Raw genomic sequence first — 142303 nt, 5'->3', positions numbered from 1 at the left:
ACTTGGATTAAGAAGAGCTCAGCATAACAGGTCACTGGTATTACTATTGTTATCACTTTCGCCAGTATTTACTATAAGTTTACTAAAACTTCATTGATGAAGACAAATGTTAACATAAAAGGATCAAAACTGCTAGTAAGATAAAGCTCTGAGCGACCGAGTCTGCATACCCCTTTGGACTGAAGCAACGAGCCCGCTACCCGCCAGCCTGTTCGCGGCGAAGCGTACGTGAGGCAACAGGAACGTTAGTCCGAGCGTGGACGCTGCCAAATGGAGCGCTTAACGCAGCCCTGAGACAGGAGGAACCCCCGCCAGCGCCTGCGTGTCCACACGAGTGCCCGAGACCGCAGCCAGCCGGGCTCTGCTGGGTATTAGGTGATAGTGTAACAGGGAACAAAAGGAAGATGAAATTCTTAGGGAAAGGACAGAAAACCAGAAAATATAAATACATAAATAAATCAACTAAGGTAGTCCCCGCTGGTGCCCTGCAGGGACCCGGCCATGTAGCAGGGGCGGAACGCGTCAGTACTGTTTTTTATTAACTTTCTCTGGAACAGAGCGAACTGCCCCTCTACTCTGACTCAGACAACACTCATTCCGTGTCTCACACCATCTAGAGGTCAGATGTCAGGACAGGGGGCGCCTGCATTCCATGACAACCTGTCTCCAAAGCATCTCTGCATCCCAGCTCAACGCCCAAGACCTTGCCACCTGAGCATCTACATGTGACGCAGACACAGCTCCTAGAATGGATCCATTCCAGCTGTGAACAAGGGCGGGCCGTGGAGCTCAGCATGCCGACTTATCAGCAGGAGGCACAGGGGGAAGAGCCAAGCGTGTCCCAGCTCTGAAAGAGCGACTTGAAGGGGGCGGGGGAGTCCCAGCACACGGCCGCTCTACAATCCAGCCGTGGCAATGGCAGCTCTTGGCTAAGCTCAGGACCTGCAGGCAGCACTCCTTGACCCTTGTGATCATGCTGAGAGGCAGCCCGGGGTTGTACACTTGCTTAATCAACGAAAGCTTTCAGCAGCTTTCCTCGCTTTCAGGAGCCACATGGATATGATTCTCTGTGGCTTCACGGTCCTTCTCTCCACTTCCTCTCCTCTCGTGTCTTCTCACAGGCAGTAAACACGCGGCGGGAACAGCTTCCACACACTCTTACAAACCTCCTTAGATACATCTCCCAGGCCACGCTCCATGTCCTGACTCACACGCAACTTCAGGTCATTCTGCTTTCCATTCTGCATTAGAAGAATGACTCCTCCTCCTGTGTGTAAAATATATCTGATTTCCTGCGCCCAGGACACACACCTGACTTCCTGTGCCCAATGACGCATGCACCTGACTTCCTGTGCCCAATGACACACGCACTTGACTTCCTGTGCCCAGGACACACGCACCTGACTTCCTGTGCCCAGGACACACGCACCTGACTTCCTGCACCCAGGACACACACCTGACTTTCTGTGCCCAATGACACACGCACCTGACTTCCTGTGCCCAGGACACACGCACCTGACTTCCTGTGCCCAATGACACACGCACCTGACTTCCTGTGCCCAGGACACACGCACCTGACTTCCTCTTGCATCCGGTAGTTTTGATCTGACTCCTGAACCTGACTGCTCTACTACCGTGAGAGCACACAGCAAATGGCACATGCAGGACACTGGCAGGAGGGCCAGCAGGGCTGCAGTAGCAGGTCATTGAAAGGGTGCCCAGGCCTGGGCCCGGCGGCGTGGCCTAGTGACTAAAGTCCTCACCTTGAACGCAATGGGATCCCATATGGGCGCCAGTTCTAATCCCAGCAGCTCCACTACCCATACAGCTCCCTGCTTGTGGCCTGGGAAAGCAGTCGAGGATGGCCCAAAGCCTTGGGACCCTGCACCTGCGTGGGAGACCTGGAAGAGGTTTCTGGTTCCTGGCTTCGGATGGGCGTAGAACCGGCCGTTGTGCTCACTTGGGAGTGAATCATCAGATGGAAGATCTTCCTCTCTGTCTCTCCTCCTCTCTGTATATCTGCCAGGTGAATGCAAGCAGCCTGGAGGTCAGGGTGGCACAGAATCAGCAGCACTCTGTGAGCTCACTTGCATGTGGATCTAGAAAGAAGTTGGACTTACAGAAACAGAGAGCTGTGGTGCCCAGGCTGGGAAGTGGAAGAAACAGAGTGAACCACACACAATCATTAAGGACATGGCTTTGGGCCTCCTAGGCCAGGGAAAGCAGGTGGGCTTTGGGGACGCGGTCATGAACTGCTGGGACTAAGTATCCCTAAGTGGAAGAACTCTCCTTAGATTCTGGGGAGGGAAACAAGAAGACAACAGAAGGGAGAGCTGGCGAACACTGTGTCCTGCACGCCAAGCAAAAACTAGGAGATAGCAAGCGAGTGTCTCCATCGTCAGCATGCAGGAAACGGGAGCGACCAAGCGTTTGGATAGGTCACATGATTTGCAATGAACTTGGGAAAATTGTGCTAATTGGCAGGAAGAACTGGGATCATTTTTCATTTTTTTTCTAATGCTGCTCATAGCTTCCAAATATTTGGACTTGGCTTGGGTAACTTTTCCTGTTTTGACTTTATGGCCCCATTTAATTTTCAGAACATTTTCTAAATCTCAAAATATGCTAACCATTAAAGGATGTCAACACTGAGAAATGAGAAATGAGAAAATAAAGCTAGGATTATACATATTCTCATCTTCATGAAGGTTTTATTACCTTGCAATGGTGGCATCTCAATTCTAATTACATAGCATAAAACCTGGGATGAAAAGAATTTTGTATGATAAGCCATCTGGGGTTTAATTGAAGTTTTAGTTGAAGTTCAATTTCTTCTTATATGCTGAGATCCCCTGCAATTAACTGTGAGAGAGAGAGAGAGAAAAACCCTTTTTGTCCTGTCTCACATGACCAATGAGTTTGGACAGTTGTTGTATTTGCCAGGCTATCAGGACACACTGAGTCAGTTCTCTTGGGTATTATCTGGTACTGAGGACTGAATTTGTGCCTCCTCAAATGCATACTAAATTCCCACCACCCCAAGTGACTTCTTGGTGACACTTACTGGGAGGCAGCAGTGAAGGTCAAGTGAGATCTGACACAAGATTCCAGGATTTCCACCTGCAGGTCTGGAAGACAACCCTGGCCAGACTCAGAAGGGACTGGATCTCGGGCCCTTCAGCAGCAATGCAGCATGGATTCTGCTGCTTAGACCTAGGCTGTGGCATTCTATCATGGCCACAGTGAGCTGAGACACCTGGGAGTAAGACAGCCACTGGCCATTCCCACCCAGTCCTCCCTCAAGACCTGTGAAGTATTTATACTGATCAAATGCTTTTGCTTTGTAGCTATGATTCTCTTCTACCCAAGCAGATCTGGCCAATGCCTCAGCACATGGAGTGTGCATTTATTGTGCGCCAGGGGCTTTTCCAGGTGCTGGAAGTGCTGACGCGAGCTACAGCCATTGGAGCTGCATGGGAAGGGCAGGGGGATGCTGGTTGATTAAAGCCCCACAGCACCACAGGACTAAAACCAGCACCTGAGACCCACATTTACTCACATCTTCTTGCTTTTCTCATATCCTCAGCACACATAAACATGAAAAACCCCTTTGCGGTTAAGTGTTGGGAGCAGTGACTTAAGCCACACTCGGGATGCTTGCATCCTGCGTCAGGTCCCTGATCGGAGGCCTGCCTCCACTTCTTCTGATTCATCTTCCTGCAATTGCATCCTGGGAGGAAACAGGTGAGGACTCGGGCCACTCCCGGCGTGGGGGAGGGTGGGGCTCAGCTGGTGTCTCCTGGTTTTGCCCAGCTTCACCTGTTACGGCGTTTGGGGAATAAAGCAGCAAATGGAAGATATCAGATATCTCTCTTTCTCTCTTTCTCTCTCCCCAAGCAGGTGAAAATCATCAAATGAACACATAATCATTTTAGAAGATTTGTTTTAAAGATTAAAAAATCTTTATCATCCTTGAGGAATTGGCATAACTCCTTTTTCAGATCATCACACATGTCAGTGGTTACGCCCTGTTTTGTTCTTGATGACCATGATACTAGAAGCCAAGTTTTATATCCACTTACAGAAAATATTTTCTACTGAAACATTTAGATTTTTATAATTCTTTTTTTATTTCCTTTTGTGCCTTAATTTCCCCTGATTGAGCAACTGCCAACACATGGAAACAAGTGTTGAGCAAAGCTTTATTTGGAATCTTTTGCCATTTGCCATTTTTTCCTCTCTATAATCAAATACTTACAACGTTAACCATAATTTTCAACAAGTAAGAAGTAGGAAGCTCGCAGTTTCCTGAGAGCACAAACACGGGCTGAATGCAGCAGTCCGGGCCCAGAGTGACCTATCATTCCTACACAGTATTTCTATTCTATACTAACTGCTACAGATCGGAGCAGACATCTGCCACCTGTGTTTTTGAGTTTGACCTGTTTCACTAAGCACTGGGGCTTCCAGTTGCAAGGGCAGCTTAGTCTTTCCACTATGCATATAAACCCCATTTTTGGAATCTTGAACCAGTACTGTGACCCCAGCTCGAAGCCATGCGGGAGAAGTGAACCTTCGCCCTGAATCAAGCGGCATGATGGCCGTCAGGATCACACAACAGCAGAATCACCCCGAAGTGTCTACACTGCTCATCTCTCCCTGCAGGGCATGGGGGGAGGCGGCGGCCAGTGCTCTGTGGTCCACATGATGGATAAAAACAGCATCCTTCGTGCCTGCAGAGCAGGAAGAGGGAAGTGGGCAGCAGCAAGGGGGAGGTGGCAGGATACAACCTCGAAGCGTGCGCATCCAGCCTGCCCGGGCGGTGGGAGGCAAGGGGATTTTTCCTGAATCTTGTAGCAATGCTGCTCGCGAGTCCGGCCCTCTGTGACGATCCGGGTGAAAGGGTTTTCCTTCCTGTCTAGGACTCTTTGTTGGAGAGGAAATGCAAGCTGCCATACCCCAGTTCCTCTGAGTCTAGCCAAACAGCGCAGCCACAGCAAGACCACCACGGCATCAGGGAGCCACGGCGACCTTTGAGAGTTGTCCTGGAACCAGCGATGCCACAGCTACCACAGAGGGGGTGACATGTGCCCATTACTGCCTTGGCTGGCCGTGGAGGGCTGTGGAGGTGGGGAGTGAGCCTGCTCCAGGCTGGTAAGGTCTCTTCATTTGTAGACCTGAGCACAGATCACAGTGGAAGTCTGTGACCAAGACTCTAACACAGCCCAGGCCCATGAAGAGAAATCAGCGCTTCCATGATTCCAACTAGGAAGGCAAGAACCTCTTGGTTAACTCCTGCGATGTCTCATAACCCACGGGGCCGAGGGAACATGGGTGTGTCAGTTGCTTGTAGGAGACGCCTCCATTTCACAACCTGTGTCCCCAGGGGAGTGGAAATTAGCAAAACTAGGAAGCGCCTTTATGTGGCTTTAGACTTGACATTCTGTTCTTGGCTCTTCTCCTCCAGTTTAGGTATTGTGACCCATTACAAACACTGGGGACAGTGGCCAATACAATTAGAGTTGTGAAACAGTTTCCACTATAAGCTTTAATTTGCGGACATTTGAATCATATGAATAACTCCCCTTTGGTTGAAATTTTCCATCTTTAGTTTCTACCCTAAAATTATTTCATTGTTTGCTCATTCGTTTTGTTTGCTTCTTTTGGAGGAAAACGAAGATATTTAACTGTTTAAGGGTGAATCTGTGATGATATTTATTTTTCTGATTGATGTTAAATACTTTTAGATATATTCCACGTGACCTAAATGATGTAACTTTAAAATGTAAAGCTTAAAGTTGAAGCCAACATTACTGAGAAAGTTTGGAAGCTAGAGTAGGCAGCTATAGTAGATGATTTGATGGCAAAAAGTGTGAAGGGAAAATTCATTCCAAATCATCTTCCTTCTTTGGCATTAAAAAAACCAGAAGAACATGCCTTCTTGGCTTTTAGCAAACCTTTGCAAGTAAAAGACAAATCAACCCCATCTTCAAGTTAATTTCTCTACTTGTTCAAGTTCAAGAGGGAATAAGTCTGCCCTTCTAAAACACCACCTGGTCTCCCTGCCGTGGAGCGTGTCCTCTCCAGCGGAGCAAGCAGCACCTGTTCGGCATCAAAGGGCTCTGAAAACAACTCCACAGGACAAACTGCCCCAGCAAGCCCGAGACCGAGGGCACTGCAGAGAGGCAGGGCTGAGACACTGGCCAGGAGGGAGCGTGTGCTGCCGGGACATTGCAGCTCTGGACACCCAGGTCAGGGAGCTGTAACCAAGAGGCCCTCTGGGCCCTGTTGGTGTTAGCTTGGAGCCCCATAAGGGACCACCACATCAAAGATTCAGGGAGGACAAGAAGGATGGCCCTTTGGCCCTGGCGGGAGAACAGGATGGGAGGGAACTCCCTGTGACACAGTGCCAGCACAGCATCTCTGACCCCACCTGCTTGGCCAGGTGCACACTTGGGCAAAGGGAAGCTTGTCCCAGCATAAGGAGAAGCTCTCTTCGGCTCCAGTCTCCTCTGACCTGCTTGCACTTCCGAAGAGGACGAAAGACCAGGAAGGTCCCAGCGCAGGAGGGTGGACACCTTGAAGGCCGGGAGTGAGTCTGAACTAATGGACTGTAAAGCACCCTGTTCCCTCCTCACTGCACACCAGCAGGCTTCCCTCCTAGAGGGTGGGGCGGGGCCACTCAGGGGCTGTGGGCCACGGAGCTACTCAGCCTGGTACTCCAACGGTTGGACACCGGGCACCTGTGATCAGGACCCTGGGACTGCACAGTTGAAAGTCTGCATTCTAGTACAAACTGAGGACAGCAACATATAGTGACATTCAATATGGATGTATCAAACATTATAAATGCTCTTCATTAATTCAAGATGGTAATGACAGAGAAAAGCTGAGATCGAGAGATGAAACTTCATGCAAACACTTTGTGCCTTTCACTCAGTTCTGCTGTGAACATGGACTGTTCTATAAGACGGAGTTCATGCACTTCTTAAGCTTCGTTACAAACTGTAACCAAGCAGTTAATTTTTAGTCATCCTCCTGTGTAGGCCGCGAAACACCATCCTCCCACTCACCTGCCTGCGGACTTGGCCAATGACAGACTGTGGCCAGCGGGGCACTGGCAGCACCGGCTATAGGCCTCCAGGAAGGCTGTGTGAGGGGGTCTTTCATCTTGGGCTTCCACCACTGCCAGCAGAGTGTGGGCAATGCAGAGAACTGGCCCAGGCAGGGCAAGCAGCTGAGCCCAGCCTCTGACCTGGCCTTCAGACACAAGCACGAGCACGGCCAAGGTTAGCAGAGCCTTAGTGCGGGGCTGGTCCACCTGCAGGGAGTCAGCTCACTGTGCTGGGACACTTGTGCATAGTGACAGTCACTCAAGAGAAACAGGTGTTGGTGGTGTTCCAGGAACAAAGCTGTAGGGGGGACTTTGGTGTGAGAACATAGAAAACTGCTGTAGGGACAACGGACGCTTATGGACACAAAATGCTTGCAAAACTACAGACAAATGTTACATTTTCATAGATTTCAGAAGTAGTATATTAATTTCTGTACATTCCCACACAACAAAAATTGTCCAGCTTTCTGCTGGTATTGCATTGCCTCTGAGATGGTTTTAAGAGAATTAACATGTTTATGATACAGAATGTACTCAAGTTATGCTGGTTCAAACAGCACTTGTTTCTAACTTTACAGCATGTGTGCGCTGCTCACATAACCGCTGAGTGTTCCATTTCAGCACAGCATCCCCTGAGACAACGCGCATGGTGTGAGATGACTGCCCAAGGGCAGGCCCGTGTACGCATTCTCACGGCTTTAAGGCAGTGCAGGCTAAACCGGAAGCAGCTCTGATGGCTTTCACTTTAGGACCTGGTGCTGCCCGGAGTCAGGGAGCACCTGCACCATGTTCCACTCTGAACACAGTCTAGCCACTCAGCTTCACTTTGACTTCTCATACATGTGTGTTTCAGGACCCGGCACTGTGTTCCAGCAGGTGAAACAGCTTCCGGTTAGTGCAGGGGGGTCCTGCCTGCTCTGCCTCTGATAATTGCTTCCGGTTATGCACCTTGGAAAGCAGCCCAGTACACGGCCCTACCAACCACACGGGAGACCTGGATGGAGGCCAGGACTCTGGCTCTGACCAGCCCTAGCCATTGGAGCCATTTGGGAAACAAACCAGTGATGGAAGAGCTCTCTCTGTCTCTCCCTCTTTCTTTGTAATTCTGCCTTTCAAAGAAATAAATGTATGCTTTAAAAACATTTGATTCAACAACTTTTTAGACTTTTTAATGTGCATATTAAACACCATCTTCTTAGGTATTTGATTTTTTATGCCAAATTAAATTTTTTTTGTTTATTTCTGACACACACAGCAAATATAATTGATTTTATATGACAAGAGGCACCAAATGGTCTGGCTAACTCATTGATTCAGTAGTTTGTAGTTTTGGGAAGGTTTATTATGGTGATTATTGCTGGCCATGAATACTAACGGTGCCCCTTTTTCTTTTGAAATCTTTTTGTTTTTCTTTCCTTGTCTTGTCGTCTTGTGCCAGGACACACGGACTCTCAGGGTGGGAGCTGTGGGAAGAGCTTGAGAAGGCAAAGCAGTATTTACAATATCACAACTCTAAGCTGGAGTCCAAGTCCACCAGGCTCCTGGTCAATGGTTTGCTCCATTTTTCTACAAATTAAAAGCCCAGTTTTACTTCACAGCACACTTTCCATAAATTGTCACACCACGATTGTCTCCAATTATTCTAGGAGTCAGCAAAATGAACAGCTGTATGATCTTCAAATATACATGACTGGAAACTGCCAATCCCAGCACTAGCAAACCCCGCAGAGTAACCAGGCACTCTGTCTCCAGCCAGCTTCTGAGCACTTGGTGCCATGCTAGGTTCTTTGGGCCAGGTCCATGGATAAACCACGAAATACTGACATAACTTAAAAAATCTTTCCTGAAAAAAATGATAATCTACATAAAGCACTCATAAAGTTTCCACTTCATTCTGCTATCATCCAAACTGCATGACGTGCAAAGGAAAAATCCTGCACTCAGGCTATGGAAAATCCGTACGTGCGGAAGAAAAAACATCTGGGGCTGAACACATTTATCATCTCTTGCCAACTTGACATGCTGTTAGCTTCCTTGCTGCGGCACTCCTGCAAGTTACAGCCTGGAAGGAGTGTCCTCACTGTCCACCAAGTGTGACCAGCATGCCGAAGCATTTTCAATTCCAGGTGATTCTATTCTATATGATAAATTCAATGTATTGAATATAGAACTAGCATAAATCTTTGCAGTGTTTTTTTTTTCATATGAATCAATGTATATGTTGGGAAAAAAATCTCGACACCAAATTGCTGGTTATTTTGTGGAGAAGTCAAGAACATCTTTCCCAAAAGAATGTTTCAGTTATTAAGTTGCACGAGTCCAGAATCGGCATGTAGAACTCCAGGAGTGGGTCTGTAGTCCGTCCTCCCCTCTCAGCATGATGCTGACCTTGGAAATCAGACAAGCAGCAGCCAAAGGAAAACTTGGAGACAGAGTAAGAAGCAAAGGGGTTTGGGTCTCCAGGACTGAGAACATGACATGATGGCCACAGCCCCTCCCGACAACAGGAAGGACCCCGAGGCATACTCCCTCTGTTGGCTGCAAAGGGGCCCCTCTGACAGCCTCACAGCCAGGGGAACAAACAGGAGCCCAGACTCTCTGCTGGTCCCCTGGACCTGAAGCTCCTCTTCACCTGCAGGTGGCAGAACAAGCACTAGGCCCAATAGCAGCCACAGCTGTGTCTGGAAGGTTCCCAGCTGTGGTTCCCAACCAGCCTTTGCCCCAAGGAAACACCGAGGCAGATCAGCAGACACAGCAAATGACGAGGCCACAAAGCAGGATCCACACTAGGAGACTTCCTTGTTCCTGAAAGGCCAAGCGCATCCCACCAGAGACCCAACCAGCTGAGTGGGCAAAGGGATCCAGGGGCAGCACTCTGCAGGCTGAGGCTGTTTGTCCTGGCAGGGAGCCTGGAGAAAGGTGCCGAGTTCCAGAAAATGACTGGGTCAGGGAAGCCATTGACCCATATGACCTGAGACTCCTTCACCCACCCGAAATCTCTGCAGGGGTGGAAGTGGGGGACCTCATCCCTCCCTCGCTCTGCGCATTAAAGATGCCCAGCGCACCTGGGAAATGTGCCTTCACCCAACCACAACTAGCCATCCAGTCACCTCTCCTCAACCACCCCTCACCTCGCCCAGCCAGCACTCCTCCAACCGCCCCCACAGCCAACCACAACACCCGTACACCCTAGACCCAACAGCACCAAATGAGCGAAGCAGATGAAAGCAGCATGCTGAACGGCTCTGAGAACTGTGACGGAAGCAGCCCACAGAGCACGCTATGACCTGAGTGCTGCCCCAACCCAGGCAGGTCCACAGACTCCCATCCCAATAGACCTGTCTCCCAGGACTTCAGTGAAACTCAGCCACCACATCAGGAACCAAGGACATCACAATCCGAGTGAGCAAAAGACAATCAAGGGACACCAAAAGTGAAATGAATCAACTTTGATGTGTCTGACAACAAATTGGAAAGAATATCACAAAATCAGGGCAGGCACGGTGGCACAGTGGTTAAGGTCCTCGCCTTGCACGCCCGGGATCCCATATGGGCGCCGGTTCTATCCCGGCAGCCCCACTTCCCTTCCAGCTCCCTGCCTGTGGCCCAGGAAAGCAGTCAAGGATGGCCCAAAGCTTTGGGACCCTGCACCCGAATGGGAGACCCGGAAGAGGCTCCTGGCTTCGGATCGGCATAGCATCGGCCGTTGCGCTCACTTGGGGAGTGAATCATTGGACAGAAGATCTTCCTCTCTGTCTCTCCTCTCTGTATATCCGCCTTTCCAATTAAAAAAAAAAAAAGAATATCACAAAATGGCTGCAAAACTCAATAACTAATCCTTTAAAACAAATGAAAATATAAAAGCTTTCATCTAAAATGTGTATTTTTAAGGAGAGTCAAGTAGAAATTTTGAAAATAAAAAAGTAATAAACATTTAAAGGGAAATCCATACCATAAACTCTGTAGTGGAAAGAACAATAATATAAATGGTGAACATAAAGACAGAACACTGTGTCACAGTGGGTTAGACCACTGCCTGTACTGCCAGCATCCTACATCTGAGCATCAGCAATGCCTACGGCCATACCACCCTGAACGCGCCCGATCTCGTCTGATCTCGGAAGCTAAGCAGGGTCGGGCCTGGTTAGTACTTGGATGGGAGACATCTGAGCATCAGCTCAAGTCCTCACTGCTCTACTTCCAGTCCAGTACACACCGCAGGGGCACAACGCATGCTTTTCCTCAAGGAACCTCGAACATATGACAATGCGCTAGGCCAGAAGGCAACATGAACAATCTTCAATATTTGAAATCATTCAGAAGATATCACCTGGCCATGACAGAAACAAACTTGAAAGTAAACATGGCAAAAAATCTAACTCAAGAAAATATTGTAGATCTATAGGTAGGCAAGGCAGCATAATAAAGCTCGGAGATTACCTGGAAAACCAGCATCCGTGTGGGCAGAGGCTGGTGTCCTGGCTCTTCCACTTCCCATCCAGATCCCGGATGGTGGCCCGGGAAGGCACTGGAGGACCACCCAAAGCCCCTTCAGTTACCGTGATCACAGAACCCTCTCCAATATCCAGCTCTGAGCACCTGTTAGCATGGGGCACCATGGGCCTCAGGGGTGGCGTGCTGCAATTCTAGGCTGAGTTCACGCACCTTGAAATAATCAGTGTGGAAGCCAGCTGAGGAGCCAGGGGAGCCAGAGGAGTTGGGTTTAACAATGATCTTCGCCAAATCAAGAATCATTCACTTGGTTATCAATTAGTGAAGGGAAACACAAAATCAGCCAAGTCCTACACAGCAGCTGGGAAAGGGGCCACGCAAGGAAAGCACACTCTTTTGTAAGTCATCTGAAGGTTGGAGCCTTGGCCTTGGTGGGCGGGAGTTAGCAAACCTCTACCGTGGGGAAATGTGGGGGCCTGCGACATAGGGTGACAACTGGCCCATCAGAGAGAGAACCGGCTTACTCCTGAGCCTCGCCCGTGGGCCACCCAACCCTGAAGGTCCCAGGGCTTAGAACATGCCCTTCTTCCTTAGGGCTCCAAGGGCTGCACATAGAGAGTTACCCTCCATCTGACTGGTCAGTGTTCTTCAGGGACTTCCAGGCAGACTATGGGAACGGAACTTGAACTTCAGGTGGCAGGTGCCATTACCCCGGACACACCACAGGGTCCCTGGGTTGCCGCCCCTGCCTGGTACAGCCCGCAGACTGCCATGATTGCCATGTTCACCACCAGTTCCACCTCTGACACTTGGGAAAACGCAGAGTGTACGGCAAGTTCCTTCTCCATCTAAGTAAATGAAGTGGTGAGCTTGGCAGGGCAGGGTGGAGTCCACCTCTTCGCCCATGCTTCCTGGAGCCTCTGGAGCCTGGGGCCACAGGCTGGGAACTGCCCAAGGGCTGTCGGTTTCAGGGGAAGCTGTCAGCCAGCCCAGCCACTCTTGGCCCGGCTGATGGAAAATGCATTTCTGCCTGGTAAATGCCAATATAATTGGGCTTTTTAAAATTCCAGAAGACTTTAATTGCAGAAAATCACTTAAGCTCAAATCCTTTATTGTCTTTTTTTTTTTTTTTTGCTCTTGAGGCCATGCGATGAAACGAGAGCAGATGAGTTTCCTAACAGCTGATCCCTTCCAGAGTTCAGAGCTCGCCTTCAAACAGCCTTAAATCTTCGCTACTCACTGCACAGGGCCACAGCCTGTTTCTAATTTATGCATTTTACTCATTTTAGGAGATGGCAGGAAAAATAACCCAAAAATGGAGCCTACAGAGCTGTGGGTGCTCTGAGAGGCCTGCACAGCACCAGGCTCACCTCCGACAGAAGGGACATGGGGCATGCAGGGCCTCAGAGAGGAGACCTGCCCCACTGGCCCGCAAGCCCCAGGGCAGAACGTGACGCACTGGCCCTGTGACTCCCCGTGGTAGCAAGGTCACATTCATACTACATAAAGTTACCCTGTTCAGGAAGAAAGCAGCCAGGCCAAGCTCGTTGTCCAACAACTCATGCCTTGAGACAGTAGTCTTGGCTGGTAAGGTGAAGCCGGCCTTGTAGGTGCACAGCTGCTGTGACCCGTATGGCCTCACAGTGCCCTGACATTAATCGTCAGGTTGCAATGAGGGCATCAGGGTGTGCACTAATTACAACACAACGGGCAAGCTGCAGATAGGTGAAGGGAAAGATGGAGGCAGCTGGTTACAGATGGAGAGTGAGGACCCAGAAGGGACCCCCCTGCTAGCACCTGAGCCATGGACCACAGTTCCCACGAGTTCCAGTCTCAGGGTGCCCATTGCCGTGCCCCAGCATCCTAACCTGATTCAGAGACGTGGGACCCTCAGTGACATCACTCCTCAGGATGAAGCTGGGCAGCAGGCTGTGTGCACGCCATGACAGAACGACCTGACTGGCAAAAGAAACATCTCTCGTTCCACAGCAAGTAGACAAGCTGGCTCCCAGGTGTCTCACTAAAGCATTCCAAGCGCTGACCGAGAGTGAGTGTGTATACATTCACAAACATAAACGCCAGGGTTGCTGGGCGGTTGCCCAGACCTGAATACCAGAGGCTACATCAACATCCCCCAGCCAGCACCCCGTCCTCTGTGGCAACCTCTGATGTGCCCATTGGCGAGGAAGAGGTGTGCTAAGAGGAAGGGCCTGCAGCCTGGGATAACAGGCCTGGGTTCTATCCCAGTTACGCGGTACTTTCAAAATGAGCCACCCCTGTGGAAAGACGAAGTTCATGAAATGAAGACAGCCAAGCACAGACCTGTGTGTGCTAACATCCATGGTGCTGCGCTTGGTGGGGAGGGAGAGTGTGGCTTTTACAAGGCGTGCTAGGGCACAGTTCCACCAGGAAGGAGTCAGCCAAGCAGGCAGCTGCAAGGCTTGCACAGTCCAGGGCTGTGGATATTTCTGGAAGAACACCCACAAGGACCGTGTCCAAAGGATTGGGGAGGAGTCACTTACAAAAAAAGCAATAAAATATCAGGCACAAGACACAGGAAGGTATAATTCAGGGGGCTGATAACCGACTCGTGCCACACACTGGAAGTGAGGGTGGCAGGTGTACCCATGCCCTACGCCCTAAAGGAAGGACGGTGCCAGGGACGTGAAGAGCCAGCCATACGGCTGAGGCTCAGTGTGTTTGAAATGGAGGAGCTAAATTGTTAAGGCAACCAAAACACTCCACTAGACTTGTTAAAGTGAGAGGAAATTAGCAAGAAAATCTTAAAATAGGACTAATAACCTTTGACCTAATCTAATGGCCAACACATATTGGAGTCCATACAGACCCAAATTTATTTATTGCAAGAAAAAGATGTGATCAAAAGTTCTAAAAGAACAAGCAGACTCCTTTTTGAAGAAGTAGATCCCCCAAATCTGACATTAATTACTGAAATGTTCTAGCTGTCTCAAAGACAGATTGGCATACTCAACGGCAATGGAAAAACCTCGGGAGAGAATTCTGATAATAAATGTAGTTCATAACACTTCTGAAATATCAGGATGTTTATAGATTTTTTCCATAGATGGCCAATTAGCAAGTGATCTCATCCCCTTTTTTGAAAGGTGGCATTTAGAACACTTCCAAACGTGCTTCTCTCTGAATCTTTATTCAGTAACTGATCTGTATGTTGATATTAAGAGAATTTTGGTATCTAAGAGACTTGAAAAATAATGTGGGCAGAGGTTGGTTTTCTGCTTTAAATGCAAGGCACGGTGGCCCAGGAGGAGGGCTTCCGGCCACAGAGCAGCCAGGGCCTGATGAGGTCAGAGCCCCCAAGGCCGACTGTATGGTTTGCGCTCCTCCAAGTCTCCATGGCCTAGCAAGAAAATGTGGTTTCTGACACTTGACTGCATTTGGCTCTTTGAGAGAACAGTCAAGAAGACACCAGATGGAAGTTCAAGTTAGAAAAGGTATAGAGACAGAACACCGGAGAGGACCAGCCTCCTTTGTGCAAGGCGAGAGAGATTCTGGGTGGAAATGAAGGCAGGTAACTGAGGGAAAACCCCGAGATGGGAGAAGTGACTTCTCCCAAGCACCCAGCACCTCTGCGTCACTTCTGGATCGGCTGTGTACAACCCAAAGACCTCAGGCACCTGGAAAGGCCGCTCTCTGCCTAGTGGACAGGCGTCTCAGATTAGGAAACCAAAGACAATGGGCCTGAGGCCCCAGGGTCCAGCCAGGGGGTCCTCGGTGTCTCGGTGTCCCAGGGACTCAGCATTCGCTGTGACAAGGGCACCTCTCTTACTGCTGTATCCAGGACGTTGCGCCCTGCGAACAGGGTGGAAGGAACTCCACTCCCACCAGGAAGTCTTGCTTCTCCCATGTGCCTGGCTGCAGGGCACCCCCAGCCTGGGCATATACCGCCATAGCACCACAACACATGGTGAGTATCTTCCAAGTGTCTCCAATTGCTTTGATTTCCACAAGACCACAGGTGGGAATTTGGAGCCATGTTGGGACACCACCTGAGACACTAGCATTCTGTATCAGAACTGACTGGAGTGAGTGCCAGGTCCCCCTTGAATTGCAGCTCCCTGATGATATGCACGCTGGGATGGTAGCGGGTGACAGTCCAAGTGCTCGGGTTCCCACCTCATAAGGAAGACCTAGTTGGAGTTCCTGCATCCTGACTTTGGCCTGGCTCATCTCTGGCTCTTGGAGGCATCTAGGGTATAGCAGCCAATGGGAGCTCTGTGTTTCTGTCCCTCTCTTTAAATGAACTGAAAGTAAATCAATATTTTTATTGATACTACATCAGTTCACACCCCACATGAACACTGTCCCAAGCAGCAGTGCTCTATGTGGGCACCCAAAGAAAAGAACAGACACAATCACATACCAAGTCAGCACTCATACCCACCCGAATCTGCTACAGGCAGCCCATTCCCTGCTGCAGACAGCTCGTGTCCCTCTGCAGACAGCCTGTGTCCCTGCAGACAGCCCATGTCTTTGCAGACAGCTCGTGTCCCTGCACACAGCCCGTGTACCTGCAGACAGTCCGTGTCCCTCTGCAGACAGCCCGTGTACCTGCTGCAGACAGCCCGTATCCCTGCAGACAGCCCGTGTCCCTGCAGACAGCTCGTGTCCCTGCACACAGCCCGTGTCCCTGCAGACAGCTCGTGTCCCTGCACACAGCCCGTGTCCTTGCAGACAGCTCGTGTCCCTGCACACAGCCCGTGTCCTTGCAGACAGCTCGTGTCCCTGCAGACAGCCTGTGTCCCTCTGCAGACAGTCCTGCTGCAGACAGCTCGTGTCCCTGCACACAGCCCATGTCCCTGTTGCAGACAGCCCGTATCCCTGCAGACAGCTCGTATCCCTGCAGACAGCCCGTGTCCCTCTGCACAGTCCTGCTGCAGACAGCCCGTGTCCCTCTGCAGACAGCTCGTGTCTCTCTGCAGACAGCCCGTGTCCCTGCACACAGCCCGTGTCCTTGCAGACAGCTCGTGTCCCTGCACACAGCCCGTGTCCCTGCACACAGCCCGTATCCCTCTGCAGACAGAACTGCTGCAGACAGCTCGTGTCCCTCTGCAGACAGCCCGTGTCCCTGCAGACAGCCCATGTCCCTGCTGCAGACAGCTCGTGTCCCTGCAGACAGCTCGTGTCCCTGCACACAGCCCGTGTCCTTGCAGACAGCTCGTGTCCCTGCAGACAGCCTGTGTCCCTCTGCAGACAGTCCTGCTGCAGACAGCCCGTGTCCCTCTGCAGACAGCTCGTGTCTCTCTGCAGACAGCCCGTGTCCCTGCACACAGCCCGTGTCCCTCTGCAGACAGCCTGTGTCCCTGCACACAGCCCGTATCCCTCTGCAGACAGAACTGCTGCACACAGCCCGTATCCCTCTGCAGACAGCCCGTGTCCCTGCAGACAGCTCGTGTCCCTCTGCAGACAGCTCGTGTCCCTCTGCAGACAGCCCGTGTCCCTGCAGACAGCCCGTGTCCCTCTGCAGACAGCTCGTGTCCCTCTGCAGACAGCCCGTGTCCCTGCACACAGCCCGTGTCCCTGCAGACAGCCTGTGTCCCAAAGCCGCTGGTTATGATGTGATACTTGTACATGGTAGGAAAGTGGACAGTGTTCCAGCAGATACAGCATGAGCCACTCACACCAGGCCACCAGCTTGTTAGTTGCTGTATCTTGACTGCGTTTGGAACCTGTTGGTTCCCTGTGCACTGCACAAAATCTTCCCGGGAACAGCAGTCACCCCCAGCAGTGGAGACACTGGAGCGAGCTGCTGCTTCCTGCCTATGCCTTGCTGCCTGCTGTCCAGGCATCCTCTCTCCCCGCTTCCTTCCCAGCCTTGAGAGAGGACAGTTGTAACCTCTTAGAGTGTCCACACATGGTGGAAACATGGGGGTCTGGCACATCTGCACCAAGATGAGCAGAACTGGAAGTTCTTATGTCGAAAGACCTAACCATGGTGCTGGCGCCGTGTGCAACAGACTAAGCCTCTACCATTGGCACTAGAATCCCATATGAGCACTACTTCATGCCCCAGCTGCTCCACTTCCGTTTCAGCTTCTTGCTTTTGGCCTGGGAAACCAGCAGAGGATGGCTCAAGTGCTTGGGCCCCTGTACCCACATGGGCAACCCAGAAAAAGCTCCTGGCTCCTGGCTTTGCATCAGTTCAGCTGCAGCCATTGATGCTATTTGCAGAGAAAATCAGAAACTGGAAGATCTCTGGGTTTCTCCTCTCTCTGTAGCTTTACTTTGCAAATAAAATAAGAGAGACCTTGCCCAGAGCTGAGCCCGTTTTCACCCATGCTCATTTGTGTGAATTCCCTCAGTTGTACCAGTTTCATGCAGTAGCCCCTTCATTTCTCCTGTCGCATGGGTGAGCAGAGAGCACCTCAGAGAAACCAAGGGACATGTTCAGGTCTCAAAGCCACGTGGCGGGAGGACTGACTGGACTGCACACAGGAAGACTCCTGACTGGGTCTTCCTCATCTCAGAGTTGGCTGTGCCATGCACAGGGCCTCTGGGGAGGGATGCTTCTGCTATGTTGCCGTGGAAAACTGCATGTGCTATTTCCATCCCAAGGCCTTTCCTGCTAGGATCTGGGAGTTCCCAGGGCAGAGGGAGGATTCCCAGCACCGTGAGTCGGTGCTAATAGTGCCAGGTGCCCGTGGACGGGGAGTGGGACCACGCAAGCGCAAAGGCTGCTGTCCATTCTGGGTTTAGGCAACAGAACGGTGTGGTTCCAGTTCCTCAACGTCCAGAGGAAAGACAAAGAACTTCTCAGTCTTCCTTTGCCTGCAAAAAACTGTGCATCGCCACGGACGCCATTAACTCGTGAGATTGAAATGTAGGCTTTAAAAAGAATGTGTTTTCCATCCCTTCGAGCGGCCAGGTCATTAGCGCACGTCCGTTCCCTGGATAAGATAAGCTGAGATTTCCTGTGGGGGCTTGCCAGGCCCTGACCTTGCCCCCAGATCTCAGAGCTGGCAGAAGACAGACACTGGCTGGGCCAGGGCACTGACCCACTTTTCCTCTGGCTTCTCACACTCCCATTATGTTTACATCTTGCACACCCGTGACCGTGACAGCTGTAGGCAGCATCTCCATGACTGCTCACTTCCGGGGCAATACTCACACATGCTCTTGGGAGTGTTTTGCTTGGAAACAAACTGGGTCAAGCTGTTTCCCGGACTGGGGACCCCTGCGTGTACAAGGAAGCTGCTGCTTGCAGCCGGATCGGCAGTCCTAACTTCTCTCGGCTCTGCCCCCGCCCCTCCAGAGCCTGTGTCAAGCACAGCTTTGGCTTTGGCTTTCCCAACTCCAAGCCTTCACAGGTACCATGGCTCTGCCTGGAAGGCCCTTTCCTTATGCTATAACCAAAATAGCCCAACGCATGCAAGGCTGATGGGGAGAGTGAGAGCAGTGGGTGGGCGCGGGCAGCACCACGGATGCTGTCTGTGCTGCCTCCCTCTGTGGACCACACACATCCCTCCACCTTCCCTTGCTTTGCCGCGATGAGCCGGGACACTCTGCTCTTAGAGGAGACCACGCTTCCCCTGGCCTTGCTTGGAAGGAACAACCTCATGTGAGACACATGAACCCTAAAGCACAGCCTTGATGCTGACGGTGGCCACTGCTCTCACCTGCTGAAAGCCCGGGGAAGTTGCCTAACCCCAGCCTCTACTGTCTCAGCTGCAGGCGAGGTGTAAAGCAACACACCTCAGGGGACTGTGGTGAACACTGGTAAGCACTTGACATTAAGGAGCTGCTGCATAAGGAGTGGTCAGGAGTCAGGGCACAGTGGCACCCACAGGGACGAGGGGGTGTTCTTGGCAAGGTAGACCCCTGGGCCTCAATGTCCTCACCAATCACGTAGAAAAGGTACAATTCCACTTCCCTTGGGACTGGACTGGGGGATGTGCTGCTGTTAGAAGGTCCCCTGAGTAGATACAACAGCAGCCGTGGCGTGCACGCTGCTTGTCAGAGCAGGTGCAGTCAATGGCTCGCCTCACCTGTCTGCAGTCTCCATTCAGGGACGCTGCTAGGGATGCCAGCACTGCTGTCCTCACCATTCCTGTCATAGTTGCCTCCTTGTCACCATCTCTGTTGCTGTCCCCAGCACGCCCCACCCTCACCATCAGCCAAACGCAGACCTTGAATGCTGCTCAGCTCTGGAAGAGTTGGACGGCCATGCTTTGCTCATGTTCTCCTCTTGTGGCCAAACCACCTTCACTGGGTTAGTGTCTGAAACTCAGGACAAACTCGGCCAGTGACTTCGAATGATCTCAGCAGAGTGTGTTTCCTGCTCGGAGCTGCCTTGGAATGTTCCAGGCGGCATGTCAAACACATTCGCGTTGTGCCTTGGCCAGAGCGGGGAAGTGCCCATTGTTTTGGCTATGGTTATTTTTATTAACCCAGCATTCTGACTCAGAACACCACAGGGGCCGTGTGTGCTCCATGGTGGACAGTGCACTTCAGAAAAGCATTGTTTCCTCTGAGAAGAGCAATTTGTGTTCAGCAGAGCACATTTTGGAGGCCAAAGTCCCAAGAGCTCAAGCTGACCACACACAGGCCTTTTCCAAAACCTAATTCTTTCAGTCCAGCCATGTGGGATTCACAGGCAATCAGATCAGATATGGGTAAGCGGGCCTGCATCTGCACACCGATAACTTCCATTGTCCGCCTGGCCATGCGCTGCCTGGACGTGTGCTTGTCCGTCGGTGTGTGTGCTCACAGGGACACACAGCACGAATGCTCCGGACACACGGACAGGAGTGTCCTGCTGTGAGGCTGGCTTCTCCGGTGAGCAGAAGTGTGGCCTCACATCTTGCATGTTTCTCATTGTACTTTGATAAGTGCCATATCAGAGGAAATAAAGAAAATCCCCAGCCAAGGAATCAGCGGTGTCCTCACGCTGCAGCTTGAGCTCGTTCCAGTCAAGGTCTGTGTGAGGGAGCACTGCAGGGGCCGCACCGTTAGCAGAAAACGTCAGCCAATCACATCCACTCTGGGGCCTGTTTCTGGACCACATGTTGGATCAAAGAGCATGGCCACTTTGAGAGGTTCAAGTACCTTGTACTCCACATATTTTGTTGTCCGTGCTGCGTCTAGTGTGGCTTGGTTATTGGTTTCCCGCTGGGAAATCTGACCTTTTTCTGCAGCCTCTCAACCAGTATACGCCACGGTTGACACAAGCATGCTTTTGTATTTGCAGCATGCACATGCATTCTATAGGATGAGCATGGCTCAGGGCCAAGTGAACGGCAGGCCATTTCCTTCAAGTCCAGCCCCCCGGGTCCCAATGTGAGCACAGGCATGTAATGTGTGCACAAACATGGAATCACATGAATGCCAGGCTTGCATGCCTGCCATCTGCACACATGTGCATACACGTATGACTTATTCCACAGTTTGCCTTCATTTCAGCTCAGCTGATCCTGATGTCTAAAGAAACCAAGCACACTTTAAACTTACGGAATATATGGAGGTGTGCCTAGGAAAGGGACCCGGGATTGGGGCGCCATGTGACCAGCAGGGAAAAGTCAGGGGTTCCAGCAAGGAGGACTGGGGAGCTGCCGACCACAGCTGGGCCTGCCAGCACCCTGAGAAGAGAGCCAGGGACTCTCCAGGGCTTGAACTCCCCCACCCCCACTTAGAGCAGGTCCAAGGCCCAAGGAGACACCCTGGGTGCAGGGGCACTGCTCAGAGCACCCGTGCAACTCCCACCACCTGCTTGGCACAGCTCCACCTACAGAGGGGCTGGGGCAGGGTCTTCTTTCTCTTGCCTGTCATGGAGATCAAAAACAGTTGCTGCCATTGTCCTGCAAGGTGGGAGAATCCTGAACAGCCCCCACGCACACTGAAGGACTCCCGTGTGTTGGACACGGAAGGATCCAGCCCTGTGTTCGTTATTTTTATGAACATAGAATGAAATATCCCTTCCCGAAAGAAATCTCTAGAACAAATATGAGACAGAACGAAGGCTGCTTTATCTACAGACTCTCATTTTCTTGGGAAAATCGGCAGCACGAAGCTCTGGGCCAGGGCAGGGTGCTATCTGTCTAATTAACGACTGGGCCCGAGGTCTAACAGCTTGGCCTTTGACACGGGGGCCAGGCCTGTCCCGGGCAGCGTCCCCTGCCTGGTGTTCCCAGAAGCCACCCTGGGAAGCAGAGTCAATCCCAAGGTCACGGAAGAACATCTGAGAAAACAAACACAGCCGGATTCGCTGCCAAGCCCTGGCTGCCCCGTGTCACCTCCCTCATCCTCAGAGTCGTGTTGGACGATGGGAAAGCTGGGAGAGCCGAAGAGCGCAACTCACACCATGCCTGCCTGCCTGCTGTTCCGGGGAGGACGGGATCCACAGTGCACACTTCGGGCAGGACGTCCTGGGTGTCAGCAGGTGCCGCTGCTCCTGGGAGGATGGAACCCACAGTGCACATTTGGGGCAGGACGTCCTGGGTGTCAGCAAGTGCCGCTGCTCCTGGGAGGACGGGACCCACAGTGCACACTTCGGGCAGGACGTCCTGGGTGTCAGCAGGTGCCTGCTGTTCCGGGGAGGACGGGACCCACAGTGCACACTTCGGGCAGGACGTCCTGGGTGTCAGCAGGTGCCGCTGCTCCTGGGAGGATGGAACCCACAGTGCACATTTGGGGCAGGACGTCCTGGGTGTCAGCAGGTGCCACTGCTCCTGGGAGGACGGGACCCACAGTGCACACTTTGGGCAGGATGTCCTGGGCATCAGCAGGTGCCACTGCTCCCACCAGCCCTGGCTGCAGGAGCTTCAGAAGTGCCTCACGGTTGGGGCATAGGATCAGAAACCCAATCCAGGCAGGCCCAGCTCCCGGCACACAGCCCTGGCTCCTCTCCCGGGCCTGTCTTCCTGGGGCTGCCTCTTCCTTGCCATCCGCAGCTATCTGACATCCTCAAGAGCCTGCCTGCTGCAGGCGGCTAAGTGAGGCAGAGCTGGGAAGGCACCTTGTCCAGCAGCAGCCAGTGCATGCGCCATCCTGCTTAGCGCCTCGTTCTGCCTGCACCGGAAAGAGGCAGCTCCAGCAGACAGCAGGTGCGTCCCCTTAGCCCAGAAGAGTGAGACTGAGTGACTGAGTGCAGATCCAGCCTGAGGAAGACCCAGCCACTCAGCCCATCCTGCATCACTGTGACGGAGTGCTCGAGGCTGGGTCCCATGTGAAGGAAAGACGCTCGTTTGGCTCAGTCCTGGAGGCCCCACACAGGCAGCCAGCCTGCCTCGGCTCTGGCAGAGGCCTCGGGTCCAGTAGCAATCATGTGACTTGTTCAAGGCCTGGCTCACCCCTTTTAAAATAAGATGCGCTGATTTGTTTGAGAGGCAAAGTGACAGAGAGAAGGGAAGAAACAGAATGAGAGAGATCAATATACGGACAGACACCAGCCATGGGGAAAAGCGTCGTCACCCTCAGTCACAGAACGCTGGACCAAAGGAGACCTGCTCCAGTGCACTGCCAGGACCCCCGAGGAAGCCACGATGTGCCCTGGGTCGGGACCCCCGAGGAAGCCGCGATGTGCCCTGGGTCGGGACCCCGAGGAAGCCGCGATGTGTTCTGGGCTGGACCCCCGAGGAAGCCGCGATGTGTTCTGGGCTGGAACCCCCGAGGAAGCCGCGATGTGTTCTGGGCTGGAACCTCCGAGGAAGCCGCGATGTGTTCTGGGCTGGACCCCCGAGGAAGCCGCGATGTGCCCTGGGTCGGGACCCTCAAGGAAGCCGCGATGTGCCCTGGGTCGGGACCCCCGAGGAAGCCGCGATGTGTTCTGGGTCGGGACCCCCGAGGAAGCCGCGATGTGTCCTGGAACGGGATTCCCAGCACAGACTGCGAGGGGTGAGGGATGGGGTGGGGCGAGCCGTGCTTACAAGGAGTGAGGTGTGGGGACAACAAGAGAACTTCAATGGGAGGCAAGCCCAGGCTCCCTAACAGCTGGAGATTGTGACACGGTCCAGGCAGAGCCCAAGCACCACCTCCACGTCTTCATCCACTCCAGTCAGAGATCCAAAAGGTCAAAGAATCCATGGATTAGATCAAGCTCGTTCATTCACTCATGGTTCCCAGAACAGCTGAGGCTGAGCAGCAGGACATGGGACATGTGTGACCATCTCCAAACATGGAAACCCCTACTGTCAGGTGCCATTCCAAGTATTTCAAATAATTCTGGAGAGGCAGAGAAACAGAGTCAGAGTTGCCCTTCACTGGTGCACCCTTCAAATGGTTGCAGAGGCCAGGGCAGCATCAGGGGCAGAACCAGAGCCAGGCCTTCCACATGGGTGGCAGGGAGCCAGGACACGAGCTACCACCACTGCCTTGCAGGGCCTCAGTGTGCAGGAAGCTGGAGCCAGGAAAACCAAGCCAGAATATCGTGTGTGGCATCCAGGCATCTGAGCCACTCAGTACTGTGTAAGTCTAGAATCAGCTAACCCCCTTTTCCAGAGGGCAAATCTTGGGTTGTTTTATAAGAAAATGCTAGACACTTTTCTGGGTCGGCTGGTGTTGCCATACCTCGCCATCAGGGACAGATGTGGCACAGGCTGGAATCACCTTCTCTGATATTTGGTGCTGTCACTGTTTCAAAGGAATCAAGGTGACAGACGCACAGCGGCACCCCACTGTGGTTAAGCTCATGTGTCCTCGGTAACCAATGACGTCAAACACCTTCACTTGCAACCGCACGCCCCTGCTGGAGGGCTGTTCCCTCCAGACTCCCATCCGGAGTCCAACAGCATTGCTCACTTTCAGGAGTTCCTACATATACCAGATATTACTCTGGCTTTTAAAAAATTCTAAATTTATTTCAGAAGCAAACAGATGGAAAGCTAGAAATGGAGAGACAGACAGTGGGCTCCTGTCCACTGGTTCACTCCCCAAGGGCTTACGTTAGCCAAGGCAAGGTCAGGACCAGCACTGAGCCAGGAGCTGGGAATGCAGTCCAGACCCTCCGAGGGTGTCAGGGCCCCGCTTACTTGAGCCAGAGCCACAGGCAGAGCCAGGAGCCAACGCCAGGCACTCCAAAGCGGTGGGTGGGCTCAGAACACCTCTTCCCTCCACTCGTCTTCAACACGCACCTTGCAAACAACTTCTCCTTTTGTAACCTGGCTACGACATCCCTGTGGTGCATCTAAATTTAGATGGGCCATTCTCTCTCTCCTTCTCTCTCTCTAATTCTGCCTTTCAAATAAATAAATTTTTTAAAAAATTTAAAAAAAATGTATTATGAAAAAACATGTCTGAATTTCAATTTGTTTGCACCATAATAAACCTATCTCTTCAGCTGATTTTCACTCAAATTTTTTACTTACAGTCATATGTGGAAATGGAACCCTTTGTCTTTTATTTTCCACATTTTCTGTGAGACCAGAGAACAGTCGCACACAACTGTCCGTCCCAGGCACAGCCGCGACTGGCTAAACCCCAGAAGTGGGTCAGCTGGGATGGAAGAAGCCTGGCCCACGGCACGCGGGAGTCCGGACGAACCGCCTTCGGCACCCAGGCTTTGTTTACTCAGCCGAGTTCACGCTCCACGCACAAACGGTATCCAGGACACAGCTAGCAAAATAACAAGAAATCGGCGGCAAAGTTCCTGAAATGTTTAAAATTACAGGAACTTCCAAAGAAAGAAACAAAAATATTGATCCTGGCCAGTCGTCCGCAGAGGTTACACTTGCAGTTTTTCTGCCCAGGGCATGCACGCGGTCATCCGATTGATTGATTGGCTGCTTCTCAGAAACCAGCTGAGATCCACAGTGTAGCTAAGTTGTGGGGCATCACGCCTCCACCTGCCCAATGTGCAAGAGGACCGGGCAACTGGGGCGCGAGGGGCTCACTGTGCTGTGGGTTATGGAAGGAGGGGTTCTCAGGGACATTTCAGAAGGCACGGTGCCCGCCTGCCCCATGCCCGCATACGTGAGAAGCATAGTCAAGCGGCAGAGGCACCACGGCCTTCACCCCACCCTGCCGCCTTCTTTCCAAGGGCCAGGCTCGTCCCTCCAGGAGGCGTAGCTGCCTCTCCCAGGGACTGCCCCAAGCCTTCCACAGGCGGACTACATTGCCTCTGTCCGCCAGTGGCTAGGCTAGGCCAGGCCAACAGGATGCCAGGCAGGGCACACTAGAGCATGACCTGCTGCTCCTGGCTTGCAGCTGCTGCAGCAGAAGAGCACTCATGTGTCTGCTGAGGCCTAACGGAGTGGCCACTCCAGGCACTGGGGGCAGTATGCAAAGTGGGGTCTACAGCTCCCCAGGGCCTCCTCCAGGGGCTCTCCCACTGTCTCCTGAGGAGGTGCACTGTGGGCAGCATGGACCTGGATGCCCAGCCCAGCCCTGTGGACACCATGTCCATGGACTTGCAGCCCAGCCCTGTGGGCACCTCGGACCCAGACGTGACAGATGCTGGTGCTCGTGGCAATCCTGGGCTTGATTCTAGTACCAACCAGCTGGCCCAGGCCCTAGGCTCTTCAGGTTGTGGCCCACGAACATCAAACACTGTCCACATTGAGCTGGGGACTGTCACTACTGGGTTGCCAGATGGCCTCAGCTAACTCATTGCATCCAGGAAAGGGTGACTAAGACACAGTGGAAGACTCTAGCCTCTCTTGGAACGTACTAGACAGTCAAGATGAGGGCAGTGGTACAGGGGGCAGCACCTGCAGAGGTCCCCTTGGGCTGGGCCCCGTGCTGGCCACCAAGATTAAGCATCACACCGATCTCAGTTTACACACAGCAACCCCTACCTCCTTCCCTGCAGCGCTGGCCTGCGAGTGCTCCCTACAGCCTGACCTGCAGGACGCAGCTCTGGACTGTGAGTGCTCCCTACAGCCTGGCCCGCAGGACGCAGCGCTGGACTGGGAGTGCTCCCTGCAGCCTGACCTGCAGGACGCAGTGCTGGCCTGTGAGTGCTCCCTGCAGCCTGGCCTGCAGGACGCAGCTCTGGACTGTGAGTGCTCCCTGCAGCCTGACCTGCAGAACGCAATGCTGGCCTGTGAGTGCTCCCTGCAGCCTGGCCCGCAGGACGCAGCTCTGGACTGTGAGTGCTCCCTACAGCCTGGCCCGCAGGACGCAGCGCTGGACTGGGAGTGCTCCCTGCAGCCTGACCTGCAGGACGCAGTGCTGGCCTGTGAGTGCTCCCTGCAGCCTGGCCTGCAGGACGCAGCTCTGGACTGTGAGTGCTCCCTACAGCCTGACCTGCAGGACGCAGCTCTGGACTGTGAGTGCTCCCTACAGCCTGGCCCGCAGGACGCAGCTCTGGACTGTGAGTGCTCCCTACAGCCTGGCCCGTAGGACGCAGCTCTGGACTGTGAGTGCTCCCTACAGCCTGGCCCGTAGGACGCAGTGCTGGCCTGCGAGTGTTCCCTACAGCCTGACCTGCAGGACGCAGCTCCGGACTGTGAGTGCTCCCTGCAGCCTGGCCCGCAGGACGCAGCACTGGCCTGTAAGTGCTCCCTACAGCCTGACCTGCAGAACGCAGTGCTGGCCTGTAAGTGCTCCCTGCAGCCTGGCCCGCAGGACGCAGTGCTGGCCTATGAGGAGGCAGACCCTGTGCATAGCTGTGCCGTAGGCATGGCTGGCTGGGAGAAGCTGATTGGCCACGGCAGTTTTCCGTGGCAGACAGCAATGAGCAAGAGGATGTCTGGACTCACAGAAAGGTACAGACAGAACCTCCGTGGGGCCAGGCTGGGGGTGAGGGAAATGCTGTGCTTTGCCAACCGTGTGTCTGGGAAATGGGCCGCTTGGTTTGGAAACCTCAGACGCACACATTTCTTGGGAGGATGCGGAGCAGTGGGGAGAGCAGCCCCAGACCGTTCACACGGGAAGGAGCCGACGCGGAGGCCACAGCGGGAGCTACACTTCTTTGTGGCCACGTCGGGGAAGCACTCTGCATGGCTGAGAGGCAGCTTGGAAGGAAACCTCTCGACAATCAAGAATGTCCTGTTCTGTGAGCTATTTCCTCGAACAGCTTGGAAGGAATAATAATGAATAGAAACAGTAGTCAGCACTTGGCCAAGTGCAGGGGACGCTGGGACACAGGCGGGCAGCCAGAAGATCCTGCTTCAAGCAGCAGGCTGCCTCCCCAGCTCCGTGTGAACGGAACCGGGCCGGGGCCGCTTGGAGCCTGGCCCCTGGTCACACTGTCAGCACACACCTGCCAGCCAGGCCCCATGCCCGACAGGGGTGGGAACACTGCCAGCTTCTCCTCGCATTCTTATAACTTGCATCTCATGACCCTCAAATATCAAGATGAAGCAACCAATTCCTGGAAGACTTCCGCTGACACCAAGAGAGCATAGGCACACAGCATCCCAGGCACCAAACCTAGGCCTACTTCAGAAACTGTGAGATGACGATGCAAAAATGACGCAAGCGATGCCACCGTGCCCCACGGAGCCAAGCTACAGAACACAGCTCGCAGATTGAGCTGCTCCAAGGGCAGTGAAACTCACAGAAGACAAAAGATCCAGAGTACAGGGCAATCACCCAGCGCATAGCCTCAGGGGGCCCAGATGGTCCTCACCAACTCCAGGACACTGAAAGCCAGGATGTCAACTCAGTACTGTCACTGCAGTCACCGTCACATGGACACAGGGCCAGAAAACCATCACTGACCCATGTACTTGGCTATGAGGATAAAAATCCAAAGAGAACTGAAAACACTTGGGGAACAGAGGCAGTGCAAGGTGGTTTGGGAACATCTGAGTTCTCCTTAAACATGTGCAAAGGGCCCAGAGCATGAACCACGATCCTGCAGGCGAGCCCTGCACAGGAGGAGGCCCAAGAGCAGGTGGGACAGAGGCCAGGGAACTCTGTGGAGGGGGCAGTCAACTGGAGCCTATAGGACAAATGGGGCCAAGACAAGACAGCACAATGTGGGCTCAGGGTGGGAACATGGTGCCAGTACGTGTTGAGTAGCAACACATGAGACAGGGATGCAAGGACAGTGATGCCGGCAGAGGTGGCCCTTGTTGCAAAGGGACCAGCAAAGGAGAGAGGGTGGGCAGAGAAGAAGAGATGGCAGGAGAGAGGATGGACAAGGGAGAGCACGAGGAGCCACAGGTGTTCCCAAGCGGTGGCAGCGGGAAGGCAAGTGGTATCATCAGAGAGATGGCAGGAGTCACGCGTGCTGCAAAGACCATGAGGAGGAGACGGACCCAGAGCCAGGGAGTACTCAGGTGCCATGATCTCCGTTGCACTGGAGCTGACCCGAAACCACCCAACAGAGTCCTCATCTCAGAGTGTGTCCCTCACTGCTGCAATGGCACATGGAGACCAAGGGAGCTGGAATCCTCCCAGCCACAGTGCCGCAGACCTGTAGCGGGGCCATGTGGTCAGCTGCCTAGCTCTTGCTCCACCGATGGCCTAGGGAGGAGTGTGGCAGGATGCCAAGTGCCTGTCCCTCCTTGAGGTGCTCCTGGCATAGTCTGAGCTGCACATGTTGTGCATACAAACACGTGAGGCACACGGGCAAGGCGAGTTGAGTTCCACCCTTTGTTTAGTTTTCTGGCAGTGTCTGTAAAGTCCCAAATTGAAACCCTGCCGGACGAGGCTAGAGATGGGCACCTGGGCCTGCAAGTGGCTGTGCAACACTGCCAAGTCAGGACCAAGCCCCATCTTCAGGGTGGCAGTGACACGGGCCAGCCCGTGAGTTCCTTCTCTGGGAAGAGAGGGTCTGGCCTGCTGACTTTCATTGTTTTAAAAGATCGGCTAATCTAGTTTTCTCAAATAATGTGATAGATTGAACTAGTTCCTATGAGCAAGACAACTCTTAGAGTATAATTGCACTTGTGTGATCCCAGACACACGGCACACGCAACTCTCACAGCTTTTGCTCTTCTGGCTTGGCTGCACCTGAAAGTAAGAATGATTCTCGAATCCTGACTCACATACTTACCCCGTAACTTTCCATCTTTAACCTCACACATTTCAGCCAACTGTCACAGTTCCCTCATGGGAAAGGGCCTCTAGGGACCACAGGTGAGGTGCACTTGCTGAGAGCTCCCATGTTGCGGCCGTGTGTCTGAAGAGAAATGGCAGTGTTTGTAACCTTAGTTGAAGACGTCACAACGACCCATAAACAGCATTTCTCTCCTTCACTCGGCAAATTCCGAGTTCTGGTCCTATAGAGTAAGCTGGCCCCGTGGCCAGGGAGCACCTGCAGGGCACGAGGCACAGCAGAGTGCCGAGCCCCAGGGGCTGCATGTTGGGGAAAACCGAGGCAGGGAGCCAGGACCCTACACCCTGAGCTCCTGAGAGCCATGTGGGGAAGACTTGAACTTGGCTCAGCTTCAGGTTTGCCCAGAAGAGGTTGCCATCGCAGTATCTCCCACCAGGGAGTGACGGGGGTTGTTGGAGATTTGCAACTCATTCTGGTCATTTCTGGACCCTCTGACACAGCCCTATCAGGCTCACCCTCGGTCCCGGAGCCCTGGCTGCAGCTGCATGTCAGACGGCCCTTCCTGCTGGAGTCGTCCCACTCCTATTCCATTCCTGCCTCCCCACTGCGCCTTGGGGGCAGCATCCACACAGCTGTCCCCCGGCCAGGATCCGACTCAGAGATGCGGCAGCTAACCAAGAGGAAAGCTTCCTTTCCTCTTTCAGGACACTCTACTCCTGAGGACTTGGGGTTTGGGCCTCCAGACTCCAGCAGGAAAGCTAAGCACCGCAGACCCATGATGAGGGGCCCAGGATGGCTGCTGAGGGGTCAGCTCCAGACCCGGCCACAGCGGAGCCATCCTGTCCCATCTGGAGGGTCCTGGCTCCCGTGTCTCCCAGTCTTCTGGAGCCAGGAGCCGTTCAGCCCTGCCCCAGACCAAACAGACTAGAAGGAACATAAGCAAGAGGAGAGGGCCCGGCCCGAGGCTGGGGCAGGTCAAGGCCCACTAGACAAGCGCCCGACACACCAGTGTTTGTTTGGTTTCACAGCATTGGCGACAGCCGCCAAGGGCCTGAGAGAGGCAGCAGCTGGTCTGAGGCCACCCGCTGTCCGCTCCAGTGCAGGGGACGGAGAACAGACTGACGCCGGAGGAAAGTGGGGTCCGATCCTCTGGCGGACGGAGGAGCTGCGTTGCCTGTGGACTTCCCACAGAGACGGGCCACGCAACCCACAAGACTGCAGCACCATCCCGGCCTCCATGGCTTAGTGCTGAAAAGGCCCTTTCACGTGACTGGTTCATTCAGCAAGCACAGGTGTCCGCGCTGCCCTGCGGCCTCAAGCTGCAGAATCAGCCTCTGTGGGGACGGACGGATGGCACACATGGCAAACAGGGTCGTGCGTAGTGATGGCTGTGTTTACAACACAGAGCAGAGGGCGAGCAGCTGTCCAGGCCCCATGAGGCTCCAGGCTGGACCCACAACAGACCCAGCGGGGAAGAAGAGATGGGATCCTCTCAGCAAGGAGGAGGATGGGACAGTGGGGAAGGACCAGGGGACGACAGGAGCTGAGCACGTGCAAGCAAGTCTGGCACTTGGTCTGGGGGACACAGGGCACAGCTGGGGGTCACCTGGAGCCCAGGACATCTCCCCATGGAGCTCGGGGTGTGTCCCAGGGCTGTGGAGACTGCAGAGGTGCAATGGACCTCATACGTGCACACTGAAGAACATTCGAGAGAGGATACAACTCCTGCCATCGCTGAACACTGTATTTCTACCCACTGTTCCCTCAACTGTGCTGCATTGGCACAGGAGGGCGTTGTGTGCGTGTGTGTATGTGTGTGTGTGTGTGTGTGTGTGTGTGTGTGTGTGTGTGTGTGTGTGTGTGCGTGTGCGTGCTACAACAGCCAGGTGTCCCCTGCCAAGCCTTACTCAATCCTGGCTACTCACTCCTACCCAGCTTCCTGCGGCTGCACACGGGGAGGCCCAAGGGAGGCTCCAGGCCCCAGCCCCTGCCCCGCCCAGGCTCTCGGCATTAAGGTCCAGATTAAGGTCTAGGTTCCTGGCTGGCTCACCAGCTCTGGCTGTTTTGGGCATCTGGGGAGTGAACCAGCAGATGGAGGGTGTGTCTCCTCTCTCTCTCTCTCTCTCTCTCTCTTTCTCTCTCTCTCTGCCTTTCTACATAAAACAGAAATAATAGAAGATTTAAAAATGTGCTCTGCAGAGATGAGCAGTGGAGTAACTGGTGCATGGATGGAATGAAGGAAGCGAGAGTGGGCTCCACGTGTGGGCAGGTAGGAGACTCAAGGTCCCCAAAGAACATCCGGTGAGCAAGTGACAACTTGTTCAGAATGCAGGCGCCCGTCCGACTCCCGGGACACACAGCTCCATGGCGCCTGTGGTCTGTTTCCTGGCTGTGTGGAGGGCAGTTCTCCGTGGCCACTCCAGCTGCTGGCCATAGCAGCTAGTGAACACATCCCACGCCACAGCTGGATGATGGTGACTCAGTTTCCTCATCTGCAGTGTGGGACACCATGTGCCCTAACCCTACCGTGTCCAGTACAAGCCTCAGAGGGGTTGGGGGAACCTCAGAGCCTATGAAACGATGTCATAAAATGAAATGCAATTTTTAAAAAATGTATTGGGTCCAGCAATCCAGTATTACAAATCCTCGCCTTGCAAGTCCTGGAACCCACACGGTGCTCGTTCATGTCTGGCTGCTCCACTTCCCATCTAGCTCCCTGTTGGTGGCCTGGAAAAATAGTGGAGGACAGCCCAAAGCCCTGGGACCCTGCACCTGGCGGGAGACCCCGAAGAAGCTGCTGGCTCCTGGCCTCGGATCAGCCTAGCTCCAGCCCTTGCAGCCACTTGGTGAGTGAGCAGCAGATGCAAGATTCAGTCTCTCCTTCTCTCTGTAGATCTTTCTAATGAAAATAAATAAATCTTCAGAAGAGAAATGAAACACATATCAGCTTGGGAACATATTTCTCATGTAAAACACAGAAGCTGGAAAACATTTCCCATTGCTATCTTCTATACTGGATCCCTGTGGGAGAAGCATTGGACAGCACAAAATCACCAAGTTACAAAAGATGGGAACTTGTCACAGACCTTAGGCTAAAGGCTGATTTCTCCCTCAGGAAAGCTGACAGCAGAATTTTGATTTCACAGTTTTCTGAACTCCTTTGTGTAGGATCTTTCCACCCATCGGCTGTAGCTGCCTGTGATACTACTGCATCCCTCGAACTCCCAGGATTCCCCGGACACCAGGTGCTGCACCCTCCTCAGTGGACGCAGTCCACTCCTCAGCCAGCCTGTGTGGCAGCCTCCAGCTGGTACACAACCCAGCCTCCTGTGTCCACTCCTCAGCCAGCCTGTGCGGCGGCTTCCAGCTGGTACACGACCCAGCCCTGTAGCCACACGGGCTTTGTTCAGCTTCAGCAACACCAAGCCCCTTTATTCTAGTTTACTTCTGCTGCAGTGGGTTTCACAGACACACACAGTCCCCTTGCAAAGTGACCAATGTACAGATCACCCTGGGAGACACAGAGGGGGTCTGCATTCAGGCCACGCTCCCCTCCCCCCCGACTGCCCAGCCTCCTGGTGCACCTAGCACGCCAAGGGCAGAATGCAGTGAGAGCCGCATCCCAGCAGAGCCTGGCGAGAAGGCACTCTGGTTACACTCACACGCTGTCGTGCAGCTCTCGCCATCTGCTGGCAGCCCTGACGCCAACACATCCAGGATGAAGCTAGTCCCAGGCTGGAGAGCAGGCACCTGACCCAGCCGGCCACTCAGCACAAAAGTACCTGGAATCCCCTGCATGGCAAAATGGGGAGATGCCTGCTCCTGGTGCACCCCGAGACCAGGAACCCCAGGATCTGGGTGGGTCTGAGACCTTCTCAAGCCAGAGAGCGGGGAAACATGCACGGTGATGCCGCCACTTGCAACATGCAGCAATCCCATCCAGCTCCCTGCTAACGCGCCTGGGACAGCAGCAGCAGAGGGCCCACTCACTGGGACCCTTGCACCCACACGGATGATGCTCCTGGCTCCTGGCCTCAGCCTGGCCCAGCTCTGGCCATTGCATCCATTTAGAGAAAGAACCAGCAGATAGAAGAACTCCGTGTCTCCCTTTCTCTGTTACTCTGCCTTTCAAATAAACAGTAAAAGATCAAAAATAACTTCAAAAAAAAAATAGAAAAGAATGGCAACTGGTGCTGTGGCACAGTGGGTAAATCATGAGCTGTGGTTCTGACATTCCATAAGGGTGCTGGTTTGAGTTCCAGCTGTTCCACTTCTGATCCATCTCCCCGCTAAAGACCTGGGAAAGCAACGGAGGATGCTCAGGTGCTTACACCCCCTGCAGCCACATGGGAGACCTTGAAGATGCTTCTGGTTCCTGGCTTCAGATCGGCTCAGTTCTGCGCATTAGCAGCCATTTGGACAGTGACTCAGGGGATGCAGGATCTCTCTTTCTCTCTCTCCCCCTACCAGCCCTCCCCATCACCCCACTCTGTAACTTTGCTTTCAAATAAATAAATCTTAAAAAAGAACACAAAACAGCCTGAGAGCTCCAGCCTCAGCCAGGGTCCTTGGGTCCTACACTTGAGCCCCCACTTTGACGAATATGCCCTCCACCCACTGACACCTGCTCTTTGCTTGGCGGACAATCAGGCCTTTGTTGTCAGTGAGAAAATGATGATTCCTTTTGCAGTGGGGGCAGATCTGCCCCTCCAACCCAAGAGACTCAGAAGGATGACCCCACAATGCCAAGCAAGCATCCTCTTCCCAGAGGGACATAGAGGGCAGCAGGGTGAATGGGTGCACAAGGCGCAGAGCGTCAGGCTTCCCTGCCCCGCTGGGCCACCAGCCTTGTCATCTGACCAGGCAAAGGGAAACAGCCCTACCCAGCGAAGGGACACAGTGGCTCCCACACTTGGTCCTGCGTTGGACAAATTGCCTGGTGGAATGTTGGGACTGTAGGTGACAGTTCAACCCTGCCCCCTCACACCCAACACGAGGTAGAGTGGAATGTGGATGAGCCTGGATCAGAAGATGCAGGGGTGAGGCCATGGGGCAGCCCCAGAGGCAGGAAGCCAGCAGTGAGGGGCTGTGGGGGCTTGGACCGGGGGGTACCAGGGAGCACTTCCCCAGGTTGGCACATTCCCACCCGTGTCCCTGCAGAGGGGGCTGCCTCCTGCCAGGATACCTATCTGTCCCAGGGGCCTGAAGCGGCCGTGGCGGCGGTCATTCTGCAGCTCTCAGCACGTGGCCGTAAAACACTGCTTGGCCAACGTGCGTGTGACCCTCCCTGTGGACTGCCCCACTCTGCACTGCTCTCACCTGTAGGGACACGGAGCCACAATCTCACAGTGAGTCCAACTGACTCCTGTGACCGGAAGCATTCCAGCGGAGACACGGGACTTGATTATTTTCTTTTAGGGATTTTTGCTAAAAAGCAACAATGCTTCCTCTTTCTTCTCCTGGGTACTCACATACAAATACAGGTGCAAATGCTGGCAAAACACAGTGCTCGGGGTGCCTCGGCCATCTCTGGCCCAGCAAGGCCCTGGGCCTGCGTCTCCCACAGTTCCCCTTCTAACCCCCTCCCAGCCCCTCAGTGGGCACACTTAACCCTCAGCTTTGCCTGCGGGGCCTTCAGGAGCCCCATGGGAGCCCCTGTCCCATGGCCACCACTGGTCAGCTCTCAGAGGGACAGGGCAGAGTCTGTGCTGCCGTAACAGGGGCTCAGGCCTTGGGCCCTAAAGGATCTGGGGTCCGTGACACAGGGGAGGCTAGGACAGAGGACAGGGCAGGGTGCAGGGGCTGACACCCACAAACAGTTGGGGGTGACAAGACAGCCTCCCAGTCACCGGCTGCTCCTTAATGCTGACGTCTCAGTCCCTCTTCATGTCCTGCTGGGTCGTGGGGCCCTGTGCTTGCCACGACTGCCCCAGTCCCATGCCTGCCATTCAAACACGCAGCCCACAGCCGCTAGCCCGAGACGAAGGTGCCCAGGCCACCCCACAGCAGCTGCGTGAGCAGGGTTGGTGCTTTGTGTGTGCTGTGTGGGACACATGCAGCCAGGGGAGGCAGGGCAGTCCAGAACTGCAGCAACCTTTGAAACCAAAGCAAGTTTCTGAAACAGTTCCAAGCTTTGCAAGGGACTTGCCTCGCTCACCTTCCACGTGCCACGTTCCTACTTGGATTTTGTCCTGAAGTCATTTTTCCTTCTGAAACATTAGTACGTCAGCAAGTGTCAGTTGTATTTTGCGTAAAGCCTGGTGACAATTACAATAGAATCTGCTGTAATAATTAAAGGGCATGAAATAAAACTAACATCTCAAGATTGTTTATAGAAAATGGAAGAATCTAACAGGTTTCTTTGATGGGTGGCCAATAACTGAACTGAAACTTTGACTTTCATGAAGGCCTTCTGTACAACCAAGGCCTACACTTAGTTCTGTAAAGGAAGTGGTCTGAGTCAAGGAGGCGAGGTGCAGAGGCACGGCGGGCAGGGCTGGGGGTGGCGCGGGGCATTGTGGTCACCAAGAGAGCAGTGGCTGGAGGCAGTTCTGCCCAAGGACACGTCGGACGTGGCCAACGTGACAGAGCCCCGTGCAGACTCAAGGTGAAGGAATGCAGCCTACTCGGTGTGTGAGCAGGATCCAGAAATCCACACGTCTGCTCCCATGACGCCGGTGTGTGTGGGCTTCCGGGGCCCTAGGACAGGCCCAATGGCGTGCAGTTGCAACCTCACCGGGAGAAGCAGCCGTCACGCGACAGCTGATGGTGGAAGCAGTTCAGGAACGCGGCCCCAAGTCACTCCGAGGCACGATTATGGAGACCAGGTGGCTGCAGAGAACACACCACCCACTGAAGGCTGAATCTGACCCCGTGTGCAGTCAAGACAAGACACCATGAAGCCCTTTTTGCTTCTCAGGAAAATGCTGCCTGACGGCCCGCTGTCCCATTTATCCTCTAGATAAATAAGAAAAAGCTGTGGTGCTGTGCACTGTCCCATGCCATGGTGGGCACTGGCTCAGCCCTGGCAGTCCTCCACACCCATGCCATGTCCCATGTCATGGTGGGCACTGGCTCTGCCCTGGCAGTCCTCCATACCCGTACCATGTCCCATGTCATGGTGGGCACTGGCTCTGCCCTGGCAGTCCTCCACACCCATGCCATGTCCTGTATCATGGTAGGTACCAGCTCTGTCCTGGCAGTCCTCCACACCCGTGCCGTGTTCCAGGTCATGTCAACATATGCTCAGGGGAGCCTGGCTCAGGGCTACAGGCAGCAGCCTCTGGGGACAGGGGGACTCCATTGGGTTCTCCTCACGTACACCCAGTGACAAGGCCAGGCCAGCAGATGGGGTGCTCACAACACGGTGCCTGCCGCAGGTGCAATGGGTACATTAGAGGGACACCAACTAAACACGTGAGAAAGCATACACACCCAGAGCTTCTGTGTGGCTTCCCATCAGATCCATCACTCACACGCAGACACACGAAGAAACCCCTCGTGCACAGCTGGACACACAGAACCCTGCTGGACAGCTGGACACACAGAACCCCGCTGGACAGCTGGACAGCCACCTGGAGGGTAAACCAAGCTTTTCATGGGCTTTCTAGCTTTTGATTAGCAGGCAGTACCCGTGTCCCTGCGCAGGGCATAGGCTGCCATTGGAACTTGTCGTGTGGGTGTGTGGAGGGGAAAGCACGCCAACACCGTGACCTCTGACTTAGTTACCGAGTCACTCATTCTTAGCTATTTACTTTCTGGGAAGAAAAAAAGAAAAGCAGAGAATAATTCGCTTCTCACTTCTATTTCCCTCAACCAGAATGAAGCCAGGCTTTTAAAAAACAAGCACATGGTTAAGTCCTGGCTGGTTCCACTCCAACATCTGGTCCTCCCACCACACTCCACTGCCCGTAGCTTCAGGGCCTGCCCACGCCTTGAGCCTGGCCTCAACAACCAGTATCCTCCACTGGGCTGTTCATGCGTCAGTGCCATGCTGTTTGGCTATGATAGCTTTGCACTGTATTCTGAGGTCCTCTCCTGGCAGCCACACACTCTCTCCCCTGCCCTTTTACAGGCCTCCCAGATGGAAGGACGGGGGCAGCAGGAGAAGGCTCTGCTGCAGCTGCTGGAGCTGAGATGTGCTGTGTACAGCACAGGGGCTCTGGCCTTTCCTGGCTCTGCCCTTGTCAGAAGACTGAGGCTGAGAGATGCAGCAGGTCCAGGCACACTGGCCAGGAGCTCCACCAGCACAGCACCCTGCAATGGGCATGCCACCCACACTGCCCAAAGGAAACCACTAGCCTCAGGGTTCAAATCCTGTTGAACCACATCTAGTTCAAGCCAAGGCCATCATGCTGATGTGACCTCTGGAACCACCAAATCGGGACAAATTAACCCCTCCCCTCACCAGAAACAAAGTTATTGATAAGTATCATCAGAAATTCATTCTAGTGGCCGGTGTGTGGTGAAATGGCTGAAGCTTCTGTCTGCTATGCCAGTATTCCATAACGCCATGGCCCAGGTGTTCTACTTCTGATCCAGCTCCCAGCTTGTTGTCTGGGAAAGCAGCAGAGGCTAGCCCAAATCCTTGAGACCCAGCACCTATATGGGAGACCCAGAAGAAGCTCCTGGCTCCTGGCTTCCACCTAGACAAGAGTTAGCTGTTGTAGCCACCCAGGGAGTAAGCTAGTGGACGGAAGATCTCTCTCTCTCACTGACTTTCAAATAAATACATCTTTTAAAAAATGTATTCTAACATATCTTGAAACTTGGAATAAACCAAAGCTAACGTTGAAGACAATTCGGTGCACCCCTCTCCCTACACACTCGCACGCAGTGGTCTCAGTTACCAGTGGTCAACTAGGATTCAAAAATATGCAACGGAAAATTCCAGAGCTAGACAATCCCACAGGTGTGGCCTGGTGAGGTCCGACATCAGCCCACGGCAGACGAGCGGGTGCTACGTCAGGGCCCTCGGGAGCCACCATCAGCGGCACTGACGGGCACCTCCGGCACCTCCGTCACCTCCGTCACCTCCGTCCCAGTGTCCCCGACTCCACTCCATCCTGATTCGACGCACAGCCCAGCGCTAGGAAGCCGCCCACGTTACCTTGGCCTAAAGCCTTGGTAGTTTCCATTCACAATCGAACTATTTCCCACGAGCATTCCAAGGGCACTTTGAAAATTCATGGAAGATAGAATTGAAGTGTAAGTTTATTTTGGAGCAGAAAAAATTTCCATGAATTTCCCAAAGAAACTTTCGTAGCCAAGTCACTATTTGGATACACACAACAGTGCAGCCATTCTTCTCTCGAAAGTTGTCTGCTCTGGTTTGAGACACGTGCGACCATTTGACAGAAGCCGCTTGTCTCACGGCGCCCGAGCGGTCAGGAGACCGGCCTCAGGATTGGCGCTTAGGCCGCAGTGGCTTGGAAAATCCCTAAAAGCCCCTAAAAGAGGAAAAATGCATTTTAGCCCACAGTCCAAAGGAACAAAACAACTGCCGTGTTTATGCAAACGGTGACCCCACCAGCCAATTGAGTTACTGATCGCCAGAACATTTGTTTGTTTTTTTCTTTTTTGTCACTTGAGCAGAATGTAAGTTGTGTAACACATTTGCCTTTCCACGGACAAGAGCAGCAACGTCCTTTGATGCTCCTGAGCCCCACCTAGCCTCTCCCAGGCACCCATCCCGGTCAGCCGGGACCCCGAGCCGCAGACCAGAAGCTAATGAGTGCGCATGTGCGGGGACAACACAGCCCAGGGTGCAAAAACTGCAATGTGCGGTGGGGAGGGTCCCAGCGCGGCCCAGGGGCGAAAGGCCCAGCTGGGAGCGGGTCTGTGGAAGCCTGGGCCCGAGCTAGCTCACAATGCCAGAGTCCCCTTTCACTGCCACCGGGGGCCGCTTCCCCTCCCAGGGCTGCCCCCTCACTGGGCGCAGGCCTGCTGAGCCACCACCCTCGCTCCGCTGCTCTGTCCGGCTCCGGCCTGGTCCCAGCCGGGAGACTTGGGCTGTGCCTGCCACCTGCCAGCCGCCAGCAGCCCTCCGGGTCGTGTTCCTCAGACCTTGGCCTCAGGTGGTGAAGAGAGAGGGGCTGGTCCGTGCTGGAACGGCAGCCTCGGTACTTCCTCCCCTGCAAGGCTCCCCCTCCTCGCCCATGCACTTAGGAGTGAGGCTTTCAACACAGGGTGTGGTCTTGCACCCAGCAGACCCCAAGCCAGACATGAGTGCCCTGGCAGTGCGGCACCTTGGCAGAGGCCGTCCCCTCCCCTAGAACTCCACATCTCAGGGCTTTCCTCCTTTACGTCTGGCTTGGCACCCCCACAGGCACCAGCCTCCAGCCCCACTCCTGAAATGCTGTTTCTTCCCAAGCTTTCCTCTCTGTGTTCTGAATGAAGCCATGACTGTGACTATTATGTAGAAGACAATTGCTTTAACTGGCATTGATACTAGAAGAACATTTTTACATGCAACCAGGCATGTGTTACTGAGTGCAAAAGCTGCATTTCAAAGCAAAGTACCTAAGGAGTTTTTGCGCTTGGATTAAACACTACATCCGGGGCACAAACTGCCTCCCCAGGTCTGTTAGGAGGTGTCTGAGTGGGCATCAGACCCCCTTCTCCCACGGTGATGGGCCTCAGGCCTTTCCAGTCCCCTGCCCTCCCCCAGCCCTGCACTCCATGGAACCCAGCCCAGGCACATCCAAGAGTGCTTTAGACTAAGCCGGGCTTGACACACGTGGCCTTGGTATGTCTGCACACACAGGTCTGACCGACTTGCAGCCAATTCCTAAAACAGCCGTCTGACAACAGGCTGAAATCAGCACCTGGTCAGGCTGGGATCGGATGGCCCGGTCAGACTCCCTGCCGCTACCCTTCCACTGACTCACACATGCAAGCTCCAAATGCTGAGGATGACAACCTGCCTCGGTTACTAACACTCACTGGATAATGCTCCCCTGGCAATTAGATTTTCGCTCTTGGCCTGTTAGCAAACAAGAGACATCCCAATACCAGAGCTCCCTTGTGCAAAAAGATTTTTCCAAGCAAAGAACACTCAGCTGTCTCCTTCAGATGCACCAGGCTCCTGGGACCACAGCAGCATCTGAGAGCGGCAGTGCCCATGTCCACAGAGACAGCTCAGGGGAACTGCCAAGTGCCCGTCTAACGTATTGACCTCTTGCTGGCTTTCGTGCCTACAGGGAGAAGCCATGTCACCAGTTCTTTGTTTTGTGTTGAGTGTTTCAAATGGGACCACTGCCGGCACGTTGTGTGGTACCTATGCTGGCGACTCCAAGCCCACTGCTCGGGGGAGTGTGCACAGCGAGGACTCTCACCTTGGTAACAACTTCCTGGGTTTACTCAAAAGGCTCCACTTACATCAGTGCAGTTAAAGTCTTAAATCAACGAAGTTCTGGCTGTGTTAGATGCGTGTAGACAGCATGTACTGCTAACAGCAAAGCGATCATCACTTTCATCTCCTCATACATTCCTTCCTTGTGCTGGGAGCCTGTAACCACCCCACTTCCAGTTGTTTATATAGTAAATGGCTGTGGGTTGTGGCCCCCCGGGTGCTGAGTGATGCTGCAGAGCCCTTGTCCAGTGGCCAGAGCCACCTGGGTACCATGCAATGCTGCAGACAACACTGTCCAGTGTCTGTGGCCCCCGGGTGCTGTGTGATGCTGCAGAACCTGTCGCCCAGCCTCCATCTACTCTTGCCTGCCCTCCTGCCCAAGCCCCTCTCTACCCTGAGCTTCTGTGAGAGCCACTGCTGCAGCCTCCATGACTGAGTGAGTCCATATGCAAACTGTTGATCTGAGCCATGCTCCCTGCCCATCACACACTGGTCTGCTCCGTCTGAGCCATGCTCCCTGCCCATCACACACTGGTCTGCCCCGTGTGAGCCATGCTCCCTGCCCATCACACACTGGTCTGCCCCGTGTGAGCCATGCTCCCTGCCCATCATACACTGGTCTGCTCCGTCTGAGCCATGCTCCCTGCCCCATCTGAGCCATGCTCCCTGCCCATCACACACTGGTCTGTTGATCTGAGCCATGCTCCCTGCCCATCACACACTGGTCTGTTGATCTGAGCCATGCTCCCTGCCCATCACACACTGGTCTGTTGATCTGAGCCATGCTCCCTGCCCATCACACACTGGTCTGCCCCGTGTGAGCCATGCTCCCTGCCCATCACACACTGGTCTGCTCTGTCTGAAGCGCTACACGATGGGACGTCTTTCCACTTGGGGACTGGCTTGTACTCCAACATCACACAGGTCAATACCACATTCTCCCACGTGGTGACCACTGTCACCTGTTTTGCTCACTTGCTGTGTACTGGTGTCAGAGGCTTTTCTTCCCCACTGGATCCATGACGAGGTCACAGAGGTTGACGTACCCTGCCCTCATTTTCCACAGTGAATGAAATTACCTTTTAAAAGTCTGAATCCCTAGTTAAGAGCTAAGGCTAAATCTGAGTCATTACAGCAAACTCTTTTAAAGTCACCAGGAGCCCCAGCCCTGCTGTCCCTGGGATTACATAGGGGCTGGTGTGCCCAGAAGCCCCCGAGCTGCAAGAGGCGTTGGCTCTCCACCCGTCCTCCTGCCCTCGGCTTGTTGTCTGCACCAGGTCCTGTGTTCGAGTCCCCCGGAAGCCCCCACTTGTGCTGTCTGCTCTGGACATGGCCGCATCTGATTCGATACTCTGCCTTCCCCCAGCGATAGCTGGAATTTTTAAATCTATGCTCAATACTAATCCTTTTCTACTTGTATTCATCAAGAAATCTTCTCCCGGGTTTTAACTTGCCTTTTCTCTTTTTAAGATGGATTTTAAAAATCAGGGTTTGCAGGGAAGACGCAGAAAGACAGATCTTCCATCTGCTGACTCATTTCCCCAAGAGAGCATAAACCAGGGCTGTACCAGGCTGAAACCAGGAGCCAGGAGCCTCAGCCAGGTCTCCCACATGGATGGCAGGGAGTCTTGGGTGTCTTTCCACAGCCTTCCTAAGCGCTAATGTGGGAAGCTGGATTGCAAGTGGAACAGCGGGGACTAAACCAGCAGCCACATGGGATGGATGCCCACATACAGGCAGCATTTGACCTGCGCACTGCCAGCCCCTTCTCTTGTCTTCAAGTCCCAGAAGCAGGGGTCTCTGTGTTCAGGGCAGTTACTCCCCGGCTTTGAGCTCCAGAGCTCCAACTTTGCATCCTGCCGGAGCTTCTAGCCACACAGCTGTCTCTAGCAATCGCATCTTCCAGTCCTAAAATGTCCTTCTGGCTCATCCCTGAATCCCCAGTTCCCAGCTGGTAATGTTTTGTATTTTGTTATTTTGTTTCGAGAGTGGAAAGCCAAGCCCACAAAGCTGTGCTCAGCATCCTGACCCTCCCTGTCTCCTCGCTCAGATGTTCCTGCTCTTGACAGGACTCAGCGAACACTGAAACTCCGCTGCCGGTCTGGCCAACAGGCCGTTTTACAAACACGTGCATGCTGGGTTTTTTGAATAGTGGGGAGAAAAGCAAGTAAAGCTGGGAATGACATTAACAGAAAAATTCCTCAGGGCTTTTCGAAAATGGATTCTGAATGTCCTCATAAAAATTTCAATCAAAATACCCCATGGTAAAACTAGCATTCAAAAACACCTGACAATTCCATGTGGAGTAGGATGTTTCCTTTAGGAGACAGCAAAGCCAAATGAAATAACAACTGGAAGTTATTACAATCGCTGGCCTTTAAAAAAAAGAGCTCCCCTTTTTTTCCAAATCAAACCGTGTTTGTTTCCTCAGACACGAGTCAAACACAATTCTGCAATGAGTGGGGATCGTTTCATTTTCGTCCCTGGTCTGCACTGAGTCACCACGAGTGGGGAAGAGCGAGCAGAAAAGACCAAAAAGCCAGAGTCGGACAAAATTCCAGTTGCTTCTGATTAGCAAAATCGCCCCCATGATTTCGTTTCTTCTGCCTTAGTCGCATCCCATTATCTGCCTCAGATAACAGCAAGCAGCGATTCGGTGCCTCCTGTAGGGGAAGCCAGAAGCTTTCCTGGCTGCTCTTCCGGTCCTGCTAATTTCCCAGCCACTGGAGTTAACATTCCTGGGTGCTCAGGGCTGGGGGTGCTAGTCCCACTTCAAGATGGGGAACCAAAGGTCCCTGGCCTCAACCTGTAGGAGCGCAGCTCCCAGAAGGCTAGGGTCTCCACAATGCAGTGCCCATGGGAAGCTCAACAGACCTTGGCTCGTGAACCTCCAATTCCACTCAGTCAGGGTACCGCAGCTCTCAGAGATGCCATGGTTAGAAACGTGCTGAAGGAAGCTGGAGTTAGCTGACAGCATCCTGGACCACCACTTGTTTCCTAGCTAGCAGCCTTGGGGGGGGACCGGGAGCAACGCAGGGACAGAGTAGGGACGATCGGCAGAGGAGCCCAGCGTGTGGGCATCACTCCTGGTCCCGCCCTCCTGCACGTCCCCCCTCAGCCTCTGGTGCTGTTGACTGCACCTGCCAATGTGCCGGCTTTTGCATTTCCCCATGCTGTTGTTCGATAAGGATGACAAGCTCCTCCTGTCTTCCCATCAACCTGTTCTGTAAGTTATGTCTAAACCTGGATGGCAGGAATGGAATTCCTTGGGAAACAAGGCTTAGGAGAACTGGCTCTAATGATTTCTATTTAGAATTCTATCAAGAGCACGAGCCGTGCGTCCACCTGCACTGGATGACAACAGGGTCACATGTTCCTGTTTAGGAGCCTCGTACTGTCATTCTCCATCCTCTCTCCACAATGTCCAACAGTGTTCCTGCTCTCCCCACAGGAGCAGCTGAAAAAGTCAAGAAAGAGTAGTACTCAATGGAAGACTTCTGCAGTTCCAGAAATCGCCCCGGGTCCTGATCGGCACAGCAGAGGGACTCGGCCAGCAGTGCCCGGGCAGCAGCTGTTGCTGGGGCCCTAGGGGTCTGTGTTAGGTCAACCAGGTGAGTCGGGAGTGCTCCCCTGGGAGCAGTTTGTCCCTGTCCTGTTGCTTGTCCCTTTGCTGCTCCCAAGAATATCCTGCAAACATCACCCTGTTCTCATTGGCTGCTCACATGTCGAGGGCCTGACTTGGGCTTGCCCGGGACCAGCTCTCCCGCCACACCAGGTTGGGCTGAGAGGCCCACACGGTCAAGGACGAACCCTGGGACAAGCTCTCTGCCTCGCTGGTGAGGGGCTGAGAGCCGCTCGCAGGCGTTTCATACAGGCTAGAGCTGAGATGTCAGTGAAGATTTACAGAGCGAACCAAGCAGGCACGTTTCACAGCTTGTCCTCGAGACGACAGCCCTGGCATTCCCACCGCCAGAAGACTTCTCTGCCAAAGTTACAGGCCAGGCCAGCAACAGGGGTGAGGTAGCTTCCTCGGGGCCAGCCCGGGGTTAGTCCTCCCTGCCTCGGCTGCAAAGGATGGGGGCTGAGGGATGCCGAGCGCCTGTGTGACTTTCCTGGAGTAAGTCATCACAAGTATTTTCCCTATGTGTAGTTGTATTTATAATCTTCTTACATTTTTAGATTGTGAAAGTACGGCCTATGTTATCTGGTCAGCACTGAGTCCATCCCGGAGGCTGATTTCTCTCAAAACACACCTGCTTTCAGCCCTTCATCCGAGACAGAGGCACGCTTCACGGCTCTCCCCTGGGTGCGGGGAGAGAAGCAAGATGGTACCGGACAGAACCACACCTCAAGGTCCCCGAATTTATCCTAGACCCACTATGCAGCACCCACATGTCCCCCGAGAGGCTCCAAAACCGACACCCCACACAGAGCACAGGCTGCTTAGCCAACTGGGCTGACAATGCTCCCTCCTGGGGCAGGGCTGGCTCCAGAGGCGCTTTCCGGGTCAGGTGCATGGCGTGCGGGTAGACAGGCAAAGGCGGCATGGCTGGGCACTGCCAGACCTGGAACCAGGGCCCTGGGGTTAGGTCACTGCCGACTCTACCTTCTCTCTCAGCCCTTGTGTGTATTACATATTGCATATGCACATATCCTAAGTATAATTTGCTTCACATATGATAATAGATTTTGATTGGAGAGAAAAGCCTCGTGATGCTACAAGAAGACAACCAGGGGAACACCTCCCCTTCAGTAGTGAAATGAAGGAACTTGCACTGAAGTGGCAGAGGCTGGCGCCGACCGTGCTGACCAGCAGCTGGGACACCCTCTCCCACCCCAGGAAGCCATCCCCGGAGCTTGTAAAAGCTCTGGTCGAATGCACACCTCTCAAGGTCAATGAGGAAAGCTAGCATGCCAATCCGCCGTCGCCCTGAGCACGCATGCTGGGCGGTGTTTACCCGGGCTGGACAGTCTAAACACAGCCCTGGGCCCTCTGCCTCCTGCATGCCCCAAACCCAGACCCCAGCACGCACACACCCCACCCGGGCACCTCTAACTCTGAGCCCAGACAAGCCTGGCTGAAGCAGTACAGGTTATCTCCTCGTCTCTGCCCTCAGAGGCCAGGAGGGCTGGGCCCCGCGGTGCCCAAGAGGTGCAGTCCACTTCTCATTCGAACCACCCAGAGGGCGCGCTCCTCGGTCTCCCTGTCCGCGCGTGTAGACGTCTCTCAACCACATTCCCCGTACACTCACCGCCAATGGCCAGAAGAATGAGGAACACCCCTTCTGTGACGAGGCTGCCTCCGGCCAAGCCTGCCAGGGCCGCCAGCCTTCTTGGTCCTCCCAGCGGGGCGTCGCTTCCTGGTCATGCAGAGCTCAAGGCCGCCCTGATGGACGCACAGGAGCAGGGTTCTGTCGTGGTCCAAGCGCGTGCTTGCGTCCTGAGGATGTCCCAGGGCCCGTCTGTTGTCACGGCAGAAGGTGACACGTCTTCTTTCTTCCCAGAAGGGAAGTGTGTCTGGTCTGTGAGGAGTTACTCGAATATCCCACCCTGGACGCAGCGCCATTTCCTCTTCCTCGCAGCTCACAAGATTCGCGCCAGTCCAGCCGACCGCCAATCAGCTATTTCACCTGAGACTCCCACCCCGGCTCCCACCCCTTCCCCAACTCCGCCCGCTTACCCATCATTCTTAGGCAATCACCTGTGACAGTCTCAGGCACCAATCCCCTGCGGCCTGCCCTCGATCCTTCCAAGTCCCCGCCCCCACACCTTGCAGGCTCACCGGAGCGACAAAACGCACGAGGCTCCCGGGCTCCATCTCTCTCTTCTCCTTCCGGCTTCCCCCCTTCCCCCTCTCCTCCACACCACCTCTACCCTCTTCCTGCCCCGTTGGAATAAGCCTCCTAAGATACCTCCTTCCCTCTGGTGTTTTTGGCTCACGGTAAAGAACCAGGCTGCGGGAATTAGCTGCGCGTAATATCATAATAAGGCAAAACTAGAACTTTAGCTTTTTAAAGTAACTAACAGGGTCAGTGCTGTGGCACAGCTGGTTAAACTGCCACCTGTGACACCACCATCCATGTGAGTTCCAGATCAGGCCCAGCTGCTCCACTTCTGATCTAGCTCTCTACTAGCGCACCTGGGAAAGCAGAGGACAACCCAAGTGCTTGGGCGCTGCACCCATGTGAGAGACCCAGAGGGAGCTCCTGGCTTGCCTCTGGTGTCCGTCAAGCTGGGCCCTTGGGGTCTCAGCTGTCCCAGGTCCTCGCTCCGGTGGGGTCATCCCAGATGGGTCAGTGGTGTGCAAGGGCAGCCCTCCACTTCTTTGAGAGCAGCTAGCACACAAACACGTTGCCAGACAGCGCCTGGGTTTTTTTGGGGGGGCACCCCTACGTGCAATGGCGGCAACTATGTGTATGTTGGGGATCCTACACGCACCCCAATGCTCATTTCCTGAAGAGACATGACTTTGAGGATGCTTGGGAATTGTGTGCCCCTGTAAACCCCATGTGGACCTCTTACAGGAGTGGCAGGTGGCCCTGCACTTCCAGACACATCAGCAGGGAGCTGGGATGGAAGCAGAGCAGCCAGGACTATCAGACAGTCCCCTCTGGAGCATGCATGAAGCATCTTAACCCACTGTGCCACAATACTGGCTTCTTTAAATTTTTATTTGTGTTTCTTTGTGTATTAGAGAAAGAAGTCAAGAGGAGTCCGATTAGCGCCTACTGGCTCCCCGTTAGCTGCCTGGGACAGCAGAGCAGATTCCGTCCAAGTCTGCCGCATGAGTGGCAGGGACCAATCACAACCAAGCCCTGTACCCAAGTGCGTCCTGTGCCTCCCAGGGTGTGCATGCCCAGGAACTAGAACTAGAAGCAGAGGCAGAAGTCAAGCCCAGGCTGTCCGTGGGGTTTGCAGGTGTCCAGAGCGGCTTCGCAGCTGCTGTACCAAACACCCACCCGGGTGATTTGCTTGTGATCATCGGGAAGTGAGCCCACAGTTCAGGGTGGGTAATGGTGTTATCACAAATTAGGAATGCTTTGATGTTCTCACAGGGGATCAAACACAGCCAGGAGTCAGTCAGCAGTTTGGGAATCCTCCTAAAAAAATGGCAAACAGAAAAAAAAAAAAAAAAACCACCCTAAAGAACACAGAACATTCAAGAAATTTGGGACAACTTCAGGAAACAGCACACGCACAACTGGACTCCAGGGGGAGCTCAGAGGCGATGTTGGGGTGACACAGTTGGGAATTTCTTAACCTTCTGTCCGTGGAGGGCAGAGAGAGCAAACAGCAGCTACATGGAGCTCAGCCTGCAAGAGCAGACACCCGAGCCCTGCCCGAGTGCGTGCCGCGCGCTGCTGGAAACCAAAGGCAGTGGGGAGGATGTCTAAGCCAGTCGGGGCTGGGGAGAGCCCCTGGCTTACAGGGAAACCAGCAAGCAAGGAGAGAATGAACAACTTTAAATGTTAATAACTAAAACACTGAGCTACAGTTGGGTGAGGTTCTCTTTTAAAGGGGACAAGGAATAAAGACACCCTTGGACCAGGGAAGTGGCACACTCAATGGGCAGAGCTGCCCTTGCCAGTGGGTCTCCACACAGGCAGAAGCTGCCAGGTGCCTGGGTCTGCCCCAGAGGCAATGCTGAGCATTCACATCCCTTATTCCTAGGGGTCTAAAGCTAACCACCTGCTTAGGTTAGTGAGGCAGCAATGCAACAGGTTCCTGGGACATTGGGATGCCAGGCGCCCAGCAGCTCACAGGAAGTGGCACCTGCTCCCTCCCCCAGGGGCTCCGCTTCATTCACGCACACAGTGCCTGGAGAACACTTCTCAATTCCCCTGTTCATCTCTTCATTGTTGAGTACGTTGTTTAAGTTCGGTGTTTGTGTAATTCTCCCCAAGCCCCTGCTGTTGTCTCAGTCTGCCAGGTGGGATGCCGCAGTGCTCCAGTATGCTGATCCTGCGGGGCTGTGCCACAGCCTGTGAAGCCATAAGGCATTTTCTGAACGTCTATGGACCCACTCATGCACATGTGCACTTTACATCCGGCGTGTGTGTGTGTGTGTGTGTGTGTGTGTGTGTGTGTGATCTTCACGACATGGAAGAGCGGAAGCTGCTACCATGATGACACCACTGACGGGCACCACTTCCACCTGTCACAGTACTAGAACGAGCAGACAAGAGAGAGAAATAAAAGCTGTGTGACCGGAGAGGAGGAAGCCAGACCGCCCCGCTTGCTGGTGGCCTGACCTTTTGTACTGGAAACCCAGCAGGCTTCACCAAGAAAGTGTCAGAACCAATGAGCCAATTCAGGAAGGCTGCAGGGTACAAAATCAACATTAAAAATCAGCAGATGAAAAAGAAATCAAGAAAATAAACACCAACTAGAGCCATAAAAATGAATTCTTGGAAGTAAATTAACCCAGAAGTGAAAGATTTCTGCAGTTAAAGCTACAGAACATTGGCACAGGAAATTGCAGTAGATACGGGTCACTGGAGGCATATCCCGTGGTCATGGATTGCAAAGATTGATATTGTCAAAATGCCTACCAAATAGGTCTATAAATTCAAGACATTAGTGTGGACACACCAGCAGCATTCCACACACAAATACGAAAACTATCCTGAATTTTGTGCGGAATCCCACACAACCCACCGAGCGGCAAGCATAAGGCAAAGCACGCAGCTGGAGGCCTCAGCCCACCTGCCTCGAAGATGCTCTCCAAAGGACTCCCAGCTAAAACAGCCTTGCTTGCATGGAGGCAAACTCAGAGCCTGTGGAACCAACTGAGCTGAGCTACCCCTGGGCAGAGTGACTGTGGGACTGAGGCAGGTGGCAGGCTGGCCACGTGACCTGCAGCTGGAGGCCAGAGCCTGCCCTCAGCAGGGCTGCCCAGAACAGGTCCTGCCCACCTGCACAGGGGCCCACGTCGTGTCGCTGCCTGCTGGGCAGCCGCGGAGCATGCCTGCTCTGTGCACATCCATGCTTCCCGGGCTGCACAGGGACCCGTCCTCTCGCACGGCATCTGCGCCCTCAGGAGGACATCAGTGTGCAGGAACCACGCCTGTCCTGGGGACCTTGGCGACTCTGGATCTGTGGCAGAGACCACCCCAGTAGGGTCTAGGTGCAGGTGCTGGGATCAGTGCCTCAGCATTTTCTATGTAACTGGCCCACACACACAGCGAGTGCCTGCAAGATAAGACCTCAGAGAAGTCAGGTGGAGCGAACAACTGCCTGGCACAACAGCATCCTGAGCACCTAAAGTCTGAGAAGTCCCACCTGAAGTGCCCTGGCCTTTGTTCCACACGCTCAGGGCCTTGGGCCACTGACGCACTCTGCAGGTCCCAAACCCAGAGGCCAGGGCTTTGGCCAGCGCAGGTCAGCCACAGGGGCCTGAAAGCCAGTGTGTTGGGTTCCCAAAACTCCCTTAGATCCTGACTTCTTGAATGCTAGCCTCTGGACGCCCTCCTCTCTGTCACCTGTCCATGTCTGGCTGCGTGTGGCGGACCCCCAGGAGCTGTGGGGGAGCTGCATGCCCTGGTCCTGGTGTCTCTGTTCTCACCCGCACACAGCCTTGCAATGCACAGGCAGTTCTGTCTGTTTCACCTGCGTGAATCCCAGCTCCCGGGATAACACCCAGATGCACAGGGAGAGCCCCGTGAGAATGCAAGAGAGTGCACGGCTCCACAGGCCCTGAGGGAGGGGCAAGGCCTCCTGGGACTCGGTGGGACACCGCCTGGGCCAGGACTGACCAGGACCCCCTGGTGTCCGTCAGGTTCCCCAGAGAAGCAGAGGCAATGAGGTTTGGGACCCAAGGCCCTGAGCGAGCCTCCCCTCCAGCTCCATGAGTCTGAGCCAGCGGAGTCCCCAGCCCCCTGCCCTCCCGCACCTGTCTATCAGCTGAAGGCAGGCGCGCACGCCCCAAGGATTTCCTGTACTTTCTGTGGAAGCTGAGCCAACCCATCCCCCACTGGCCGACCTCACCACAGTCGCCACCTTAACAAGACAGGGTCCGCTCTGTGACTGTGCTTGTGCAGACTGGCGAGATGAGGATGAGGTTGAAGGGCAGAGGGCATTGCTGAGGGACCTCTCGTGGGGTGCTCCCCAGACGTGGACTTGCATCAGAGCAGGGACCGGGCGAGGCTGCGGAGCAATCCTGGGGCTACGGCTTGGATGCTACAGCTACAGACAGGGTGCCTCTTCCTTGGGGTCTTTTTGGCCAGCGGCCTGCTGCCTAGGCTCACCCTGGGATTCCTGGTCCAAGCCTGCCACCTGCTGGGCAGAGACGCCAGCACTGTCTGCTTTAGCTTCTGCTCTGGGTCCAAAGCTCAGCTCAGGGTGTGTGCAGGAGCCCTGTGACAGGGCAGCTGCCACCAAGAGGAAATAAGATGGGCCATGACTCAGATGTGACATCAGAGAGGCTCCTCCGTGGGCCTGGGTTCAGAGACTAAGGAGCAGGCAGTGTTCACCTGCAGCCCAGGGTGTTGGGAAAGGACCGTGAGGCGGGAAACCATGTGGTCCCTTGAGCCGACCATGCGGCTCCATCCCAGGACAAAATGAAGTGTCCAGGCTACAACCTCCCGTAGCAGATGTGACCAATGTGGGGCATGCCACCTACCGTAAGATGCTGGAGAAGCACCCAGGGAGGGTCCCCTGAGGCAGGCAGAAAGGAACTCCATGGGAGCCCCTGCCTTCTGCCAAATCCCTCCTAGCGCCCACACCCTCCGCAGAAGGGGTCTGTCACACGCAGCCAGCGCTGAGAGGGCAGCACCTGGCGCCTGCTGAGCCTAAAGCTCGTCCTCCTCCACCCTGAGCCTGTGCTAGGGCTGTGCTAGGTACCTGCTGAGTCTGGAACGCTGAGGCTCACGGTCGCTGGCCTGCTCGGAGCTCACCCAGCCCGAGCTTCAGCTCCAGGTCTCAGAGCTCCAGGTCTTGGGATAATGCCTGAAAAGAACCATGACAACCAGTACTGTCACTTCTCTCCAGCTTGCCAAGAACTCAAGGAAAGAAGCTTTAACCCCAGGCCACCTCCAGGTCATGGCCGGTCACAGAGCTGCACTGACCTGCTCCGGGCTGGGGCATGACTGGCCGCAGACCTGGAAGAGAACTTTCCTGCCCCTGGAGCCCTGGGGCCTCCTGTCTCTGCAGGTAAGTCCTGGCTCTCACACAGCCCAGGCGCACGGGCTTGCCCAATCCTGAGCCGTGAAGCTGTGAAACACTGAGCTAAATTCACACTGTCTGCTAGTGAAGTGCCCAGCCCAGGGTCAGGAGGGGGGCCCAGCACTCGGGAGCACCAAGCTGGGACAGCAGGAGTCTCCCTGTGCCCGTTTAAGCTAGCGATGGACGGGACTGTGTTTGCAGTGAGCACAGCCCCGGCTGGACACAGCCTGTCCTCCCAGAGCCTCACACGCGGGATAGCCTGCACAGAAGACTGACCAGGGAGGGGAAGACAGGGACAAGACTCATAAAGCAGCAGGTGAAGGAGCAGGGGTCAGGAGCCTGCTGGAGCCCCGAGGAGCCAGCAATGGGGGAGGGGATGGATGAGGCCCACGGGCACTGAGCCCTCTGGGGTGACGAGCACCTATGGCCTGCATCACCACGCTTGGCTCAGGTGGACCAGCCTGTGCTGCATGGCGCAGGTCCCAGGCCTCTGGGGGCCGACACAGTGGAGCTCCAGCCAGCACTTGTCCCTGTACCAGGGGGATCCCGTGCACCAGCTTAGAGGCCCAGGTGTCTCCCCAAGTCCCAGTCTGTCATCCCCACCAGGTAGGGACAGCTCTTCCCTGACACAAGCTGCGTGATGCCAGTGACCCCACCCACACCTGGTGGGCACTGCCTGCCTTCCCCGGGGCAGGGAGGGCTGCAGACAGGGTGTCCCCAGTGTCGGTCCGTACCAAGAAGGAGCTGAATCCTTCTGGGGCTCAGGCCCTGGTCAAGCAGTTCTCCAACACTTCCCTTGTAAGCCTAATTCGTGGCCCTGGTTTCAGAACAAATCACACTTTTCATGGCTTTTGTAACTGAAGGAATTAGGTTGCAGAGCATCTTTGTTGAATATTCCCCAGGAAGAAGAGGGATATTGTAAAATACTAATTGCATTGATTTAGTAGCCAATGCTGTGGATGTTCTAGAAACAATCTTGCTTTGACTGTGGCTATCTGCACTCCTGCAGGCACCACACAGACAGCACCTTTGATCCTGCAGCCAGAGCGACCTGCAAAGGTGGTACTTAGGCCCTCCCCGTGTGGGACTCCCTGGGCTGGGGTAGAGCCACCTGCTGCCAAGAAGCCCAGCCCAGCGTCCACTTCAGGCTGCCCTGACCTCATGAGTGTTGAATCTCCAAGTTGGAAGCCAGTTGTCCAAAAGGAGCATCAATCTGGATGCAGTTCACATCCCAGCAGAGAGGAGGAAAGCCCTGTGCTTCTGCATCTGCCCGTGCAAGCCTCACGGGCCACCCACTTCCCTGCTGGTCACCTGCATAGAACTACTCATCACAGTCCCTCTGAGGCCCAGACGGTGGGCAGGCATCGGGCAGCTAGCACCAACCCTCGGTCCCCAGACAGGTGGCTCCTCCTTCCCTGAGGCAGGGTCACCAGACACTCGGGCACAACCCCCCGGCCCAGGACACCGGCCCCGGACACCCCGGCATTGCTGGCGCTCAACTCGGGGGCTTTTCCTCCAAATTCTCTGCTGTGTTTGCTAACCTCCGGGCTGCCTCTGTGGAGTTTTAAGGACGCTCTGACCAGCCCTGGCTGTGCTTCCCCTTGGGTGCCCCGCGCTGTTCGCTCGGCTCCCTGCCTCGAGCCAGGTCTGCAGTAGTTACTCCCTAAGCGTCCTTTACTTTTGCCTCCTGGGAACCATTTGGCAGTGATTCCATTTCCTCCACCCAGTTTTAGGGCACTTTTTGCTCTGTGGCTTTTCTCACCTTCACGATTTCATCAGCAATTTCTGCTACTTATTTTCACTGGTCCATTTTCCCTTCCTGCTGGTGCAAGCCAGGGCCTGAATGCAAGTACAGCCAGGAGGGGATGCCAGCACGGGCACTGAGCTCAGTGGCCAAGGAGAGGGTGCCAGCACGGGCACTGAGCTCAGTGGCCAAGGAAGGGATGCCAGCACAGGTACTAAATTCAGTGGCCAAGGAGGGGATGCTGGCACAGGTACTGAGCTCAGTGGCCAAGGAGGGGATGCCTGCATGGTCATTGAGCTTAGCAGCATTCTAGTTCTGGATTTTATTGGCTTGAATTTCATGTCTTGTACTTTCCTTAAATCCTGGGGCAGGAGAATAAAGGCCCTGCTGGTGGAAGGAACCAGGTCAAGAGTGGCCTGGCCAGGGCTCCTTTGGAAGGCTGCAGGATGACCTTATTCTTGCAGCCCCATGGAATCCTCTGAGATGTTCTTGGGTACTGCGTGGCTGTGGAAAGCCTGAGCTCTCTGGCTGGCAGCTCCTAGCTCACAGGCCCTGCCCACCCCGCCCGCACAGGCAGGCACAGAGGATGCCAAGGATGCCTCACTGTGGAAAAGCAGCGAGGACTAGATGGCACAGCCAAGCCCAGGTGCCAATCCCTGTATCCCACAGCAAAACCCCAGGTCAAAGACAGGCACTGACAGCGGGCCAGGAACAGCTGCCAGGGTTGGGGCAGCCCAGGCCTGCAAAGGTGGACTCCCCACCCCCTGTCCAAGGGCCCTGGCTGCAGTCGGCCAGGCTCAGCTGCCTCAGTCACAGAGAGAACGTTACCCGTACCTCCCGGGGGTGCCCATGCTTGCTGGGGATGCCCACACCCCCCGGGTTCTAGCAGAGGGGGGAGGAAGGACGCACACCTCGGGCCCTGACCAGCTGTGTCCCCAAGTAGGGGCTGGCCCTCACAGGCTCGGCATCCTCCCTCCTTCCCCTGTTCCATTTGGCCCCTTGCTCCTCTGGGTGCCCATGTCTCACAGCAGGGAGCCACAGACCAGTTTCAGGCAGGGCACAGAGCCTGCCCTCACCCCACGGGCTCCAGACGGGGCACCAGCCCTTTAGCCTTGAGCCTGCCAGCCCTGCCGGTCCCTCTGCCTGACACCCTCGTGGCAGCTTCACCACAGCCACCTGCAGCGAGAAGTGGAGTGGCCCCACACCGTCGCAGGCAATGTGCCCTGGCAGGGCCCAGCTCTGTAAGCGTCCCCCACCCCTTGAACGCCCTGCAAGTTCAAGCTGGGCGTGAGATTCTGCATCCCCTGCAGTGCAGGCCTGCAGCAAGGAAGGAGCGCGGCTCAGCTGAGACGCCGCCCCCATGCCCACCTTAGGGCAGATGCCCGGAGTCCATCTGGCCTGCAGGAGGGAAATCCCCCAGCTCTCAGAGCACATCCCATTTTTGGAGGTTTCTCATAAAGAAAGTTTAAATACTTACAAATATGCATCAGTAAAAATTCTAAAAATAACAAGCTGCGTAGCCTGTTTGTGCTAGCAGGCTGGAGCTGAGCTCGGGCCAGAGCAGATCCCAGTGGACGGGGAAGATTCTCCTGCATGTTTTCTGCATCCCATGTGATAAAGGGCCACCCCAAAAACATGCAGCTTAGAAAATGATTGGTAATTTGTAACCCCCAAAACAGTAAGTCCTATCATTTTCCAAGCTAAATTTCCTTTAGGTCCAAGGATTCAATCAGCAACTGTGACAGAAGTGACAGTTTTCTGGTGGCAAAGGGGCCGCTGAGCAGGAAGAATGGCATACGTCCCGGGGGACCAAAGGACAGCTCGTTCTGTCATTAGGACTGGAACACATCGCCACTGCAAGGCCAACCAATTTTGGGAAATATTTGCTAGCCATATATCAAGAAGGCATTACACACATAGAGAAATCTCAAAATGTGGCACATCCTGATGCTCAAGAGTAACACAGCCACGTTTGCACACACACACACAGAGGAGAATCAGAAGTAAGCAGTCACACTGGAGGTGTGCCGGGTCACACACGTGTGCAGTGGGTTCTGCAGCAGCTGTCCCTCCACACGTGCACACACACACACACACACACACACACACACACACACACACACACACCTTTCCTGGCTGTGGTGTCTCTGCGGAGGCCTCAGCTCTTGGCCATGATGACACACTGAGTGGGTCCGCATTGCCCAGTGGGTGAACGGGTGCCTGTGTGGTTGGCTCCCTCTAAAGACCTGACACATGCCTCATCCAGGGACCCCAGGGTTCCCACTGCCCAGTGCACCCCGGAACACAGCAGGTAGGCGTGTCTGCTGCGTTAATGCACAGCGAGGTCCCCGCCCTTTGCTCGGCACATTCACGAGCATCAGACCATGGGAGCAGGTTGACATGGCAGTTCTGGCCCCTCTTCCTGCAGTGTGGACTCCAGGGAGAGGACCCAGCTGCCACAGTGGACGCCAGGCCATCCAAGGAGGAATGTACACGAGGCAGTGGGCACCCCACGGAGAGGAGCCAGGCCAGCCCTCAGCTGTCCTGCCCTCTCCTGCACAGGTACCATGCCTGACAGGCCCCCCGCCCAGGTGAGGCTTCGGAGGGTACAGCAACAGCTGCCACCTGGACTGCTGTGTGGCAGCCGTCAAGCGAGGGCCCACCTGGACCAGCAGCCCTGCACCAAGCTCTCATGTCGTGGCTCTTCTCTGAAGCCTACTTTTCAGGAGACTTATGAGTGACAGCCAGCGAGAACAACGCAGCCACCAAGCAGTGTGTGGCTTCTTGAACACAAGCTACTCTTACATGCATAGAAAACGCCATTGCTGGGCCAGGAGAGGGCACTGCGGCATGCCAGGTGAAGCCTCCGCCTAAGGAGCCAGCCTCCCACGTGGGTGCCAGTCCAAGCTCCAGCAGCTCACTGGCTGCTCCACTTCCAGTCCAGCTCCCTGCCAGTGACTGAGCACAGGTTGGCTCGAGGCTTTCCAGTTCATTTACATCAGATGACACGTCAGTGTCCCACCCCCCCGCCTGGCTGGATAGCAATCTGTTTCGAGCATGTGCCACTCTTTTTACAATCCATTTGACAGCTGATGGATATTCCAGATATTCCAGTTGCTCCCCCTTTGGGTGTTATGGGCAATGTCCCATCTATTTCCCTCCCAGGTCCCCATGACCAGGGCTGACCAGTGCTGACCAGGGCTGGGGCAGGGCACACTGCCCCAGGGCAGCCCCCTGCTCCTCAGGAAGGCCAGCCTGCTGGCCTCCTCACTCTTGCGAGACGCAGCGATCAGCATGTGCAAGAATCCCCGTGTGCACACCCAGCACTTGCCCCCACCAAGCCCGGGCCACACCAGGACAGCCCATCCTCCAGCCATGCAGCCCCTGGTGGCCACTGGCCAGAGCCTGGCGCCTGGCAGCACACAGCAGTAAATAAACCGGCCACAACCGTCCCGGCCAGACACTCGCATTCCAGGGAGGGACACGAGGCGCCGCAAGAGGCGTCTCCCAGGAGACCGTGGAGGAGGGTGTTTCCAGGGTCCTCAGGGCCACTGACTCATCCCTGCTGGCCTCACCCAGGGGACGTAAAACGGGGCACCAAGGCCAGCTGTCAGCAGCTGGAGTCAGGCGGCAGAGGGCGGGTTCCTGGACACAGCACCCATGGCCACAGCTCCCCATGTCGCCCCTGTCCCACCTTCTGTTCTGTGTCCCCTCACTGCAGGGACACGGGCAGGGGCATGCTCCCTGATGTGGGTGTCTTCACATCAGGTTTCCACCATGGCACTCCATGCTCATCCAACCCACCTCTTTCTTCCACAGCCCAGGCCCCAGGCACGTGTCTGGGCCAACTCCCACCCTCTTGGTGCCACCGAACTTCAGGCTTGGAGCATCAACATGGATGGGGAAGCCAGATCCTGTGCAAGCTGCAGCAGACGGTCAACATTTAGAACCTGAACTCAGAGCTTCAGACTGGATTGACAAGGTGTCTGCTTTTTCTGTTTTTTTTTTTTTTTTGAGATTTACATCATATACCTAAAGGCAGAGTTACAGGGAGCGAGAACAACCAGGGCTGAGTTAGGCCAAGCCAGGCGCCTGCAGCCTCAGCCAGCTCAAGCATGAGGGCCTCCTGCACTGCTTCCCGGGCACGTGGGCAGGGAGCTGGACTGGAAGTGGAGCAGTCGTGTGGGATGCTGGCGCTGCAGACCTAACCCATTCCATGAGGATGTGGAGCCCAGCCCACTTTCATTAGAGATGTGTATCTCTATGAAGCAAAAACCAAACCACAATTCCTGGAGATGAGAGCCGCTGGGGAAATGCTGCTGAGGGCACTTCTGCAGACGTTGTGAGGATTCCCAGGAGCTGGAAGGTAAGAAGCTGCACTCGTGGTGGACACACCTGCCAGGATCAACAGGGAGAGGGGCATTTATTCTTCAAGGGTCAGACGTTTACAAGCCAAGGAGAGAAGGGCTTGGGAGGGGCTGCTTGCCCGAGAGATGCTTGGCCTGGGAGCTCCACCCTGCAGGTCATGGGAAGAACAAGGCCACGCCAGCGACGGTGCCACTGCATGCTTCCCCCAGGCACGCTGTCTGCTGGCCTTCCTGCCACAGGCTTGGGCTCAGTCCACCACTCCTGCCATGTCTGCGACACATGGCTGCTCCTGCCGCAGGGCCCACGTGGGCCAGGATGTGCCAGCCTCTCCCAGATGTCGGGAGGCAGAGAAAGCTTCTGCCTGCCGGTGAATGTCTCTTCTGTTGGTGGCAGCAGCTGGCAGGTGCAGATGGCAACTGCTCAGATAATCAAAAGCCTACAAAATGGGCGTGTGGTGTGGCCAGTTAAGCTGCCAACTATAGCACCCTCATTCCTAAGGGCACTGGTTCAATCCCAGCTGATCCACTTCCGATCTAGTACCCTGCTAATACACCTCGGAAAGCAGAAGATGGTCCAAGTGTGCAGGCTCCTGGATCTGTGAGGGAGACCTGAAGAACCCCTGGGTCCTGGCTCCAGCTTGGCCCAGCCCTGACCATTGAGGTCATTTGGGAAGTGAACCAGTGGTTGGAGGACTCTCTCTGTAATTATGTATGGCTTTCAAATCAATATAGTTCATCTTTAAAAAAAAAGTCTCCAAAAGTTTAAACCAAATGGACGACCTGCAAACAGGCCTGCTATTGATTCATGCATGAATAAGCTTTGTATGTTCATGGAAAACATGCCATTCTTATTCCAGCATATTTATAAATGTATTCTGGTTCCTTGGCAACATTCTCAGCCACAAGGCAAAACAGCACATTTACCCTGGGCTGGTGACGCTCCACAGAGCAGGGCCCTCAGCAGGCGGCCCCTCGTGCCCAGAGGAGTGACACTGCAGCCCGGGGAGGGGGCCGGTCCTCTCTGTTGACCTGGTTCAGCAGGCCCAGCACTCTGTCACTGGCACCAGAGGGAAAGGACTGGCATGCCCACCTGACTTTTGCTCCCAGCTGGATGGATAAACTTCTCCGAGAGGCCAAAGAACAAAGCGAGGACTGTCCAGGGAATCGGCAAGATTTATTTTTGTACAAGGCCCGTGATGACCGTCGTCGGAGGTGTTGACGCTTGGAGCAGGCAGCGCCAAGCTCTTGAGAAAGAGTGACTCCTGGACGCACGCCAGCCTCTGCTGAGCCATCCAGGGCGTGTCCTGCTGCAAATGAACTAGAGCCCTTCTCCCCGTGGCCAGCAGCCACTCGTCCAATCTCGTCCTAAATTTTTGTCCAAAAATTACCCTGTGAGATTTCCCATCAAAGAGAGACCTTTATCTCCAGGATAAAGAACCTGAAAATGAGAACTGAACGCGCAGACTGCAACTGTGTGTCTGCTCCCGAGAAACAAACAGGCCAGGCAGGGGCTCAGAGGATTCACCAAGCGCGTCTTTGTGCAAAGATGCCAAGCGTTCCTTACACGGCGGTTAACGGGCTGGCGACGCCCGGCGAGGTGAGGACATGCCTTCTGTCCGACACGGCAGGAAGCAGGGGTGCAGAGGATAGGCCAGAGCATTCTCCCCCTACCACATCACTTTGGCCTCAAAGTCCTAGGCAGGTGCGGATGGGCCCAACCCCACTGCAACCTTCCGCGGTGGCTGCACAGCACTGCAGTCCCCACAGACGTGTGTGCAAGGTGCCTGTGTGTGATGTGAAAAGCCAGGTGCAGGCAGACAGAGGTTCGTGCACTGGACAGCTCCAGACCCAATTTCATCCTCACCGGCGGTGCTGGGCTCTGCTGGGGAATCGAGGCGCAGCAGGGGCTCCTGGCCAAAGCACAGACAAGGTCTGACCAAGGCCTGATGAGCTGCCATGACACCACAGCTGGATTTGGATCACTGCTGTAGAAACGCCACAGCTGGAAGTGACTCCACAGCCCTGGGGACACAGGCTACGCAGAGCTGGGAAGAAACTCGGGTACCGCGGCCGCCCAGCCTCGTGACCTTCACCCAGTCACTCTAACGAGGGCTTCCAGCACCACCACCCTCTTGCCAACACTGGCTGTTCTTTTAGATCAGGCATTTTCACAGGGATACCTCAATGTGGCTTTGCCTGTTGCTAGCAATACAGTATTTTGCACCTTCAAACAGGTCAAGAGGTGGAGAGCTGGTGCGATGGCTAAGCTGCCACTTGGCAGGTCTAAATCACACAGTGGAGTGTCTGCTCTGAGGCCTGCTCCCACTGCTGACTCAGGTGCCTGCTAATATGCACCCCAAAAGGTGGCAGGTGCCGGCAAGCCATGTGGGAGACTCGGAATGAGATTAAGGATCCTGATTTCGACCTGGCCCAGGCCTGGGTGTAGCCAGATATCAGGGGGAGTGAAATGGAAGACCTGTGTGTGCTTTTCAAATAAAATGAAAATAAGTAATTTTAATGTGGGTTTTTTTTTTGTTTGTTTGTTTGAACACTGAGCTACAAAGCGAGGCAGAGAGAAAGGATCTTCTGTCTGCTCGTCCTCTCCCCAGATGGCTGCAGCAGCCAGGTGTGGGACAGGCCATAGCCAGGAGCGAGAGCTTCAGCTGGCTCTTCCACATAGGTGCAGGGGGCCAGGCACGTGGGCCTCTTCTGCTGCTCCCTCAGGTGCTGTCCAGGGATCAGAACTGGAGCAGTTGGGACTCCAACAGGCACCTCTATGGACTGCCAGTATCTCAGGCAATGGGTTTACAAGCTGTGCCACAGCAGCACCCACAAATAAATAAAAGTTTAAAAGATGTTAGGGGCTGGAGCACTGGAGTAGCAGGCTAATCTGCCTTTGGTGCTGGCAGCCCACATGGGTGTGGAGACCCCAATTCAGGGCATTGCCAGCACCTGCATGAGCCCCAGGAGAGGCTGTTCCTGCTGCCTGCTGGGCCATGCTGCAAAACCAGCATGCCAGATAGACAGGCTCCTGCGAGGTCAGAGAGAATTCCAACATGGCCGGGTCCCATGCTCCAGCCCGCAGACATGCCCAGAGAGCAGGGCTCCCCGCGTACCCAGACCCTGCATTGCAAGGAAGCCTTCGCCTCCCTCACTGTGACACAGAGAGGGCCCCAGGCCGTCCACGTGCACTTGGCAGTGGGCAGTGAGGAGAGGAGCAGGCTAGCCGAAGCACAGGCCATGCCAGAGGCAATGCCCAGGCTCTGAACCTGCGGCAGCTCGACGTATACCCAGGACCCCCCTTCTAGGAAGGGCCGGGCATTTGTCCATGGCCACACAAAGAAAATACAAGAAAACTGGGACCTGGCACTGCACACCCATCGTGAGAGAGATGTCATACTCCACCTGAGGGGCAGGCCCCAGAACTCCCAGCCAATGTGCCCTAACTGCTACAGCCTCAGGAAGAAGGGGAACTGAAAAGCTGCCAGGGATCCAGGCACCAGGCAGAGATGACCACCAGGGCTCGTGGCATGGGATGACCACAGCGTGTCTGCAGTCAATCCGGTGAAACGCCAAGACTTTACTGTCCAGCGGACCCCCAGTTATCCCAAACAAGAGGACTCCGTCTAAGAAGCTGACAGCTCTTCAGACCCGGTTAGGGTTAGCAAAGGCGATTTCAGAACAAGGAGGGCCGCGGTGAACGTGGACAGAGCTTATCCACAAAGGATGGATCCAGATCCAGCATCCCTAATCACACCTGCACCTGTCAGCGGGCTCCAAACACCAGGAAGAGGCCCCGCCGGACCCACGCCTGAGCTTGGTGAATGCCTCCGTCTCCGTTGAGGCAGCACCGAGGCTCGGGGCAGGCGGAGCATTCTGTACAGGCACCTGACCGACTTGCCTGGGTCTCTGTGCCTCGCCATAGCAGAGCACAGGCCAGGCAGCACCCATGCACAGCACTGCCGACCCCGCAATGCAATTGCTAATAACCACGAAAAGCTGCAATCGCCCAAGGTATGCCCTCCAGCACAGATGGGAGTAGCTAGAAATTTGAAACAGGAAATTTAAAATGAAAAAGAAATCCCCAAATTCTTAGAAATTAAACAACACACTTCTAAATAAAATTCAGACGTCTCCAGAGGGAATTAGAAAGCGCTTTAAACTGAATAAAAATGAAAACGCAACATCTAAATATTTGCTGTCTGCAGCGACAGCACGCACAGAGGGAGAATTCAAGCAGTAAGTGCTGATGCTGGAGACCACAGACGCCATGTCAGTCCTCCCAAAGCTAGCCGAAGAATCCGGAAAAGCAAAAGAGCCAAGTAGCCCCTTTTCAAGCAGAAATAATAAGACGAGCAACTGATGCAATTGAGAAAATCAATTGAAAGCCAATGTTTTGGATTATCGGTAAAATCTGGAAGATCAACAGAGAAAAAGACACAAATGACCATGACCAGAATCAGCAGCACACGACAGCAGAGGGACGCCCAGGGTGACAGCAGAGGGACGCCCAGGGTGACAGCAGAGGGACGCCCAGGATGACAGCAGAGGGACGCCCAGGGTGACAGCAGAGGGACGGAGCAGACCAGGGTCCACGCTGCCTGGCCACCCAGCAGCTTCCACGAGCATCCCACCAAGCCCGCCCCAGAGGGAGACCACTCTGTGTTTATTAATGAAAGTCATTCTCTTGTTAACACCCTTGCATTCCATGCAAATTAAATTCCTAAGGACTCACAGAAGCCAGAGGACAACTAACTAGCTTTCTAAGGCTGTGGATATAAGCCGAAGAGGCAAAATTCAGCTTCCTTTCTATCCACAAACATGAAATTGAGAAAAAGCTACATTAATTTGAAAAACACATAGTGAGTTAGATTTGCATGTAGCACCCAAGGACTCATGTGCTTAGCAATGAATTCAACAGGGCACACTGCGAATGTCAAATAGTGTCACAAGAAATGCAATATCAAATAGAGACAAGCGACTCACTCACAGAAAACTCTGAGACTAAAGTTTGTGCCTGCTGCTGCGGTCCCAGAGGCCCGTGGAGCACTCAGCAGGCGCTTCACGGCATGTGTGAGCCCGGCAGCCACACAGAGCACCCCAGCCCAGCTACAGTGCTGACTCCGAGCTCACGGAACACAGCAGCACGCACCTGTCCCCTATAGTGGTCAGGCATCCAGGATGTCACAGCAACGGAGCTTCAGAAAGTCTACCGGGAAATGCAATGAACACATACATCTGTGTTTTGTTTTGTAAGAGTGATTGATTCGGGCCCAGTGCAATAGCCTAGTGGCTAAAGTCCTCACCTTGCAAATGCCAGAATCCCATACGGACACAGGTTTATATCCTGTTGCTCCACCTCTCATCCAGCTTCCTGCCTGTGGCCTGGGAAAGCAGTCAAGGATGGCCCAAAGCCTCGGGACTCTGGACATGGGAGACCTGGGAAGAAGTTCCAGGCTTCAGATCATCTCTGGCCATTGTGGCCACTTGGGGAGTGAACCAGTGGAGGGAAGATCTTATCCTGTGTCTCTCCTTCTTTCTGTAAATCTGACTTTCCAATTTAAAAAATCTTTTAAAAATTGATTGCTTTATCCAAAAGTCAGAGTTCTAGAGATAGACAGGTCTTCCATCTGTCAGTTACTCCCCAGATGTCTGCAGGGCTGGACCAGGCCACGGCCAGGGGCTTCCTTTGGGTCTCCCACTGGAGCGGCAGGGCCCCAGGCAATTGGGCAGTCTTCATCTGCTTTCCCAGGCCGTCGGCGGGGAGCTGGATGGGAAGTGGAACAGCCAGGGCAGCACAGGCACCCAGCAGCTGCTGTTGTGCCATCCTCTTCCTCCTCCCCTCCCCACCAGTTCCTTCCCCTGCCCTCCCCACGCACATGCTGTCTCCCCCATCGCTAGTCACCCAGTGGGCAGGTGCGCTGTGGTGAGGGCGTGTGCGGGAAGCTGCCAGGGCTGACCGGGGAGTGGGTAATTCCAGCCATGCGCGGCCCACCCGCTCTGGCAGCTGCAGGCCTCCAGGCGCCCACGTGTCTGAGCATCCTCCCTTGTGGTGGAAAGGGAGCACGCAGGGCCAGGACCCGCTCTCAGGCCATCACGTGCCATCCTGTGAGCTCAGGTGACCTCTGGCTTGATTATCAGAGTCTCCTTTGAACAACAGTCTAGGAAGCACGCACACGTCCACTGCTAAGAGGCCCCGTTCTTTCCAAACGTGTTCTTTGCAGATTCTCTCCCGGGGCTGCACTGTTCCAGCTTGGAGCGTTTGGCAGAGAGCTGAGCAGCACACTTAACATTCCTCTTTAATTATGAGGTTGCATAAACACGCGCGGAGGCCAGCTCCAACTGTGTACGGGGACAAAAGGGCAGGGCCAGAAGGGAGGGGAGGTTCATGTTTCTGGGCTGCGCCCCCGTGAAGCAGGGGTGAGGGACCGGCCGCGTCCTCCCCGCTGGACAGAGCAGGCAGGGTGGCCTCCACGCTGGCCTTCTCTCTGTTGACAGAAGAGGGATGGTGGAGGGGCCGTGTTCCCAGGGACGCTCCGTGCAAGGCTGCCGGGAGCCAGGGTCCTGCTCCCCACTCCCAGTTCCCGGCACCCCTTGAAGGTGCAGCTTTGAGTCCCCACTGCCCGGCTCTGGGTTCATGCTGGGCCTGCACTGGGACAGCTCTGGGGCACCGCCTGGCTGAAGCAAGGAGATGGCCGAGCTTCCAGCAGTCCTCAGAGGATGCCCACTAGACAGCTGACAGTAACCAGCGTGGGGAAAGAACGGCGGCAGGGTGTAAACCTCCAGGGATTGCCTCTGACAGGGCAGCCGCCTGTGGGTCTGCCTTGATGCCCATCTGCTCTTCTCCAGGCTCCTGTGAGCAGTGACCACCCCATTCTCAGATCTGGGTTCCTTGAGCCACGTGGATCACATACAGGTTCAGGACCAGGAGCCCCAGTCAGAACCCATGAGAATTAGACTGTGGCTGAGGGACAGCCCGGGGCCGAGGGTGCTTGCAGACTGCGAAGTCCTATGAAGCGGCCGCAGCGGGGCACAGGCCAAGGCAGACTGAAGGCTGGAGAGCCCTGCCCTCTCCTCCAGCCCCCAGAGCTGGGGTTCTCATTCTGTGGCACACACGGTCCCCTGGGTTCTCGCTCTGTGACACATGGTCCCCCGGGTTCTCACTCTGTGGCACACAGTCCCCTGGGTTCTTGCTCTGTGGCACACACGCTCCCCCGGGTTCTCACTCTGTGGCACACACGGTCCCCTGGATTCTCACTCTGCATACCCGGTCCCCCGGGTTCTCATTCTGTGGCACACAGTCCCCTGGGTTCTCGCTCCGTGGCACACACGGTCCCCTGGGTTCTTGCTCCGTGGCACACATGGTCCCCTGGGGCCATGGGTTCTAGTTCCTTTCTCCGTACCATGTGTCCCTGCTGGCATCTGGCGCTGCAATGAAGTTTGTGCTTGTGCAGTGAAACTGACGGGATGCAAGGGGGCAGGGCCCGACCACACGAGCTGTCAGAGCCTTGGCCACGCTGTGCTGGGAGGACAGGGGTGGGCATCTGTATGACCCCGGGGAGCCACCGACTTCACAGACTTAAAGGGAAAGCTGGGACCAGCGCCAGTGAAGTGTGCCAAGCCTCCACCCAGGGAGCCAGCATCCCATACAGGTGTCCCCTCATGTCCTGGCCACTCCACTTTTGATCCAGCTCCCTGCTTCTGGCCTGGGATGGCAGTAGAAGACGGACAAAGTGCTTAGACCCCTGCACCTGCGTGGGAGACGCGGATGAAGCTCCTGACTCCTGACTCATCTCTGGCTGCTGTGGTGACTTGAGGGAGTGAGCTAGCACATGGAAGACGGGTCTCTCTCCCTCCCTCCAGCTCTTTCAAGTAACTATGTCTTCTTTTAAAAAATGGCACGCTGAACTTTATAAAAATTAACAAAAATGGCTGGGCACATGACACCACCAATTCTTACTGAAGCCACAGATGAGGAATTCCTGATTCCCAGGGATGTGTCCTGGTACACAGAGAACTGTGGTCTAACAATACTGGTAACAGCGAACAGCTGGGGAAGGACGGGCCAAAGCTCCAAGCAGACACCTAACAAAGGGGATGATGAACAGACAGCAAGCAAAGCTGGCGAGGCACCACAACTCCCAAGGCCACGGGCGGGCACGAGGGAAGTGGCACTCCCCATCTGCAGGGGGCTGAGATGGGACCACCACTGCAGTCGAATTGAGCAAAAGGCAGGCGGCCATTGAAGGCACACTGAGGAATGGAAGTGTGACGTTCCCTGCAGAGCTGGCATACAATGCTTCCCAGCCCCAGGGCCGCAGCCTGCCCAGTGCCCACTGCTTCGTGAACACCCAGGCCCCGGCTGGGGTAGGAAGGCAGTGACCACGTACAGCCTGGGCCATACCCAGCCCCAGAACATGGCTGTATCTGGGAAGGGCTGCTTGTTAGGCAGTGGGCCAAGGGCTGCCCTGAACAGGCAAGTGCCCCTCAGGGCAGAGGGAAGAACAAGAAGCCAGGCCTGTGGGCAGCCCCCTCCCCTAGCCCTCAGTGCCTTGCTGGGATAGGACTATGCAACATGCAGCTGGTGCATGCCTGAGCCCTCCCGGGGGTAGTCAGTGGGGCCAGCACCAGCTGCCGCTGCCCTGCCCTACATAAGCAATGGGCAGCCACCGACACGGAACAGCCAGGGACCCTGTCCTCCTGGTTCCCAGCTGCACAGGGGCGTGCACAAGCATGCCCCGCTTACAGCCACGCCCCTCTGTGTTGGATCCAGAACCCAGGGAGGCTTTGTAACCCACTGGTTGGCATGCCTGCACTCTAAGGCCAGGCCTGGGCTCTCCCCCAGCCCCCATTCCTGACTCTGCTGGGACATAGTGGAGGGTGATTCCAGCAGGCGGCTTCCCGCTGCCCACACGGGAGAGGTGGATTGAGTCCCTGCCTCCAGCATCAGCCTGGTCACCCTCCCATCTGGCCGCTGACTTGGGGTGTGGGCACTGGGGGAGTGAACCAGAGGATGGGTGGCCTATCTCCGCCTCTCACATGCATTCCTTAAAATAACAAGCAAACGATAAGCCTCACACACTCATCACCTGCAGGGCTGCCAGGGGTGGGAGGTGAGATAGGGAGGAGAGGACCCCAGAGTCCTAACTTGGGAATTGAGGTCTCTGCTGAAGTTCCCTGGCTCTCACTGTGCACCTGTCCACTAGGTGGAGTATGTGTCCCGGCTGCCCGCCGGCTGGCGGTGGTTCCTGTGCACCCAGGCCTCCCTCCACCGCAGCCTCGGGGCCACCGCCCAGGTTCGTGGGCGCACGTGGGACTCCGGCCCCGCTGCTCGTGCGCCCCGTGGCCTTGGCGCTGGTTGTGGGCCTGTGGGACTTTCAGCCTCATGGTGCTCTGCAGGAGCAAAGCGGCAAGCGCTGCCTGCTCAGAGCTAGCTCCCTTCCACTGTATGTGCTGTAGGGTCAGCTCGCTCTCCTAGGGTGGGAGGTACTGTCTGCGGGGGCCACACACTGTGGCTTTTCTCGGCTGGGCACTCAGCGCCCATTGCTGTCTGTGCACCTGTGGAGGGGGTGCCATGCTCTCTGGCCCACCTGCTGTCCAAGGTGACTGAGGGTGATGGCCAAGACACCCTGGGGACTCCAGGCCCTGCTCTGACACTGTCCCCATGCTGGGAAAGCTGGGATCCCTGCCAGGGGCAGGAGCAATCATGACTCAATACCTCCAGGGTCTCCTTTTGCTGTCTTACTTGAGAGGGAGGGGGCAAGGTGGGCTGTGCCCATTTGCTGGCTCGCGGCTCAAATGTCTGGACAATTTGCCACGGCCAAGGTCAGGAACCACGGGGTGGCAGAAGCCCAGTCCCCTGAGCCATGGCTGCTGTCACCCCACCACCACCACCACCACTGACACACACACAAAGTCCCAGGGGTTTGCACTAGTGGAAACACAAACAGGGCCTTTAACTGGGCGTCACATCAGGCTCTGTGGCTGGCAAGAGGCCACTCCTCTCTGACCGCCCTGGCTCCGGCCAGCCCCCACATCTGCCACCTGTCAGCGGGCCGCGGAGCCACGCACCTGAATGCGCTTTTTGCACACAGTCATGATCAGAACACTCCAAAGTGTTACAGTCTGCACCTCTGGTGACAAACAATTCCATCGTTAAGCCACCAGGACAGCGCTGCAGCCTAGAAAGCCACAATGGAGAGTGTCTTCATGCTGCCCAGCAGGGGACCCTGGCCGGCAGATATCCAGAACAGAGCAGGTGAGTGTCCAGTCTCGGCTGTGACTGGGGCGCTCCCCAGGGCAAGGTCCTTCCCCCCCCCCCGCCCCGCCCTTCTCTGCCAATGTCGCCCATTCACTCCAGGAAATTCCTTGACGTTACTAGAGCGACACCTGCTGTTCTGACGCGTGTTTGCAGGCTGTGCTCTTTCAAATCTGGGTGAAGGGCAGACAACCCCCACTGCCTGCTGCCATCTGCCTCTCGCTTGCCATTGCCTGTGTACATTGAGGGTGACAGTCCACACTTGGCTAGACTCTGGTTTAGTTTCTGGGTGTTCTATTTCCTCATGTCTTTCTTTCCTCATGTCTTTCTTTACTGAAACACTTTTTGAGTCTTGGACTCATTCAGTGCTGTTGAGAATACCTTTTGGATGGTTGATGTGGTTATTCTGGCCTTTGCAATAAAGCATGATTTTTAGTGTTCTTTTTTTTTAAAAAAAAAAATTATGTATGTGAAAGGTGGAGTTACAGAGATCTGCCTACTGGCTCACTCCCCAAATGTCCCAAACAGCCAGAGCTGTGCCAGCCAGAAGCCAGGAGCCAGGAGCCAGGAGCTTCTTCTGAGTCTCGCACATGGATGCAGAGGCCTAAGCACTCAGACCATCCTCTATTCCTTTCCCAGGCCACCAGCAGGGAGCTGGCTCTGAAGTGGAGCATCCAGGACTCAAACCGGTGACCTTGTGAGTGCTGGTGCTGGGCGTGGCACTGTCCTGCACCTTCCCTGTCTACTTGAGCCCTGTTTTACTCCTCGGGGGGAGTGTGGAAATCTCACTTCAGTGTAGTTTCTTAGCCTCTGGTGGACAGCACTGTCAGAGCAGCAGAGCGGCAGCTCGTGTGTCCATCGGGCACGGCGATTTGCCCAGCACGTGGGGAAGGCAGGCTGGCCGTGCCATGTCTCCTGCCATTCCCGGGTCTCTGGAAACGCAGGCTCCAGGGATCTTGGCCTGCACCCAAGGGTCTCTACCTTCATTACTGACAGGTGTTTGCACCGAGGTCAGAGTTCACCTCCCTTGAGAAACGCTGTCGTGTCAAAAATACTGTGTCACTTCCTTGTGCTTCCTGGGGCCGCAGGCGCGCTTCTGTCCCGCCCGGTTCCCGGCTGAACAAGTCAGGTCCTCTTACTTCTTAGTTTGGATTGGGCTGCCGTCCCAGCCGTGGGGTGGTGTGGGGAGCCCCCTGCCCTGTGCCTTCTGCTACTCCGCTGACACACGCGTGGGTTCTTCTGTAGCCTGTGTGTGCAGGCACACGCTCAGCAACACTTCCAGTTCTGTGAACGCGGTTTTTCAAAGATCTTAGGGAAGAACTGTAAAAATATTCCTGAGGTCAAAGGTATGTGAGTTTGTAACAATTCACAGACACTTAGGCACACAGGTGCGTGCACACACAGCCACGTCTCCGCCCCACGGAGCGCACAAGTGTCCACGCACACACAGCCACGTCTCGGCCCCACGCACACACAGCCACGTCTCGGCCCCACGCACACACAGCCACGTCTCCGCCCCCACACACACACAGCCACGTCTCAGCCCCACGCACACACAGCCACGTCTCCGCCCCAGGCACACACAGCCACGTCCCCGCCCCACGGAGCGCACAGGTGTCCATGCACACACAGCCACGTCTCCGCCCCAAGCACACACAGCCATGTCTCCGCCCCACGCACACACAGCAGGCACACAGATGCATGGCCTGTCTCACAGAGCCATACCAATTTCGTCGTTTTATTACACTCCACCTAGAAGTGACGATTAAGGAGCAGAGAAAACGACTATACAAAGGCTTTATAGACCATTTACATACTGGATATACTCTTTACAGTATCAGAAAGGTAAAAACACGCGCCAACGGGTCAGGCAGGTCGGGGCCAGTGCGAGGCTCTCCATGCTGTGCGGCTTGACCACGGTTACACCTAACACAGCACACACCGCTATGCGTGGGGCAGTGGGCCCCGGCAGCCCTGGAAACACGCCCGTCGTGTGTCACCTGCACAAGTACGGTCGGGGAGCTGGCTCGTCTCATGCTCACTGGCACATAACACACAAGTAGCGGTCCTTCTGAGATGGGCTCCCTGGGGAGCTCGCATGCAGCCAGTTCCTGGGGATGTAAAGTGACCTCCTTGGAGGCCCCGACGGCTGCGTACCACGCCTGCGCCCTCACGAGCAGCAGAGGGGCGAGGGGCCTGACCTGCAGCCCTCTGCGACCCAGCAAGGTTGAGACACCGCAGGGACAGCCCAGACCCCTGTACCCTTGTCCCCATCGGACGCCATTGCAGAAGGCCTTGGGGCCTCCGAGGGTCAGGCTGTGACCGGGAACAAGGCAAATATTTGGCACAGAAATGAGGCACTTGCGTTTGAATTGATAGGAGCTACAAAGCAGAACGGCTCACCCGCTCTCACACACAGACATGCCCACCGTGACTGGACTGGATCTGCTCATCCACCCGCCCTCATGGCAGACCGCAGAACTCACAAAGCCTCGTGCAAAGCCGGCTTGGCTCCTGTCGCCGGGAAGCTGGCCCGAGCGCTGCGAGGAATGCAGGGGACAGTGTTCAGGGCGACTGCGACGGGCTGGTGCGTGCGCCCCAGAGCACCCGGCGCGGGATATCCAGGCTTGGCTTCCACGGGACCCAGCTCACCTGTCACTTGGGTCAAGTTCTAGGGACCCTGGCTTCTCCCACACCCTGGACCACAGATCACCAGGCGAGAAAACCCTGGCCCTGGGTCACGCATCTGAGCGGGAAGTGACTGAGCTGGTTACGTGGCTAGCACGGTCAGGACTGGATCATGGAACATGGCCTGTACATCCCGAGATCCCTGCTGCTCCTCCGTGGCCTCGCCCTTGTCCCTCAGTCCCAGCAGTGACAGAGGCCCTGCAGGTGCAGCCAGTGCACACTCAGGATTTGCCATGAAGCCAAAGCTGGGCCATGGCGTCACCCAGGTAATGCTGGCTGTGCACAAAAGGACATCTTCAGGCGAGGCGGTGGGGCAGACAACTGGGGCACCGCCCGTGGAGGGACCATAAGGCACTGCCCTCTACTTTGGAAGCAGGCGCCTGTGTCCCGCACAGGGACAAGCTTCTGCCCACAGCTGGGCGGGACGCAGTAGCTGACACTGGTGCAGTGCAGCAGAGGCAAACCGTCATAAATAATTTGGCATGAGTAGAATATAAATTACACAGAAGCGCCATTCTCGTGTCCCTCTCTTCCTCTCGAGTTCTCTGGGCTCTCCCTGGCCCTGTTCCTACACACAGAACGGAGCAGGGCTCCGACCTCACACAGCCCATGACAACGGGCCCTCGTGTGTCCCCTGCCGTGCTCCGGAAGGGTCTGACCTGCGCAAGCCTTCTTCACACCTGCATCCGCCTGTCACTTTCACCAGCTCTGTCCCGGAAGATCCAAGCCCAGACACAGGAGGGCGTGTGCGTGCCTGGGCACGGCCAGGTCCGGCAGTCACCCGGCACCTGCCTCGGGGGCTGGGCACACCTCACCTCACAGGTCTGGGTGCCAGGAACCCCAGGCTGGCATGCCTACCATACCATCACTTTGCATGTCCCTCTTCCATGTGGACCCTGGGCAGGCGGGCCTGGCTCCTGCCACCCAGAAGCACTTGGTCCCAGGCAGGTACTGGTCAAGCAGCCACTCGCAAGAAGGGCCAATTGGGGTCACTTATTCTGTGTCCGTGGAGCCACAAGGCCCTCCTGCCAGGGCCCAGAAGGTCGTCACGATCAGTCTGGTACAAGGTGAGGGCCAACGCCTCGCTAGCAACTGCTGGCCCGGGCTCTGGGCGGCGGCGCGGCTGGCCTGCGAGGGGCTCTCAGATCTTCTTTGGGGAGCCAATCATGACCTTTGACACAAAGTTGACGATGGCGCTGGCTGGCTGCTCGGGGTCGTGCTCTGCGAACAGGTGGCACACGTTGTCTGTGGCACTGCCCTGTTTCCGAGCCACGAATCCGAAGACTCTGTGAAAAGAAGCTGCAGGTGAGGGCGCCCAACGGGCACAGGAGCCCAGGCTTGCTCTCCCTGCAGCAGCACAGGGAGGATGGCAGCCTCCCCACACCAAGGGCCCACTTCCTGCTAAGCACCAGTCTGGCACTGCCCAGGCACCACACCTCCAGCCTTCAGACCTGCAGCCACGCCTGAGTCCCAACACAGCCAGCAGCTGGCGATGATGACAGGTGTGACTGCCCCAGGCAGTCCTCCACAGGGCAGGATCCCCAGATCCCGGAGGGCACATCAGTCATCTCTGTGGAGACGGGGCTCCCTGCTCTCTGAGTGCTCACTTCAGCACGCACATCCCCACACGGCCAGGGGGAGCCACAGAGGGCTCACCGCAGTGGCTGACAAGCAGTGGCTTACAAGCGGGCACAGCCAAGGAAGTTGCTGTAAGACCCAGAGCCGCCATCTTCCACAGAACACAATCATGTCCATTGTCCACGTCCAAGCCCTGGCCAGAATGAAGGCCTGCTTGTCTCATCTCTGTGTTCCGCAGGGAGGGAAGGGCCATGCAGGGCAGCCAACTACAACTGCCCGAGGGCTTCAGGGTCCCCCCTGCGTGGCAGAGGGGGCTGTACCCAGCCCATGAGCCCCACCGGGGAGCCATGCAGCAACAGTGCCAGCGAAGAGGGCCGATGCTGCACACTTGTGACTACCAGCCCCCGACCAGGCTAAGCCAGCCCAGCGGGGTCCAGAGTCTCGATGGCAATGCCAACCTGAAGGGGGCCGGGCTGAGCAGGGCACAGGCACACGGAGCACCTGGAAAACCCTCCACCTCTGGAGGGACGCCCCCTACCAAGGCTCTGGCTGCTGGCGGTAGGACCACCCACTTCCGCATGGTGGCAAGCTGAACCCCACAGCAGGGTTGCCCGTGGGGACCCTGGTGCCACATCAGCCCACAATCCTGTAGGGGATCAAACTGTTCTCCACATCCTGGCACCACAAAGGATGTTCATGCTGAGTGTATGTGTATCCATGCCACCGGCTGTGCCCAGGGGTACCCGCCCATGGCCATGATCCGGTGGCTTTCTGAGCAGCCGCCCCTGGAGAGGACACAGTAGTTGGGGCACTCACTTGGAGGAGGGGTTGTCTTTGATCCACCTTGCAAATGAAAGAGAGAAAAACCATGTTAGCGTGCAGGGTCCACAGTACCATGAGGCACCATCACGGTCCGGGGCCACCCATGGCTTACTTCCTGTCCTGCGGGTCCAGAGCGCAGAAGATGACACTGCTCACAGGGTAGTGGCGCCGGAAGAAGAGCCTGTGGGGACAGGAGGGCAGTGTGACTGCGGCTCCATTCAGGACCCCTCAGCAAGGATTCCCCAGCGACACTCCCCAGGGAAGAGCCAGGAGGCGGCCCCACGCCGGCCCCAGCCCCACTCACTTCCGCTGGTTGTCGGTCAGGGTGATGCCCTGGGCTGACACCTTGAAGTGCACGACTGTGGACACGGGTGGCGGCTCCTGCACCAGAGTGAGGCTCAGGGCCTTCTGCACAGCCTGGTGCCCGGTCAGCGACTCCATCTCCACTGAGTTCAAGTACCACACGTTGCAGGCTGCAAGAGAGCAAGGGGGCCACATGGGAACCCATGTGAGGCTGACGGGTGACACTGCGCACTGGTGCCTGACCCTTTACAGGCCAACAACCTTCGCCTTCTGACCTGAAGCTGTGGAAAGGGAAGGACTTCAGACACGCTCGCTCCAACACCAAGCCAGAACGAACAGGTAACAAGCCTGGCTCTGTCCTCCCTGCTAAGGGGGGTGGTCCATCCAGCCTGCCGAAGTCTTAGAGCTGCTGTGTCCCAGCTGTGGCCTCGGCGTGGGTCTGAACGAGGCCTGGCAGCACAAAGACTCAACAACAGTCACAGACCAAGAGGTCCTGAGGTCTTCAGCAGAAACCACAACAGCCGCACGGCCTGGAGCTCAGGCAGGGGTGGCCTCCAGGGGCCTCACTGAGAAGTGTGGGACCAGGAGACGAGCAGGTGCAGGATGAAGTTTGGACTGATTTGGATAATACATTTGGCTTTAACTTTTGGTAATTTGTAAGAATTGAAAGGGGAGGGAAGTCAGCTATCGGTTCCACTTTTGAAGAGTCAGAAATGATACACTGCACTGCCCAGGATTCAGCGCTCCTAGCGACACACGTTGGTGCCACACACTGACAGCACCAGGAAGAGCCAGAACCATCGTGGCCATGGTCAGGAACGGGTGAAGTTACTTTTCTCCACAGAAGACCAAGAATCCAAGCAGCAGCGCAGAGCGGGGATCACCCCACAACATGCAGAACAGCACGGAACCGGAACAGCGGCGACAGCAGCATAAGTGCCTGTGAGATGCCGAAGTGGAGCCAGCCACCTGCGGCTTCCCTCGAGCTCTGCCTTCAGCTTGGTCCCTTGCCAGGCCGCCTTGTACAGCACAGCTGGGGGGACTCAGCAACAGAGGACCGCCAGGGGCAATCTGATACCAGAGGGTCCCCAAGGCTTGCAGCTCGGTGGCCCACATCTGCTCCTCTTGGGAGAAGGCAGTCAGGGCAGAGGGCGTGCGCCCAGGCATTCCAAGCCAGGTGCCCCGGGGCTCTCTTTGAAGCACCAATCCAGAATTCTGGGAGGGGAAATCATTCAGCCAAGAGTCCCCTCACCCCCCCCCCCATGCGTGGGAGCAGCCCCCGACCCTCCTGATGCTGTGGGCCATGGGGGTGCTGACGCCTAGCCAATGCTAGCCCTGTAAGACAGGTAAGCTGCTGCCAGAGCAAGTACCCCGTGGCCAGCTGCTCCCCCGACTCTCTTCTCACAAGGTCACATGCTCGCTCTTCTCACGTGCACCTGCCATCCATCACGTTGTGCCACTGCCCACTCAGCCTCTTGAACCATGAACCACAGGCACCTCTGTGCCATGCAATGCACCTGGCCTAACACACCTGCTACAGCAACACAAAGCGCCCGCCACACGTGGCACATGGGCAACTGACAGACCTTTACCCATTCCTGGAAACCCGAGGCCTGTGCCTGGCTGTACAGTCCCCCGGAAAAGGTCGCCATGGGACAGTGTGGCACGGACTTTTCTGCATTCCCCTGTTTAGAGAGCAGTCTCACATGGCCACGACGCCTGTAGGGCAGCTGTGTGGAGATGCAGCAGGGCCTCGTGTTCCAGGGGGATGCCACAAGGAACAAGAACGGGGCGGGCTCAGCACAGACAGGGACTGCTTCCGAGTGAAGTCACGTGGCCTTGGCACTGCCAAGGAGTGGCTATGAGGACAGCAGAGAGAAGGGTGCAGAAAACCCACCCACCCACGCACTCGTGGGAGTCACTGTTGCTCTTGCATGCAGTCTGATGCCCTCTGCCCCCTCCCCACCCCTGTGTTGCTGGCACCTGCTCAGGGCCATTGCAACCGCAGCCTCACTCCTCCCACAGAGCCTCGGCGGAGATAAACCAAACCGAAATGCACCTAGTATGTGACAGAGCGTGTCATAAAGGAACAAAGCTCAGGACAGCGGTATTTCAAGACTCGCTTATGAATCCCCAATTTGGGTGATTAAATGAGATCTTGGGGTCTGAGTGAAGTCTGACCTCTAAGCAAATGCATCCCTGGGGCCCATGCTATGGCTCAACAGGTTCATCCACCTACTGAAAGCGTAGCCTCCAACATGGACACCAGTTCGTGTCCTGGTTGCTCCACTTCCAATCCAGCTCCCTGCTAAAATGGCCGGGAAGGCAGCAGGGGACAGCTCAAGTGCTTGGGCATCTGGCTCCTGTCTGGTCCAGCCCTGGCTACTGGGGCCACTTGAAGAATGAACCAGAAGAGGGAGAATTCTCATGTAGGGGGCTGCATCTGTGTACCTGCACGCGTGTACCTGCACGTGTGTACCTGGATGTGTGTACCTGCACACATGTACCTGCATGTGTGTGCCTGGGTGTGTGTACCTGCACGCGTGTACCTGGATGTGTGTACCTGGATGCGTGCACCTGCACGTGTGTACCTGCACGCGTGTACCTGGATGTGTGTACCTGCATGCGTGTACCTGCACGTGTGTACCTGGATGCATGTACCTGCACATGTGTACCTGGATGTGTGTGCCTGCATGTGTGTACCTGCACACATGTACCTGCATGTGTATACCTGCACATGTGTACCTGGATGCATGTACCTGCACATGTGTACCTGGATGTGTGTACCTGCATGTGTGTACCTGCATGTGTGTACCTGCATGTGTATACCTGCACGTGTGTACCTGGATGCATGTACCTGCACATGTGCACCTGGATGTGTGTGCCTGGATGTGTGTACCTGCACACATGTACCTGCATGTGTATACCTGCACGTGTGTACCTGCATGTGTGTACCTGCACGTGTGTACCTGCACGTGTGTGCCTGGACACGTGTACCTGCACGTGTGTACCTGCATGTGTGTACCTGCATGTGTATACCTGCACGTGTGTACCTGGATGCATGTACCTGCACATGTGTACCTGCACATGTGTACCTGGATGTGTATACCTGCACGTGTGTGCCTGGATGTATGTACCTGCACGTGTGTACCTGGATGTGTGTACCTGCACGTGTGTACCTGGATGTGTGTACCTGCATGCGTGTACCTGGATGTGTGTACCTGCACGTGTGTGCCTGGATGTGTGTACCTGCACGTGTGTTCCTGGAGGTGTGTACCTGCACGCGTGTACCTGCATGTGTGTGCCTGGATGTGTGTACCTGCAGGCATGTATCTCCCTCTTTCTTTCAAATAAAATAAAGAACTGGATCCAGATTCATACATCACTTTAAACAAATACATACTTAAAGGTGACGCAGCCAGAAGAAGAGACAGCTCTTACATCTCTAGGAGCAGGACGGTCCAACCCAGTCAGGGAGCATGCCCGCCCCGCCCAGCCCAGCTCAGGGAGCATGCCCGCCCCGCCCAGCCCAGCCCTAGGAGCAGCATACCCGCCCCGCCCAGCCCAGCCCTAGGAGCAGCATGCCCGCCCCGCCCAGCCCAGCTCTAGCAGCAGGCCGGCCCGGCCTGGCAGCAGGACAACTCACTCCATCACTGGCTAGCAGTTCAAGAAGACCAGCACTGACTAGCTGGGCCACCTCAGAACCGGCCCTTCTGCTCTGTCCAAACGGCAAGCCAGAGGAAGGGACAGCCTCCCAGATGACATGCCTGGTAAAGGGGCTCCACTCCAGGACAAGGGACTCTCAAAGCTCGACCGTAACAAGAGGGAAAGCCCAGTGTGCTGTGGGCCACAGACCTTCTATCTCAGGGAGACAAGCAGGGGTAGCAAAGATGGCCGCGGCCACGGCACCAAGGAGTCACGCAGGAACAGCAGTGGCACCGTCTGTCTCATTCACAACGGCCAAATGCTGGGGAGGACCTGCAGCGACAGGGGCTTGAGGCCCAGCTGGCCGGAGGCAGCGTCACACAGCTGCTCTGGAAAATGGTTCTGAAGTTTCTTGCCAAGCCAGCTCCTGACATGAAGTCCCCGAGTCCCTGGTAGTTACCCACACAGCCAGCCACACACGGATGCTCACGTAGCTCCACTGTGTCTGCCAAGCCTCGGAAACGGCCAGGACGCCTGGCGCAGGTGCACGGATACACAAACCACACGCGACTCCACTCCAACGAAGGCGCTAGTGACTAACACACACGGCACCGAGTGAAGAAACCACACAGCCAAGGCCACACACTGCCTGACTCCAACTCCAAGCCCAGTGATTACAGAGCAAAGCCTGCAAGGCAGTGAGCAGTGAGGGAGCAGTGGCTGCCCAGGGCTGGGCGGGACAGGGACGTGTGGGCAATGACAGCCTTCAGCAGGACCCAGAAGCAGCAGACATAGGCCAGTGTGCACGCACACTTGTTCAAACTTGCAGCACATGCAATGTCAGGAACCACCAACGGGTCACCCTGGCGGGGCGCGGTGTTGGTGGGCAGCTGTGCACCTGCCTCTTGGTGTTCTATGAATCTGCACAAGCTCAAGAAGTAAAACCTAGTGGTGAGATTTTTCCTAAAATTAGGCAGCCTGCCTTCTCAGGAGAAGTCAGGGGTGTGGCCGTCTCCCTGGACAGATGACAGAGTGACCAGCGGCTGACTCACGTCCTCACTGGGCGCGTGGCAGCGTGGCCGGTGGCTGACTCACTTCCTCACAGGGCAGATGGCAATGTGGCTGGTGGCTGACTCAGTTCTCTGGAAGGCTTTAGCATTTGCAGCTGGCAGTACAGGCCACCCACATCCCGTCCTCCTGTGCGTTTGAGCACCAAACTTGGCACCAGTGCCAGCCTCGCTCCACCCAGACCCTGTTGCAGCCCTGGAGCTCTGCACACGGCTCCCGATGGCTGAGCGCACTGCCCTGTGTGAGCCACAAGAAGACGCATCCTGGCTGCCATGGACAAGAGGGCACCCTGATAGTCACGGGCACCCCGCACTGCACCAACCTGCGCCTTGCTTTAACAGCTCAGCCGCCGAGTTGGCTGCCGTCGGGGGAGAACTCTCAGCGATTTCCTCCAGCGGGTCTGCAGGCAAAGAAAAGGCAGATGTAAACCCCACTCCTTGGAATCCTTGCAGCCAGCCAGGCCTGGCTCTTGGAAACTCTCCCTTGGGGACAGAAACCCCAGAGTATGTGGAAACTGTGACCCCATTTGGAACAGAAAATGGGGTGACGTGGCTCAGCTGAGTCTCAACTTGGCATGAATTTAGCTGCACGGGTCAGTTTCAAGAGGTCCACTGGCCCTGTGTCTTACCTCATGGGAGCCAGACACGGCTCAGCAAACCTGGGCCACATGTCAAAGTGCCCGGCGTGCTTTCTAAGCTCCTCCTTTCTCGGGAGCCTCTGGTGATGCGGCTAAAAGCAGGGGAGCAGATGGCTTGTCACCTGCAGGCAGCATGACCATGTTGGTCTCAGGATCTCAGAAGTTCAATGGCAGGGATGCTGACAGCCTCATGTCCAGGGGTTTATATTTCGAAGCATCGGGCTCTGGGCTCCTAAGAGCACTGCCCCGAAGGCTCTAGCCTCTCCCGGTGACCCCCAGAGCACATGCCAGGAGACACTTGTAAAACAGTGACCTCCCAAGACCCCCCAGAGCAGATGGTCCTAAGGACCTGGCCCAGTACCTCTCTCAGGAATGAGCAGCTTGCAGGGCAAGGCCAAGGGCGTGATGGAATGTTGGCACACGAGGGCCGTCAGGCTCCCTGCGGAAGACAGAAGCAAACAGGAGTCAACACCCACGGCAGGTGAGCTCCAACCGCACTGCTGCCGGGGCAAGCCTTCTGCTCGCAGCCCAGTGCCCTGCACAATGCGGCATGCACACTCCGAACAAGACAGGGAGCAGCGGGCAGAGACAGCTACAGACAGCTCCCAGGGAAGCCCAGCTCTTACCACACTGCGGTCCCAAAGGGTATGAGGACACGGGGTCTGCAAGCCTGGACCACGGCAGGGGAGGGGGTCCCGCTGCTGAGAGCCCTGTGGCCCATGTGCCATGAGGAAGGGTACCTAACCACGAGGGCACCCTACACATATCCATGACTTTTTAATTTTTATTTATTTGAAAAGCAGAGTTACAGAAAGAGGGACCCACATGCTGGGTCACTCCCCCAAATGACTGTAATGGCTGAGTGGGGCTGGGCCAGGCCCAAGCCAGGAGCTTCATCCAGGCCTCCCAAGTGGGTGCAATGATCCAAGCACCTGGGCCGCCTCCCACTGCTGTCCCAGGCACAGTATCAGGGAGCTATATCAGAAGTGGAGAAGCCAGGACTTGAACTGGTGTCCATATGGGATGTCAACCCTGTAGGGGTGGCTTGGTCCTCTACACCATAGCCCCCGGCCTGTCTAGGACTTCCGGTCCTAGCCTGGGGCTTTTTCTTAGGTTTTAATAAAGCTTCTAGGAACATTTTTATAACCAGTTTAAATGAAAGATCACAAACCAGCTTAGGGGCATCTCAGAATGGGGACCACAGGACGAGTAAGGCACCATGACCCGATGGCAGGTGAGCGAGCAGAGAGCCACGCTGCCCAGGCCTGGCTGCTCACCGAAGTAGGGCTCGTTGGAGCAGCCTTTCAACCGTACTCCTTTGGGGGTGCACTCGATCAGGAAGTGCCGGACGAGCTCATTGGCCAAGTCTCCACCTGGGGTCAGAAATCGGGAGAAAAGAAGGACAAAATGAAGACTGCTCAGGGCTGGGAAGAGAGGGAACGTGGGAGAGAGGAGCCGTGCAGCCAAGAGTGGCGTTTGCCAAGGCGCTGAGCGGAGGCCAGGCACGTCCTGGGCCTTCTCAAGTCACCCAGGCTGGCTGTGTGTGGGAGGGCAGCTGTGTGTGCTTGAGTGGGGTCAGGTGAGTGTCCATGAGTACGGCAGGTGGGTATGCATGGGCGGGACAGGTGTGCAAAGTGGGACAGCTGGGTGTGCACAAATGGGGACTGGTGGGTGAGTCGGGGGGCAGGTGGGTATGCATGGGTGGGACAGGTGAGTGTGCACAGTCAGGGACAGCTGGGTGTGCGTGGACAGGGCAGCTGGGTGTGCCTGGGCAAGGCAGCTGTGTGTGCCTGGTTAAGGCAGCTGGGTGTGCGTGGACAGGGCAGCTGTGTGTGCCTGGGCAGGGGCGTGGCAGCACCCTGCAGTGACAATGCTGGCTGAAGGAGTCCTCTCCAAGGGGCTTGCTCAGAGAGGACTCCAGGGAGCGGATGTTTGGCACGGCTGTAGATGCCACTCGGAATGCCCATGTCCTCACTGGGAGTGTCTGCTCTGAGTCCTGGCTCCTCAGCTTCCAACCCGGCTTCTTGCCAATGCATACCCGCAGGAGGCAACAGGTGCTGGGTTATCAAGCTGCGACGCTCCCAGCCACCTGCCACTGAGGCACCTGGCCCATCCTGGCTATTGTGAAAACAAATCTATAGAAACTGACAGAAAAAGCCCACGGGTCCAGTTCTTCTGCTGCTCCAGGAGGTTGGGAGGGCTGCAGCATCAGTCGTGGCCAGGCGTTTGGAGGACTCCGTTTCCCAGGTGGGATGGAATGCAGGCATGTGCACAGACACCTCCACCTGCTGCCGCTCCACTCACACCCCAAAGCTCTATCCAGGCCGTGCTGGGGCAGGGAGCTCCTCAAGGGCTACACAAGTGTCACTTCCAATCAATCGACATGCCCACCCGATACAGAAAACAACCATACCACCACACGGTGCCTTGGGAGGGTGTGTCCACTGGCACGGCAGCTGACAGTACAAGAGAGCACAGGACAGTGGGTGCCCCACAGCCACCCGAGGAGCAAGCTGACCCGAGACAGAGGCTATGGCACAGTATGAATGGGGCCCGGAGCTGGCCCCAGAAGGACTTTCACAAGGCACCCCTGGAGAAAGAACCATGGAAGAGAAGCCACGAGCGCCTGGCTGTAGCAGGGAGGGGAGCAGGGGGACCCCGTGCAGCACCCACCTTTCTTGTTCAGCTGCAGGACGGATGGGGGTGGTGTGGCCACCTTCATGGCCAAGCCGTAGGCACCACGGAAGGAGTGGCTGTCACGCACGATGAACGACCCAGGCTCCTTGTCCTTTAGCATGGCGATGGCTGCGAGAGGGGACAGGTCTGAGCGTCCACTGTGTTGTGAACAACAGGTGACCACCACTGCCCCAGGGCTTGGCCACCCTGCCTCCCTGTCTGCTTGCAGCCTCAAGTGGCCACAGCAGAAAGAGGCACCCAGACCCAGCTGGGGTTTCCTAGCCCGTGGCTCTGCATGTCATGGCCATACTGTGTCTTCCACAAACTCCTGGTTCCAGGCACTCAGTAACAGCAAAAGCCCGGGCCCCCGCAGTGCCTCCGGCACCTGGGAGAAGGGAACATCATGTCTGCGCAGCCTGGAAATCCCACAGGTGTGACCCCTCTGTCCATTGCACTCAAGAAGGGGCAGCCCTGCCCCGCACACCACCTCAGGCTGGAACCTGGAGTAGGAGGATAGGCACAGAATCTTCTAGAACAGGAAGATGGGGGACATGTGGCCCATGCGTCTTACAAGGCCAGTGACATCACTTGGTCTAGGCCTACCAAGAAAACCACAGGCGGCCTCGCAATAAAGTCTACAGCAGGCCAACGTCTAAGCTGATAATCTTGTATGGCCTGCAAATGCCGTCACTGACGTCTAAATGGCCCTGGATGGAGAACTGGCTCCCAGTGCTGTCCCAGAACATGGAGCTCGTGCTGGCCAGCCACGCTGCTGTGTGGGAGGCCACAGCCTCGGGCACACGGCGCCTCGCAGCACAGAGGCCTTGGCCTGGGGCCGAGCCTCGCACAAAGGCCGATTCAGGGCGAGCCCTGTCTTTGCAGGCCACGGGCGGGCGTCCTCCGCTCTCTGCCAGTCACAAGCACAGTAGGCTCTTTGGGTTGCCGGGGAAAGCCGCACATTCTGACCATCTCCGTTGGCTACATGGCCAGAGGCGGGATTCCAGTGAGAAAGCCCAGCAGGCACCCGGGCGCCTCAGAGGCTGTCCCGGGAAGACTGCCTCTGAAGTGGAGCTGAGGTCAGGACACGGCCCCGTGGCCTCTCTCCACCACCAGCCATGCTGCAGCTCCTGACCCTCTCACTTCCTGGGGATTCGCCCCTGTCTCCCCACACCACCTCCAAGCCACGGGTCCAGGGACACAGCAGGGGGCACTGGTCCCCCCTGCCTGCTGCCTCACTCTCTGGTCACATGGCCTGAGGGTGACCCACACAGCACAGGGGTCCAGCACACACCTTGTTCTCTGGAGATGTCCGCCTTGTACCAGAACTTGGATGTGTCCTGGACAAATTTCACGATCACCATCTTGTCGCCTGGACTGTCTGTAAAACCATGGCAGGAAACGCGTGAATGACAGCCTCTCACCTGGAATGGCCCTCTGTCGAGGGCCCTGGGGATGGGACTGCCCCAAGGAAGGAAAAGTTCGTCTGCCCTGCCCAAGGTGGAGGAAGCAGCCGTTCCACACCCTGGGACACGGCAGCGGACACTGTGACAAGGACCTGGTGACCTGCGTGTGAAAGCAGAGAGGAGCCAGTGTTGAGGCATCTGGGAAAAGCTGCCACCTGCAATGCCAGCGTTCCTATGGGTGCTTATTTCAGACCCAGCTGCTCCACTTCCCGTCCAGCTCCCACTAATGTGCCTGGGAAAGCAGCAGAGGTGGGCTCACGGGCTGGGGCCGCTGCACCCAGGTAGGAGATCCAGATACGCTCCGGGCTTCAGTCTGTCCCAGCCCTGGCTGGGGAAGAAACTACCTAGGGACAAACCATGCAGCTCTCTGCGAACAAACCAGGGGATGGAAGCTTGCTCGCTCTAACTCCACCTTGCAAATAATAAATACCTTACAGGAAAAAGCCACAGAAAGGCTGGTCTCATTTCATAGAGGCACTTGGAATAATTCAGCATTAATTTTTAGATGAATTCATGTGACATGAAAAAAGAAAGGTATTTGCAAAGGGAACATGCAGCACAAGCCGTGCGCGTGCCAGCACACTGCTGCGGGTGAGGGCCTCAAGCCGACCAGTGCAGGCGCCAGCGGCTCCGCACACACACTGGTGCCCAACTCTGTTGCCCTCGATCCTGCTGGCAGAGGGCTGGCCCGTGCAGCTCAGCTCCCACCTGCAGCTCTCAACCCCCTACCGCCTGAGCAAGTGGACAGAGGGGGGCCACACCCGTACCTGGCAGCAGCGGGGTCCCGTCCGGCGATGACGGCTTGGAGAAGTCGGGCAGGGTGCTGGGGAAGGGGATGCTCACAGTGCTGCCGCTGTGGGGGCTGGAGAAGCCACTGGATGAGGGGGACACAGAGCCCAAGGAGCGGTCCCCTTCTGAGGCCCGCTTCTTCTCTGGGAGGGGTGGCTGCCCAGGTAGGCTCAGCCCCTGGCCTGGCAGTCCGGGACTGTGGTGGCCGTGTCCCGAGGCCGCAGTGAGGAAGTTGTGGGTCAGGAGGCTGTGGTCAGTGGTGCTCGCTGCGGTCAGCGGGGTGCCAGGCACGGGGGATGCTCCGAGGGAACTGGCCCGTGCGGTATCCAGGTCCTCCCTGGATGAAAGACCACTACCCCCGGGGGCAGCACCAAAGCCTAGGAAGGCCTGGCCACTGGGGGTGCACAGGGCATCGGGTGGCTCCACCAGGGGCAGCTCATGGCTGTGGAAAGAGGCCTGGAACTCCGAGGGCGGGACGCAGGACACTCCCGTGGGGTCCTGGCTGGAACCGGGGAATGTGTGGGTGCCGAGGGGGCCTCCTGCGGGCCGGCTGTTTCCCAGCAGGGCAAGGCTGGCCTTGGGGCTGCTCTCCAACCACGGACGGTCTGCAGAAGACGGGCTGTTCCAAGACAAAGAAGCCATAAGACAATATAAGGTACCAGGAGACCCTTCAAAAGTTCCCACTGTCCCCCACGTGGAGGCCTGCAACGCCGAGCAGCCAGGGAAGCAGGGCCGGCCCCTCATCCCCATCCCCCACAGCCCCTACAGCCAACTGCCATGCGAAAATCTTAGCTAATGCGCACTGTGTAGCAGATAAAGCTGCTTCCTGCAGTGCCAGCTTCCCATGTGGGCACCGGCTTGTGGCCCGGTGACGCCACTTCCTACCCAGCTCCCTGCTTATGAACTGGGAAAGCAGCAGAGGATGGCCCAAGCGCTGGAGCCTCCGCACCCACACGGGAGACATGGAGGAAGCCCCTGCCTCCTGCCCGGCCTGGAGAGCAATCAGTGGATGAAGATCTCTGAGCTGCTCCCTCCTTCCCTCTCTAATTCCAACTTTCCAATTAAAGGAGGCAGGGAAGAGGGAGAAACACTCAACCCACGCCTCACAAGGACAGCACTGGTGACTGTTGTCTGCTGTCCTCTCAGCCTGTCCCAGCCCGTCCACGGCGACACTGCCCCCCACCCCGGAGTCCTTGCCGGGCCTTGGCCCGTCACTCAAGGCTGTCACCATGACCGGAGCAAGGCTCCAGCATCTAGGTGTGCCCGCCGGAGTCTCCCGGCTGCTGAGTGGTCTCCAGCCCTGGCACCCTCCCCCAGCTGAGCTCTCACCTCTCTCTCCTGGGGCCAGGGCCATTGCTGGAGATCTTGCAGGAAGACGCAAATGTCTGCTGGAAGCTGGGCGCTCCAGGGGCATCGGCCCCCAGCATGGTGGGCACAGGACCCAGGGGTCTCTCTGACATTCCCACGGTGTGACCCAGGCTCTCGGGGCAGCCTCGGGGCTCTGCAGGGCAAACACAGAGGCTTCACTCAGGGACCTGAACAGCCACAGCAGGGCCCCAAGTGTCAGCTCCTGCAGCTGCTGGCTGCCACTGGCCACACCAAGATGTCTTCTCAGTCACGATGGGTGGGAAGGGTAGGTGGCCTAGGGAAGACTCCAGCTCAGTGACCGCCGTATCTCCTGGGCTGCTGGCCGGGCATGAGCTGGGCTGACCAGACTGGTGTGAACTAGCAGCTGACAGACACTGGCGGGCACTGCCGATTCATGAGCTGGGCTGTCAGGGCATCCAGAAAGTGGCAGCTTTCTCTGCAAAACGCAAGAGCCCCCTGCAATGGTGAGGGTCAGTGCTCTTCCGTGGGTGGAGTGTGGCCTCCCCTCTGTCCTGCTGTCAATGGACGGTCAGGTGACAGTGCATACTCTGCTGATGGCTACCACCTGAGGTGACCAGCAATTAATGCCGTCAGTCCATGGTGTGGTGTGGCTGCCCTGACCTGAGGGACCACTGGCACTTGGGTCAGCGCCCACTTCTGCTGATCACCCCCTCAGGTTTGCTGGCTTCTCACATCCAGGAGGTGTGTAGTCATGACAGTTTCATTTCGAGAAAAGGTGGTGTCCTCTCTCCCGTCACATCAAGGTAGACTTGAACCTTAGATGTGCTCAGCACGCATCCTGGAGACTGGGGCGGGCAGTGCGTCAGGAGGCCACGGGCTTTAGTGCCCTCTGCAGGAGCAGCCTTCTGCCCACTTAATTCTCTTGTTGATCCAATGTCCTTTAAAAGCCAGACGCGTGGCAGATACGTACTGACGGTGTGGTAACTGCCGGTCACCATAGTTGGTAGCCATCAGCAAAGCATGCGCTCAGGCCCACAGCACGGAGCTCTCCAAGAGAAATCTGCAGGTCAGAGGGCACAGGGCCACTCTCCCAGTCAGCGGAGTCATCCCTGACCCCATCGCTTCAGGCTGCAGTCCGGTTCCACTCCGTCCCTGCTCGTTGGGCTGTGCAATCTCGTGGACCGGGACGCACAGCTTGGGTCACCCAAGTGTCCCTGTCCATTGTCCCTACCGGGAATCTAGAGGGTGTAAGACAGAAGCCTGCGGGGCCAGAAGAGGTAAGGGAGGAAGACCGAGAATGTTCAACCTCTGCCTAGGGTTATAGCCCCTCTAGAAACAGTGACCTGCAGAGCCCACGGAGCTGGGTGGAGGAGGTGTACCTGGCACTTCCGGTTCAGGTACAGGTAAGAATGCCCAACCTAACCTGCTGTGGCTTAGCTTGTAAAGCCGCTGCCTGGGGTATACTATATATATCCTGACTAGAGTCCTGGGCTGCGCCACTTCCAGCCCAGCTCCCTGCTAACGGCTTGGGAGATGCCCCGAGTATCTGTGCTCCTGCTACCCACGTGGGAGACCTAGAGGAAGCTCCTGGCCCCTGACCAGGGTCCTAATCACTGTGCCATCTGAGGAGTGAACCAGCAGATGGAAGCGTGTGCTGTAACTCTGATTTTCCAAATAAAAGAGCTTTAAAAAATGATGTCAAACCCAGGGATGGGTATGGGGGCTAAGACTGGAGCTCTGCAGCCAGCAGGTGCACAGGGATGACTGGGGCTGAGCTGCAGGTGCAATCTCTACTAAGTGGGGGACAGGCTCTGCCGCCACCCTCTGGGACACCTGCTCTCCCCACCCAAGCCACTAGCAACCACCACCTCTGCCAGGCAGATTCATTTGTCGGCTTGCTGGATTTACAGAAAAGCAGCTGACGCCTACCCGGCTTACAATTCCACAGGTTCCAAGCCCAAACAGCACAGGGCAGGCTCTGGCTGGGGTCCCTGGCTGTGTCGCATTGAAATGTGTGTGGCTGCACGGCTCTCCCCTCCAATCACCAGGCCTTACCCTTAGGATCAACCATAACTGAATTATTTTCACAAAGGCCCAGTCCCACAAGCCAGCAGAGTAAACCTCGCTGCCCTACACACAAGGTGGAGTTAACCTCCCTGCCCGACACGCCAACGTGGAGTTAACCTTCCTTCCTCCCTACAGGAGTTCGGGACCAGCACCCGGACTGCAGCAGGAGGGAAGATGGGGACCACAGTTGGGGGTGATGGGTGCTCTGCAAGGCCTGGGAGGAGGAGCAGCTGCAGGGCCAGACCACCCTCTCAAGGCCACACAGCCCTGCCCCCCACAGGGTCTGTCGGCACAGGGTGAGACTCCCGGCGGGGGCTGCTGCTGCACAGGGCATGTGCGCATCCTCCTGGGAGCTCAGGAATGTCACCCTAGGTCTCCCTTCAGCTTCCACTTCCTCTGCTCAGAGAAAGGGTGGAGGGTCACCAGCCATTTCCCAAGCCATCTATTTTTATGCGCCTGTTCAAGCTGCCGCACAGGGTTCCGTGGGAAGCTGGAGACCACGGCCTCTCCACGGCCACTATTTACAAGACAAATTGGCCAACAGGAAGAAAGGAGGTCCACCAGCTTGCAGGCACGGCCCGTGCCCCTATGTCTCGCTGCCGGCCACTGACTGTGGGAAGGAATGGGGAGGCAGATTCAAACACCGAGGTCACTTGGGGGAGTCTTATCTGAGCTGTGGGAACTGTAACGTGCAGGGCAAACACTAGGACATACGGCTAAAAATTTTTTTTGACCCAATGTTTTCCTGTCTTAATGCATGACACTGTTGTTACAGACACTAAAATCATCCATTATATATTAATAATTACATTATTTATTTAAATGTAATCATAATTACAAAGCCCTCTTAAACTTTTCATATCATATTTAGTGGAATATAAAATAAATTTAGCTGAGGTCAGTATATTCTAGGCTCTAGGTAAAGAAGTTAGATTTTGTGATTTGACTACCCGACAAGACTGCCTCAATTTCTGGATCATAAATACAGGTATAGCCACAATACATCTCTTCTGAGCAAATAAAACATGTATCAGGGCCAACAGTGTGGTGTGCCACCTGCAGCACCACACCCCATGTGGGCCCTGGCTTGGGCACCGGCTCCATCTCTGATCCAGCTCCCTGCCAGTGTGCCTAGGAAGGCAGCAAACTGCCCAGGTCCCAGCATTCACACAGGAAACCCGGAAGAAGCTCCTGGCTCCTGGCTTCAGACTGGCCCAGTTCTGGCTGCTGTGGCCATTTGGGAAGTAAACCAGAAAATGGGAAATTTCTGTCTTTCCTTCTCTCTGTACCTCTGCTTTTGAAATAAAAATAGTTTGTACTTGTCTAACTACCAGTTTGTATTTATCTATCTATGTACCACCTATCATGTATCAACTGATCAATCTATCAGGTGGGAAGTCAGAAATCAGCGTGTGTGTGTGTGTGTGTGTGTGTGTGTGTGTGCGCGCGCGCACGCTGCTGAGGGAAGCAAAGCACCCACGCAAAGGAACACAGAACCTGGACTTGCAAGCAACATTCCACACACACCCTCTTGCCCGTGCCCCAGTGGAGTGACCCCAGCTTCTCCCCGGGGAGTCCTCTTTGCCCACTTCCAAGTGGGCCACCCAGCCTGGTAACAACAAAAGCCCAGGAGGAATCACCAAATTTCACAACTAGAAAACCCTTTGTACAGGGGAAGTGGGAGAAGGAGAAGCAGAGGATCTAGAAGACTGGACCCGGTTCCCTTACAGCTCCCTTCAGTACTGCGTGTCCAGCTCCCAGTGCTTTCCTGCCTGGCTCACCCGATGTGCTCTCTCCATTAAACTGTCACCCTGATTACCCCAAACAGAATGACCTGGCTTGCTCTCAGATTCCATCTGGAGAGCTGCTCCTATGTTCTTATGGGCATTCTACTCCCATTAAACCTGCAATCATTGCTGTTTCTATTGCAGCCACCTCTGCTAACCTATTCATCTACCTACTCACTCACCATTCACCCAGCTATACCCACCCAAACACTCATCCATCCATGTAATATATCATCCACTCATCCATCTATCCATCCATCCATCCATCCACATATCCATGTATCTGCCTGCCCAACCATCCACCCATGCATGCATGCATACATCCATCCACTCATCCCTCCCTCCCTCCTCCCACCATCCATCCTTCCATCTACGCACCCATCCATCCATCCATTCACCCACATTCCTTCTCTCCTCTCTGCTTGGCACACCCTGGGACCATCACAGTTTCCATCACTTGGAAGAATTCTGAGCAACAGAACACATGTAAATCTGTGTCCCTCTTTCTCTGTCTTTCCAGATATAAAAACGGTGGCTGCTGGGGTGGTGGGCAGCATGTGTCCCTGAGGACGGAGCACGTGGTCAGCGCTCTATCCATCCACAGAGCTGCACCCGAGGCCAGATCAGGTGCCAGCTGAGATCAGGTTAGCTCAGAACTGAACACTCTACTTTAAAGGAGCAAGAGTTCATACAGGAGGTTCGGCAGTTGGGGGTGGAAGGGGGTCCTAGGATTGGTCCATTGGAAAATGGCTTATGAACAATCTTTGAGAATGCAAAGAAAAAGCAAGCAGTAAAGTATAATGAGACTCAATCATGAAAATTCTGAAAGGCATGAGACCTGCACCTCAGGCCCTAGGGTCCCACCCTGACATGGCAGAAACAGTGAGCCCACGAGACAAGCACACAGGTTCTTGGTGGCGAGCCAGCTGTCACATGACTGAGGGGTTCTCCCCAGCCTGAAGCACTGGGGCAGTGAACACAGGGTGGTCTTCCCCAGGTCAGGGCTCTGTCTCCCAGGCAGCAGGGCTCTCAGCCTCAGCTGGGCAGGAATCCTTGTGCCCATAGCCAGGCAACATGAGACCAATTCCTGCTGGAGACCAACTGCCAAGGGCGCCCTTCCAGCCAACCAGGCAAACACAGGCTTCCTTCCTGCTGGGTGCTCAGGAAGGATGACCCTGGCGTTGGTTTCCTGAGGCTCCTGGAGACCACACACAGCTGACACCGGACACAGTGGGACGGGCGAGATAGACAGACATACACCAACCTGCCGGGTGACCTCAGAGTCCTTGCAAACCAGTCTGAGCCATAGCCACTCTCAGCTGCCCAGTTATAGCTCCATTTTTCAAAATCAAGATGGAACACACACAGTGCAAGACTGGCGAGCTCTGTGGCATGACACACACTCACAGGGCGGTATCAACACCAGCCACCTTCACCACACCTGGACCCAGTTGTCTGGCAGGAGCAGCAGCAGAGGACACACAGGGAGGACCCACATTGTCAGCCCACATCACACGTGGCCCATACGAAAGCAGCAGCCAAGACATGACCTTGTGCTTCGCTGCAGGGATGGCCCCTGGATGTCTGCTTGCTTTGCCTTTGTGGGAGGTCATGGCCATGTGGCATGCCATGTTCTGGAGGAACACCCAGACGATGGCTTCAGCTGAGACCTCAGCCTGGCCTGTTCACTGGCCATACAGGCACGAGCAGTGGGCTGCACCCCAGTCTCTCCTCTCTGTCCTTGGACAAGCTGTGCTGGGACTTCGCTGATGGACAAATCTGACGAGCCAGGTAGTCAGGTACAGACCACGTTACCTGTAGCCTACCTGCCAACCCTGAGTGTTGTGTGTGACGTGTGGCATGACTGGAGGGTCTAGAGAGAGAGAGCATCTAGCCAATTACAGTGCCATTATTGGGTGGGAAGACCGTCGGGAGACTCCCCTGCCTTCCTGTTTCTTAGTCTATGTAAGCTCGTACTTGTGTTAGGATAAACCGATGCGCTGGATGAGACTGCCTCCGGCGGTTCCTGCTGCTGAAGAACAGGGTCCCCTTACCTCCTCAGTGGTTGTGGGGGCCTGCTGGCAGGAAACCCCCGAGACTTCACAAACCAGCTGTTGCCATCAATGTGGAGCTGAATGGGCAGCTCGAAGTGTATGCCCATTGTCCATCTACACTTGGGAGGAGGCCAGGGCTTCCAGGCCTTGCCCTGCTGTGTGTGTACTGCCAGGTCAGCATTGCTATGTGGAGATTATCAGGACTGGAGTGGGAGCAGGGTGCCCATGCATTCATGTATATACACATGCATATAGATATACGCAAAAGGGTTTTTAAAAATTCAGAGAAAAACGAAAGGATTATTTTAGTGCAAAAATACCCTGGAACCGCTGGATGTGTCACGACTGTTGTCGGGACGTGTTCGGAGACTCCGTGCGCTTGCTTCTCCTGCCACGTGCACTCTCGGGATAAAGCTTACTTTACAAACCAGGCAGAGAGACAGGCAGTGCTGACGACACAGCACAACACTCCCATCAACATCCTGCGAGCAACGTGACGTGTGTGTGTGCTCCTTGCGCTCTCAATACCCTGTCATACAAGGCTGACTTTAGTTAGCAGCAAAGAATTAAAACGACAAAAAGCACAGATGAACATATTATAACACAAAGGAAATGGCTTGTTCAGGTCTGGCCTTGACATAGAACTGGGAACAGTGGTTAAATACTCTAAATAAGCTGCAGAAAATATTTACAGCTGTCAAGTGTCTGGGCCAGCTGCCCTGGAGGGCTCCCATAAGAGTTTGTTCTCTGGGCATAAGCCCTGCAGCCCTATGGAGAAGCTTGCCCTTCCCATCCTTGCTAGGTCCAGCATGTGGCCATGGGGGGGGGGGCAGAGTGGGGAGGGGGGCGCGGGGCAAGCGAGGCCCAGCACATGGTCAAGGCAAGGGACACCAAGGGGGTCCAGCACACAGCGATGGCGGAGGCCCCCAGCGAGGCCCAGCACATGGCCCAGCACAAGACAAGGGACAGCATGGGGGCCCAGCACACAGCGACGGCGGGGGCCACCAGCGAGGCCCAGCACACAGCGACGGCGGGGGCCACCAGCGAGGCTGTCTCCTTTTCCACCACATCATGAAGGCCGTGCAGGTCCAGCTGGGAGGCGCCACAGATAGCTCCTTCACCTAACCATCACTGCTCCAGTGACAGGTGCACCAGCCCGCATTCACGGAATGTTCTAGCTTCATCCTCACAAATGGGAATTGTGTCCTAGGAACCCAAGATCATTACTATATTATTTTTCGAATTCATGGGTCATGTTTTATGAAATAAAAATTGTTGCTTGCTCTTACGAGAAGTGAATTAAACCTGGGAAGACACAACATGCTCATGGCACACTTCTTCCTGCAAAGTTTCCTTTCCATTTAACTCGGCCCTCTCAATCCCTCATACAAACATCCCTGGGAAGGAGAAGTATTAGTTCTGGAACATTCTGGGAGCAGCCGCATTTCACCACCACAGCACACTGCCAGGCCAAGTGAAGGAGCTACCCAGGCAGCACTGGTGGCAGAGACGCGCAGTGGCCACGCCACAGGAGCCCACGTCACCCGGGTGCACTGTGAGGTGTGACTGTGGCATGATGACTGGGTGACCCAGGTGTGCGGCCACGTGCACAGGTCTGCAGGAGCCTCGATGCCCAGAAGTGGATGCAGCCTGGGCTTGGGAGCCGGAGGCCTCTCAGCAATTTTCTCTCCAGACCCAGCAGCCCTGAAGGCTGCAGCGGCCCCACTTCACCAGCTGTGCCTCCCGGGAACCGGCAGCTGTTGCCCAGGCTGACCAGGGCCCCCTCCTCTGCCCAAGCACACTGCCCAAGGTACAGCGCCCCCTGCTCCTGGGGAGGGCAGGGCCACGCTGGGCAGCCCCTGCTTTCTTAAGTGATTTCCAGGTAAAACCCGAGCAGGTGGTGGTGGGACGGCCAGGGAAAGAATGTGGCCCGCCAGGAACGATGACCCTATTGCTGTGAAGTCCAAGGCACAGGAATGCCTTGGGGTCACCCTCAGATAGGCCAAGGTGTCCCTAGCAGTCCAGAGCACAGCGGCTGTGGCCTTGCCCTCAAGGAAAATCGCTGTCCCAGTCTGAGGACACCACCCCCCCAGCACAACTGCCTGGTCCCCACCCATGCATGCCGCGTAAAGCAGAGGGAAGGGCCGGAGGGGGAGGGGCACTGTCCGCTGACCATCCCCTCCCAGTCCCGGGCTGCACCCTGCAGGTCCAGCTCCCAGAAGGAACATCACCATGGAGACCAGAATAAAGCCTGCCCGAGCGTAGGGCTCACCCTGCAGGCCAGGCCTGAACCTCTGGCCGATGGGTGTCTGTGCAGGGAACATTCTGGAAGGCAGGTGAATGGAGGAACAGGGGCATCCCCACCTTGGGTCAGCGACATCTCAACCCAGCAGCAAAGTCATTGTCCCTGCAGGAACCACCCCCCCAGCCCAGCACGGCACACCTGTCAGCTTGTGGAGGACAGGGACCCTGTCACGTACCTGCTCCTTTGCAGGACACTTACTCCCTGGTCCTAAGGGTCTGCTTCCAGTGCCCGGCAGAGGCGGGCTCCAGCACCCACTGGCCACCCCCATGGACAGGGCAGGGACAGACACAGCAGACCAGCTCCTTCGTTTCACCTCTAGCATTAGAAAAGTTATTTCCAACCAAACCATACTGTCTCAGAGACACTGACCTACGGATGGAATGCATGGAAAATTACTGCTGTGTGTGCACCACGCAGAGTGTGCGAAAAACCTCGGAGAAGTCTCGCTCACTGCCAAGAGCAACACACAGAACCCCCACCTGGGAGCCCACGCCCCCTCCAGGGAGGAGGGAACTCCCTCACTCCACTGGACACCTGCACCGTGTTCAAGAGCTGGCCACAGGCAGGCACAACCCCAAGGATCACGGCGGGGAAGCCACGTCCCCACTTCCCAAGCCCGGCTAGACTGAGGCTGGCGCAGCCGATTCCCGTGCCGGGGAGGGCTGCCCCAGCCTGGATCCCAGCGGCAGCGGGTGGCAGCGGGCGGCGGGTGGCAGCGGGCGGAGGAATGTGCTGGGCGAAGCAGCCCGTAGAGCCACACGTCTGTAAACCAGGCTTTTGTTAAGGAGACCAAGGGCAGCCCTGCAGGGAAAAGCTTATAGACTCAGCGGCTGGGGCCTTTTGTCCCCAAGCCCAGGGACTTACAACTCATCAGAATCACAAAGGGACTCCAGGCTCTCAGCCCCGCCCCTGCTTCCTGGTCCCTCAGCACCCCTTCCCACCCAAGGCCACCCAACCCTCCCCCACCAGGCAGCGGATCAGATTTCAGCCCTGGGGCTGGCCAGAGGCCTGCGCAGCTTAGGACTGGGCGGGAAGAAGCACCAGGTCCCCTGCGTCCTGCTTACCTGGATACCTTGGGACCCGGTCAGTCCATGGCAGGGTCCAGAAAGCTGTGGGCTGGCTCAAAGTGGCTCAGCAGGTCTGTTCCCGGCAGACCCGGGAGGTGAGTGGAGTCCCAGCTCCCCGTAGCCACCCCTGGCCACCCAGCCCTGGCTCTGTGGCCAGCCTGTCCCAGGGGAGTCGGGTCCCAGTCCCCGTGGCCGCCCCCACCCACCCGGGCGGGGCTCTGTGTCCGGCCTGTCCCCTGGGAGCAGGCGGGAGGCGGGGCGCCACCCCCAAAGAGGCCCATTCAGCGGCTGCGAGAGCTGGTCCGAGGAAAAGAATCCCGGGATTGTGGAGCTGCTGCGGGCAGCCTGCCCAGCCAGTGCCTGCAGACAGCCCCGCCTTGCTCCGCTGCCGCCTGCTTCCTTTCCTTTCCTTCTCTGCCCTCTTTCCTCCCCTAGCCCCTCATCGCTCCACCCTCTCTGCTGAGCCCACCGCAGCAAGCTCCAGGGGCTTTTACGCCTCCAGTCTGACCACCATCCCATAGTGGGGCAGCCCAGGGAGCCTCCAGCAGCAAATCCCAAGCAGTAGGGGCTGCAGCGGGCTGTGACTCCCTATCCCGGCCCCCTGCTAATGCCAGGCAGCAGCCTGGCCTCCCACAGGGCTGAGGGCGAGACTGGGCTGGGTCCTCTCCTTCCCCCTCTCTCAGGCACTCACTGCATGAACAAAACTGTTTCTGACAGCCCCGTGCAGCAGGAGATCTGGGGCACAAGGCAGTGCTGGGTTCCCGTGGTTACTGAGAGCCCCGTGGTTACACGTACAGGGATGTGCCCCTGGGCCCTGGTTCCCTGGCCAGCCTCCCTCACCCTGGCACACGCCCTGTTGCCCTGGCCTGGCACCTTGCAGGGATGCCTCGAGGATGCCATGAACACAGGGTATCAGATCAGCCCTGTAGGAGGGCAGCAGCCAGGGCCCAGGGAGACCCCAGGACCCTTCTCCAAGGACAGAGCAAGGTCAGGACGCTGCCAGGAAAGCCTGGTCCTGCACGCACCAGCGGAGTTCTCTCTGTGACATCATGGGGCACAGGATACAGGCAACAACTTGGGCGAGTCTGAGGGGGCTCCACGGACACCTGAGACCCCTCCTTTTGCTTCTTTTCTCTGCTTGTCATAGCCCCAGGGGCCACGAGGATGCCAAGGTCACGGCCCAGGGTGCACAGGTGGAGCCCTTCTCCCCTCAGAGCCAGGATCTGCCCCTCCTGGACAGAGGGAGGGTAAGGAAACTCCCCTGCCTACGGCTCTGTCCCAACCTGGACCACCAGTGACCCACCCACCAGGCTAAGTCCTAAGACCCTGAGCAGGCAACAGATGCCTGGGAGCCAAGAGCCGCATGTACCTCGGGTGAATGGGCCCTGTCTCAGGCTGCCAGGTCACCTGGGACTCTCCTCTTGGCTCAGGTGCTGGCAGGGCTGACCTTGGAGCCCCGGAGTGGAAAGGCCACTCATCCGACAGTGCACATCAGAAAATAACCCTGAGCCCAGAACCGAGTCTGCTGGACGCTGCAGGCAACCTGGGGGTTGCCAGGGCCCACAGGGAGGCTGGGCGTCAGCCTCAGTGCAGGTGAGCAGCAAACGACAGTGTCCCTTCCCTGGGACGTGCTCTCTGCCAGGGCCCCGGACTCCAGCAGCTTCTTAGCTGCAGCAGTGAACCCCAAAACATGGCACACAACTGGTCGGCCTGTAGGACAGCACCCATGGGCAAGAGGGAACAAGGTGTGGCTTGGCCACATCTGGGACCTATCTCAGAGCAAAGGCAGGAAGAGAGGGGAAAGGGGAGGAGCAGCGGAAGCTCGGGCAGGAAGCCGGAAGATGTCCTTGTCAGCGGATGTGAGGGACGGGGGCATTGGGGATGTCACATTCTTGGGGGAGGATCCCGGAGAGGGAACTCGGAAAGGGCTGCGAGACTCTGGGGAGGGACCCCTCCCTAACACAGGCTCGCAGGCTCTATGTGCGCCCAGGTGAGCAGGTCCCCCCAGGCAGGACATGTGCAGGGGAAGCCAGGACAGGAAGCTGCTGGCCCTGGCTCTTGTGCAAGCAGGCCTCTGGGGCGAGGCAGAGAAGCCCTGGAATGCCTGCAAGTTCTGCCTGTAACAACAGCTTCTGATCCCGTCAAGCTGACGAGCAGGGGTCTCAGGATGGCCCCACAGGACCAGGCACAGCACAACAGGGTGCTGGGAGGGGCTGGCACCCTTCTCAGTCCCTGAGGGTTACCTGATGCCCAGTGCCCGGTGCAGGGGGTATCCCCACGGGAGGACCACTCTCGCTGCTGCAGGGACGGGCTAGGATGGGACTTTGCCTTCATGGCAGCCCCACACCCGGTCACAGGTCCGCCTGTCAGGGAGTCCCCAGGGTGTCAGGGCACAGGCAGTTTCTCCACGATGAGATCTGCAGTTACCGAGGGGTGGTTTTCCTCCCCCACCCGCGTGTGTAAGTGCACAGCTCAGGAAGTGACAGGTGTGCCCATCCAGACACGAAGCAGGTGCGTGCGTATGACGGCCCCAGTGCGGGCCAGGTCTCACGTTACCAGCCATAGCAGAAGACACGCGGAAAGGGGGCCACCACGAATGGGCAGGAATGCTTCCCACAGGGACACCCTCAGCAGGACAGCACTACGGTGGCGGAGCCAGGCTTCACGCTACAGGGACACAGAGGGACCGCTCGGCACGTGGCAACATCACAGGCCTTAAACAGAGGCAGATGCTCCTTCAGCTTGCCAGGATGGTGGGGCCAGTGCCTGCCTCTGGGAGGAGTCTTCCCCCCAGGGGGCACCCCAAAAGCTCTGCCCAGCCACAATAAGGAGGGCAAGACCAGCTACATGATGAAGGACGCAAGCGTCAGAGCACTTCTCAGCACTCCAGCATCCACATCTTCCGGTGCACGCAGCAGCACGGGGCAGCAGAGCAAGGCAGTCAGAGCCGCAGAGCACAATCCCACAGCGCTGGAGCTCAGGCAGAAGCTGCCGCGGTGTCAGGGAAGGTGAGCAAGCAAGGGGCCAGGTGCATCCTCCAGAGGCGCCTCCACAGGGGTCACCCGGGGCTGCCCTTCCCCATCCAGAGCTGTGAGGAGCCAACAAGCTCAGGCCTGCACGGCCTTCAGGGTGACAACGGGTTGCAGATTCCACACACTGGCCCCGGGCCACCACGGGATGGGCCCTAGCCTGCAACCTGCACCAGGCCCCGGGCTGACCCACTCCTCTGCTCCCACAGTGCGGGCCTGGCGGGCAGCAGTGTTTGCAAACTCCTCGGCGAGCAGGTACATTTTGCATTAAAAACCTGAACTTCGAGACACATTTTTGCTACACGGTCATATTCGTAAACAGAACACCACCCAGAATGTACACATTCCTCACCTGTTGTGTACATTTTCGAGATGTTCTGGATCACGCAGCATGTGCAAGATCACAGGGCTGGAGCCCTCCACCGCCCGCCCAGAGCCACCCCGTGTTGCTGAAGACAAAGGGGAGGTCCTCTCAGCACGGCTTCCGTTCGCTGAGGGTCAGCAGGGAGCAGATCGAGACACGCACACTCACCGTCCTCGAAGCCAAAGCAAGCAAGCAAGGGCACGCCTCCACCGAGCTCAGAACCCCTCTGCCCGTGGGCTGTGCAGCAGCAAGCCAGCGCCAAGTGTCTGAACTTCGCCCCGTGCCAGTGAACTGACACTCTCGGGCCCACAGCCCCTCGGTCACAGCCCGTGCTGAACTTCAGCCTCAGCATGCAGCCCTGATGTGGACGCATCAGCCCAGGTTCCCGGGAGGGGAGCTGTGACACTGGCTGCTACGCACAGCCTTCCTCAGCGCAGGTTCCCAGGCACAAAGATGAACGCAGGGCCCGCTGCAGGGACACTCCCAGGTGCATGGACACACAGACGCACCTGCGGACAGACACACTGCCCCTCTGGAGCCAACGTTACACGGGCCACGTAAGCGCTCTTGCTTAAGGCTGCAGGGTTCAGAGCACAGCGAGCCAGCTCCCCAGGACAGCAGTGCTCGTCACCCAAGAGCCTCTGATCCCTTTGTCCGCTCTCCCTCCCCTTCTCTCACACTGTAGGGACCTCTCTTCTTCCCTCCTCTGGCCCTCACACACCTACCAAGTCTACAATCCCTGCAGAACCACTCTGTCTCTCCCCAGCCCCCTGACTGCAGAGCTGGGCTGCCCTCCCAGCTTGCCCAAAGCATCAGGGGTGTGTGTGTGCGTGGAAGCGGCCCGCAGAGGCCCACCCTGCCCTTCTGGACCCTGGAGCAGGAAGCCAAATTCCAAAACACAAGAAGCCTGTCTCCTGAAGCCAGCGGAATGTTCTGGAACCGCCCTGGGGTGCGGCTCTGCAGACACTGAATACGTTGAATGCCATTGCATTTACCTCCACTGAGAACACCACAACTATTTGAGAACTGTCTGAAAGCCGAGATGTATCAGAAACAGAAGACTATGCCAATGAAACAATCCATGGGCTTCCGGCCAGTGACGCCTACAACGCCTCCTGGGCTCAGCACACACACAGGCACCTGCTGCCTGCAGCCTTCCACTTACAGGTGGAGTATGGAGCCCCCGTGTAGTCTCCCTTTCTGCAAGTCCTCACCTGGGACACGGAGAGCCAAGGGGTGCCGCTGGCATCACACATGGCTCTGGGGCAGGACATAACAGTTCCAGAACATTCCATCAGCTTCTGCAGTGGTTAGGCATACACATGCAGTGGCTGTGTCCCTCGGGCAGCTTGTGTGCCTCACACTCATGGACCCAGGATCCGAGGCTCAGTCTCCAGGGCCAACGGAGAACCTTGGGAGGCGAGGCCGCCAGGACATGAGCAGTCGGCAGTGACCCCACTGGCCACGGTGTAAAACAGCCAGCTAGCCTCTGCACCTGCCATTTCCTGTCTTGGTGCCCCAGGTGCAGCTCCCCTCTGCCCACCAGACCTGGGCTGACAAGTGACCATCGTTATGCTTAGCTAACTATCCAGCGGGCTGTAGCAGGCACAAGGAAGAAGCCCCCAGAGCATGGATTTTAAAATCTGGGAGCACCATGATACATTGACCCATCACTTCCATTCCTCCCAAGATCTGCAAGTGCCCGTGAGCTCTGCTGTAGTTAACGCAAAGTTGACGTACACAGGCCATCCTGAGGGTCCTGGCTGAATGCCGCAGGAAAGGCCCCTTTCCACAAGGCTTAAGGTACATATCGGGCAGGAAGCAACCTCACAGACCCCACTGGCTCCCTCCCTGCAGCTGCTCCACCCAAGCCAAGGCAGTGCCCTGCCACGGCGTCGTGTAGATTCCAGCAGCAACAGCTCACATCATGGTGCCTGGGTCCGAGTCCTCCTCTGTTCCCAACTGTTAATGTGCACCTGGAAGGTGACAGCTTAGCCATGAGAAACACTCTGGCTCACACCTGGCTCTGGATCAGCTGTTGGGGTGTCTGGGGAGAGCGAACCAGTGGACGGAAGCTCACCATCTGTCTGGCTTTCACACGAACATAGCTCACGAGTTATTGATCCAGTCACAGCATCCTCTTGGCAGAATTAGACAGCACTTGAACTGCTCCTTCAGTGCAGTCTGCACAGCCACACACTCCTGACGCAGGTGAGGCAAGGACAGAGCCCCAGCTAGGGCCCCGCACACTGGGTACAGGGAGCCTCTCCGCCCCCAGTCTGTGCCGCCCCACAAGGCCACGCGGGGGAGACCCATCCTCCCCGGGCAACAGGGAGATCGATGCTGTCGTCCAGAGTGGGTTTGTTATCCAAGGCTCTGGGCTTCTGTCCCGCTCTGTGCCCCTGTCCCACATGCTGCCCCAACCATGGGAAGACACGACCAGGCACCCTCACCAGATGTGCCCCCAGCCCCAATCCCAAGCTTCCAGAACCCGGATCCCCACCAGGCTCCTAGCTACCCCAAGCCTCCTGGTTTGTTTTGTTGCCCACATTAGGCTTTCGCCAACACTCCTAGCTGGGTGTTCACAGGCCCAGGCTCGAGTGCTGTATTCACCTTAGATTCTCACGAGCCCCAGGGATTCTGGGAGTGACACCTCCATAGCAGAGACCAGGCCCTGCCGGAGTCAGCTGGTTAGCAAGGGCCCGCAGTCAAAGTGCATGTCCAGACATCGGCCTGGCCCAGAGGCCGCTGCCCGTGCACGCCCGCACCCAGGCCCCGCCGTGCAGGCAGCTGAAATCCCGGACAGCAGGATGTCGCTGCGTGGGGGCTAGCGTCCAGAGGCCGGATGCTGGAAAGCTTTCCAAATATTTAGATGTCGAAAGGCAGGCAGATCTGTTTGGTAACTTCAGGCTCTGCTCCTAGCTGGCTGATAAGCACATGGAGTGGGTTGCGGGAGCGCCTACTGTTCTGGCTGACGGAGAAGCTAGGGCGAGGATGTGGGATGAGTGGGGGCAGGGACATCCCATGGCACCCGCCCCACACCGCAGCGTGAGGCCAGCCGGCTCGCAGGCCGCCTCCTCGGGCCCCAGCAGGCTTAGGCAGGCCTGGGCCTCGGGCATCACCCCTTGGGAAAGAATGCTGGACCCGGCCCAGCAACCACTGCAGTGAGAGCAGGCTGGGGTGTGCTTCTTGTTAACTTTGCTGCGTTGTTTACCACAGCTGCTTGCTTGTGGGAAGAAGGGTACAGGGTGCCCTGGCAGGGGGAGGACCGGGCAGGCCTCCAGAGCATGGGCTCCAGGTGGGAAGCGTGGGTGCAGGGTGTCCTGGCAGAGGGAGGACCGGGCAGGCCTCCAGAGCATGGGCTCCAGTGTCTCAGCCTAGCACCCAGAGGACCCGGGAAAGACGCAGGAACAGCGTGGAGGCATTGAATACATTCAGAGCCCCGTGGGCTGCAGTGCCCACCAGCTTTGTTCCTACCCTGGGCCACGGACTCTCCCACGACTGCCTTGGGTAAATCCTCAGTTGTCACCTACATTTGATGTCAGCCAACTCTGCCTGTTCCTGGCTACCTCTCTTCCCTACTCTGAGCAGAAACCTGCTGGGCCAGCTTGGCAAGGAGCCGCTCCCACCATGCACAAGCACCTACGGGCAGACCCTCTCAGCCAGCTGTCTGCTGCACTTGCCGCTGCCTGTGGTTTTCGCAGTAGCACTGTGTGAACTCCACCCACACAGCAGCTGTTCCTCTCCTCCACCAGGCGTGCTGGGTGTCTGGGGACTCATGGCAACTGAAGGGAGTGTTCTGGCCACAGTGGTACACACATTAACAAGCATACGAACGAGGAGCCAGACACAACACAAACAGGGATCTTCAGGAGTGGAACAGTCATGCTGGCCCGAGAATGCTGGTGCTCAGATAGGGCCACGCCCACCCTCTTGCCCCGAGTTGAAGCTTTTGCACACTGGGGACACCCACTGCTGTGCCATCCTGGCCCTACTGCAGCTCAGCTACGCTTACCCTGCGGCGTGCCAGCCAGCCCCGCCTCCTGAGCCCCCCAACACAGACCTGGCGTTTGTCACTACCCAGTGGAGCATCCCTAACTCCCAGGAAGACAGACTTTTAACACTCTCCCCAGTCCACACCTGGCTCACGCCCACCTTAGGGAGGCTGCAGAGTCCTCACTGGAGCCACAAGGCACGGCCCATCTGCACAGCAGCAATAGTGACAGCAAACACCAGGCTGAGCTGTTACCTCCACAATGCGTGGCTGCTTGTGACGTAGCACCAGCTGAGCCACACCACCACCTCCCACCTCCCTGCAGTGAAATGTCCTGGCCTTGGCCTGCCTCCCAGGCTCAGTTCCCCGGTCTCTGCAGATCCCGGGCATGGTCTGACTACACCTGCCAAGGCCTCTGCACCTGCCACTTCCCCAAGACCAACACCCTCCACCTGCCTCGACAATCCCTACTTACTCCCTGCTTATCTTCTCCAAGCCTCACATCCTCGCCGGGCACCCGCGTGCCCCCCGGCCTCTACACCTGCTCTGCTGTCTACACCTGGGCAGGGCAGGTGGCGGCGCCAGTATCTTCCAGCTCCTGCTGGCCTCACAGGGTCCTGACAGTGCAGGCAGCAAGCTGACAGGTGTGGATGGCAGTGAGCCACTGTGAGCAACAGTCTAGCTCATCCCATGGACCCCACCCAACTTCTACTCCTGTCAGCCCCACCGAGGCTATCTCAGCCACACCCCCGATGACGGGGATTAATTATGCTTCCAATTCTGAGACCAGCTACACTCGCAGACCCTGGAAATTCACAGGCACCATGCATTTCCTGCATGGGCACTACCAAGGGCTGCAGCATGGTCTCCACTCCCCCAGGCCTGAGACCCCGCTTCGGTCGACAGAGGGGACTCCCCGTTTCCCACCCCAGCCCCTCTGGAGCCTCAGCACTTGCTGTTTCCTTTCGCATCGGTAACTGCCACGTAGACTGCATGACACACACGTCGGGGGTGACTCCTCACAGCCCCCAGCCCAGCTGCACTGCCCGACAGAGGAGCCACACTGGCCTGGCCACGCCCCTGCAGGAAGGCGTGTGGCCCCTTTCCGCACCGCAGCTCCTAAGGCAGCCATCGACAACGGTGTGCAGGCGTACACGAGAATCACGGCCCGGGACAAAGGGCGATCACAAGTGTTTTGTTGTTTCTTAAAGAAACTGCAGCCAGGTTTCCCTTCCCACCAGCCCCGCGTGAGGACGGGGTCTCCCGTCACCTCTCCCAGCCTTCCCACCAGCCCCGCGTGAGGACGGGGTCTCCCGTCACCTCTCCCAGCCTTCCCACCAACCCCGCGTGAGGACGGGGTCTCCCGTCACCTCTCCCAGCCTTCCCAGCAGCCCCACGTGAGGACGGGGTCTCCTGTCATTGTCCCTGGCCTGGGCTGCAGCACCTTTGTCCCGGCCCTGCTGTGGGTGTGTTGTGACCACTCATGCTCACAGCGGCTCAGCCGCACACTACCCTCATGGCCCACAACGCCGGGCACCTGCCCCAGGCCCTTGTCACCTGGGTACCCTCCCTGTCTGCGGTGTGATTTCTAAGAGGACCGTGGGTTCTTTACAGCTGTGTGTTGAGTTCTGGAATATTCCATGCGACACTCCTGTTTTTTCCAGATATGTGGTGCACAAATGTCTTCTCCCAGTCGCACACCGTACCCTCTTCACAGACATCTTGCAGAGTGTAAGATGATGATGTCTGATTTATCAATTTCTCTTTCTCACTTCTGATTCTAAGAATCGCACTTAGTCCTGGATCCCCAAAGTCTGTGCTATCTCTTCTGGAAGTCTACTCACAGGCCCATGGTCATCGTAAGAGGAGGTCCCAGAGCTTAGGTGCACCCCGAGTCCGGGACGCTGACCTTGCAGCAACGGGAGGCCGGAGATTCCCAGCGTTCTCCCCACGCTGCACTTAACGTGTGTCCTGTGCGGAGGCGAGTGCAGCACACACGCGTGTGGGCGTGCTGGGACCAGGCTGCCCTCCGCACACAGGACCCCAGCCGTGACCATCACACCGCCGGGCACGCACATGGCCTGACCGCCCAGGCCTTGGTGGAGTTGAGCACACGCTCGGCACACTGAGCTGAGGCCTGCTGATCCTCTCTGTTCGCAGGTACCTCACCTCACTGCATGTCACTGCATGTTTCTAGGTGACCGTGGGTTTGTGTCTCACTGCACCTGCTCTGGCGCCAGAGGCCAGCTGGAACACAACAGACACCTCAGCCTTGGGCATCATCACTGACTCCCGACTGCCTGCACACAGAGCGAGGTGCACAGCACGCAGGGTGCCCCAGGGCTCCACTAGGGCACAAGGGACACCCCTGGGCAGAGACTAGCGGGGGACCCCTCCGCAGGTGCAGGGCCCTGGGCTGTCCGTCATGCAGAAACCGGCTGGGAGGGTGCTGGTTCTTAGCACTGCACCCACAGCAGTGACACACATAGGAGGGAAGGCAGAAGCATCCTACAAACACACATCCGGGTGGTACCTGGGGGGCTAAACAGCTACAGCGGAGAGCACCTCGGGCCTTTCCCTGCCCCACACCCTAGCAGGCTCTCTGGCCTTGCCCCAGCACCTGCCAGGCCAGACTGCCCTCAGCCCCTTGGCACAGGAGGTTGGTGACCTGGTGCAGTGGTCACACAGGGGACTTACCATGCCCTCCTTGGTGCAGTGCGGCTGCGCTGCTCCGCAGGGGCTCGGGTGAGCTGAACAGGGGGTATCGCACGGGATTCTGCCCTGCAAGACAGCACAGTAGGCTCGGTTAGCCTCCCTGGCAGGTGCTGCACATGGCCCACGCCACCTTCCTTACAGGAGTGCACACAGCCCATTCTGCCTTCCTTACTGGTGCACACGGCCCATTCCTCCTTCCCTTCGGGGATGCACACGGCCCATTCTGCCTTCCCTTCCGGGATGCACACGGCCCATTCCTCCTTCCCTTCCGGGATGCACACGGCCCGCTCCTCCTTCCCTTCCGTGATGCACACGGCCCATTCCTCCTTCCTTACTGGTGCACACGGCCCACTCCACCCTTCTTACTATATGGTGTTTCTGGAGACATGGCAAATCCTGGGGTTGTACACACAGGCTCCATGCCACGGAGCACCCTGCCATCATGCATGTCCAGGTCCGGTGGGTACGCAGAGCTCACCATCTGAAATGGGCATGAAGAGAACATGTGAGGCAGGAGTTGGGGTGGTCCTCTCCCGGCAGTGGCACCCAGAGGGCAGCCTCATCTGAGAGGGACCAGGAGGCAGGGTTCCCACCATGGGCTAGCTCATGTCTGTCTCGCAGCATGGCGTCACACAGCTGACGGACACCCCAGGGTCCAGGGAGTCCCTGCCAGCACCTAGCAATCAGCATTCCTACATTGGGCCGCCAAAGCCCGATGAGATCACGTTGCACACAGCCGGCCTCTATCTACCAGCTTGGGACCCAGCGAGTCAACCAACCATGGATGGAAAACATTTAGACAAGATGGGGCTGCTGTGTGGCACAGAGGGTTAAGCTGCCTCCTGAGATGCCAGCATCCCATGTGCATGCTGGTTCAAGTCCTGGCTGCTTCACTGCTGACCCAGCTCTCTGCTGATGTGCCTGGGAAGGTAGCAAAGGACGGTCCAAGCGGTGGACCCCTGTTCCCTGCATGGGATACCTGGTTGGGGTTCTAGACTCTGTCTGTTGCAGCCATTTAGGGATGATTCAAATTCTCTTGCTTTCTCCTCCCCTCAACTCCCCCTTGCCTTCCAAGTTAATTAAGTTATTAATTATTAGAAAAGAAAATGTTCAGAACAGAAAAGCTGCATGCGCACCGAGCAAGCGCTTTCCTCGGACCAGTGCTGTAAATGCAGCATGACCTCCCTGGAACAATGAGGGAGTGTGACCTCAGACGACGGGGGCACACAGGGAGACACACACAGGCAGTGTGACTCAGACGACGGGGGCACACAGGGAGACACACACAGGCAGTGTGACCTCAGACGACGGGGGCGCACGGGGAGACACACACAGGCAGTGTGACCTCAGACGACGGGGGCACACGGGGAGACACACACAGGTTCTCTGCAGCCTTAGCCCTCTGACCTCATGGACTGGGTATCTGTACACGCTGCAGCTGCTGCAGGGTCCTGGACCCCTCCCCAGATGTGGAGGGAAGAGTGTGGTGTGTTCAGACACATGAAGGTGCACCACAGGTCGGAAGGCTGGCACAGTGACACAGCAGACGAAGCTGCTTCCCGCAGCATCAGCAACCCACAAGGATGCTGTGAGTCTGGGCTGCTCCACTCTCAATCCAGTTCCCTGCCACTGTGCCTGGGAAAGCAGAAGATGGCCCAAGTCCTTTGGCCCCTGCACTCATGAGGGAGACCCAGAAGAAGCTCCTGGTTCCTGGCTTCACCCTGGCCCAGCCTTGGCTGTTGTGGTCGTTTGGGGAGCGGAATGAGCCAGTGGATGGAACTCTGCTTTTCAGATAAACAAAAATCTTACACACACACGCAGCCGAACAGAAGTCTGGGAGGAAGCCCTAGTTGGAGCCTGGGCTTCACGGGCACTGCTGATGCATCTACTCTGCAGGTTCTGCTTTCGAGGCTTAAGCGATGGATCCCACTGCACACCTGACCCACCTCTGACTAGGACTAAAAGCTGGGGCTACGTCTCCTGGGGCCGGGGGATGGCGTGGGAGGAACGGTATGCCCACTCTCAGCTGTGCCTTCCACCCAGGGAGTCCTGCTAAGGTGGGGCTTGGTGCTGTGCCACCTCCAACCTTCAGAGTCCACTTGCGTGCCCATTCTACAGACCGGAACTCGGAGGCAGCGTTTCTCCGTCCCACACACCTGCACCACACCCCACACCCCAGGAGACCTGGGGGAAGAGGTGGGGGCCCAGACAGGGATAATGCCACACATACCTCTTTGGCATCTGTGGGAGATGAGAAAGGCACCAGGCCAGAGGCCACATCCACACCAGGCTTCCCCCATGCATGCTTGGAGAAGGACAGCTGCGCCCCGCCATCATTGTCATACTGACCCAGGCTCAGCTTCCGGAGTCTTCCACCCAGGGGCTGGTCACTGGAGGCACCTGCCAGGAGAGAAGCGGTGAGCATGGCAGAGCGGGGAAAGCTCCCACGCAAACCCACTGGCAGGGCTCCCGGGGTACTCAACAGCTCAGCACTGCTCAGCACTGCCCCCAGGAGCCAGGGACCTCCTTGCAGAACATGCCATGGGGTGGACCCAGCAAGGGGACACACCCCATGGAGCAGGGAGCAGGGACGGGGCGGGGGCCTGACAACCTCACATGGCCAACAGCAATTCCTGTGTGCAACGTGGTCACCACACAGGCTCCAGCACCAGCCACCTGCCCCCGCAGCTGTCCAGGCACTGACTGCTGGTCTGAAGCCACCTCCCCACACTGGGGGCATGGGGCCAGGACCGGGGCCAGGAGTGACATCCATCCTCCTCCGAGGGAGTCTTAAGATTGCATGAAGGGCTGACATTTCTGTGACAGTGGCTTCCAGAACCCCAGGCCCTGTGGGGACTCCTTCACATTCTAGGCCTGAGCTCCAGTCATGCCACACCACCAGCACACGTGAGGCATACCTGGGACTCACGGTGGCCCCTGATCCATCCACACTGCTCTAGCAGCAGTCTACGCCACCAAGAAATGAGAAGCGCCAGCAGGAGCAAGGTCACATCAGGCCATGCACCAGGTTTGCCCGTAGGTGGGCACGATGGGGGCACAGACAGAGGGAGCCCCCACAGCCCGGCAGCACAGGGCCTGGGCGCCACGAGGACGTCCAGCGCCCCTGTGGGAGCCCCACAGCCTGGCAGCACAGGGCCTGGGCGCCACGAGGACGTCCAGCGCCCCTGTGGGAGCCCCACAGCCTGGCAGCACAGGGCCTGGGCGCCACGAGGACATCCAGCGCTCCTGTGGCCAGCGTGCCCTACACCAGCCCAGGGCTCTCCCTGTCACACAGGCTCACCTCCCACCACTCAGACACACACAGACACGATATACGCTCCCATATGTGCATACACAGTACACTTTCCCAGGCACACACGGGTACACACACAGGCACACACGGGTACAAATGGCTCGCGAGCCAGGGCTCAGCTCAGCAGTCCCACAGGGTGGGAGCTCACTTCACTTGCTGCTGCCCCTCCCCTCCCACAGCCCTCCCCCTCAGAGCTGCCCCCTCCAGCTCCCAGGACCACGTGACTCCACAGCATCAACTCCCCAGGGGAAGTGGGGGGCGTGTCTTCAAAACGTGCCTAGAAAGACAGCTCAAACTGCCAGCACATTCCCAAAGGCATCAGTCTTTCATCACCAGGAGCATCCGGAAGCTTCCATACACACCAGAAATGTTCACACCAAAACACACCCAGCTCTCATTTCCATGTTTCTGTAACTCACCCACAAAGGCTCCAGCGACAAACCCAGCACCACAAGGAAGACCCAGCTGCAGCCCAAGGTGACTCCCCAAAGCTGTCTAAACAGGGCCACGCAGGGCTGTCCCCACGCAAACCTCGCACGGACCACAGGGGAACAGGTACGCCCCAGTACTCACAGCACCCCCCAAGGGAGAAGTGCTTTCACAGTGGTGGTGGTCGTGTGGGTGTGACGGGGCACTTCTGGCAACGGCAACACGCCCTGCTAGAAAGCTGTGTATGTACCTACTTCCTGTTACGATCAGGGGTCCTCACGAGGGTGGGGGCTGCACGGCGTGTCTGTCTCGCCAGGAGCTGGGCTGACACAGGGACCACACCCACCAGCCTAGCTCTCCCAGTGTCCCCTCTGAGAAAGACCACAAGCTCCCAGGCAGGGGACTTCCACAGGCCCAGCCGAGTCAAGCCATGCCCACTCAGAGCTGCACCTGCTGTCCAGCTCCTCCGCAGCCTGAGCGGGCCCCAGAGGCTCCTCAGGTCCCCAGTGCCCCAGCACACATCGAGGCCACGGCCAGCCCACTGAGCTCAGGGTGCGCGATCAATCATGAAGGATGCCTACCCGAAGCGCACGTGCACAGCCACGCATACAGTTCGTGATGGCCAGAGCCAGGCCACACCCAGGGCTGGTCTGTCTCCAGGCTCACAGGAGAACCACATCCAGAGGCCTGCACACACTCAGGACGCTAGGGAAACTGCACCCTCGAGAGCGAGGCCCACAGGGCTTTGTGGCTGGACTGAGGCCTCAAGAGCTTTACTCCCACACAAATGCCTGCTGAGGAAGGCGGCTGGTGTGGCCGGGAAAGCCCAGCCCTCTTCCAGGCTTAAACAGCCAGGAAGGACTTCCTGAGCCACCCCTCTCCAAACCACAGCATCGCTGCACCTGTGGCTTCGGGGATGGCTGTCAACCAGGAGTCCACCCAGGGAATCCCAGCCGCCCTTCCTCCATGGGAGTGGCCAGGCAGCAAGCAGAACAGGACAGCAACTCCCAGCCAGGTCCCCGAGGGCGCAGCTCACAATGCCCCAAGAAGGCACCACCTCAGGGCATCCGCCCAGCTGCGTCCAGGTGAATCCAGCGTGCTCACACCTTCTCTTCTGACATCCCTGAAGTCCTGCCACTGTAAGGACAGCAGACCAGGGCCCAGGAGCCCTGACAGCTGAGGGAAGTCACACAGACCTCCTCCCAGCGTCAGCAGTTACCACCCGGTGCCGCCTGCAGGACATCCACCAGCGCCCAGCCGTGCTGACCCACAGTCCCAGACACCTCTGACCGCACACAGGCTCCCAGGGCACAGCTGCCCCGTGGCAGAGGCCCTGGCCTGGCCCGACTCCTCCCAAGGAGTTCTGTGTGGCAGCCTCCCTGCGCCTTCCCCTCAAGTGTCCCAGCCCCCCGTGGGCCCCTGGCCTCTGGGCCTCCCAGTAGGAGACCAGAGCCTTGGACAGCAATCGGCTCCACCGAGCCCTCACCCTAGACGCTCCTGTAGTCCTGGGTCAGGCGTGCCACTCCCCCCTGCGGGGAGGCACGAGCCTGGCTCCTCCAGAGCCCTCCCACCCCCTCCCAGGCTCGCTTCTCTGTCCCTCACACATACCCACTCAGGCCTCTGATCGTGGGGAGCCCGGGGAACGTCCCCAGCAATGCCCCAGACCTGTCAGGACCTCCCTCTGCTGGTGTGGCCAGCCCGCACCTGGCACTGTGTCATCGGCATCCTTGATACATCCGCACTGCCCTGTCTTCTCCATTCCACAGGACACCTGCTAATCCCAACCCCCAGAGCCCTAACTCACAGGCAGACCCTACACGGGCCTGACCCACCAAGATCCCCATGGGTTATATAGTATGGTCAGTGCCTACTGGGCACAGGGCCTGCCCTCCCCCTGACTTGGCCCTCCCGCCTATCCTGCAGACAGCTAGGTTCCCAGCATGGGGGCAGTGTCCTGAGGGACCCGGGCTCACCTTGCAGCCTGCTGCTTGGCCGCAGCGCGCCTCCCACGCCGTCCACACACACGGAGCCATTGGCTGGGCTGCCCAGGGCATTCATGTGGGTGGGGATGGGTTCGAAGGTGGGGTCCAGCTCCAGGATGAGCCGGTTGAGCTGCTCAATGGACTGGTCGATGTCCAGGGTAGGGGAGCCCGGGGAGGGGCTGGCACCCAGCTCCTGGCTGGTTCCATTCACGACCCTGTCCCCTGTGCTTCTGCTCGGGCAGGCTTGGCTGGGCACCAGTGGCTGGGTGTCGCGCACAGGCACCCCTGCGCTGCAGGAGGTCCTCTGGACAGTTACTCTGTTGCTAGCCCCACGGGCGGGGATGACCAGGACACTGGGCAGGGCCTGCCCGAGGCCGGGGCCATCCGCAGCAGGGGCAAAGCCGTGTTGGTGGGCAGCCACCATCTGCTGCTGCCGTACCCACGTCTGCGTGGAGTAGCCTTCAGGCCCATAGGCCTGCGTCGGGGCCGCCATCGAGGGCTTCCGCAGAGACAGCTGCTGCTGCCTGGGCTCCTGGCCCCTGCACAGCCGCTCCCGCTCGCACAGGCTGTCCACCAGGCCCAGGCCCAGCTCGGGGGCCAGCGTGCAGTGCGGCTCCTCGCCCACGTGGTTGCCGAAGCTGTCAGACAGGAGTGAGTTCTGGCTGCTCTTGTGGCAGGGGAAGGGGCCCAGCAGAGCGGAGGGCGGCCCTTCCGAGGAGGACAGGGTGCCCAGGCTGTCCACGCTGTGCAGGTCGTGCTGTGGCACCTCATCGTCCAGAATGTCTGTCTCCTTCAGCGCGGGGTCGCCGTTCACATGCACCTGGGCTGGCACCACGTGCCGCGTGCCGCTGGGCGGGCCGTGTGTCTCTGCCATGTCCTTCAGCGGGTGCCCTGGGTCCTCGAGGCCGAAGCCGCTGAGCAGCTGGTCCAGCTCCGCCTTCTCCTGGGGGCTCAGGCCCCTGCTGCTGCCCGGGGCCGGCCGCTCCTCTGTCCGGTCGGTCCTGACGGAGGCCGTGGAGTGGCCTGAGTCACTGCTCAGAGATGGCGTGTGTTCGCCATGGTCTGGGCTGCCAGCGGCCGGGCCTGCCTGGGCGCCACTGGGGATGCCAGGGTCTGAGGCGCTCTTCTTCCGCACTTTGGCATACAGACTGCCATCCACGGGGCCCTGGGTGTGCAGCACTGTGGGCACAACAAACAGAGGCAGTCAGCAGGGACACAGGGAGTGCCCATTGCCACCAGGGTGTTCAGGGCCAGCCAGCGGCATGAGGGACATGGCTTCCTCCTGGGGCCAAGTCCTCCCTCCTGTCTGTCCACTGTGTCTGTGCCATTTATCTCCTGACACTCCTGGCACGCATGCATCTCTGCGTGGATTTGTATCTATTCTGTTTATACATGTATCCGTGTGTTTACATGGATGTATCTACCCTGGGGACTCCCAGGCTGCCATGGGAGGCCCACACCCATGAATTTCAGGCCAAGGGCAGGGCAAGGCGTGTCCCAGCAGAAGGCTCCACCTGCCTCCCCAGCCTCTCTTGACCTGTGAAATTGCTAGCATTCCACCCTAGTCCAGCTGCCTTCCCGCAGCAAGCAGCTTGGCTCTGCCCTGAGCGAGATCCCCACGCTGCAGATGGAGGCTCTGCTGTGGTGGGGGGCTGCAGCTCTGGAGGACACAGGGACGCCAGCCGCGTCGGGACAAGGCCCAAGAGTGGCCAGGTGCCACCTTGAGAGCCCCGGCTCCCGTCCCGTCATAGCTGCTGCAGGGGCTCCAACATGATGTGGGGTTGGGGAGATCCCACCAGGAAAGGCCAACCCCTCAGCTGACAGCCAGGCTCGAGGATGGAGGGCCCAGGGCGGAAGGCGCCAACATGCCAGCCAAGCCCTCTGCCCGCCAGGCTGGCGTGGGAGGCACAGCACACACTGTGCCAGGAGGCAACTGGTGGCGGTGTACTGAGCACACACAGGGTGCGGTGGGGCACAGCCCCTTCCCAGCCCAGCCTCACCTGGGACCCCGACAGCATCTTGCCCAAGGACAGGAATGGAGCTCCTGAACCCAGGGGGTATGGGGTCCCACACAGGTGAATGAGTCACGTGCTGTGACAAGGGAGCCACAAGTGATTTCGGCCAGGCTTCAGATCCCACAGAGCTGGAAACCTCCACTGCACCCAGCAGATTCAACACAGAGTCTCCTGGGAGGTGGCCACGGGTGACAGGGCCATGTGAGCCACAATGTGTGCGAGGGGACCAGGGCCACCATGAGGGCGGGCAGTGTAACTGAGCCACGCTGACCTCCAGGCCGCACTGACCACCAGGCCACACTGACCACCAGGCCACGCTGACCACCAGGCCGCACTGACCACCAGGCCACGCTGACCACCAGGCCACACTGACCACCAGACCACGCTGACCACCAGGTCGCACTGACCACCAGGCTGCACTGACCACCAGGCCACGCTGACCACCAGGCCACACTGACCACCAGGCCACATTGACCACCAGGCCACGCTGACTTCCAGACTGCACTGACCACCAGACCACACTGACCACCAGGCCACGCTGACCACCAGGCCACACTGACCACCAGGCCACATTGACCTCCAGGCCACGCTGACTTCCAGACTGCACTGACCACCAGGCCACGCTGACCTCCAGGCCGCACTGACCTCCAGGCCGCAGTGAAGGCAGAAGTGCCTTGGCTCCAGGTCCTGACTCCTGGACCTCCAAACCATCCCCTCCAGGCGGCCAAAGCAGGCCAGCCGAGTGTGAGTGGGGCAGGGCTGGCCTCACCCCCTCACCCCGCTGGTCCTCAGACTCAGAGCAGGAGCAGCAAAGTTCACCGGACCCAGAGCTCTGTGATCTGGGAAGACCAAAGCCACGTCTGCGGAGGTCAGCCGACACCAGGGGAGCAGGCAGCAGGAGCAGAGGGCCAGGGCAGAGGATGAGAAGGCAGCCCTGGCAAACAGCAGGTGCCCCGTCAATGGTGCTGTGCCATCTGCCTCCTGTAAGCCCAGGGATTCGTTACAGTGCCGGCCTGCTCGCCTGTGCGTGCCTGCCCCCTGGTGGGGACCCCACTGCTGTGCACCTGGACCACCTGGGCCAAGTACTTCCTGCTGCTGCTTTGCTTCCCAGACCCCAGGCAGAAGCCTGTGGCAGCAGGGAAGCCCCCACCCCACCCCACAGTCCTTCTCTCTGCTCCCCAGGTCCCTCCAGGGAACCCTTGGGCCTTGGCCCAGCTGCTAGGCATGGGGCCTGCCCAGTGTGGCTGCAGACTGGGGTGCACAGCATATTCCCTGTGGCTGAGCGGGGGGTCCTGGTTTGCCCTCACCCCTCCCTCATCTGTAGAGAACACGATGACCGGGGCCACGATGCTTCCCCACGTGATCCAGGGAACAGTTCCCAGGATTCCCAGGAGGCATGCTGTGTCCAAGAGCTGGGCAATCGCAGCATCCCAGTGGCATCTAATACCAAGCGCACACAGTGCCTACTTGCGGGCCTCGGGCTCTTGGGACCATGCGGGTGAGCCCTCCAAAGCAGAGCGGATGTTTTCTCACTAGCCTGGAGCTCCCTAAGGCATTCCCAACCACCACGGACCAACCAAAGCAACCAGCTTTCCTGCTGCACACAGGAGCTGGCTTCACAGCCGGTAAAACCTTGTCTAGTTGGCCCTTCTCTGGTTCCCAGGTATGACCAGGCCAAGGACCAGGCACAGCAGCGAGGCAGCAGGGCAGCCACTGTGCAGCCAAGACCACGCATGACAGCCTCTGGTGGGGCTGACAAGCCTAGCAGGACACAGGATGCTCACTGCAGACTGGACTGTGCAGTCCAGGGACTAAGGAGCACGGATGGTGCCCACAGACGCGGTGGCACTACGGTGAGCAGGGATGGTGCCCGCAGACACGGTGGCACTATGGTGAGCAGGGATGGTGCCCGCAGACACGGTGGCACTACGGTGAGCAGGGTGCCCAGCAAACCACAGCCTGGGGCACACCCCTGCAGTGAGAGGCCTTCTCTCCTGGACCTGCACGTTCCCAGCGCACACAGCTCTGGGCCCAGGCTGCAGGCAGTGCAGCAGCCGGTGGCTTGTCCAACGCTGGCTGGAACATGGCCCAGTGGCCACTGGACCCTCGTGCTCAGTGTGGCCTGCTGGACAGAGTACCCAAACTCACCCTGTGCACGTAGCAGAGGGCTGGGAATGACAGCCAGGAACAGGGATTGGCAGGGTTCACAAGCCAGCACAAAGGGCCAAGTGAGCAGCTGCAGTAGCTGACGCTGGCAGGGTCCCCAGGGAGCTGCAGATGATGCTGGCACACCAGGGACTGCCCGAGGGCTCGCCCACCCCAAGGCAGACTGCCCGCTCCTGGGCCGTGAGGACATTCGTAAGGAGCCCCTTCACTTTCCGGCTGAACAAGGGTTGCTTCGCTTCTGCAATGGAGGCTTGCCGCTGTGTTCCCCCCAGTTCTGCACAGTGCTGTTTCAGAGAAAATCACCAGCTAAGATGACCGCTCCTGACGGGCATCGCGGAGCTGCAGGCTCCTACGTGCTGCCATCATCCACGTGGGATACCTACAGCCAAGTCCCAGCTGTTCCGATTCCCACCCAGCTCCCTGCTGAGAGGCAACGGAGGGCAGCCCCAGTGCTCTGACCACCTGCCTGGGAGGCCCGCATGCAGTCCCAGGATCCTGGCCTTGGGCATGCCAGGCATCTGGGGAGTGAATCAGTGGCTGGAACATTCTCTTTCTGTGTTTTTCCGAGTACATGAAAACAAATAAACAAAACCATGGCTACACTGGACCTTAACTACCAAAGCAAGGACGCTGCGGCTTCACTCTGTGACAGGGTGGGACAACGTGTGGCCTCCTCCTCTTTTCAACACTGAAACCCCAAGATGGAAACACATTTCCACCTCCCTAGGGCAGCCCTGCTTCCAGCCAGGGCCCCTGCACCCTCCAGGGTCCCAAGGTGTAAACAGCCCCCAGGGTAGGTGGGGCACCAGCAGGTGGCACACGCCATACCAGGCAAGGCATGTCAGAAAGGATGCCGGACAAGCCCTCAGCAAGGCACACAGCTGGGCTCTGGGCTCAGGCCTCCAAAAGCAGCAGGCTGTGCGTTCTTGGAGCCGGGGTGGGGGCCGCCCTTCCCAACAGACACGCCCACCCGTCCGGCCACACACCACCCTGGGAGGGCAGGATTCCAGGCCCTCCCCGGGGCTCCTGGGTGAGGCTCAGGAATGTGGTGATTAAAGCCATGCTGGGCTTCCCAGCCAGTGACAGGCGGGTCGCTCGCAGCCACCGCGCTCCACGGCAATACACACACACACTCACACCCCGAGGCGGGCCAGGGCACCCTGGCGCCAGTGCTGGCCGCTTCCTGACCCACACAGCTCCAGCCCAGGCAAACAGGCAGTCCCCACACCCCACACCAGCTCACCCATGGCGACAAACTACCAGCCCCCTCTGGCTTTGGTGCGTACCAGGGCCAGCCTGGTCCAGGCTGCAGCTCAAGTGCCATTCGTACCTTACCCTCGGCCCCGTGCCTTCCAGCAGCTTCTTATGCATCCCTCCAGAGTCCCAAACAGAGAGGCTGTGGGTGTCCAGCACACATACGCTTGCACAATGCCCACCTGCTCCCCACTCACCTTCCAAGATGCCCCCCAGTCAGGCCACTCTGTCACCGTCAGCCGCAGCTGGCCAGTCAAACCCAGGGGGCTGGGAGGGCGTGCTGCCACCCTCGCCGGGCACAGGACCCTCCTCCCCACCAGCACGGAGATGAAGAGCTCTGTGCTTTTGACTCAGGGACTTTGGTTCCAACAAACAGGCTGGTGCAATGTAAACACGAGGGCGGGGCCTGCTGCAGCAGGTTTAGTGAAATTTGAACTCTGCAGGCTTCCGAGGAGGCGGGACAGGGCTCCTGGGAGAGCCCCTGACCGCTCTGGCCTTGTCCCCGGAGCCCTGGGCATGGTCGTGGGAGCTGGTACTACCCTGTGCAGTGCTGGAAACCTCCTGTGGTGCCTCCCTCTCAGGGCCATCTCTGCTTACATGCCAGGCCACGCCACACACACAGCAAACGCCGCCGACTGCCAACCATGGCTACACGCATGCCCCACACCTCCAGATCTGCAGCATTGCACTTCATGGGGGGCTCCAGAGGCCTGCCCCTCGGCATGGACTGACCAGCTCTCATGCCAGCCCGGAAGCTTCTGCTCTTCCAGCAGTCAGGCATCTCCGACCCTCAGAGCCCCCAGCTTCTGCAGAGCCTTTCATCGGCAGGGAAGACGGCACTTGGGCTGCAGGTGCAGCTGGCAGGGGTCAGTCCCATCTCCCAGCAAAGAATCTGACAGCCGATCCAAGTGGCTGAAGCCAGTGCCCCCCGGGGCATGGGACGACACCCAGGACCAGTCCCGGAGGGAGGTCAAATGCTCCCAGATAAGGGCCTCTCTGTTAGGGCTGCTGCTGTGCCAGGGTGAGGGCGCCCAAGGCTGCAGCAAAGTCCTGACTAATGACTCACACCCTGGCACTGTTCCTCCTAGGAGCCCCCTACCAGAAGGCATGGCTAGAGGAAGCCAGTAGGCTGGAAGTGGGCCAGAGCCTCTGGGGTGAGCCTGCGGCCTCATCCAGCAGCTCAGCCCAGGCACAGCCCCGGGACATGGCTGTCCACGGACAGGGCTCCAGGGAGCGGGTCTGCCCATCCTGCAGGGACAGCAGCTGAGCTGGACAACACCACTGCAGGTGCCCAACCCAGCCAGCCTCTGCTTGCACCTGCTCCGGCTGTCAGGATTCACTTCTCAGACACAGAGCGCTCTCCTATGTATCTGCTGAGGACCTGGGAAAGCAATCAAGAGACACCCAAGGGCTTCCCCATGGGAGACCAAGGGCTCACGCTGAGGCCGCTCAGGGAGTGAAAGAACGGATGAGAGAACTCCCTCCCTGCCACAGCTGTTTCTCTCTAAAACACTGTCTTAGAATGAATTCATTGAAACAAACCAAAATAAGGCGACATGCAACTTTCAAAAGCAGCACAAAAGGGCAGAGGCAAGCACCCTGAGGCTAAGGATGCTCACGGCAAGGCCGTACCTGCTGACCTAGGGGCCAGGACTAGACCCAGAAGCTGGTGAGGACAGCCCAGCCACACCTCAGACAGCAGCACAGCACGCCTGAGCAGGGGGCCCTCATGTACCAGGCGCTGCTCTGCACACACTCAGCGATGCCAACACGCGTGCAAGACGACTCCCTGGGACCAGTGCCCACCCGACCCGCGGTCCCTCGTACGGACAGAGCCCGACAACCATCTCCCCTGACCGGCCCAGAACACCCTCCCCTGTCTCCTGAGACCCACAGCGTTCCCCAGGCTCCTCCTTCAATCCGGGTCACTCGGCAGACTGAACCGAGCAATGCGACAGTGCAGGAAGCAACAGGCTTGCCAGTCTTGAACCTCTGCCTCCTGGTCCTCCAGGCTGCTGTGGGAACAGCCACAGGAGTGACAGTCCCTGCCCCACCCTGCACGTAGGGAGAGCACATCACACTCTACAAACAAATCTCGTGTGTGTGCGTGTGTGTGCGCTGCGCACGTGTCCGCACAGGCCTTGTGTCAAAGGTCTCATCTGTGCAAATGAAAACACTCCTAGTGACCCGCCCTGCCAGAGACCATGCACGGGCCTGGGCTGCCAGCCTCCAGCGGCACAACTTGATCTGCACACACACGCACCTGGGACCCAGCATGCAGGGTACAGCAGCTGTAGGAGGGGAGGGCCTGGGCCACCGCCCCAGCATGAGGTCAGCTGCAGTCACAGGCGTCACGTCCCGACAACCAATGGCAGGTGTTTGGCTGCCGCAGGTGAGACGGGAAATTTCTCCTTTTTTCTTTCCCACTCCACAACTCTGCATGTTCAAAGACACCGCCAGACACGTGAGCTGAGTTACACTCACGCAGCTGAACCAGGGGCCTCACGCTGTCCGGTGGGGGAGCAGAAGCCCCAGGGCACCCCCACACGACAAGGAGAAGCCGGGTGGGCATCAATGGGCAGAGGGGAGCCACCCTGGCACTGCCTCGTCACGGAGCTGGGAAGGAAACGGGGTCTTCACCGCCTGCTCCCTGCCGAGGGCTCTGCTCTGCTGCACAGCAGCTCACAGCGACAGGCAGGGGCTCCAGCCTGCGGGAAGCCAACAGGGCAGGGGGTTCCCAGAAGGGGCTGATGCGGACCCCCTATTCTCCCCAGGGATACACGGGTCCTCCTTGGGAAAGGCAGGCTGGGGGCAGGGCTGGGGAGGTCCAGACGTTTCTGGCCATCTAGGCATGACCAGAGACAGCAGCATTGGGAACGCTGGGGCCCCTCAAGCCTTGCTGAGCCCTGGGAATGGACACCTAGCTCACTCCAGGGAGCTTCCAGTCTCTTCTCCAAATCTGTAAGCGCCTACCCCTACCAAGTGACCACGGCACCTTCTCCACTCAGGCTGAACCCGGCAGGGGGACTGACAGGTGCCCATCACCGAGCAGCTCAGGCTGAGCTGAGGTGCTCAGAAGATGGAGACCTCGCGGCCACAGGGTGACAGTGCTGCGGTTAGATGTGACCATCAGGGCCTGGTGGCCTTGTAAGGAGGCAGGCAGACGCACCTGCTCCCCACCTCACCGAGCGTGCTCCACACAGCCCGGGAGCTCCCCTGACAACCGACACAGCCCCACATCCTGGACCAGAACCACTCATTCAGCCTGCCTTGGGCTTGCTGACGCAGCCATAGAAAGCAGAGCGGCACAATGACACGACCCACTCTCCCACCCTGAGGGCCACAGCCGGCACCCTGACCTTTAGGACACCACCGGAGTCTCCCAAGAGCGTGTCTGACACCACTTCTGACTGACGCACACCCTGGAAAGCGGCAGATGACCCGAGGACTCGGGTCTGTCACCCACGCGAGACCCAGATGGATGGAGCCCAGATGGATGGAGCCCAGGGCACCTGTCTTGGGTCTGGCTCTGGTGCTGCCATTTGGACAATGAATCAGCAGAGAGAGGTCTCCAACTGTCAGCCTACAGTATGCCAACCAAATAATCAACCAGTCAACAGAACCCAAAAAACTTCCAAGAGAGGGAGCAGACCGGGTGCAGATCCAACACACTGCAGTGGCTCTTGGTGACCCTGCTCTAATCCGACACACCGTGCCCAGGCTGCACCCCGGGGCCCCCCTGATCGCCAAGTTCTCCAAGCCCGATTCTCACGCATGCCCTCAAAAGCCATCAGTGTGTCCCACGGGGGCCTCCAGCGTGGGTGCAGTCCGCAGTGCAACGGGCCTGGCTTCCTCCTCCCCCTTCCGCTCGTAGCCACACCCACCACACCTTCTCCGTCTGTGCTCAGGTTCTCATATGAGTCCCAGCGGATCAGTGGGTCGGTCGTGTTGTAATCCACGGTCACTCCGTGGTCACTGTGCAGATGCTCAGACCCTGTGGGGACACAGGAGCACACCGGTCAGTGCCACGAGCAGCACCTCTGCCCACCGGGCCCGACGTCAGTCACAGCAGGACAGAGGGACCTTGAGTCTCCACAGCACCTCTGCCCAGTGCCCACCTTGCCAAGCTTAAAACCTCAATTACAAGCTATGTGCAAAGATGAGAGGGAGACTGTATGGGAGCCCCGGAGGTCATCCCCTGCCTGGGCCAGCGCCCACTGGGGCCCACCCCACCGGGGCCAGTGCCCACCGGGGCCCGCCCCGCCTGGACCCACCCCACCAGGGCCCACCCCGCCTGGGCTCACCACGCCTGGGCAAGCACCCACCTTGCATCTTCTCAGGTGAGGCTGAAAACACCAACTCCACCTTGCCGTAGCCAGGGAAACGGTCATCTGAGAAAAGAAGCTACATGTTAGCACCTGGGACAGTGACAGAGCCAGAGCAAGGGAGCATCTGCAGGTCCCGCCCTGCCTGGTGCCCAGTATGGACCGTGGGTCTGGGTCATTTTCCCTTGGGGGATCCCGGCGTGGGTGTCCCCAAGCCTAGCATCATCCAGGGGAGGGGCCCATGAAGCGGGCAGGGCTTCCTCACCTGTGCAGGCGCCATCCAGCTCCTCCTTTGCAAACAGAAGCCGGTAACCCTGCACGGCCCCCGTGTGGAACTGCAGGCGGAAGATGGTGTCGCGGGTGGCCGTGTGGTGCTTCTTGTGGTAGCATTTCACCTGGGGAGAGGCATGGGCACAAGAGCTGAGCCATTGCCAGGGGGACAGGACACAGGCCTGAGGAGGAGACGCTGCAGCCTTGGCAGCTGTGCTGCTTAGATAAAACCTACAGGAGCCCACCGCTGGAGGTCACAGTTAGGACTGTTATCCAGCTGGGTCTCAGCCATCAAAGCCCAAGACACCAGAGAGGATGAGACTGCTGTCCAACTGTGCCAGAAACCAGGAGAAGCCGAGGAGATGGCCCAGTTCCCAAGCTAGGCTTCCTCCTGGGGGGCGGGAGGGGCGGGGAGGGCGCTGCATCACCACTTATGACACAGGCGTCCCACACAGGCACAGTCTGAGTCCCAGCTACTCCGCTTCGGGTCCAACTCCCTGCCACTGCGCCGGGAACCAGCAGAGGATAGCTCAAACGCTTTGGCTAGCATCCATGTGGGAGACCAGATGGCATTTCTGTCTCCTGGCTTTGGCCTGGCAGAGACCTGGCTGTTTTAAGACACTTGGGGAGTGAACCAGCAGAAGGAAGATCTCTCTCCCTCTCTGATGCTCTGCCTCTCAAAAAAGAAAAACACCTTTAAAAAGTCAAATTTGCGTGCAGGTGCTTGGTGCTAATGCCTCAGCTCTTGTTGTCACCCAGCTCTGTGTCCCACGCGAGGACGAGCGAGCCACGTGCAGCCTGTGCAGCCAGCCTCCTTTATCCGACAGTGAAGCGCCGCCCGGGCTGCAATCCCAGGACAAAGCACTGAGGATTTCTGAGTAACTAATGTGCGTTTATTTGAAACCCAGAGTTACAGGGAATTGGGAGACACAGCTCCTCCATCTGCAGGCTCACTCCCCATAAGGCTGCAACAATCAGTGCTGGGCCAGGTCGGAGCCAGGAGCCAGCAGCCAGGAGCCAGGAGCCAGGAGCTTCTCCCCAGCTGGGGGCAGGAGCCCAAGTACTTGGGCTGCCCTCTGCTGCTTTCCCAGACCACTAGCACGAAGCTGGATTAAAAGCCGAACAGCCGAGACTCCAAGCAGTGCCCACATGGAGTGTCGGCACTGCAGCTGGCCACAGTGCCTACCAGCAGCCTGCACCTGTCGCTTAGAGGCAGCGAGGGTCTATGGAGAAGGTGTGGCACAGGGAGAGCAGGGACCCCAGTAGCAGGGTCTGCAAGCGCCAGCACACCCTTGCAGAGTGATGAAGCAATTCAGAGACCTTGGCCCAGACGTCCCAACAGTCGCAGGAAAGTGTACTCTCAGCTGAACTCCAGTTGGAGGTGACTGGGCTCCAGGCCCACTGTGACTCCTGCTGCCCCTTAAGCACCCACCAGGCAGGCCTACGGGATTCTCATGCCAAGAGGACACTCAGGGGTCTGTGTTTAAAGTCCGGAATCTGCTCACAGGCCAAAGACTCAGCAAGAGGATAAGCAGGCTAGACCCCGGGAGGCTCAGCTGAGGTGGGCCCCCGAAGCACCTGCCCTTGTGCCCTCGTCCCCTGCACCAGGCATCATGGGGGGTAGAGCAGGCAGCCCTACTTCACCTCCAACCTTCACTGAGTTACCTAAGCCCAGAAAGTGGTCCTAGAGTATCCTACACCTGAGACATGACACCCGTTAACACCTGTCTCACGAGGCCGCCGTGACCCCACCCTTGGAAGGAACTAGAATCACTCATGTGAAGGTGGCAGAACTGTTGGGCTCATGGCCGAAGTGCTCCCTCCCATGGGGCCAGCAACAGCCGTGGCCTCCCCAGGGCTGACCGTGATGTCCAATGGTCCCATACTCAAATTCCTGACCTAAAAGTGGGCAGACTGGCTGAGCATTCAAGAAGACCTGACTCAGTTGTGCAAGGCCTGGAGGACTCATGAGAGTGGCAGCAGGCAACAGAATGACCAGCAGGGTCAGGGCAGTGGCAGAGTGCCTCCCTGGGGGGCACTTTCATCTTACACTTCATCAAGGAGGGTGCCATCTGGGCCTGGGGGAGGGAGCGAGGTCACACAGCAGCCACCACTAAGAGGACTGACGGCTGTGGGTTTGCCCAGGCAGGGCAGTAGAACAAAGTGAGCCAGGCAGAAAAGCTTGTCCCGCTCCTCAGACAGAATGACTTCAAAGCCAGGCAGGTAACAGGCAACCAGGTCGCAGCTGGTCTCTATGAGCCACAGGCCCCAGTGGCTCCAGTCTCCGCAATGACTACACACACATGTTGGGCTCTGGCTACTGACGGCCAATATTCACACACACATATGCATGTGTAACTCCACCCGTGCCCTTGGAGGCTCCCGGTCACGCTGACACTGTGAACTACAAACTGGTCAGGGAGCCAGTGTGGTGGTGAAAGGAAATGAACCCATAGGGCAGGGCAGGGTGGGTCCCTCCAACGCCCTCAAGGCTGCTTTGCACTCTTCCTACGGTGTTTCAGGCATGGGGAATCCCATTTCTGCTGGTCCCGACTCCCAGGCACACGGAGGCCGCAGCCGCGGGGCACTCACCATGATGTCCCCCTTGAGCAGCTGCGCCGGCTCCACCAGGAGGCAGATCCTGCCGGGGCTTTCTGGGCCCACGTTGCTTTGAGATACACAAGAAAAGTCAGCATCAGGCCTCATTGCAAACACATGCTGTGCCAGTTATGTCTCCCCTGGGGCTTGCACAGGCAGAGACCCCTGCAAAGGGGGTGGGGTGCGAGGTCCAAGGCAAACCCCACACAACCCAATGTCCAACGGGCCACTTGCATGGAGACAATGTCAGCCTTCCTCGGTCCCCAACAGCACGTGTGCCCATCCACACAGAAAGGCAAACAACCAAAGCCCAGGGACCCTCCACCTGCTGGGGGCATGGGTCTCCATCTGTCTGCAACAGGAGCAGACCGTGTCTGCCCTAGCAGTTCAGCAGCCAGTCAGGATGCTCCAGTTCCCGACCCGCTTCCTGCCCACAGACTGAGTAACCGTGCTGATGGCCCCCGTGATTCGGTCCCTGCCACCGTGGGGGAGATCTGGATGAATCCTGTGGCTCCCAGCTTTGTCCAGCCCCAGCCACTACAGGCAGCGAGTGGGCTATGGGGAACCGACACTTACTAGATGGCTGAGGTATACACGGGCTGCATGGCCTGGTAGAGCTTCACAAAGGGCCGGCAGGCTGCAAGACAGGACAGGCGAGGGAAACACGTGGTCAGAGAAGGCACAGGGATTGGGCGGGCAAGGTCAGAGACCAGTGGAGCCCACAGCCTGCCCATGGCCCAGGGGTCTGCCCTGCCCCAGTGGGAGCCACAGGCCCTCCTGCAGGCCGGCTGCCCCTGAGTCACACAGCAGCAGCCCAGTGGTCACACTGGCATGAACACAGGACCCCAAGGCAGTGTTGTGCTCAGCCCTGTTCACCAGGGTCACGGCCCCGAGCACAGGCAGAACAGGGGGACACAGCCCTCTGCTGCCACTCCCGAACGCAGGGCTGACACACAGGGCTGAGAGCCAGGATGGATCGGGACCCCAGCTGCCCTCTGAGGCTGACATGCTCTGTGCACCCCTGAGCCCCACCACACCTAGGGGGCCAAGGGACAGCTTCTGGTTACCACCAGAGAAAACACAGCTTGTTGAAACTGAGGGACTAGACAGAGCCCTGGGGACACTCACCTCCCCCGGCATCGAAGCTGGGGGTGCCATGCAGGACCACGCAGTGCAGGAAGACAGGCGAGGTGTTCATCTTCACAGCGCCCGACAGGAGTCCGCTGAGGAACTGCACGTACCTGCAAGGACAGCCACCGCTGTCTGAGACCCCCGGCTCCCCGGGCCGCAGCAGGGCCTGCCTCCTGAGACCCCCGGCTCCCCGGGCCGCAGCAAGGCCTGTCTCCTGAGACCACCCCCGGCCCGGAGCAGGGCCTGCCTCCTGAGACCCCCGGCCCCCCGGGCCACAGCAGGACCTGCCTCCTGAGACCCCCGGCCCCCTGGGCCACAGCAGGACCTGTCTCCTGAGACCCCCGGCTCCCCGGCCCGCAGCAGGGTCTGCCTCCTGGCTCCCTCTCCGCCCCAGCTTCCTGCCGACACAGAGAGGAAGCAGCAGGTGTCCGTCCGAGTCCCTGCCACTCGGGGACCTGGATGGAGCCCCGGCCTCCAGGCCCAGGCCTGCCACCTGTAGACACCTGGGAGTGAACCGGCACATGGGAGACCCATCCTGCTCCGTTACCCTGTCCAACAAAGCACTGAAAACCAGAACAAAGCAGGCTGTCTGGCCTCCTGGTCTTGCAATGTTCTCTCTTTTGCAGCTGCCCCTAACACCACACAGCTTGCCCTGAACTCAGCAGGGCAGCGTGTGAGCTGAGGAGTGGACCCAGCCTCGACATGGATGCAAGCTCTGCCCACAGCCTCACCTTCCTGCACACCTGGCCCCGTCCCTCCTTGGCACCTGCTGTGCCACACAGCTTCTGCAGCAGCAACACATCTCACACACATGCCATATGCCTCCCGGTCTCAGCCAAAGTGCTGAGGCCTTTTTCATAAGGAGAGGAATTAAGCAAACGAACCCCAGGCCTGGGCCACCTCAGCACATCTCTGACCCCCAGGCCAGAAGCCACCAGGAGGCAGTGAGTATGGCCAGCACAGGGCCTCCCACTCCAGCCGTCCCACGGCCGGACGCCTGCACACACAGCGCCAGATCCCTCATCATGGCAGCAGCTCGGAGCAGTACGTGGTTTCAGCGGCTCACATTATGCAAAAGCAAACTGAGTAAAAGGAACTTTCGGGGACTCTCCCTGATCTGCAGGACATGCTCTGGGACAGGTCTCGGCCAGGGACCCCTCCCGTGCCCCCTCTGCTGTTCACCCTGGCCCCGGGGAAGGTACATACCGCTTCTGAGAGGGTTGCATGAGGGCTGCGACTTTGTCATCATAAAACTTCTTCATGGCAAACCTGTCGAGGGCCTGGTCAGCACTAGGGGACAGAGAGAGAAAGAATGTGTGTCAGCCTGGCGGGATGCGGCCCGTGGCTCTGTGTCCAGACGTTGCCAGCGGCCATTGAGTGACATACCCACTGCACCTGCGCTGCCAGGTCTTACGCTCCGTCCCCCTGCAGGCACCATTTGGGCCACTGTACTAGCCTCCCCTGCAGGTCAGAGCTTGCAGAGCCGCAGGTACCACATCCACGTAAAGCAGGACACACAGTCATGCTTGGTTCTCAGAGAACAGCTGGCTCCGTGAGGCTCCAGCAGGCAGGGAGCTGTGGTTGTTGGTGCCCAAACTCTGGCAAGGGCAGCTGTGCTTCCGGCCGGTGAGGCGGAGGCATGCCCAACCCAAGGACACTCTGGTGACACACACAGCCACGCCGACAATCAGTCCCGATTCTTTCTCTATCAATTCCTGCATGTTTGGAGTGGCTGCAGCGTCCTCCTCTTCCCATACGGCCTCACGCTGCAGTTGGTGACAAAGGCCACTCAGTGGCTACTTATTGGGGACACAAGTGTGTGCACTTTGAGGCCAGCTTAAAAGTGGGGGATTCACTGGAGGCAACCAGCAAAAAGCTGCCAGAGACCCAGACAAGTGACATCCACGTGTGCTGGATTCGCAGCATCTTGCCTGCAGGTGGCCGCCGAGAAGCCACCGGGAGCCACCTAGGACATGGCACAGACTGGGGAGGGACGGGCCCCTCCTGAGAGACAGTGGCCAGGGTGCTGACCACACAGATGGCAGGGTGGCAGGTGAGTGTGTGAAGCCCCTGCTCCTTGTGCACTCCTGGAACACAGGGCAGAGCCAGCCAGGAGACACGAGGCCTGGCCATCCCCTTGGCTGCTCACGGGGACCAGGGCAGCCGAGCACCACGTCAGGCACGTACAGGCTGGTTCTCAGAGCCTGGGTTTCCTCCCTGGCCGGCACAGCTCCCCAGTTTGTTTCCAGAGAAAACACAGGCGGGGGGCAGAGCCCACTCCATGGGCACGGGAGGTGGGGCACCTCGGCCACTGTGAATGGGCCTCTCTCTGCTCCGGCCAGGGAGGCGCCGGCCTCACAAAGCACCCATTGAGGGCATGGGGTGGGTGCCAACAGCAAGCCCACAGAGCATGCCATTCTCTGAGCTGGTTTCCAGAGCAGGGGCTCTATGCTCGGGAAAGAATAGGGTGTCTAACACCAGGGGGCTGCCATGGCCTTCGGGGGCTGGGCCGGTGGGATCCGGCTGAGGGGGTCCCTGCCATGGCCTTTGGGGGCTGGGCCGGTGGGATCCGGCTGAGGGGGTCCCTGGGGCCTCTGAAGTCTCCAGCATTTCTTTCTGAGCTGGTCCCAGCCAGGAGACTGCAGGCAAGTTGCCCAGCCTCTCTGGGCTCAGTTCCCAAAGCAGGGTGGCAGACAGGGCTCTGGGAGAAGGAAGACCCCACACGTGGGTCCCAGGGGCTCTGTGGGTGCAGGATGGCTTGGTTTGGCTCCTGACAACACTGACAGCCACCACTCCACCAACGAGCTCCGCTCTCCACCTCCGTGGGGCCCACACCCATCATGCGCAGCCAGCCCACCAGGAAGAGGGCATGGAAATCGGCACCTATGCACAGTACGCAGAGCCCCAGGGACAAGGACATGGGCCAGCTGAGGCCTTGGCATCCAGGAAGGCTCCTGGGTGGACCCGGCAGCCCCTCCCCGTCCTACCTGGCTGAGACGTGGGTGAAGTGCATGTAGGACGAGATGACCACTCCTATACGGCCTCTGCCACCCTGCGGGAGACAGAAGAACTCAGGGTCCCTGGAACCTCAGGAGGGAGGTGCTGTCACAGCCAGGGCCGCAGGGGCACACTCCACTGTGCAGGTCACACCTTTGTCACCCCATATTCCAGAGCTGCTGTGGAGGAACCAGAGTGATCTTGGCACCCTCAGCTGCCCACACGGATAACCTATGGGAGCCCCTGGGGCAGACACACGCAAGGCAGCCAGCATCTCACACCTGCCGATCAGGCCAGAACACGGGGCTGAGCACTGGAGCCATGAGCGTGACCCAATGACTGAGACAGGCATGAAGGGCCTTTCCAGGCAGGGCATGGCCTTGTCTCCCCCGCCCCCAGGTCTCCCCAGCACACAGCAGGAGGCCCAAGTCCCAGGCAGTTCCACTGGAAAAGGAATCACTCTAAACCACAGCTATGCACAACCCCATCTCCGACCGACAGCACCACCCACAGGGCAGCGGCAGCTTCGCAGCAGGCCACCCTGGCCAGAGCCACAGACAATGGCCTTCTGGAACATTCTGTCCCGGTCCATAGCAGTGGTGTACTGCCCTCTACCTGGGAACCAAAGGTGGCTTATACATTTTTACTTTTTTTAAAGATATTTTAAAAAGAGATACATACATAGAGGACGATCTTCTGTCTGATGTTTCATTCCCCGAGTGACCGAAACAGCCAGAGCTGAGCCAATCCAAAGCCAGGAGCTAGGAGCCTCTTTCGGGTATCCCACGAGGGAACAGGGTCCCAAGGCTTTGGTCCATCCTTGACTGCTTCCCAAGCTACAAGCAGGGAGCTGGATGGGAAGCAGGGCTGCCGAGATTAGAACCGGTACCCATATGGGATCCTGGAGCATGCAAGGCGAGGACTAGGCCGCCATGCTGGGCCTGGCTTCCACATTTTTAAAGCAACAAAGAGAAACCATGAAAGAGCCAGATCTATGGCCTAAGAAAAGTTTTATGAAGCCCATGTGTCTGTGGCCACCTGCTAAGTCTGGCCAGGACACCATCACACACAGTCGGCACCTCTGCCAAGTCTGGCCAAGGTACCGTCATGCACACTGCCATTGGCCCTGCCTGCCGACACCAGCCTCAACCACAGCCCAGTTAGGGAACAGAAAGCAGCCACCTAGAGTTCTGCGGGGAGAAGCAGATCACACTCCAGGGACAGGAGGGACCATCAGCCCCAACCACATTCAGCAACGGATGGGTTACCCACAAAACCTGCACACAGACCTTGGACTCAAGCTCCGTGGGATGCCAGGGGACCCCCCACACACAGAGCACACTCTGACCTCATGGAGGCTGCAGAATGAGTCTCTACAGGTCCAGGACAGCAGGTGCCACCTGCCTGCTCCAGCCACAGTGCCATGAGACCATCGGTAACAGCAGGGGCCCAGAAACCCACAGAGCTGCAAATCCAGCAACACGCTTCTCAGCACAGTGAAACCCAAAAACCCCATTGAGGTGTAGCAAGCTCACCCTCCACCTGCAGCACTGGCATCCCACACGGGCACCAGCTGGAGTCCTGGCCACTCCAGTGCAGATCCAGTCCCCTCCTAGTGCCCTAGCAAGGCAGCGGGCGGTGGTCTAGGTCTCTGGGCCCCTGCACCCATGTGGGAGGTCCAGATGAAACTCCTGGCTGCTGGCTTCAGATGAACACAGCTCTGGCCACTGAGGCCATTTGGAGGATGAACAGTGGGTAGAAGACTTCTGTGTGTGTTTCAAATAAGAAATAAATAAAATCTTTAAAACATTTTTTAAGCACTTGAGAAAAACTAAAATGGAAGCACAACATACCAAAATGTTAAGAATGCAGCAAAAGCAGTTCTGAGAGCGGAGTTTCTAGCAACACTTGCCTACATCAATACACAGGGATCTAAAAAACCACATGACACACCTGGGGAGACCAGAACAACGGAATAACCTGGGACCAAGGCCCGCTGAAGGGAACATCAGAGCAGAAAATGTCACCAAGATTAAGATGTGCTTCACGAAAAGCCCGAACAAGGGGTAGACATTTAGCCTGGCAGTTGCGAAGCCAAGAGCCCATGTCTCAAACCAGCTCAGCTCCTGACACCAGCTCCCTGCTAAAGCACAGCCAGAGGCAGCACGTCACAGCTTCACCCACAAGGGGGACCCAGGGCTGAGCTCACAGCTCCCTGCTCTGGCCTGGCCTGAGCTGCTGTGGACACCTGACGGAGACCTCTGCTTCTCCACCTATAGCACACAGTAATAATAATAATTTAAAAAGTTTAAAGATGAACAAAATCAGCAAACTTAGCCGAACTTTAGCTGAATCAGCAAAGCCTAAAGCAGAGAGGACTCAAACCAAGTCAGAGGTGAAAGGCAGAGGATGAGGCACGCCGCTAACACGCGGAGGACCCAGGAGGACCGTCATGGACAGGTGCACAACAACCGGCCTGAGGAGCAGAAAGCAGCGGGCAACACCCTAGGCTCAATGACCTGCACACAGCCCGCCAGCCTGTGAGAGGACGCAGGTGTAGCCAAGGCTGAAGATACGACAAGCTCAGCCTAGATACTCGGGGCTAGCATGGTGCTAAACGCTGAAGTCTCTTACAAGAGCCAGACTCCAGGGAGCAGAGGACCCCACAGGCTGCAGACATAGGATCCTGGCAGGGCAGTGTGGCTGGCATGGCCCTGGGTGTCCACACATGCAGGAGCTGGCCCTGTCCCAATTGGACCTGATGGGCAGGACTGGCATTGAGCTCACAGACTTCCCACAGCAGGACTCGAAGCTTCTGAGGTGTAGGAGAGCTCAGAGCAAGCAAGGCTCTGGGGAACACCAGCCATGGAGCTGCCGATGCCCTCACAGGGACTCCGCAACTAGGGCTGTCTTGTGCACCCAACCCCTAAAGGATTCTAGTCCACTGCTGCTCTGTCCAGAAGTGTAGGACTGCGGGGGACATGGCAGCCCCGAGCCCGCCCTGCTCCTGTTCCTGCCCGGATCTGGGGGCAGCTCCTGGCACGTGGGCGAGAGGCACATCCTGCTGAGCAGGCAGGTTTAGGTCAATGTCAGCAGTTTCCACCCCCACAGTGACAGCGATGATGAACTTGTGTTATTGTCCACATGAACAGCCTCAGACTATAGGGGGCTTATCGCCCCGGGCACGTATTTAAGTGTCTCAGAGTGGTTTCCGGCACACACCATGAGCAGATCACGGTGGAAAAGCTTCAGTGTGCTCCCAACAAAACAGACGGCCCAGGGTGAACAGGGACACACAATCTCACAAACCAGCCAGGGCAGCCAGCCGAAGGAGGCGGGGCCGCAGAGCTCTGAGCTGCAGCAGGCAGCAGCTGGACCAGGGGCTGTCCAGCCTGCAGTTCAGAATGGACAGCAGCAGGACTGAGCCCAGCACCACGGCTCCTACTAGCTGACATGAAGGTACCAGTGCAGGCAGGGGCTCCTGACCCTCATGTCACACGAGAAGCAGCTGCTGTGGATGGAGAAGCAGGGAGACACCAGCAGGGATATGGGGGGATGTGACCAAGCTGGATTTGGGAAAACTGATGTGATCAGAGAAGCAAGTAACGACTGGAGTGCCCCAGGCGTGTCTGTGTGAGTCCCAGGAGGCTGCGGCAGGGTGGGGTGCGGGGCCCTAAGCTGGCTGCACCCCGCTGCACCCCGAGGGAGCAGCTCTGCACATCTAAGAGGCCAGGGAAAGCATTCCACATTTCCCAGACACCGTGGTGGGCCTGGGGAGGCAGGGCAAGTACACAGCATGCAGAACAGGGCGACCACCTACAGTGACAGCGACCCCACTCCTCGGGCAGCTGCCCACGCCTAGGATCCCATCCTATCGAAGTGTCTGGCAAGACAGCTTTCCTCTTCCAAGTGATGTGCCTTGTGGGATGAGTAAACCCACGATCTCTCTCTCTCTCCAGTCCCAATCTAAGGAATGCAAGGCAGCACAGGAAGAGGCTACAAGCAACTCCCTGGTACCTGGGAAACCAGAATTCAGAGGGATGAATGCCAGGCAGCTGGAGGAAGACGCTGCCGGCACCTGCTGAGGCTGCCAGGCACCGAGCCCTCGGCCAGCACCAGCCATCTGGCAGCAAGCTTGGCCCAGGCTCTGCAAGAGCATCAACCCCCCCGGACAGCACACCCAGCACCCACGGGCCACTGCAGCTCCAAGGACAGACGTCCAGCGCACCAGCCCAGCATCCCTCTCTGAACAAGTGCTTCTCTGAGAAAATCACATCTGCATAAAAATGAAAGGACTGCCCTCATCCTACCCTCAGTCCTCACTGCCAAGGCCAAGCTCAGCAGGCTGTGGGACTGACTCCCTCCATCCACTGCTCTCAGGCTTTCAGCCCCACAAAGCCACACAGAGCATGCCACACATGGGAACACGGCTCGTCGGCCACCCCACGTGACCCCTCTCAGACCACCGACACCCTGGCAGGCCCCCAGCGTGCAGAGGGCAGAACTCACCCTGCAGTGGATGACCACCACGTGCTGGGGGTCGCTGTTGAGCCAGGACTCCTGGGCCTTGCATATGGTGCACATCTTGTCCAGGGGCGGTGCGTGCAGCTCCGGCCAGCCCACGTCCATGATCTGCAACGAGAGGGGGCGCTTCCTGGAATGGCTGCGGTGGCCAGGCTGCTGTCCCGTGTCCACTTGTGACATCCCTGAGCCCAGGGTCTGGGCGGACTTTCTGGGGCAAGAAGGGTGCAGGACTGTGTGGGGCCAGGTTGGACAGCTTTGCCACAGGCATGTTCAGTGCCATGCCCCAGGAGCCATGTGCACAAATAAAGAGCCCCCAAGAACCCTGTGATGGGCACAGGACGTCTGCACATAAGAACCAGAGCTCGAGGTGCCTCACATTCACCCCAATCCTAAAGTCACAGTGGCCACGCGGTGTCATCTCCCCACGCACCTCCTTCTTGTTAAGGGTGGACGGAGGCAGAGCTCTGTTTCGGTAGGAACAGGGAGAGAAGTGGTGTAGAATGGCTGGGAAATTCAGGAGACCGCCCGAAAGCAGTCCCACTGCCCAGCGCCCAGCGCCCAGCACTGGCCTCTGTCCAAGGGCATCCAGTGGAGCCGCCATCACCGCACACACTCCATCCTCTGGCAAAACACGGGCAGCTAGCGGCACAACCACAGGCCACATGTCCCAGTGGGAAACGCCTGGGAGTGGCAGTGTTCCAGACGTGGCAGGAGTCTGACATCAACATGACCAGCTGAGCACCCCTGATCTGAAACGCTCCCAACCTGGGGCATTTTGGTATACAGAGTTCTGCACTGTGGAGCACTTGGGATCTGGAGTTATGAGGTTAAGGATGCGTGGCTTCTATTTCTTTATTCTAAAGGCTGTGAAACAGAAGTCATACAGGCCAGCACTGGTTGGGGGTGGGGGACCATGAAGAGGTGACAGGAGAGAGGTCCCTGTGATGGGAAGGCTGTGTCCAGGAGTGGTGGCGGCACCAATCCACACGTGTGATGAAGTGACAGACACACGTGTCAGTGCTGGTTAGACCAACCAATCCACACGTGTGATGAAGTGACAGACACACGTGTCAGTGTTGGTTAGACCAACCAACCAACACATGTGATAAAGTGACAGACACGTGTCAGTGCTGGTTAGACCAACCAATCCACACGTGTGATGAAGTGACAGACACACGTGTCAGTGCTGGTTAGACCAACCAACCAACACATGTGATAAAGTGACAGACACGTGTCAGTGCTGGTTAGACCAACCAATCCACACGTGTGATGAAGTGACAGACACACGTGTCAGTGCTGGTTAGACCAACCAACCAACACATGTGATAAAGTGACAGACACACGTGTCAGTGCTGGTTAGACCAACCAATCCACACGTGTGATGAAGTGACAGACACACGTGTCAGTGCTGGTTAGACCAATCAACCAACACATGTGATAAAGTGACAGACACACGTGTCAGTGCTGGTTAGACCAACCAACCAACACATGTGATAAAGTGACAGACACGTGTCAGTGCTGGTTAGACCACCCAACCAACACATGTGATAAAGTGACAGACACACGTGTCAGTGCTGGTTAGACCACCCAACCAACACATGTGATAAAGTGACAGACACACATGTCAGTGCTGGTTAGACCACCCAACCAACACATGTGATAAAGTGACAGACACGTGTCAGTGCTGGTTAGACCACCCAACTAACACGTGTGATGAAGTGACAGAGACACGTGTCAGTGGCAGTTATACCAATCCACACTCGTGATGAAGTGACAGACACACACATGATGAAGTGGGTGGTGTCCATGATGGTTATACCAACTGAGGCATAGGAGGAAGCAGTGGAACAGACCCCCACACTTGCAGCACGTGCGATCCATTGACTTGGGAATGAGGTCGGCAGGGTACAGCGGTGCTGGGCTCCTGGCTCGGGTATTTCACTGCAGCCTGAGTGTTCCAGATCCAAAAATCTCAGGACCACATGTGCTTGGGATGTCAAACATTTTCAGATTTTAGAATATGTGTACACATCCCACAAGCCACAGTTCACGTAGTTGACTTGTGTGGCATGCACATCTCACACACACAGCCTGAAAGCAATGGGAACAGTACTACTTATAATTTTATGAATGAAATAGTTCCATTCAAATAAATGTGGAATGTTCAAAAAAATCTCACGTGTTGGGGCCGGCCCTGTGGCACAGCAGCTTAAGCCACCACAAGCAGCAGCAACACCCCGTATGGGTCCTGGTTTGGGGCCCAGCTGCTCTACTTCCAGCCTAGACATAGGCTTAGGAAAAGCAGAAGACAACCCAAGCGTTTAGCTCCCTGCCATTCACATGGGAGACCCCCGGAAGAAGCTCCTGGCTCCTGGCTTCAATCTGGCCCAGTGCTGGCCATCAGGGTTGTCTTGAGAGTGAGCCAGCAGGAGCAAGAGTCTCTCGCTCTTCTCTCGCTTTGTGTAACTGACTTTGGAACCATCTGAAACTCTGGATTTGTACAATTAGGGAGGCTCAACTTGTCTTAATGTTGCAAAAGACTGCCATGGGGGACAGGAGGAGGGTGCCTGGGACACCCGTGCTTCATGGTTTTTCTATGAAGCTAGAATTACTTCAAACTACCTTTCGATTAAAAACAAACGAACAAAACCAGACAGGGACAGCTCCCAACATCGCTGATCCAGCCCCACTCCAGCACGACCTGGAGCAGAACTCACACACTTTTCACAGAACTCAGAGCATGCAGGGATCAAGTGCATACCTTGGGGTTCAGCTTCGTGAGGTCGTACCTTCTCTCTGAAAGGTTAATCACCTGTGGGAGTGGAGGCAGACGGCTGTTAGACCTCATGTTGACCCAGAGATGGAAGGAAACAGGGTCTCATTGGCACCGTTTGCCTCCACAGGATTACAGCTAGGGTGGCACCAACTCGACATAATCCCACATGCCACTTCATTAACTGACACGCTTACACAGGCAAGACACCTGCAGACACGTGGACGTGGGCCAGCGCTGTGATGTGGCAGCTTGAGCCGCCATTTGAAATGCCAGCGTAGGTCACTAGAGTGCTGCTTTCAGTCCTGGCTGCTCCACTTCCAATCTCGCTTCGCCCTAGCGCAGCTGGGAAGGCAGCAACGATGGCCCAAGTGTCTGGGACCCTGCACCCATGTGGGAGGCCAGGATGGCGTTCTGGCTCCGGGACCCGAGCTTCAGGCTGGCCCGGCCTTGCCTGCTGCAAACATTTGCAGTGTGAGCCAGCCAGCGTAAGCTACCTTCCTCCCCCTCCATCTTTCAATAAAATACTTCAAAAAGTCTGAGGGAGATAGATGTAAAACCCAAATGTATGCTGCTTTGAAAACTTTGAAAGCCACACAGGACTTAAACAATCAGGGCTGACACACCAGGGCATGCCAAATCTCTTCCGGGTTTCCAGAGGGCCTGTCCCCACACCAGCAAGGGACCCTTGCCCTAAGCATCCTCGCACGGGGCATGGGGCTCTAACAAGGTCTACCCGGTGTCAGGGGTGCCCTCCCAGTTCCCAGGCCCTCAGGGTGGTCTCTGGGGCAGGCAGCTGGCCATGGTGTCTGTGCTTGACCAGGCCTTGCCAAGGAAGGAGCTCCTAGAGGAGGGAGCCCCCACGAGCCCCACGGGGTGGGGTGGGGCAGCGGGCACCTTAGGCAGGGGTGGGGAGGGGCCAAGTCAAGGGAGCTCCCTCGCCCAGTTGTGGGAAAAGCTGATAAGGGTGACAATGGCCTCCTTGTTGGCTCAGGCCTGCGGAAAAGGCGGAGTGAGGGAGGAAAAGGTGCCAGCGGGGTGCTAGAGGAGACACCCAGCTAGCACCTGGGGACAGAAATGACAACCCACAGAGGGCATGAGAGACTAACTCCTGCTCTCCCAAACATGGACACCTGGCCAGGGTCAAGCGTGTCTTGCACACCCAGCCACCCGCCCGCCTGCGGCAGCACTCACTCTTCGGGCCACCGCACCCCTTGGTCTTGCCGACTCACTGTTTGCTTGGGAGCAGGGTCAAGTTTACTCTCTGATAGCAGGGCTGCTACAGGAGACCAGCAGGGGTGGCGGCAGGGGGCAGGGCCTTGGGCCCACCCCACACTGGGCACTCAGGCCCAGCTCCTGCATGACCACAGACCTGCAGGGGCTCACAGGGCTGCTACAGGAGACCAGCAGGGGTGGCGGCAGGGGGCAGGGCTCTGGGCCCACTCCACACTGGGCACTGAGGCCCAGCTCCTGCACGGCCACAGGGCTCACCAGGTAGTTGTCACCGTGCTTGGACTTGAGCATGCGCGTGACCTCCTGCAGGTGGCGCAGGTAGGACTCCTCGCAGCCGCCAGCGGGGAAGGACACGGCGATGATGCGCTCCGTGATGTAGGTGAGGTCTAGCCCGTGCCCGTCCTCCATGGCGGGGCCGGGGGCTGCAGGCCTGCGGGAGAAGGGCCAGTCGGTCAACTCACAGGGCGGGATGGTGGAAACAGGCAGGGCTAGCCGCTCACCCCATGGCCTGGCACCCCACAGGGCACAGGACCCGCCTGCTCCTCAGGTCACCAGCAGGCCATGGGTACAAGGGGCCAGCGGGAGGCAGCAGCGACACTGGGCTCAGACATGGGGCCCCAGCCTCTGTGGCTGCAGGGGGCACGGGGGTTCAAAGGTTGGGCTCCCTGGATGGCGAAGGGGGCATCACCCCTGTGCCAGGCATCATGATGAGCACAAGACACAGCCAACAGAAGCCACAGCTGCCAGTCAACAGCACGCAGCTGCTCCCCAGTGTGTGCGACCTCCCAAAGGAGGTGGAGGGAGGGAGGAAGGGGAAGGAGACGGACATGGGGAACCCTGGGATCCCAGGAGGGCAGGGGACGAGGCAGGGGGCCTCCACACCCTGGGAGGAGGGGGTCTCCACATTTCAGAGCTCGGCAGCCTCTGCTGGGCCTTGCTTTCTGTTGCTTTTAAAGCAACAGTAATGCGGCTTCTATAGCCACCACAGTGCTCCAAGGGGAACCCTGCAGGATTTGGGGTATAGCTGTCCAGCCACCAGCGGTGGCTCCAGCTCCCCTCTGCTGATGTCCACTGGAACTTCTCCTAGGCCACCTACGTGGTCAGGTTCAGCGACAGCTCAGAAAAGGACCGTGAAAACCACCTGTGTGTCACTTCTAGGGAGTCAGTATTTAAGTCAGAAAAGGAGACAGGGAACACTCACCACGATGGCCGGTCACTGGAGAGAGGGGCGGGCGGTGGGGCACTCCCTGGGGCCTGGAATGACAGCACACACAGGTCACACAGAGGTCCCCCTCACAGAGCTGGGGTGAGTGGCTGGGGACAAAGGAGGCTGCAGAAGTGCTAGGCTGCAGCAGACATGCACTCCACAGTTGGTCTATACCACATGGGCACAGACCTCTCGTTGTCAGTGCCCCTTACATGGCACGGATGGCACAGCAGCCATCCATACAGCAATCCATGGCATTAGGGGCTGCAAGTCATCCAGGGAGCATCCAACCACGGGCAGCAGGCACTACCACGGCATCCCACGGAAGAGCCCAGAGCATGTGTGGCTTAGTGTCTGTGGACGCCCTGGGACTGGCTTCCTATGGAGGCAGAACCACAGAGCAGGCTCTTGCTTTCCCAGCAGGTGCCAAGCTGCGCTGGGAGCCAGGAGGCTGGACCACACACAAGCCCCTCCGCTGGCAGGCACCTGGCCGCTCCTCTCCTTGGTCCTTGCCTTTGTAAGAGGATAATACCCAGGCAGCCTCCCAGGGCTGTCGCGTGACTCAGTGCAACTGCCCTGCCCAGCACTGGAGGGTCACAGCCTCGCTGCACACACGGCTGGCCGCTGAGCCCTCTGCCTCTGCCCCTGTGCCAGGTCTCCGAGGGATGCAGGGAGCTCTGAGCCCATGGGGCAGTGGTGAGATCACAGCCTGCCATGTCGACATCCTTCACAGGCACCGGTTCAAGTCCTGACTGCTCCACTTCCAGTGCTGCTGCCTGTTGGTGTGCCTGGGAAGGCAGAGCAGACAGCCCAGGGCCTTAGGTCCCTGCACCCACGTGGGAGGCCTGGGGGCAGTTCCAGGCTCCTGGATTCAGCCTGCTCCAGCCTTTTCGGGAGTGAAACAGCAGACGGAAGATTTCTGCTTCTCCCTTAAATTCCACTTGTCCAATAAACAGCTGAGTGAGTGCAGGAAGGAAGGAAGCAGAAAGGGATGCACTGGTGGGAAGCGGGCGGCCACCGGAGGGTTGACCCACACAGGTGGGAAGCGGGCGGCCACCGGAGGGTTGACCCACACAGGTGGGATGCGGGCGGCCACCAGAGGGGTGACCCACACAGGTGGGATGCGGGCGGCCACCGGAGGGGTGACCCACACAGGTGGGATGTGGGCGGCCTCCACCTGCAGAAGGGCCAGGCCCACCAGAGGGGGTGGCGCATGCAGCTCAGTCATTTCAAGGACACTTCTGTAGAAACGACCAGGGACCGACCACCAGCAGCTCTCTGAGGGGCTCCCTGCCGCACAGCCCCAGCAAAGAGCAGAGTCCTCAAGGGCAGAGACAATGCTCACGGGGCTGAAGATGTGGGGTCCTACCCTGGTGCTGGAGCCCAGCAGATCCTCCAGGTCCGTGTGGCAGTGTCTCTTGGGGCTGTGCAGACAGCCGTCCAGGCTGGCCCCAGGGCCCTGCGGCCCTGTCCGTCTGTGCAGCCAGCAGGGCTGGGCCCTAGCTGTGCAGGGAGCTCCACGAGGCAGTAACACAGGCTTCCTTTGTCCTCCTCTGCTCTCCAGGTGGAAACGACAAGCAACAAGTCTCCCGCCCAGCCTGTGCCAGCCCACACCACCCTCACCTGTGCCCCCGCTGGCACGGAATTATCACAGCTTTCAGTTTCCAGAGGCGCTGAGAGCTCAGGGAGGAGGAGCCAGCATCGCCGGAATCTGGGGTTAAGGTGAAAGCCACGATCGGCGAGCCTGCAAGACTGCCAGCCAGGGTTCCCCGTCTCACACAGCAGCCACCTCTGCAGCAGCCGGCCGGTCATCTTGCCACAAGGCCAGGTCCCTGGGCACAACAGGAGGTCTCTGATCAACCCCAGCCGCCAGCCTCCTGCACATACAGCAGCTGTGGGCCAAACAGCATCATGGAGGGGCAGGTGCCAGAGACAGACCCAGGTCAGCTGCCAGAGCATCCCCCACATGCCAGTCTACAGCTGTTCTATACGAGACGGGGCATTCAGAGGACAACAGGAAGTTGAAGGCGGCTTCCCTGGGAGGAGCTAGGCTGGCCTCTGCCAGGGTAGGCCTGGTCACTATGCACCTGTGGGCAGAGGAAATGTCCCCTGCCCACTGCATGGGTAGCAGCCTTGTGGGGTTAGGGAGCCCTGCTGTCCCCCAGGGACACTACCATGGCATCCCTCAAAGCACCACCATGGCCCCCCTGCCCACCCCCGGGATATCTGGTGACAGTAATACAAACATCACCACCAGAACAGTGCTCACCCCGGGGAACGGCAGCCGCCTTGGCGGGAGGACAGACCTGGAGCTCAGACAGCACAAGGCAGAGCCAGGCACGCAGCTCAGGGGAGGGAGGGCAGCGGGGTCAGGGCCCCCGGACCCACTGACATTCCCCAGAGGAGCTCTCCTGCCAGAGCGCACACACACACCACACACGTGTCACATCAAGATGCCTGCAGCCCAGTGCCCCCACAGAGGAGCGGCTGAGGGTGGGGACAGGAGCAAAACCAACCATGGCAAGTCCTGCTGCTGCTGCCCCAGACCGCAGTGGGTAACTCCTCTTCGAGTTCTGGATGCACGGTTATTTTTCTTCCTAAAGACTCCACCCACACGGCCACACCTGACCCTGACCACCTGCTCAAGGCCCCGCCCCGTGGAGACAGTGTTTCCCACACTGCCACTCACGGTCATGAGTGGCAGCTGACTCACGTTTCAGGGGTGATGATCGCTGGCCACTTAAAGGGACATAAACCCCAACTGAATGACTTCCCCACTGACACAGGACGGCTCCCCCTTCGTGCCCAGCAGACCCCCGTGTCACAGAGACCAGGGTGCTGTGCTCAAACCCAAGGTCACCCAAGAGTCTCCAGTCTGTGTTCCAGAGGGTACTCTGGGTTGCCGGGAACCCCCAGTGGGTGGCTCTGTAGAGAGGGTGGCCCAAAGTGCCCATGCCCAAGAGTGACACTGGACACGACCTGGCTGTGGCCAGTGCTACCACAGAGTGCAGTAAAACATCCGCAGAAGGACCTGGAGCAGGCCAGCTGTGCGGGCCCACCCCTCTGCCCCCAGGCCTGGGGACATGAAGCCAGGATGAGCGCCTCAAGCCAGGGCAGACCCTGCAGGCACACAGCATGGCAGCCTGCAGGGAAAGGCTCGCCTGCAGCCAACAACATCGGCATTGTACAGTTCACCCCAACACTGGACCCCAAAGGAACACCTTGCACAGACACCTGCTACAGGACAAGGTGTGAATCCTCGACCTCCAGGGCTGGCACCCTTACCCCTCCAAGTGCCTCCCTCATGCCCAGTTCCTGGCCTCACACACTGCGTTCCCACTTGGCACAGCTCAGAGGACCGGAGCCCACATGCCCGGGCCTTGTCTAGTGCCTCCTGTGACTCAGCAAGCTTTTGGTTCCGACAGAATCTCCCAGCCCAGGACCTTGTATTGCCCAGCTCCCCTGCCCATGTGAGTCGGCGGCAGCTTCCCCCGACCTTGATCTCCTTTACTGCAAGGAGGTAACTCATACACGCTGTCAGCCAAGCTCTGTCACCACACACGCTGGCAAGGGCACTGGCTGACTGCCTCCAGGTGCAGAAGGAAGGGGAGGCGGCATTCAAGGAGATGGGGGTGGGGGGTCAGGGGCAGCCATGGGCCCCAAAGTGACTCGGGAGCCGTGAGGCCACTGCAGAGGCAGGGAGACATGATTTCAGTCTTAGATCTCAGTCAGCTTCATAATGCTCCATGCAGAGGACGGGCCACACAGTATGAGCCCCCAGCTCTTCCCCAAAGGATGCAGCAAATGGAATTGATGCAGGAAGGACCGACATGGGGAGGCGGGGCCCACGGAGCAGGCGTGGTTTGGCATCCACTTGGGCCAGTGGGGCAAACGCCACTGCTGCGGCATGGCCACACACACGGCCACAAGCTGTGGAGTTTCTCACTGAGCTCAGCATCTGGAGTCTAGCAGCCAAGGAAACACTGCCTCTGATAGCGTCTTCTCACACCAGCTCCCAAAACTGTCCTACAGAGGGCGTCCTCCACCTGGATACCCTGGACACCCAAGGGGAGCAGAGGTCCACTCCCCCAAGAATGGTCAAAGACACATTAGCCAGCAGCAGCACTGCCTCCAGCTTACATGGGACTAACGGGGTGCCCTGGGCAGGGCAAGGATCCAGGACTCAGAGCTGCCCACCCCGTCTCCATGCCCTCTTTCCCGAGTTTGCACCCCGCACCCCACATGGGGAGTATAGCTTCACCAAAGCCACCTGTGTGCTCCCCACAGTAGCTGCTAATGGCCCCAAATCCTGCATACCCAGAAATGAAGGCCCTGGCTACGTCTTCAGGGAAGTGGGACAGTGGCCCCCAGCCTAGGGCAGAGGCTGTGGATGGGGTGGGGCTGGCTACAGGCTGGGGTACCCATGGCGAGGGGGAGCCCTTGGCAGAGGTCACCAGCAGCATACGGTCAGCGCAACCAAGGCCGGTCCCTCTGCCCATCCCTTCTCCCACTGCGGCATCCCCAGGAGCCCACCGGCCCCCTCAGCCTCAGTTTCCTCCCCTGCATGGGGCGATAACCTCAGGGGCATGGGCGGGATCCAATAAGGAAGCACAGCTGGGCGCAGAACCACGCCTGGCAGCACTAAGTGCTGAACAAATATGAGTCACTTACCCAATTGTTCTGTGTAAGTGCCAGGCAGGTGACGGGCACCTGAAACGCACTTTCACTGCAGGTGCCGGGTTCACACGGGACCCTACAAGCAGCTCACAATGGCGGCCCCACGGAGAGGGGCTGGGTGGGGGACACTCAGAGGAGGTGAGTGACACCCCATGAGACACTCCCCTTCCACACGAGAACACCAGAGACCCGTCTCAAGATGTAAACGCTGCCCTCAAGGCCCTGACCCAGGCCGCGATGCTGGAACAGCTGCTCTGCCACCACACTCAGCCACGGGCAGCAGCGTGGGGCTCAGACAGGGCACAGAAATGCTTGTTTACGAACACAGGTGCATGGAGTCCTGTGCCCCTGGCCAGGAGCCCTGGCTGGGCCCATCCCATATGGAACGGAGTGGCTGGGGGACCGACAGGCAGGGAGGGAGCAGACAGACACAAGTGTTTACCAAAAAGCCAGATGTACCCCCTGTGTCCCCCAGAGGCCTACAGGGTGGGGTTGGCAGGGTAGGGGTCCTCGGACAGTCCCAGGAGGCCCGGGAGTCATGAACTTACTGTGCTGGGGCTCCTTCCTTCCACAGGCAGCTCCTCCCACTGCAAGGCTTCATGCTAATGTCCTGGCTCCCGGCCTCAGCAGGAGGGGGTGGGGAGGCTCAGCAGGTGGG

General features: G+C 57.4%; 1 protein-coding gene across 1 annotated transcript; it reads right to left on the bottom strand.

Annotated features, from left to right (window-relative positions):
• Positions 1 to 70093: 70093 nt before the first annotated feature.
• TNS3 (tensin 3) lies at positions 70094 to 137752 on the bottom strand. The gene is made up of 27 exons (XM_040965098.1): positions 136963 to 137752; positions 136020 to 136191; positions 134517 to 134567; positions 131741 to 131863; positions 127222 to 127286; positions 125441 to 125524; positions 124232 to 124344; positions 123680 to 123740; positions 123098 to 123173; positions 120501 to 120630; positions 120236 to 120301; positions 119800 to 119904; positions 110467 to 111654; positions 106982 to 107151; positions 105118 to 105232; positions 104734 to 104817; positions 85370 to 85541; positions 84019 to 84659; positions 83080 to 83166; positions 81786 to 81917; positions 80390 to 80485; positions 79474 to 79551; positions 78798 to 78875; positions 73764 to 73932; positions 73572 to 73640; positions 73454 to 73480; positions 70094 to 72345 (listed from the first exon to the last, which is right to left on the bottom strand). The coding sequence occupies exons 2-27, from the start codon at positions 136167 to 136169 to the stop codon at positions 72201 to 72203; spliced, it is 4275 nt and encodes a 1424-aa protein (XP_040821032.1). The 5' UTR covers positions 136170 to 136191; positions 136963 to 137752; the 3' UTR covers positions 70094 to 72200.
• Between the last annotated feature and the right edge of the window lie 4551 nt (positions 137753 to 142303).

Source organism: Ochotona curzoniae, unplaced genomic scaffold (assembly GCF_017591425.1).
Source record: "Ochotona curzoniae isolate NIBS_2020 unplaced genomic scaffold, NIBS_Ocur_1.0 scaffold_3835, whole genome shotgun sequence".
Classification (NCBI taxonomy): domain Eukaryota; kingdom Metazoa; phylum Chordata; class Mammalia; order Lagomorpha; family Ochotonidae; genus Ochotona; species Ochotona curzoniae.
The sequence above is the reverse complement of the archived record's forward strand: the minus strand, read 5'-3'. Positions and strand labels throughout refer to the sequence as shown.

Excerpts from the sequence above, each read along its gene's own strand:
- TNS3 (XM_040965098.1), bottom strand. The coding sequence starts at position 136,169 with ATGGAGGACGGGCACGGGCTAGACCTCACCTACATCACGGAGCGCATC. Across the intron at positions 134,568-136,019 it reads AGCACGGTGACAACTACCTG|GTGATTAACCTTTCAGAGAG; the intron begins GTGAGCCCTGTG and ends CCACTCCCACAG. Across the intron at positions 73,641-73,763 it reads CTGACCGACAACCAGCGGAA|GCTCTTCTTCCGGCGCCACT; the intron begins GTGAGTGGGGCT and ends CTGTCCCCACAG.